This window comes from Misgurnus anguillicaudatus, chromosome 18 (genome assembly GCF_027580225.2).
Source record: "Misgurnus anguillicaudatus chromosome 18, ASM2758022v2, whole genome shotgun sequence".
Classification (NCBI taxonomy): domain Eukaryota; kingdom Metazoa; phylum Chordata; class Actinopteri; order Cypriniformes; family Cobitidae; genus Misgurnus; species Misgurnus anguillicaudatus.
In genome coordinates, this window is record NC_073354.2 from 37,107,721 (window position 1) to 37,251,899 (window position 144,179).

The window sequence follows — 144,179 nt, forward strand, 5'->3', positions numbered from 1 at the left end:
AGTGCACATTTAGATATATTATATAAATGAGTGGGTACTGGTAGTGTGGGTATCATCTATAAAAGTCGATAAAAAAAGCTTCTGTAAAGTAGCAGCAGAGCCGCATGTGTTCAACAGATGAAGCTGTTGTTCAGGTATTTTTGTCTTCTTTTCATTCATCTGACTGCTATTAAATCATGCAATCTCATGATATCGAATTTATGGATGTGACGATATATATACACTAATAATACATGTCTGATAACGATTCTGAATTGCACAGCCGATATTATTCACAGCTATATCATGTACCACGGCTTTTGATCATAAAGTTCTTATCAATCTGAAATCAAACTTTATTTTGAGTCATTATAGAGCATGCATTTGAAAAAACAACACTCGTCCAACATTATACATATTGTTAATTTTTATGAAAATACATGAAAAGGTTTGAAGAACAGCGATATAAATAGAGATGCGTATGTATGTAAAAAATAAAAAAATAATAAAAAAAGCGTATGTAAATGGTTCTTCTTCGTCTACAGCACATATTGAGTTTCTGCACGAGAGCGCCCTCTGGCTTTTGGATGTAGCGGCATTTCACCGTAATTCATCGAGAAGCATAGCGACCCATCCCTAATCGAATTTACAGAATCACAGTTAGATGTCAAAGTACCAAACATTTCTCATTAACGCGGAAATCGGTAAGTTTTGCTTTTTTATCGCCATCTCTGTCTGAAACATAAAATCGTAGGTAACTTGCGGATCTATTTTAACGTGGCAATTACTTTCTCTGCGCGGATGATTCTGATGTCTGTGATCACAGCATCAGAGCGGATGGATCTGTCATTTTACGTCACGTCCTCAGACAACGACATCTGAACAAAAATAAAATATCAACCGTCTTTGTTTTGACCAAGTGAAAAGTTAACTGTTTTTAAAAAATGAAACACGTTACCAAAGTCTTACCTTTTTTTAGAGAAGTAGAATAAAGACATTTCTGTCTTCTAGACTCTCAGAAGAAGCACTCCTGCTCTGCAGTTCTTTCAATCCAGGTGATTCTCAGATTTAATCAGGGTAAGGACTAATACGTGACATTACACATTAAAATCGGCCATCTAGATGACACGTTTAAAACGTTTTAAGTGACTTCAAACTACACACCCTTTACCAGCGCATACCCGCGACCATAATTACTGCTAAGCTAAAATAAAGACCCGACTACTACACAAATTGTGAATAAGTTAAGAAGACGGTTTTGAACACTGATTATTTTATGTACTTGCACAATACCTGCTTTTTTCTTAATATTAACAAATAAAGCCTACTTTAAAGTATACAAATAAAGTATACGTTATGCATAAAGTTATTAAAGACAAAGTTGTATAAAAGGCTTCTGGAGGAAAGAGACTTTTACTGTGGGACTTTTATTTTGATATTGATAAATGCAATTCCTGACCCTTCCTGCTGGAGGCGCTATTGTTCTTGTTCTTTGACTGCTATTTTATTGAAGTCATAGCAAGTATTGTACAGATGTACAATAAATGCAGCATTGATATAAAGTAATTACACTATTATGTACATAGTACAAAAGAAAAAAAACGTAGAAAATATAAGAAAGCCAGGGGAAGAATAAAACAGATCAATTAAATTGAGTATCAAATAAAGTGTTCACTGTATAAATAATTCAAGCTAGAGCCGTATCACTCCATAGTACGAAATGAATACTATGGAAGTGAATGGTGCTCATGAATGGTTTGATTACAAACATTCCTCAAAATATCTTCCTTTGTAGCAAAATATCTTCATCAGAACAAAGACAATCATACAGGTTTGTAACAACATGAGATCAACCACCTGCTCTGAACAAAAATCACAGAGATCACATATAAACTGTGTTTTTACTCTCTTTAATATTCATGCATTTATATAAATTATACTGCATTAATTGTAATGCACATTTCTATTAATGATTCTTCAGTGTGTGTTGTTGTGACAGAGAGAGTGGTGTGTTAATGGTCACTACATCACACTGGGATTGTGTTTTCAGTCTCACTGGTTTCAGTCTTGGAGATTGTTACTAGTACCTTCTTTAACAGCAAGTGTCATTCTTACCCTGTCTAAAGTATCCCAGCATGCATCTGGCATGTGCTGCTCAATGTGTCTGCCTGGCTGTGTGCCACCCCAAATTTTGTTTCTTTTGCTAAACAACACTGTCATCCCACGGGAAACCATAAAAAAAGAGTCAATCTTTTATTATTTAAATCAATTATCTCTTGTTTGTTTTTTGTAATCACTGAAGTACTGGTCTAGATACAGTTATCTCTATGGACACAGATGAACACAACTGACTGACTACTAGAAATTGTATTTTACTGTGAGTCTAAATTTTGATCTGATGAGTTTTGTTTAAAGATTTGTAAGTAGCTGACGTTAAATTCAGTTCAATTCCACATTAATTTGTTTTTTTTATTGATGCTACATCACAGAAACATTAATGCAGTACATTGTGATTAATGCATTGTTGCACATGCATTATTATTATTATTGAACATTATGAATTTAATATCATATAGTTTTTTGTTTCTGCACTTTGCTTATGTCGGGTCTAAAAAGACTCATAATAAAATTAAACTGATTTGAATGAATCAACGTTTGATGATTATAAAATGGTTAGAAAACACCTCAACAGTTTGTGATAACAGGCCACATTTCATGAGTTTATGAAGCCAGAGGGCGCTATAACTAAAAACACCAATTTTACCTGCAGTAACTGCGTGATATACTCTTGTCATGTTTGCAGACTGTGGTCATTTTTCTTTGTAATCGCCCTTAGACAAAGTATTTCAGATTTTCTTCCATTTGCTTATTTAGCAGTTGCTTTAATCCAAAATCATTAATAATCAACAATTATAATCATCAGACACAGGCATTATTGTTCTTGAAGAACTATTATAGATCTGATGTTTGTAAGTCTTCGTGTCCTGCACCTTTGAATGGCTGATGAATGTAATTTAATTGTCATGATGATGTCCGCAGGGTTGAGTGTGGATGAGACACAGGCGGTCTGATGTTATCAGGCTTTGGCAGAGATCAGATCTTTGGCATGATGTACCATGAGAACCTGCAGAGCGGCTACATGAAGAAACCAGGTGCAGCCTTTTCATTACCATTAGCACTGAGTCTTCAGCCAGTTTAAGAGACGTCACACATCCAGATATTGCCTTTGTTTCCTTCTGAACAGACCGGTTGATTATATACATGTTGTTTCTTTATATTCAAACGGTTTGCACATGTGCACAAATGGTATATTGTAAGTGGATACTGAAAAGATGTCAAGACGGTTCTCTCCGAGCTGTAGATGATTATTGCATTAGGATTGATTATTTACACAGTTTTGGTTTTTGGAATAACATGCAAAATTGATCCAGGAATGTTTATGTGTATTAAAAAAATCAGATTTGATCTGTATTCACCATGTGATGTCATTTTAATGTACCTACAGTCTTTGTTGACACATTTTTCATTTATTTTGTGAGGGTCGCACCTGTACAGAGAGATTCTTGTGCTTTCCTATTCATTACCGTATGTAAACAGTAGTATATAAATCCGTTCATTTGTAAGTAAATACTGATATACTATTTCTGCATACTGTATGTCAGTATTAATAAGCTGTTATCAATCCCTAGTATGCCCTAAAGTTTTTGTTTATTTATCCATATCTAAGTTAGTTTTGTCCGAGCACGCTGTAGATAAATTGGTTTGATTTTCCTGCAGGTGCACAGCAGGTTTACAGAGTTTGTAGTAAAAGTGTGCTGTCTTTAACTACCCTGATTTTAACTACCCGTGCGCGTGGCAGATGCTGATAGAGGACAAACACAGCAGAACCAGATAAGGATTTATTTTCTTCTTCGTCGCAGTGTGAGGAGTGAATTGATGTGCATTGTTGTTTTATGCATTGAATTTAAAGGAGACATATCATGAAAATCAGACTTTTTTCATGTTTAAGTGCTATAATTGTGTCCCCAGTGCTTCTATCAACCTAGAAAATGTGAAAAAGATCAAACCAGTAACTTAGTTTTGGTAAACCATTCTCTGCAAGCATGTGAAAAAATAGCTCATTGGAATTTGGCTCCCCTTGTGATGTCAGAAGGGGATAATACCGCACCTTAATCTAACTACGGCACTGCCATTTAGTGCAGAGAGAGAGACAAAATAATTGACACTTAATCACAATTGATTTCAATTTCAACAAACCACCATTATGGTGATCAGTGTTTGCATTTCATCAACTCATTTGCATTTAAAGGACACACCCAAAAACGGTTCATACCTACAAAGTGTCAATTTTAACATCCTATAATAAATTATCTCATGAGGTAAAACTTCACATACATACTCTGGGGAGACCAAAGATTTATTTTACATTTTAAAATTATAGTAATGTGATATTCATTATTTAAGTGCATAATATACATGTATTTGTAATGAATTTCTGCTAAAGAACATCTAAAGTCCTGCTTCATTTGTGAATGATGGCGGGCCACTAAAGTCCTCTATGGAGAGATGCTCATTAGGCCCAGGGGAGAAGGAGGCTACCCAGAAACATTTTGTTACCCTGGGCCCTGTAAATTTTAGTGACGACTCTGTCTATAGTGCTCATTGTGTGTTATAGATGACATTTATAACAGCCCTGAATGAAACGCTTGTGTTTTTAATCTAGAGATTATTTTGAGGTAGGTCACTCTCTAAAGCCTGGATTAAATATAATCCTCCCTTAGGACACAAAACATCCAGGAGGTTGATTCTAATTGGCTTGGTTTTAGCATAACCCTCGAATTAGTGCCTGATGCCTTAAAAACATTTTTAATTACTTTCATCTCTACTTATACACAGTACAATATACAATGTTGAGAAATATACTAATATTCACATCACACTGAAAACTTCCCTTTTAATGTATTCATCATGTCAATGAAAAGACATTAGTGCATCAATATGTCTGTCAATGAATTATTTATCATAGACTGGCTCCAGGCCGCCGTTTATATTGTATGCTATTTATTCACATTGTCCAAGAGTGTAACAGCACACAAAAGATGTTCAGTGCCTTTAGAAAAGCAAAAAAAACTACAAAGGAAAGTGTTAAAAGAGAGACTAATGTTTAATGAGTACTAAAGGTTGAGTTTATATTGACAAACCCCAGAAGACCTTAATGTACAAACACACCCCTGCTTTAATGCATTACTGGTTCTCTCTCTCTCTCTGTGATAATAGTATGAGCGTGTGTCGGTGGCATCAGGTTGTTTCTGCAGGTACAGTACAGACACGTCCAGACATTAAACAGATGTAACATACGTGAGGAAAAAACACAGAAGATTGATTTTGGTGACACACACACCCCTTTGATCAGAGATGTGAGGTTCCATTAACTGAACTGAGATCTGTTTCAGTTAGATGTCTGTCTGTCCGTCAGTCAGTCTGTCTGTTCTCATCACTGCTGGCACGCCGCTGCAGGTTTTGCTTTAATCTCGACTGAATTCAGCTTGAAAACGCACTATCGTGTCCTCTCTGATCTCTGCGAGCCATCACACGGGCAGATGGTCACCTGGACCTTCACTGACCTCAACACCTGTAGTGTGAGATCTCATCATCAGCTCACCTGTGTTATTTGTTTGCACAATTATTTTCCTTACCAGGACTGAGAACAGCCGTCACAACCTGTTTTATAAACCACATTTACATGGTCCCAGAAAATTTCCGTAAAATAGTTAGACAGTCTTCCATAAATGTTCTTGGATCTCTCCTGTAAAGCATTCTCCCGAGCCCCTAAGGTGACATTGGAGTAAAAAAAATCTAAATTTAGTTTCATGTGCTCACGCGAAACCTTCATGTGGAGATTTTTTTTTAAAGTTTAGTTTTGCATGCTCACTTGACACTTTTTTGTGCGCACGTGAATCTATCGAGTGCGCACGTGAATCTATCAATTCTATCGAAAAAATATGTCACATGTCTTTATGGGATCTTTACTGTATATGTGTGAATGCACAGATTCCAGAAAATCATTGGCAATGTGACTGATCCAAAAATCAAACGATCTTGGACAAATCCCGAAAGCATTTTACATGTATTTTCCATAATCTCTGTGTGAATAGGGCTATGTTGTGATGAAAATATTTGAAAAAGAGCAACATGCTGTAAATTTTTCCCCTGACATATCATGCTTCTCGGAGATGCACAGCACTGAAATGGACTCACTCAGATGATCAAAGAATTCTGGACTTTTAATGGAGTTTTAAAACTGAAGCGATGTTCCAGAGGAGAGATACAGAAAACTCGTCATCCTATAAATTCACTTCTCACGTAGGACTGGTCATCCAGATATCAGTTACACTTTATAATAAGGGTCCATGAATCAGCTTGAACTAAGACATACATTTATTTTTAACTTCAGCAAGCACTAATGCTGCATCTACTAATTATAAACTAATGAAGAGTCAAGTAGCTCATGCATTTTAGACTAGAATAAGCCCTGTCTGGTCAATTCTGTTATGATAAAAAACTATTTATGATGAATATGTGATTACTGTGAAGATTTATTTGATTGTCTACAGGTTCTGGTGCTCATTATCAGCAGCAGTCCATGTCTGTGGTCTAGAGGGGTTCAGAGACGACCTGAGCTGAGACGCCCATCCATATTCCCACAGTGATGGTACAGTCTGTTCACATTATCAGGTTACAGAATCCATGGCAACACATTCTGGGATTAGGCAAGATCAGCTTTTCCATCTTTAGTACTTTCTCTATCTAGTTGGTTTTAATTGTTCATAGATAGAAATCAAAAACCTCGGACATTCGCTGATAGCATATTGCTCAGGTGTTTCTGGCTATTTCAAGATGTCCTCGTCTAGGGCTATGAAATGATTAATCGCATACAAAATAAAAGTTTGTGTTTGCATAATATATATGTGTGTGTGTGTGTGTATTGTGTGTGTAACTACTATATATAAATACACGCATGCATGTATACATTTAAGAAAAAAAGTTATTTATGTCTATACTGTATATATTTTATGTAAAATGTGTATTTATATTTACAAAATGATTACACACAGTTCACACACATATATTATGCAAAAACAAACGTTTATTTTGTTTGCAATTAATCGCGATTAATCTTTTGACAGGCTTTCGTCACATGTGAACATATTCAGAAGATTTTTAAAGATATCGCTGGTTTCAAATGAATTATATCATTTCTAGGAGACTACATAGCTGTGCACTAAAAATCTTCAGAAATGTAAGATTGAGTTTTTCTTCATTCTTTGCATTTGTGTTTTGTCTTTTTATTGGTCGATGCGGATTGCTCATTAGGATTGTGTTTAATTAAAAAGCAATTGCGTGCGTGTGTCTTAAACTAATTGGGTTGGGCAATTACCCCAAACTGTGACTGCGTCCTCCACCCCGCCGCAGGAACAATAGGCTGTCTGTCAGCGAGCGTGTTGCCCAAGCAGAACAGATGCGTGTGGACACGACAGACAATGGCGTGGCAGGATAAGTGGGTTCCTGATCTCCGAGGTGATGGTGGGGGGGGAGACAGCAGCTTGTGTCCGAGACGCCCTCGTGGGGCGAGGGACGACTCCACAGGACCAGCGCGGGTCGGTAAGAAGCGCTCACACATAGACTCAGAGCTGTGACAGCCCCTACAGAGACAGACCCTGCTGATCGACTGCTAATGGACATCTGCCATAAGTGCCTCGTACCCGTCACACTGATGAGAGAGAGATTAACGTGTGCCGTAACACAAACCCAACTGACACAAATGATGCGAAATCCACTTGGCCGAGTGGAAAATTCCCTGTATGAAGTAACACGCGGCCCATGAGGGCGGAGAGTTCAGCAGGGATACGTGTCTGTCTGTCTGTCTGTCTCTCTGAACGCTTGCCAAATTGCCGTGATTTTTCTGGAAGGCGATCTTGCCACTCCCGCAGGGACTTTAACAGTTTAAACTACTCATTATTTAACATATTAAACTACACTTTGAGTGATTTTGAATGAGATTAATGTTTTGACTCATGTCTTGGGTGTAACTTACTAAGTTATTACTTACTGTAATTTAATTACTTTTCCTTGAAAAAGTAAAGTAAGGGATTACTCAGTAATTTAATTTCAGTTACTTTTGATGTAATTAAGATAAATACTGTGTATGGACTGTAGATCAATGATATATAATACAATAGTGGATTTAACATCAACATTAAAAGGGGGCATTTTTTTAAGATAAATAAAAAAAATCTTTGGTGTCCCCAGAGTACATTTGTGAAGTTTTAGCTCAAAATACCATACAGATCATTTATTTTAAGATGTTCAAATTGCCACGTTTTAGGTGTGAGCAAAAATGCAAATGAGCTGATCTCTGCACTAAATGGGAGATTAAGAGGCGGTATTATTATAAGATCCCCTTCTGACATCACAAGGGGAGCCAAATTCCAATAATCTATTTGTTCACATGCTTGGAGAGAATGATTTACCAAAACTAAGTTACTGGGATGTTCTTTTTTAAATTTATAGGTTGATAGAAGCAGTGGGACCCAATTATAGCACTTAAACATGAAGTCAGATTTTTTCATGATATGTCCCCTTTAAAGTCTAACATTAAAATGCATGTTTTTTATGTATCTTCTCACTTTAAATACTTTAATGAGTTAATAAGAATAATGGTAACACACTAGTGTAGGTTACAATTCTCACTATAGATACTTCAACTTATAAAACGATTAGTTCCAATCAGTGGCGGAACTAGAATTTTTTTAATGGGGTGGCCAGGGGGTGGCCAAAGCTACTTTAGGGGGTCCATAGTCCACAAAAGAAAATGACATGTTACCATGTATCAAGAAAGCATAAATTAATCTTTTGATCGCATTAGATGTAAACATAATAAGGGTGAATTTTAAATCTTTCTTCTGTATTTCTTACATCTGATTTACTGTCTGTTAAAGGGATTCACCCAAAAATGAAAATTCTGTCATCATTTACTCTTATGTTGTTCTAAACCTGTATTTTATTTTAATAAACATGCACAAAAGAAGATATTTTGATAAATGATGGTAAGCACACAATTAATGGTATATCCATTGAATTCCATTATGTTGTTTTTATTCCTACTATGGAAGTCAATGGTTAACAGCTGTGTGCAGACCATCATTTATCAAAATATCTTCTTTTGTGTTCATCAGAAAAAATTAATTCGTACAGGTTTAAAACGACATAAGGATGTAAAAATGATGACAGAATTTTTATTTTGTGAACTATCCCTTTAATGAAGCAAAAGATCAGGAAATCTAAACTCCATGATAAACCTTAAACTTACTTCAAATAGCAGAGCTCAACACAAAGGATGTTTCGATTAATCTTTATTAACGAAGATACAGAAGATGCAAAAGTTTTCTTTTTTCTTTTGATATTTAATTAACTTTAATGACAGAGAGACTTCAACAGGTTAGGCTAAGACCGAATGCAATAAAATGTTTATTTGTTTAAGACGTACAGTAACCAAATTTTTAGTATGAAAATCACCAAGACAGCTATTTTAACATATGAGCATTTGTCCGTTTAAGCCAAAAAGACGCGAATATGAAGTCGTTTAAGCTCTGCCTGTGCACGCGCACTATCGGATATGCGCAACGCGCTTTCAAGTTCAATGTGGCACTGACAATCCAGTCGAATTAACAATCATACAGTAGCCTATAAAGATCACGTCAAGAATGAAAACACGGTGCTGGGTTTTGTTGTAAAAAGAATTGGCAATCTTAGACTTTCAGTCCACAAGAAAATTACCACACTTCCAGCATATACGGTGAAAATAAATCATGTAGTATTAGCAAAATGTACGACTTCACTTACATCATTTTAAAGATTCCAATCATTATGTAGACATGACATTTATCTTCTGATGGTATGAAAAGTATTCATTAAGTTATAGTAATTTTTCTGACGCGATTTTGAAAAAACGTCACTGATGGAGAGATAACAGAACGCGCATTATGTATATTTTCTTAATTTTGTGAAAAGCACAACATTCAGTTTTATAGACACACAAAAAATGACACTTGAACGTTTTAAATGATGTATAAATCATATCTGTATGTCCAAAATCAGCAAAGTAATTCAAGTCTCTTTGCGCAGTGATTGAAAAATAAAGAGTTTGCGCCGCGACCGCAGGGAGGGTTAATATTCATAATGTTTGTTTTTAACAATGTGCTGCGCTGCCGCACGTCGAAAATAAACATAGCGATTAAATGAAAGTAGCGCATTAAAGTAGCTCCGCCACTGGTTCCAATCCTTGATTCTGATTGGTCAATAGGTGTGCTTTATTCACAATAAAACACTGCTATGACCGCTTCACCCAACGGTTCTATTTAATATCACTGCGCCCTTAGCAACACCCTTAGCAACACATAAACATATAATGAGACAAAGTCTGAGAGCAGTTTATTGTTTTTATTTGAGCTTTCATGTTGTTGTTCACAGTCAGGGACTATTTTTTCTAGCGGAAGGAATGCTTTTATTGATTTAACTTCATGAAAGTTGCACTAATATTTTTTTTTACTTTAATATTGTGTGGTAACCGTTTTATAAAAACAATAAGGTACTCGAGGCAAGTGCTGTATCGTGAATAAGTAACGGCTGAAGGGCGTTGTTAGGCACAACGCGAAGCAGCACAGCCTCTCGTACCTTATTGCTTACTTAACAACTACTTTACTAAGTATTAATAAGCAGTAATTAGGAGTATATTGATGGAAAAAATTTTTAATATAGTGAGACCTTAAAAAGTGTGACCAAAATAATTGATGTACTTTTATATGATTTATTTGAGCCGTATCTTTGTATTATTTACTAAACAGGATTTAGAAAGTTATTAGTAGTAAGTTATTAAATTATTTTTGGGGACAGTAATTTGTATTAATCTAATTACATGATTGAAAATATAACTAGTAACTAGGATTTCATTAGTTGTTTGAGTAACTTATCCAACACTAGGTTTTAACTACATCTCCCTTTATCTTATATCTCTCAGTAACCCCAGAAAATTTCCATAAAATAGTAAGAGAGGCTTCTGTGTGAACAAAAACACGTCCCGTAAATGTTCTGGGATCGCTCCCGTAAAGAGGACCTCCAGTAGTAACATTCCCATAACATTCCCCGAAAGCATTGGGTGTGAACAAAAGTCAAAAACTATCCCGTAAGGTGCGTGCCATATTGAGGATGCACATGCCATCATAACCAGAAGTTATGGTTCAGATCTTTGACACAGGGATTAAAACACAGATCAACATTCACAACTAAAGAAATGTCGTCAGCTGAATCTGAGATCATCAGCATGACAGAACTGATCATCGAGTGCTCCTTATCATGTTATCATAAACTATAATGAACGCACGTGGTTTCTCGGGAGAGAAATCACAGATAATTATTAAACTTCAGATGTTGTGGAAAAAAACAACCAAGTGCAGGCCTTTAAATACATCACGTGTCTTGTGTGTGAATGCATGCATGGATTCTGGAAAAACATTGGCAGTGTGAATGAAGCAAAAGTCAATGAGATTACTTCAGTTTACTGTTATGACCTGACTGTGAATGTTAGGGAAAATCCTGTAATAAAATGTGTCAGAAACACATTTATGTGTGTGTGTGTGTGTGTGTGTGTGTGAATGATATTGGAATGACATGTGTGGACTTGTCTGTACAGAAGCCAGCTGCCTCCATCAGGTGCTGGTCTGACTCGCTGGCACCTTCAGCCGCAGGAATCCCCTGATGTTCACATCTCATTATTCACTTGTGTCTGTCAGAGCCGTCAATGCCAGCAGAGCTCAGGGATTCTCTCACTCAAATGAAAATCACTGCCTTGTGAAATGAAATCGTTGTTGTCAAATCCTGCTTCACTGAAGGGGAAGATTTTACTCCGGTAATTTTTCATCGGCACGAAAGCCCAGGAGAGCTGAATTCAGAATAATCTGCTTCACAAACTTTACCTTTCTTTTCTTGAGCTTTAGTTTTACTTTACAGACACCGACATCTCCATACACATAAACTGTATGAATCGAATTTCAACATAAACATTTGTTGTACATTTTGGGATTGGAAATCAAAGTGTCAATGCATGGCTTTACATCTTAGTTGTTTGTATGTTTTATTTGTGTTGAAGGAGTGGGATCTTCTGCTATCAATCATTTCCTCTATCTATCCTTTCCTTCCTTTCACTGCCTCTATCTGTCTTTTGTTGTGTTGATGATCTCTTTCTGAGTTCTTATGTGACCATCACAGATAATGTGAGTGTCTTTCCTCCATCGAGACCTTCAGCACAGCTGATCCCAGAACAGATCTGTGTCTGGATGAAGGTTAGATAAGATCATTTGAGGTCGTGCTGAAGGTTTTCTCTGTCTGATTTTTTCAAGCCTTTTGTTTGTTAAACATTTTATCATCATCATAATTCCTTCATCTCTCCATCTTCAGTTCCAGTGTCTAGAATGAGACAGTCAGTGTGGTCACTGTTAATGTTTACTTTTAGTTTTGTTTTAAGCATTTCTTGTGTTTCACAGTGACATCAACAGATGATGACCACTCAATCTTTAGTTGAGGATGAGACATGAAATCATTTTAAAGAAACACAAAATAACACTCAGCATTGGGTCAAGAAGGGTAATTATTGTAAAGGTAATTTAACCCATGCTGGGCTGTTTCAACCCAAAAATGCAGGTTTGTTTTAATCCATTGTTAGACCAAATATAAACTTGTTTGGGTTATTTTCATCCCAGCTGCTGAGCTCGTCAATTTTTGACCCAACACTGGATTGAAAATAACCCAGCATTTTTTAGAGTGACCCTTAACTCAAACCCTAACCGTGTTTTACCCATCAAATTAGTGTGAAATAATAAAGATTTATTATAAGCCCCTAAATCTGTCAATTTCTCCAGAAAACAGCATGAGGCGCACTTGAGAGTTTACATTTATTTCAAACAGAAATGTTTTGGATGCGTTTATTTTGAAATTAAGACAAATAATGGACAGTATCACTTTCTGGCAGCGCAGCAGAAGAATTTTAAATCCATGTAATATTGTATTAATAAAAAAAACAGAGGAACCCCCTAATTTATATTTTTGTGCTATATAGGGGGTCCCTCAATGCATGTAGGAGGTCCGGGACCCCCAAGCCCCTCTCAATTTGAACACTCCCACTACAGTAATACAATAAAGAACATAAAGGAACTTTTTTTACTAATGATTCATTATTAATAGTTTGTGCATTAAGCCTTTGTGTGTGCGCGCGCGTGTGTGGCATGTTTACACTGAGTGGAATCTGTCTGTCTGTCTGTCTGTCTCTCCACCCATGACTGCGTAAAGAGGATTAAAGTGATGCAGAGCTTCATCTCTCTGTTCTTCTGCTCACAGGGTTCAGTCCCAAAGCTTTGATGTGTTAAATGGCCCATCTCATGTGTGTGTGTGTGTGTGTGTGTGTGTGTGTGTGTGTGTGTGTGTGTGTATCATGAGTGTAATGGATCAAACTGTCTGTGTAAATCATTAACATCTCTGTGCTCAACATCCTCAGCCTGACACACAGAAGGATGCAGTCGCGGTTTGTTTGTTTGCTTTATGAATCTTTCTGTCTGTCTCTTCACACAGTCATCAGATCTGTTTCATAATGCATCAGGCTCTCTGCTTTTGCTCTGTCTCGAGCTGTTTAGGTCGATTGTGTGATTTGTGTTCATTGACCACAACACTGGCATAAATCTATGTGTATTGTTATTCTAATGAGGGCTGTTCAGTCATCTCTCTCTCTCAAACGGTTTTCCTGTAATGACCGCCTGCCATTGTAATAACAAAAGAGTTATCATGAGTCATGATAAATAATGGCATGTTATTTTAGATGTGTAGTTTCTTAAGTACATTGCGTTGTATTATATGTAAAATAGTGTAACAATAATTGCTTTTCTTCTAAAAATAAAGACTTGATTGTGATAATGTGCTACTACTGGCACAGATAGAAATCTTAGAGGTCTCTTAAACATTCAGCACATCCCTGTTAACAATCAATTGAAATGATATTGTTTCTGAATCTGTAAGTAAAGGCTGTGTGTTATGGGGCGGTAGGGGGATCAGAGGAGTGCACACACTTTATTAACCCTACAGTGGCCAGTTAATGTGATTGAAGAGATGCCACCTGTGTGTGTGTGTGCGCGCGTGTGTGTGCGCGCGTGTGTGTAGGTGCATGTGTGTGTGTGTGTGTACAGTCAGCTGCTGTAGATTGTGAAGGACCAGGTGCTGAGATTTGCCTCTCCTCCTAATTGTTGCCATGTAACCATGCGCTTGACTGCACCGTGCGGCTTGGGGCGAGAGGATTAGGGCAAAGAAAGACGCTGCTGCTGACACACAAGTCCATTTTCTTTCTTTCCAAATCCTCCCCCCATCCTGCACAATCCCAAGAAAGAAGGAGGGATGAAGGCGGAGAGAAGACTGCCGTATTGTTTAATACACTGGAGGTGGAGATTTGAAGTGGATTTTAAGAAAGCGAGATAGGGGCTCCATCTGTTTATGACTCTTAAACTCTTTCACCTCATTAAAGTACACTTCTACTGTAAAATATTCAATGTTTAAAGAGTAATGTTAAAGGAACTTGTTTAATGTTTGAGTTTTGCTCAAATCTCCTCATATTTCACCTAAAAATAGAAATCTTTAGATGATATCCCAACAAAGTGTGCTCAGAGTCAATAAGTTCAAGAGTATTTTCTCCGAGTCATGTTTCTGTACTCGCTCAACAATTCTGCACAAGTCTCATTTATTACTTTTTTTATGTGGGTACATTTTATTGTATGATTTGATAGAGTTCTCAGTTGATTCATATAAATGTCAACATTAAGATGTTTCTCCTAAAATAGATTAGGAGTAAAGAAATAAATACAAATGAGCCAATTGTTGAAATACACTGTAAAAAAATGCAGCATTTTTGTTAAATCAACATTAATCTTTCATGTCCCCAGAGTACGTTTGTAAAGTTTCAGCTCAACAGATAATTTATTATAATTTTGTTAAAAGTGTGAGCAAAAATGTGCAATGAAATGCAAACACTGATCACCATAATGGTGGTTTGTTAAAACTGAAACTTTATTGTGCTGTCAATTATTTTTTCTCTCTGTCTCTGCACTAAATGGCAGTGTCGTGGTTGGATTAAGGGGTGGTATTATTATAATAAGATCCCCTTCTGACATCACAAGGGGAGACACATTTTAATGAGCTATTTTTTTTCACATGCTTGCAGAGAATGGTTTACTAAAACTAAGTTACTGGGTTGATCTTTTTCACATTTTCTAGGTTGATAGAAGCACTGGGGACACAATTATAGCACTTAAACATGGAAAAGTCAGATTTTCATAATATGTCTCCATTAAACAATTTCAACTAGTTTTTATAACTTATCACAAGTCAAAACTTAAAATAGTAGGTTGAATTGACTTGCAAAACCAAATTGTTTAACTTCATGCTGCATTTTTTATCTTGTATAGAACTAATCTAACTAAATTGCTGACTCTGATAAACCTGAGCTCAATTTAAGCCAGTATTATAAAACATTTCAATGTAAATGAGATATTTCTCATATTCTAAACCAGTTTATTTTAGCTAAAAAAGACATTAATTTTACAGCGCTGCTGTTAATACACTGTAAAAAAGTTTAAACAACTTGGTTTTGTAAGTCGATTTAACCTACTATTTTAAGTTTTGACCTTTGAATAGTTGACATAACTTATAAAAACACGTTGAAATTGTTAAAGTAACATAAGAATATATGTTGAATTAACAAAAATGCTTCAGTCTACACTGTAAAAAAAATCTTTGCTGCCTTAAATGTTTTTTTTTAATCAACTCAGATTTACAAGTCATTTTAACTTGTAATGTTATTTATTATTATTTTAAAATTTGTCAATTTTATTTTATAAGTTGTAACAACTAATTTCTTGTCAAGATAAATAATAGTAAGTTGAAATGAAAAAGTATTAGTTTTAGTGTTGTATTTTTGTGTTATACTGTAAATACATTAGATGAGGATCAATTTGTTAAAGTGTTGTGAATACTATCAGTGATGTTCCTCTGTGTTAACCAGCAGTTTTCAATTTGTGTTTAACCTGACCTGATCTCAAAGCATGTAATTGTTCACCATTGTGTTGAACCCATCTGAGCCTTTGACAGCAGTCAACAAACGTAAACGCAGTTCAAGTCTAGCGACTGTCATTCATTTAAATATTCATGGAATGGGGGCTTTCAGAACGAGGACATATTGAGAGATGCCATCTGTGTCCATGTCGCTCGGTGCGGCCGAAGCCAGGAGCTCCCATATGTCAGACTGGAACCCGCTGGGTAAAAAACAAACTCTTGTTGCTGTTTGTTGATGTTATTTATTTACAAAGGCCCTGGAAATGAGAAAATGCAGATAGGTTTGCGGTGCCAGGGCCGAACGGTGGAAATCTGGCACGGTTGTGACCGTTTGATCACTGAGATGTGTGTGTGCGTCTTTACCATCTGCAGGACGTTATGTGCTCATCTGCTGAAGCATCGGGCCGTCGTGAGAGCATGTGGTACGGTGACAGAGATGTTCCCAAGAGCTTTCGGCTATACAGGCCTTGACTGTTGACATCACAGCCACACCTCTACATAAACTCACATCATGACTCGACCTTCAGCTAGATATAAAGGTGACATGTTAGCCTCAAGGCACTTTTACACCAATAATATTACATAATAGTGTCATATAATTGGTGATGGTCTGCACTGAAATTGCCTTCGTGAGCAGCTTGTACTTTTTGCAATGCATCCAATTTTTAAATTTTGTTATTAAAAGCATAACCATGAAACGAGCAGAACATCATCTCATGTGTTGTTCCACTAGTAAACAGATCCTACTAGGACTCACAGTGTTGATGATGCAGTTGTGATTCAGAATGAAATAAAACTGTGTGAAGTGAATCCGGTAAGGACGAGGGGATTCACACTTAGACTAAGCAATCAAACCAGGCCAGAAATAGGACCAAAGCACGATACTCTCCAATCGGTTACAGGCCGCATTCATATGTGAAAATAAATTGGATACATGCATTTGTAAGCGACATATCGGATATTCCCATCTCAAGACGTGTCGTGCATCATTGAAAATGCGACGCTGGCAATATAAGTCAACTCAGATGGACACCACCCGTGATCACATGACTCTTTTTAGCAGCGCAATGGAGGACGACGACTCCACTTAGTGGAGTAATGTTAAAGTTTTATGTCTTTTTACAGCTCTATAATCTTGTACAATCATTTTGTTCATTGCATATCGTGACATTTGACTTCCTCTGTGGTTTAAGCTGTTCAGGGTCAGTAAAGTCTACCTTGAATTTTTTGGCAAGTGTTTGGTGTAAATGCTGATATCGGATACGAGTCGCTTTTAAAAGATGACGTAAACAGGTCGTCAACAAATCGAAAGATTTTCAGAATAACCACTTCCTTTCTTTTGAACGCCTCCTGATGCAACCCCACATTGCAGATTCATTGTTCTGAGAAATGGCATCAGGTCGTATTGTAAGCAAATGCCCCATAGGTTCAATTAACCTGCCAGCACAGCGCTTACACCTCTCTGTGTTAATTATCAGACCCAGCACAGCGCCGAGAGTCGACATGAGACGCTCCTCGCCCGCTGATGTCATCACTAATAATTCCAGAATTCCGGATGCACCCCATTGGAAGACATCATGATGCCTGCTAATGAGCAAAGACGAAGGCTAACCGGCATGCATGCTCACACCCCACTGGAATGCTGGGTAAGTTCTGTGATTTCTCGGTCAAAGTGTTTTTCCAATGCATAACACTGCAGTTCACTGATTGGTCAGAGAGAATCGTCACTACCAGTCTCATGGCTAAATGCAAGGTTAGCTTAGCCTCGTGCACGGTTGAGCAAACCAAGTGATGTCGTCTGTGCTTTGTTGTACAAGTTTCCAAACTCCCTTTATAAAGCTGTAAAACATCCACATGTCGAGAATCAAAAATATTTAATCATTACGTTTCATTGCTCTTGTGTTGTGCATTTGTTTGTGTTGCATTTAAGATGATGTCACGGCAGTAGATGCGGCGCAACCGTAGTGGGGTTTCTATCCAAACGTGAAGTGAATCTTTTCAAAAGTTGCAAATAAAGAAAAACAAAAAATGTGAATTAGGTGTGTTTCCATCAAGTTGAAAATAGAGACAGGACTGCATTTAGTTACAATTGAACAAGTTATTAATTTATTATCAGTGCAGCTTTAATTGCCAAACTGAATGCTGTGCACAGAAGAAGGAATGCAGAGTTCTTAATGCAGGCACTAACAGCAAGGGCATTACGATGACATCGAGCTCCATATATGTTAAAGACTACATCAGCGTATACAGCTAGACGATCAGTCACGTGGGTTTAATGTTTACTACATCAGAATTAATTTGGCAAATGCATATTTATCACCCCTTTATTCACATTAACTCTTTTTTGCATAAGTCAAAAACCACCTCAAGTGAGCGTAAAAACTTTTTTTTGCGAATTAAGGGATTTTTATTTAAAATTTGGTTTTTCCTTCACTTGTTTCTTATGCGATACTTCCGAATGCGAACAAAATCAGTGTTATGGAAGCAAAGCTTATAAAAAGTCCATTAGCCTAGTCGTACCACACGATGAAAAAGGATTTAAGAGGCAAACTATCAAATAAATGTTCATGTTTTTGTGATAGTTCACCAAAGATCTTTCCCTGAGTAATGCGGTGTCAGATATGTTTAGCTCAAATGTGATTACTCACGAGTGTAATGACTTTACCTGAGTTCATTTTCATCCATACAGTCGGCATCATTTACTTCTTTCACAGAGAAAAAAATCATCGGCCGTCTAATCGGTGTGAGTGGTAAACTGATCTCCACTGGCCTTGAAATGCATATGAGAATGTAATGAATGATTTGGAGTAATGCAGATGAGATTAGATTAACCGTCTCTCTTCGTGACAGCGGACACGTTCACTTTTAACATCACGTCATCGGGCACGAGCTGATGAGGTTAATTGAAGTCTTTCAGCTCGGCTTTAATGACTCTGAAGGGAAAATCTCACGTCCGCGACTCTCTTAAGCTTGGATTTTGTGATTGGCTGAATGTCAACGAGACAGTTATCCTCAGGGATTGAGGTTGACCCGGTTGAGGAGCACCAGGGAATAAGGTCAACTGGATCCGTATAGGTTAATAAGCTGACCTCACGTGAGGTTGGATGAAGCTCAGCGCATTGTTGCGCTTGAGAGTTTGTGTGCACAACAGTTTTCTTTCTGTGACCTCCTTTATTCTTCACGTTGGAAATTGTGTATCAGTCAATAGCTGCGTCCTATATGGTGGATTTACAATAGGTTTGTAAAGCACAACCTTGTTCGGTTTTCCCTCTTCAGATTTATGCTCGTGTCTTGTGTCTGGTCAACACTCCCACTTTAGAGCAGATTGAATGTCGGTGTAGACCGTTACTGACCTCTCGTGACCCCACCGACGTTATGTCATCCATCTTAAAAAGGACAAACAATATGAAGTGAACAATGAATTGGGATCAGGGCTTTTCTTTACTGGAATATGTTGAATGGTAACTCTAAATGGATGCATTGATTTGTGCCGTCCGTGGTGTCGTTGAACGAAGGAACCGATGCTTGAACAGATGTTCAGATGGGATTTGTGCGTTACAGACGTTATGCTAATCTCTCTCATGTTCGGGTTTATAATGCCGTAGTCATGCTGTAATACTCACAAAATATAAATAAAACATGTTTTCGGATGAAACGTCCAAGCAGGTTAGAGCTCTGAACCTTGAAGTTCCCTGAAGTTTAAAAAATACTTTAATGAATTATCATCCAGGACACAAACACATTTAAACAGGACCACAGGATGATTTTTTACAGCTGATCTCTAATAATGTGAGATACACGTATAAAATTAATGTGCTTGAAAGGATCACAGTGATGCCCTAGAAGAACCATCTGGGTTCCTCAAAGAAACATTCAAAGGATCTTAAAATAATTATTTCTTTCATACGTTTTTATAATCTGAAGAACCTTTTTTCACCATTTTTGTTGTTAAAGGTTATTTATGGATGTATGGATGGATGGATCACTGATCAAAAGCAAACCTTGTGAGCAATATAAAGTCATGCTAAATAATGTAAAAGATGTGATTAAAAACAGGGTTATTAAACCAAATATTCATTTTTGAACTGTTCCTAAAATACATGTAAAAACTTTAGTATTGTTGTTGAAAAATGAATTTGAACTTGTTTTCTTTGCAGTATTCAAGAACTAAAAACACTATATTGTTTTTCCTCGTTTCGAATTTTTTAGTAAATAAATGCAAATAAAATTATTTTTATGGCAGAAATTTTGTCGGTATTTGGCAGAATAAAACAAAAATGAGGCTTAAACGCACCTATAAATAGTAAAAACTGAAAATGATCCTGAAGTGGTCTCTTAATTTTTTACGCGGCTGTAGTGTTTCCCAATTTTTTTATTTTGCGACCCACTCATTTAGGTATAATCTATCCCTTGACCCACAAACATATTTTTAAATAGAAATTGGAGACTAATTCATATTTGACCTCTTTTCTTGTCATTTTATAAGTTTAATGTAAGTTTAATTGAAATATCAAAATAATTTGGTATATCATATAATTGTCATGGCTTGTCATTAATTGGACTAAAACAGGTTTTGTGTGTCATTCACCACAACAGTAAAGCGATTTCTTCATTGAAAAAGGAAAATCTTGGAAAATCATGATACTAACCATCATGTTGTTTTAAACCTATTAGTAAATAAATGTCTTTGATCTGCTGAACACAAATGAAGAATGTTTGTAACCAAGCAGATCTGGGTTTATTAACATATTTCAAAATATCTTCCTGTATTCAGCAGAAGAAAAATACATTTATACAGGTTAGAAACAACTCAAGGGTGAGTAAATAATGACAGAAATATTTCTTAAAAACATTGAATCAGATGTTGCAAATGTAACTCTATGCAAAACACTTTATTAAGAATAAACTTTCTTTATGAATACATCTGCAATAATGAAAACAAAAACACGATCAACAAATGAACACGGCTGTATTGTGAGAGAATGAGAGCCCTTTAGTTGTGTTCACAATCTCTTCTGTACTGAATGATGCTGTACTCAGGAAAATGACCTCTAGTCCTTGTTGCTATGGCAGCGTGGATGGTGATACACATCCTCGGTCCCAACAGAACACCACATAGATTTAATGAAATTATTTTAGGAGGACCGGTCCATACTGAACCTCCAAACCTTTACACACTAATAAAGAAGAAAGCTTACTTTTATTTCTGTTCTACATTTACAAATATAATCTCAGTTATTCTTCATATATATTGATGATTAAATGAAGACTTTTGAAGCTCTATACTCTCACGGGATGAAATTCATATTTTTAAGTCTTTAACTGTACCAGATTGTTTGATTCTGAAAACATTTAATTTATTTGTCGTGTGAATTATCACGCGTTGTATACGCTGCAGGAATCTTGATCTGTGTATCTGTGTGACAGCGCTCTCAGGTGTGTATTGTTGTGCTCATGAATCCAGGTCTTTCAGTGATTCTTCACGGTTCTGCCGCTGCCAGTTCTTCTCCCTGTGTGCCAGACGGCCTGTGCCCGGGCATCAGCTCCCAACCCTGGCAACACAACCATCACCCTGACCCAAAATAGATGCAGAAAACCCCAGAGAAGACCCTTTGTGTACTGAAGAGATGAGATGAGATTCAGATACATTCAGAAACTTTCTGATAGTGAAACGCTCGACTGATGTATTGTGTGAATGATGTTTTATTTTATGTCCGTTTATTCATTACATGGATGGATTAAAATCTAAATTCAGACACACAGACTTCTGTTGTTTGATAAAAACCTAATAGTAGTGGCTTTAGACAAACACACCCAAAGCTTATTGATTCTATTAAACTGAGCTAAAATGATCAACACTTTAAAAATGACTATCGAGTATTTACCTTAAAGGAGCTTTACTCATATTCAAGTAATATCTGATCACATTTGTGAGCAGTTTGATTACAGAATTGCTGTTTTCATTTGTGTTTATTTCAGCTTGCATGTAACTAATGCAGAACACATAGGGCCCCATACACCCGGTGCAATACAGCACAATGCGGTGCAAGGTGCGACACAAACGTTTTTTGCTAGTTTTAGCGTAACACAGTTATCACTTTCACATCCAGTGCCACATTTTTAAATAGCAGATGCATTTGCACCCATGTGTGCCACCATGGACGTTCTTGTCTAAAATGAGGTGTGTTTAGGTGCATTGTTGGCACGTTGCTATTATTAAAATAGACAATGCCATTGACCAACTAAAACCTTTAAAATTAAAAATGAAAGGATTAAAATGTAAAAGATTATTACTGAGTCTCTTTGACATAAATTACAGGACTTTGGAAGGCATGAAGAATTGCTTCGCCTGTAGCCTGCTAAGCTGATTTTTTTGATTTTAAGAAGTGCAAATATTGCATTTATTTTGAAATGTTTTTAAATGGTACCCCTGTGGATTTATTGCATATGATGACTTTGTGCTTCTCTGGATGCGGTGAGATGGGAACCATTTTTAGGTATTTTGTATGAGATTGCACGTTACGCCCAAAACACACGCATTACTCATTACGAGAATAGAGAAAACTCTTTTAGACTGTGTGCCAGGCGCACAAACCATTTTTCCCGTTGTCATACTAGCAAAAGTGGATTCGGACACAACCTAAGTGCACTTGCGCTGTGTGCTTTAGACCGTGCGCTTAGATGATTAAAATAGGGCCCATAGAGGTGATGTCATCTGTGTGTGTGCAGATGTGCTAACAGACTGGGTGCAGGTTGCACAGTCGTCTGGTCAAATCAGCAGTCTGACAGTGACAGGGAGAGCCAGTCTCATTTGCATAATTTTAGTTGTGCTCCCTAAACCACAGCCCCACCCACCATTGACCTTTTATCAACCCAAATACCGAGCTACTTGGGGACACAGCGGGTGTGTGTGTCTGTGTGCATGCAACTATTTACCATGGTAACCACTGAAATACCACGGTTAGTACAGTGAATCTTAGTATTAACCATCACTGTCAACAACTGTTAATATTTCTGATGTTTAGAGATTTGTGTGAGTTGTGCTACAGAAAACATCAGACTTCTGTAGGTCCAGAATATCATAGAGACTTAAGGATTTATTGTGTTGACAATGACTTTTGGTCATTGAGGAGCCAGAACACCCTAGCAACCACATAGCAACGGCTCAGCGATCATCCATGACATCACACGAGCAGACAGCAAAATGGCTTTAACTGTAAATGTGGTATTTTAATGTAAACTGCAGGGTTGTACAAAAACTACATCCAGATCCTAATAAGAGAACGAGATAAAAGTTTGTGTGAATGAGCTTAAATGTCTTTACTCACTTTAAATGTCCTGTTATAAGCAGTATGATTTCTCTCTCTCTGTCTTTCTTTATTCGGGGTGGCGTGCTGCCGTGCATCTGATCAGTGAATAGATTTACAAGCATTAGGGTCGGTGTATTGTGTTGTGCTTGTGAACAGGAGGTCTTGGTCTTTTGTGTGGATCAGCTGTGTCTCCCCCCATTCAGAAAGCCGTCTGCAAACCTCCTGCTGAACTGCACAGAGGGTCCAGGGTCTCAAAACACAATAGACATGTGCCACATTTAACTGACACTACAAACCAGACAACACTTAACACACACACATACACACGCATGCATGAATGTTTAAGAATTTCAACTTTCTTATAAGAGAAACAAATCTTTAATATCTCAGTTTTTTCTCCTTGTCAGCAGTGAGATGAAATCTTATTTCTAACGCCAAAGTATAAAAATGTCAAAGGAAAGCAATAAGATGAGAAGTGCAGTACAGTTTACAAAGTTTAAGCTATCATTAGAGACACAACATGTATAGAGAGAGACAAAAGATTAGTAGTTTTATTATTTTTTACTAGTGTCAGGGTTCTGTCTTTTATTTGGATGTTGTTCATTGAAATGATCATCTATGCCGTGCAACGCATTTATGTTATTAGTTAAAGTTGTCTGCATTTAGATCTGTCTTCTCCCGTTCTCTTTGGACTCTCCATCATTACAACAAGTCAGGGCTTTCAACATGTTCCTGTCAAGTGTTCACAGATGAAAACATTTCTCAACAGATTAAATGATCAGAGAACACATGAATGTTATAGCTTTACACTTTTACAGTCTTTCTATGTGTAAGGAAATCTTGACAAACTTTAATATGCGATGCAACATACCTGCCATGCATGCTAACTCAGTGATCCTGTATGTATGTGTGCTTCATACAGTATGTTTTGTCTGGTTGTGTGTGTGTGTTCACACTCATGACTATAACACCTGCTGTACTGGAAAATGCCTTGAGGTTTGTGTGCTCTGTTGCAGGTCTCAGTGTAAGTGTTTACTTTTACTCTCATTGTCTGAGCGTGGGGCCGATAAGAGCCGCCACGCGCCGCTCCTCCTCCTCTGTCCGCTCCAGCGGTGTTGACTTGTGTGCAAAGACAGCAGGCGGATCACAAACAAACCAATGTGACCTGCGACAGGCAGGTGTCCTGTAAATTCACAAAGATGCATGTTTACTTGCATGATGCTGGTCAGTTTGAAGAGAGTCAGTTTTGTTTTGGGGATAAGATCACATTCATCAAACATAAAGACATTTTATTGCTCAGATTTGATTCGCTTTTATAGCTGAGGAGGACATTTAGAAGTTTCAGTAAAATGTTAACATCTCAGATTTTTCTCCTAAAATGCTTTATTCAGTTGTTAACTTACAGAAAGAGTAAAGATATGGACAGTATAGCTCAGATCAGTTTAATGAAAAGTGTTCAGAGATTTCTGACTGCAGGTGCCTTTGCATTACAGTTTGTGTAGAGATGTTTTCTGAAACAAGTTGCATTTGTCACGGTACATTTAAATACTCATCGTTAATGAATGAAGTGTTTTTCTCTGCCTGTCCCAGCATGCACCTGCTCTATAGATCAGACCACAGATGATGAATACCAGATGAAAAATGTACAGTTAAATCACACACAAACACAACCACACTGACCGGTGATCAAGAGAGACGTGCGTGTGTGTGTGTGTGTGTGTGTGTGTGTGTGTGTGTGCGTGTGTGTAAAGGCTTTATCTGCTGTTATCATCACAGCCCGCTCTACAGCTGCTCTCCACCTGTCACTCACGCAGGGAGAGCTGCACACATTGTATGCGCGTGTCTGCGCATGTGTGCGCATGCATGCATGTGTATGTGTGTGTGTGTGTGTGTATTAGTTAGTATTATTTGTGTGGGGTGGGGAGATTGAGAGAGTTGCATTCTGTAATAAAATACACTGTTGGAATGTCCACAACATAAAATAAACATCAAACTTTATTTAACCCTGTTATATATTCTTTTTAATTACGCTGTATTACTGATCTCAGATACATTGAGAGACTTTGACTTTAGAGAAATTAAAATCCATTAGTCACACTTGAGATATTTAAGCTGATTAAAGTAATGAAAGATTGTGGCCAGTTACAGCACATCAAATCTGCATGTTTATGATACGTCTTATTGTGTACATTAAAGTCTTGATGTTAAAAAAAAACGACATACATTTGTAAGTTGTTAGTAACTCTTTTATGAAAAGTGTTGTGTGGACATTTCTGATGTTGTTTAAAGCTCATATTGTCTGTATTTTACAGTACCTGACTGTTTCAGAATATATGAAATAATTTATATTTGAGATATTTCACATGCAGGATGATGTCATAAAGGCCCATCTACAAATCCTTGTTTTCTCCAGCAGTGTTCATGCAGATCCTTGTATATGTTTGTACATTTTCAAAAATTAACTGTGATAACTAACCCTAGTCCTTACTATTTTCATTTATTCCTTTTTGAATTGTATTAAGGTGTCTCTGTCTTCCTCTCTGTTGTAGATGAGTGTGTTTGTGTGTTATATTTGTGTGCTGTTGCCTTTGGGAGACCGCCTGCATAACAGCAGTGTATCTGAGGTGATGCATTATGGGATTTGGTGTCCATGGTGAGTTCTCTCTTTACTATGCTGTTGTTTTATCCCCTCTGCATACCGACACCAGACATTTTTTTGTTTTGTTTGTTTTTACTCATTCACAGACTTTCAATCACCCAGACTTCAGTTTTATTCTCACAGACTCATGATTGAACCCTGCTGAACCCACAAATGTAAATATATAAAATAAATGTGTGTTATTAACTAAAACTAAACTTCATAACTAAAACTTCAGTATTTAATCTTATTTATTTAGATTGAATTATTTAAATGCAATGCAATAATTCAGAGTTAAAAGGCAAATATTCCATGAGTTATTTTGGCATCATTTTATTTAAAAAAAACAAAATAAATCCATGCCTAGTTATTGTAATTTAATTTCTTAATTTAAGAATTCAAAGAATTAAATCACACATAAACAGGTGTGCTTATTCACTCGTTTAAATTACAATAGCAATTGTTTAAGGGCTTACAGAATGTTAATTTTAAATCGTTTGTTTGCCCTTTTGTGTTTCTATAAATGTTGTTGTTGTGGTATGGCCTCAGTGTCAGTGTCTTTATCTCAAAAGCAGTGTTACAGTTAATGACAAATGTTGGAGAAAGTCAGACTCTTGTAAATGAATGTCTTTTATTAAGTGCAGATGTATTAAAGTACAGAATCCGGTTGGAAACACTCAATCGTCTATGATGATGTTTTTTTGTGACATCACAGAGTTTGGTTTCCACGTGACAGAGCACACACACACATATTTCTGAACTGCTGGAATTTCACATCACAAGTGGATCCCGTTTAAAGTTTTTGGACTGGTTATTATTATTATTGTTCAAAGTCTTTTTTTGGACAAATAGCAGAACTGCAAAAACACCCAAGCGCCGCCCGCACACAATAATAAAACATCAAAATAAATTAATAAACGATTGTACATAAAGCAAAGTGAATTCCGATGCTCTTCGTTTCAATATTGACTTTAAAGACTTTAAATCAATAATGAAAGATTTGGCTGTCGAGACAAATTGAAAATCAATCACAAATCAATTAGGCAGACAAATAATTTAAATAAAATATTTGAAATAAATAAGATAAATAATCACAAACATATACACACACAATAATAATAATAATATAAAAACGACAATCAATCACTCCAGTATGTAGATGTTTAAGGCAGTTTTACAGCAGGTCTAGTTGAAGGCATTTCTGGCTACACTAAAGGGAAAGAACCCCTTGTTTTCAAAGCTACAGTCACAGATTCACAAGCTCCTCTATTAAAGCTAGAAAGTGATGAAAATATATTTACAGCCTGTGAATTCAAGGCATCATCTAGGACTCTTAGGTCTAAAAGCTAAAAGCACTTGTGCGGAGATCCTAGAGAAATCATGGAACCGAACCTCCGGAGAAACTACCTGACATCCTCTGCCAAACGTGCGCGCGCGCGCCCTGCTCGTCCGTCTGTGATTTATTAAGGCACAGTTTTCAGCAGGCTGGACGCACGGGCATCTGGAGCAGAATCACCTGTCTGTTCTCTGATGGATGGCATTTGTTGATGTGTCTCGTGAGTCCAGGTGAGCTGTAGAACAACGCTGGACAGTATTTGCAGGGATAGACCTGCGCGGAGTGATGCAGGCGGATGTGTCGCTCCTGGTTTACTCTGTTGGGGAAGTTTTCACCGCACACCGGGCACATGTGGCACTCCGACGCGCTCAGGTTTAAAGCTCCTTGGGTTTGGCTTTTGTCGCGGTCGTGATGGCTCGTCACGTGTTTCTTCAAGTACGCCTGTCGTTTAAACCTCTTCCCGCAGTGTTGGCAATCGTAGAGCCCGTCTTCAGAGCCGGATTCAGATAGTCCGGGGCTCGGAGTGTCTCTGTCGCTGGACGCGTCCTTCTGCTCCTCGGATGAGGAAGACGCGGAGATCTTATTGCTCTCCGGGTTGCTGCCGTTCGGGTTTTGCGGTTTGGGTTTGTGCCAGCGCCGATGTGACGCCAGGTTGGCCGGGCAGCTGAAGAGCTTGTCGCATTCGGGACACCTGTACTCGATTCGGACGATCCGGGAGCATTTGTGCTGTGCCAGAGAGAACGGGTCTGCGTACGCCTCTCTGCACAGCTGACAGATAAACTCACCCAGCGGTTTGTCGCCGGCCGCCGACGGACATCTGGGTTTCTGCTCCACCGGACCTTCTTTGATCTTCAAGCCCAGAACCGGAGAGGTGGTCATCTCGTCTTCAAACTGCAGTTTCCTCATGACTTTGACTTTCTTTGACGCCGGTTTGCCTTTGCGCTCGCCATCCGACGACGCTCTTTTGGTGCCTACTGTGACTGGGTGGCTGGTACCGGTTCGGTTGCTGTTGCTGGTGCCGATTTTAAGATCCACGGGAGCGAAGGGCACGTGATCCGAGCCGTTGGGCGCAGCTGGGAAGGATTCCGCCGATATGGGTGAGCCCAGATTGAATCGCCTCTCCAAACACGCCCTTTCGTGCTCTCTGCTCACCGGACGCGTCGGGCTGTACATGGGTCGGTACACCGTCTCCGGGTTCCCGAACTGCACCGGTTTCGCTTCCTGCGTGGAAGTCAGAGCCCCTGAATCAGTGCGCGGCGATGCCGGACTGTGCGTGCGCGGCGCGTTTGCCTCATGCGCGCCTGGAAACGCGCTCTGTTCATCCTCATCCGAACGGACCCGGTACGAAACAGGTATCGCTTTTTTATTTCTCTTGACTAAAAATCCTCTAGGCATGTTCGCCGTTGGAAAGGCACTTCAGATGAGCTAAAATGAGAGGCACGCTAGGTGCTGGGTCAGGACGCGCGTGGTGATCTTTCAATCAAAAGCACATAGCAGCACTCTTTTAAACCCAAATGATGACATTGTTCTCGCCCCTTGCTGCCTCATCCAATCAAATGGAGTTGGGATCCCTGTGGATTTGGAGATGGGAGGGTCTGCTGCGGATCAGCAGATGTACCTGAGCTGTATTATATCAGGACGCGCCGGGCACACGCGGGTTCCTCCTCTTTTCACGCTCTGATGCGTTTTGTCAATGCACACGTGCCCTGCCTTTGTCAGCATCCTTTAGGCGCTTCTTCACTCTCAGAGCATCAGAATTTCAAATTGACATGGGTAAATGACAACAAAGACGTCGTGAAATGTCTTGTCATTTGCTTCGTTTTAAGAAATAAAATGCTGGGCTGTTGGGTAAAATACAGACAACCCCCACCGTTGGGTTTAAATTGACATATGCGCAATTCTGGGTTGTTTCAACCCGTGGTTTGGTCAAATATAGACATTTTTCAGCTGTTGGATTTGTCCATATTTTACCCAACCATGGCTTGAAACAACCCAGCATTTTAGAGTGTGCGCAATTTGAACGTAACGCGTACGCGAAACTGCTCTAAAGCTGACAAAAGTTGCATGCGTAATTTGTCTCCAAACTAATTGATTGTATAAATCAGACGCCTGCAGTTGAATGGCTCATTGCGCGCATACATAATTCATAAAGACGCTCATCTCGTTTGCATTATAATAGACGCGCGAGCAGACAGACGCGTGCGCTGAGCATCCTTCTGTTCAAACGGAGCTGATTCTGCATCATTAATGACATCAGTTTGTGTCTGTGCTCATGCGTGATGATGTCATTCCAATGCAACGGTCTCGTCATAGCGGAATTTCTTCTCAAATCAAAGCTGCTGTGTGTCAATAATCCGCACATCTAATGCGCTGATTTAGACAAACACGGACGCGTCTGCCAATTTTGACATTAGAGTAGTTTAAGATCGTGTCATGATTTCATTGGAACATATACAAAATAAACAAAACAAAACGAGAAAAAGCAGTTTAAATAAATCAATAAAATCCCTTCAGGTGGTTATTCACTCAACAAACAAAAACACATTTGTTGCGCGTGATCATTTATTGTGCATATTATAGAGCAGTTATTGTATACATATCCAAAGAATGCTCAGACATAATAAGAGCACCAAATTTTAAATATTAGTCAATTCTAATAAAATGGAAAATAACAATATAATATAAAATAAACAATAATGTTGTCCAACGTTTGCTGTTTGGGGCGCACGTTGATTTATTTAATTAATGTAAATGTATTTTAATGGTATACCAAAAAAAACTTGCACATAAAAAAGGTTTAATAAGACACTAATAATCATAATAATTAGTATTTTATTATTATTAACTGCTGGTTGCATTCCTGTCTTTAAAAGACATTGTCAGGCACACGTGTTATATGATGATGTGTGTCTGTGATTTTCTGCACCTTCATTATCATACAGCTGCTTCTCTCTCAGATTTCCTTCATTCTGTTCTTATCTGCCCCACAGCACCAATGACCCTCCCTCCGATCCTCACATATATACTACACTAAACACAGACATGAAGCTTTCCAAAGACAGGACAGATATATTTAATGAATGTTACTCAGTACACATCAAAGAGGTGCGTGTGACAAAAGCTTTAAGCTTAATTTATTTGAGCTGACCCCCCACCACCACCTCATTATGCTTCCCCCAAACATATGGTGCAGTTAACGTATAACTTAAGGAAATGAAAGATAAAGAAGTGGTTTATTACTCCTCAATATGATGTTATAGATTACAGCAGCCCCGGTCGGGCGTACATAGTGAGATGATATCTGTTATACTTCAGATAATCCAGAAGGGTTTTCTTCAGAGTAAAACAGCACTGACTCTTCTGAAACATCTCACTGAGATTCATCATACCGCCCGTCTCTGCTTTATCCTCCATCATCTGATGAAAAATCTCCTCCATTGACACCAAACCATGATCACTCTGAGGGAAAAGAAACAAGTGTGCATTTCTTTCAAATGAGACATTAAACTGATGATTGCAATGCTGAAGAGCTGACCTCTGTTTTGGCCGAATTCATGATCTGCCGAACTTCCTGCTCAAAGTCAGTGAAGCGGTCGTGATAAAGAGCCAAGCACCAATTCTCTTGGAAATAGCTGAGAAAGAAATGTAAATCTGCTATTAAAGGAATACCTGAAATTCTTTAATTGATGTTTACATCCCTGTACTTTCTTTATAATCAGATTTGTTTTATTTGTTCTTGCATATCATGTTTAGTTATCATTTTGTGTTTTATATCTCGTCCGTCTAATGTTCTCCGTACAGCAGATCGGTGGATCAATGATCTTTATAGGTCTTGATGTTCGATCATTCTTTATAATGACACTGAGTGCTGGCCACATTCAGAGTCACGACAAAAGAGCAGCGAAAAATCCTGTTTTAATAAGAGCTGCCGGGTGGCTTAACTATTGTGTCCCGGTGCTACGGCAAAGCGGATTGCACACCTGCATAAACAGATTAGTAAAACAGAATAATGATGATGATGGTGAAGGGTCATTGGTGTTAAAAGACTGGAGCAGAGGTCACACTGGCAGAAACACATCTTCATGGGTCACCGTGATCAGATCTGATCTGGTTTGGACTGTCATAAATAATTCCAAACATAGGCCTGTTGACGTTTGGGTGCACAAAGCAAGTTCATGTTTGAATCTAAATAAAATCTATCAGGAAGCTGTCATAAACCTTTCATATCTCACACCAAAATATAAAGAAGACATTTTATCATTGAGGATTATTCCACTTTCATTTAAAAATTAATTCTGATAATTTCCTCACCACCATGTCATCCAAGATGTTTATGTCTTTCTTTGTTCAGTCGAGAAGAAATGAAGTTTTTTAAGGAAAACATTCCAGGATTTTTCTCCATATAGTGGACTTTAGCTTCAAAGGATCTAAACAATTTCAACCGAAGGGTCTTATCTAGCGAAATGATTCTCATTTTCACCCAAAAAGTGTCAAATAAGTTAAACCACAACTTCTCGTCTTGCACTAGCCGTGTGATGCATGAGGTATGTGAAACTACCATTAAGGGTGAAGAGAGAGGAATGTTATCCTTAAAAACATAATTTCTTCTCCACTGAACGGGGGGGGACGTGGGCGTCTTGGATGGCATGGGGGTGAGGAAGGTATCTGGATTTTTTTATGAAAGTGGAGTAATCCTTTAATAATAATGCAAAACAAAATATCTTGTTTTGTTGCATTTGACGATATAAAACTGAATTTTAAACTGAATGCCCATTAGCCTGAAGTATACATCTGAAAATATGTCATATTTCAGTTCAGTGTGTGAATGAATTTTTTTGAGGAAAATGATTTTTCAACCTGTACATGTCACGGATCAAACCCTGTTGGTATCGTGAGCGGAGATGATTGAGCAGTCGTTGGTGTTTGCCGTACAGACACTGAAGGTTGGAGACGGGCAGTGGATTTTTCGAGAGACAGGTGATGCTCTCCACCGCATCATATCGGTTAAGATGCAGGTGAAAGTAGTTCCCTGTTTCTGTGTCGCCTGTCACGATATCATCACCACCCTGCACAGGACCAAACAACTGGCATTAACTCTTTACGCTCTGAAAGTAGTTTTCATGGGTTTGGTTGAGAAGTGTGCTATAATGTGATATTTATTGAATAGTAAATGTGACATACATGTCTATCTGATTGAGCTGTGAGGTTGCTGGCAGTCGGTTTTGTGATATGGAGGTAATGGTAGCCTTTTGGTAACCGTCCACCTGTGGATATAAGTGAATATATCTATATGCAAACTCTCTCTCTGTGTAACAGATGGTCTGTTCTGTTATAATCACTTATTCACCCATCATTAGATTATGTAAATTTTCTGTCAATAGTTTGGTGTCAGTCAAAATTAGACGAAAGGAGAAACTGGGTGATGTAAGACACATGTTAGTATAATCTCTAGATCTCTTCTTCACTGGAATTTTTCCATTCAATTATTTTCCAACAGCTGATAACCAGAAGTCTTCATTTACTCAAAGACTTATTAAGAGAGAGAGAGAGATTTAGAGACCTTGTGTCTTTGCTTGACTGTAGATTGGTATCAGGTGGTCCTGATCGGGCGGTGGGCTCTCGGGACGCTCCACAGTCGGGTCAAATAAAGGAAGAACAACAGATGCTAAACTCTGGCCCACTTCCTTGGAATTGAAGCTGCTGGCGTTCCACCGGTCGGCATGGTAACGGCGGGAGTATTTGGTTAAGGGTCCAGCAGCATATATGGAGGGGTCATTGGTATGAAAGGTGCTATCAATGACCAGATGACCATCAAACACTAAACAGGCATCATTGATGGCTCTGAAGGCATCACGGTCGACGGTTTTACTAGAGAAGTTAAAGACCACCTGTTAAAAGACAAGTTTAAGTTATTCAGCATCTCATTAAAACAATGAGATTTGATCTGAAGAAAAGTTTTAATAAGTTTGTTGTCACTCACTGCACACTCCAGTCTCAGGGGCGGACCATCAGTGATGAAGGACACAGATGTTATTGGATCTTGGGGTTGTCCATCATTAATTTGGGCCATCAGGCAGTTGTAATGGACGTTGACTTTCTCTTTCTCTAAAGCACGTTTAACTGCGAGCTCCACTACGCTGTCATGAAAGCAGGGAGATTGTGTGTTTTCAGGGGGGTGGACTACATGTATACGCTCGCCACTGACCCCCAAATAAATCAGCATCTCCACACATGTGTAGACATCTATAGTGCTTCCATAAACCACAGCATCACCTGGAAACACAAAGCCCAGAGGTCAACACATGAGGGTTTATCTCACATTAGCTGCGTTTTCATTGCAGATTTGCACAAAATTTTAGTGCATTTTCTAAATGTTGAGAAAAGACTATTACGAAAGGACATGATATGCGACTGAAATGTAGTTTGTCCTCTGGCCATAAGTCATTCCAAACATCACGTCAATTTACTAATATCACATCCACCGCACTAAGCATTATTTTTAACTGAAGGAGATGTAGGAGTTTTATCCAAACATTGGCAAAGAAAGCCTCTTATACTTGGGAGCAAACATGTGTTGAGGTGTTTCTGGGAGGTTTTAGTTCAAACCGCGTCATCTTCAAATAATAATTATATGACTGACTTACATCAGGTGACCTGAAAATGCAAATAAACTGTTTCCATTGCAGTTTTGTGAAATACACCTCTTCTGAATTGCCTGAAATATATTGCAATATATGGGAGCTTTTGCGAAATTGATGTGTTTCGATTGGCCGTACTTTCAATTCGCAATGTCGATTTGAAGGGTAATGGAAATGTAACATCTTTCATCTTTAAAACTCTTTTAAAGTTTCATCATGCTTGACATTAGCAGCATATCACAAAGCCACTAAACATATGAAGGACTAACTAGTTGTACTCAAGTTACATCTCACCTAACCTGCTTTACTTAATAGTCAAATAAATGCAAGTCCATTACAGTCCACAGTGGCAATTTATTAAAGCCTTTTGCAAAGATAACATCATGAAACTGAGAAGGATCACTTAGCAACCTAAAGAAAGTCCCATTAGACCTGGACATTGAAGCGCTCACAACCCCCCGACACTGCTGGAGTGATCTAATTGAGATCTTTTGTGAAGGAAGATCTTTGATCGTAACATCTGGGTTCTCAAGGATGAAAACTAATTAGACAGAGCTCACGTAACAAATACTGAAATACACGCACGTACCATCTACAGACAGAAGAGCTTAAAATAACACACATACAAAATGGGAAATGACAGATGAGCTGATGGGATCTTATGGCAATTTGTGTGTCTTTTATGAGGTGGCTAATTCATACTTTTTGGAATTATTTACTTTGTACTAATGATGTAAGCAATAAGGTACGAGAGGCTGTGCTGTATCGGGAATAAGTAACGGTTGAAGAGCGCTGTTAGACACGACGCGAAGCGGAGTCAATCCAACCCCTTCAGCCGTTACTTATTCACGATACAGCACTTGCCTCGAGTACCTTATTGCTTTTATAAAACAATTACCACACAATATTAAAGTAAAAAAAAATATTAGTGCAACTTTCATGAAGTTAAATCAATAAAAGCATTCCTTTCGCTAGAAAAATTAGTCCCTGACCGTGAACAACAACATTCCAATGTGTAATATGCATGAAAGCTCCAATAAAAACAATAAACTGATACGTTTAGTGTTTTATCGTGAATAAAGCACAGCTATTGACCAATCACAATCAAGGATTGGAACTAATCGTTTTATAATATCTTTTTATAAAACATGCAGTTTTGGTCCTTCATTCTGATTGGTTGAAACACGTTTTAAGCTGTGATAAAATACCACGGTTCAGACCGCATAACATAGCTTAAGTATCACTGCGCCAATGTTGTTATGTACTGACTTATGAACTAAACACCACAGTCTTTAATCATATTTTACATTTTCAACAATTGAACATTTAATGGCGATATTCAGATAAATGTTATTAAACATCCAGATTTTTAACTCTTTCCCTGCCATTGACGAGTTATCTTATTAATTAAGAGGAAACACTTCCCTGCCAATGACAAGTTTTTACAGCAATCTATTTTTCTGCAATTATCCACTAGATGGCTCTTACTTAACTTATAAAACACCAGTCCTTCCAGAAAAACACAGTTTTTTTGTGATTGTTGCGGGCAAAAGTCTTTGATCTTGCGGCATGTTTTCTTTAAAAATGGAATGGAATATGCAGGATATTTATGCAATTTTATGCAATGAAATTGCGGGAACTGTTTGCAGCTTTTGTAACTTTTCAATGATGTTAACATCACATAATCATGTCACTTCATATCGTTCCCATGGCAACAGGGGGCATGGCTGCGCTTGTATGAAGTAAATGCAACATTTTACAACTTTCTGCTAAGATATATGTGAGTTTTGCTACGAAAATGCGGTGATTATGAAATCATGCAAGCCCAGCATATTTTGCACACGGAAATCTGCAATTTATGCAGCAAAAGTGCGGCGTATTTGAAAAAATGTAGCCCCCGCATAATCGCGTGTTTCTGGAGGGACTGAAACACTGAAGCATCCACTGATCCAAAAACAATAAAAACTGTGTGTGTGTGTTTTGATCATCACTCTGAATCTGATCTCTAAAACAAAATTCATAAAAAGGTGCTAAAAAGAGAACAAATGAAGATAGGATGAAACTTCGTTGTTTTTTGTTTGTGTTGTTTTGTTTAATAGCGTATGGTCTGCTCTATCGTTTGATATATTTGTATGACTCTGAGGAAGTTCACAAATCTGGAGTGAGCCATTTGGTACAGGGCCTCTGTGTGTACTGTGCATTTTTTCTCTGCTGCATTGTTGGTTTACTCCCACAGTTCAAAAACATGCAGGTTAGCTGATAAACTGAATAAACTTAATTGCCCTAACTTAATAACTAACATTATGGATAGATGCTGGAATGGTGCTTATACAGTCGTAATCCTTTGAATTGAGAGAACTTAAGTCAATGGTTGATTAGCTTTTTGCCTTGTTGGTTTGAGTTGATAGGCGTGTGACGTCACTCAGTAAATTAAGTTAGTTGAACTACATCATCAAGTGAAGTTAACTTTAGATTATTTACAGTGTGTGTGAGATCAGACTGTGAGTAACTGAGAGTTTCTGTCCATGGTGCTGAAGTTCACACGACTCTCATCATCAGTCATTCAGTCATAGCCGAGTGGTCAGAGAGCCGCGCTATTAACCCGAGAGTTGCCGGTTTGAGTCTCATGTGTGTTGATGGGTTAAATGCAGAGGTCACACCCCGAGTATTGGTAAATACATCACTTTCACACAGCTATCATCTGAAGCTGATCTGCTCTCTCTGATTCATAAACTATCATAGCACTCAATAGATCTCTTTCATGTGCAGACAGTACAATTAGCATTCAGTGATTTTGCTCCACTGGCCGGATTATTAAAGAGGCTGTAATTAGTAAATATAATGGGCTTAATCAGACAGATAGCAGCGGCTCATCTTTCTCTCTCCAGATTAGTTCTTAACTCAGCCTGCTAATATTAATTTTCCTAAATGGATGGAGAGAGAGAGAGAGAGAGAGAGAGAGAGAGAGAGAGAGAGAGAGAGAGAGAGAGAGAGGGTTTTGCTTGTGTTAATTAGCTACTTGTTATGCTGTGACAGTAAAACGCTGCTTTATAATAACAGAGGTTTTGTAAATGAGTCTTCCTGTAGCTCTGTTGTGTTTACAATGCAAAGGTCATGAGTTTGATGCCCACATATGATAAAAAAACCTGTATTGAGTCTATTAATATAAATATGAGGTTTTCATTAAGAATCAGCTCTACTTAGGGCTCTATCTTACACCCGGCGCAATGCGGCGCAATGCAGCGCAATGCGCGACGCAAGTGTCTTTCGCTAGTTTCCACCCTAATTTTCACGTTTAGCGCCGCGTTGTTTAAATAGCAAATGCATTTGCGCCCCCTTTTGCGCCCATGGGCGTTCTGGTCTGAAAACGAGGTGTGTTCAGGCGCACTGTTGGCGCGTTGCTATTTTGAGGCAACTAATATAGACTACGCCATTGACCAACAAAAACCTGCTCTAAAGTCTAAAGTCAATGGCGCAATGTGTTTTATGTTATTTAAAGAGCGCATTAGTAAAATGCGCCCTTAAACGGGAGGACAACGCGGGTTTGCTTATCACAAAGTACATAAATGCGCAGCAGCACAAAAATGCTTTTAAATATGAAAGATTAAAGGATTGAATGTAAAAGATAATTATCGAGTCTCTTGGACATAAATGAGGACTAATTGTGAGACGTTAGAAGGCGTAAAGAGCTGCTTCACCTGTAGCCTGGTAAGTAAATAAATGCTTTGCTTTAAACAAATGCATCTGTTTTAAAATGTTTTTTTGATGCTACCTCACGGATTTGTTGTATTGACTCTGTACCTGTGGGTATGCTGGGATGAGAAACATTTTAGGTGGTGCTTAAAAAAAACTCTTTGCTAAAAAAACGCTGTCCAAAGTGCTGAAACGTGAGGAGAGCCGTTTGTAAATTCTTTATCTCCTGTTTGTTACAAATAAAGTATTTTTAGAGTGCAAACCTTATCTTACATACTTAAATTAATTAATACGTAAACTTACATACGTAAATTATTTTTTGATGATACTGGATAGCCATACATTTAAAGCAATTTAAAGCCTGCTTTTTTACTTCCTTGACTAAAAGAAAACGGGTTTTAAAGGTTTTAATAAAAAAATAACAATTTCAATACAAGTGAAAAACAACACAATTATTTAACATTAATCTTAAACTGGGGATCTTCTACCTCCGCTTAGTTTTTCAGTTTATAAAGTCCGTTATCTAAATAGGGATTAGACATAGCGCAAGCGCAACTTGCTTTTAAAGGGGATGAGAGCTGTGACTCTCATTGGTTTACTGCACGTTACGCCCAAAATACTCCCATTACAATAGGACCAACCCTTTTCGACCATGCGCTCGGCGCACAAACCATTTTTCCCGTCGTTAAATTAGCAAAAGTGGATTCGGACACGCCCATTTAGACGTTTCGTTGTGCGCTTTAGACAATGCGCTTAGATCGTTAAAATAGGGCCCATAGTCTGCAATATTTGAAGTAAAGTAAACACACCTGTTTGGTTTATAAAGTTGTCCATGAGCCAGCGATAGATGTTCGCACAGTCGTGGTGGTCGTTAAGGGTGAAAAGGTTGGACGGGATGGGCCGTGTGTATTGGTTCTGAGCGCTGGTGGTCTGGTTACTGGTGTCCATACTGGTAAGACTGGGCATCTGTGATGTTTATCATATACACAAATACTATTATTATTGATAACCGTGCGCACATGAAAGCTTTACTTTTAAAAAGGTCCTGCACATAAACATGATCCACATCTGATAAATCACATATCCATACACCTTCACAGTAATGTACCAGGATAAAATCTACAGTTGTGTTTTAGTTATTACATTCAGTGTAAATATGAATTAGCATTGCATTAATGAACAAAGACTGAGAGTTTTGACCTGATACTGAAGGCCAGTGGTGAGGATCAGATAGTCGTAATTTACTCTATGATCACTCATCAGTTCAACGTGTTTGGCCTTCCGGTCGATGGCCTTCATTTTCCCCATCACCACACTGATCCAGGAACGAAAAGACAGCTGGATGTGATCCCGATCGTTGTAGCAGTGACTATAAATGAACAGATCCTAGATCAGTCTTAAAACCATCATTCACTTAATATGTGTGTTATACTTCATTCACACAACAATTTGTATTCCATAAAATAGTCAGAGAGTCTTCTGTGTGAACGCAAACACATCCCATAAATGTTCTGGGATCGCTCCCGTAAAGAGGACCTACAGTAGTAACATTGCTGTAACATTCACAGAGAGCATTCTGTGTGAACAAGAGGCAGAAATAATGCCGTAAGGAGTGTGCCATAGTGAGGACAAGTGTGTCATCGCAACAAGAAGTTATAGTTCAGATCTTTGACAGAGGGATTTTAATGCAGATCAACATTCACGTTGAGAAATGTCTGCAAACTGGACTGAAGCAGAGATCATCACATGCTCCTTTATAGTCTTATCATAAACTTAAATGCATGCGTGTGATTTCTCAAGAGAGAAATAATGGATAGTTGGCAGATTCAGACGCTGTGGAAAGTTTAAATACGTCACATGTCTTTACGGGATGTGTGTGAATGCATGCACAGATTCCTGGAAAATCATTGTCAGTGTGAATGAACCAAAAATCAAACGATCCCAGACGCATTTTCCATGTATTATCTGTGTGAAAAGGGCTTTACTGTATATGACTGTAAGGCAATAGTGACATTTTCTATCCCTGTCATTTTATCCCAGATTTATTCACATCCATGAAAACTAAAAATGTCTTAATGTTTTTTTGATGGTGACACTTTAATATTTTTCAGAAGTTGAGCTACGGTTGAAATCTGTCATGGTGAAGAAATGCTCTTAGTACAATCAACATTCTCTCTCTCTCTCTATCTGAATGCCTCTCATCTGTAATGTGTTTTTTACCTTGTAGTCAGGAATCTCATGTAGTCAGGAGCCGTGCCGAGCTCTGGAAGGCCGTGAGTTGAAATGAGAGTAAGATTGTTGAATCTGAGATGAGGACTGAGAGGATAAAAGAAGGAAAGAGAATGAATGTAATATTTGGGGTCACTAAGATCATTTGAAAGATCTACTTTACTACCACACCTAAAAAACACATGTGCCATGATTCATAGAAATCTAATCTACATTGCTTCATGATATTACCTCTTTAACAACATGAATGATTTATTAGTTAAACAACACAACATTTATAAATATTCATAATAAAAACATTATTTTATAAAAGCTTACTTTACTTTAACTCTTTCTGCGTCATTGAAGATTTATATCGTCAAATAAGAGAAAACCTTACCCTGCCAATTAGTATTTATGGCAATCTATATTTCTGATATTATCCACCAGGTGGCGATCTTACGCAACTTATAAAACACTGACGTATCTACTGATCCAAAAACAGTATAAAAAAAACAACAACGCTGTCTCACCAGAATTCGTAATTTTTTTGCGAGTTGGCTAATTCGTATAAATTCATACGACCACATTTGTAAGTATTTGTATAATTTGTCATGACCCCTGTCACTTTGTGGTTAGGTGCGGGGTCTCGTTGTTGTTTTTTTCATGAGAATCATACATTTTTGCACAATTAATTAATTGAATTAGCCAAATTGTAAAATATGTATGAATTCTCATGAGATCAGGCTGGTTAAAACTGTTTTGATCATTGCTGTAAATCTGATCTCTAACAAAAGTTAATTTGCAATTATTTCAGCTTTTTGCTCAAAATTTTGTATTTTTGAAGAAACCTACCTATATTTAAAAGGATGTGATAAAAAGAGAATAGGATGAAACTGTTTGAAAGCAGAGGGTCTCTACTTTTATTTGATATATTGTATGTTAAAATTTTTATAAAAAATCTTCTGAAAGTCATTAAACTTTTACGAGAATCATAAAAAATCCTGGCGTGGCTGGAAACTTAAAAAAAAACTGACAGGGAAAGAGTTAAACACTTTTTAAATAAATAGTAATCATTTTTTTTTTACTTTTAGTTCAATCTTTAAATGTGATGTTTCTTTCTTAATTCTTTTTAGATAAAGGCACAAACACTTTTAATATTATCTGAATAATATCTCAATATTCTCTCTATATATTTTGATGATATTGAGATTTGTATGTAAAGAGTCTTTATTTCAAATGTAGATAATATGTTAATCTTCGTACTGTATAGAAAAACACAACAGATCTCGTGCATTCTGGGTAATGAGGCAGCTTTTTGGAGATTTTTTGTTCGTTTTTGTCCGTGGAGAACTGAATGCCATTGAATGGTGGGTGAAGAGCAACAAAAGCACGCGGGTTGCGTGTGGGGTTATTTCACAAACACTCGACAGACAGATGCTGAAATCCCTTCATTTCCACCTCTACACCGGCCTGCATTAAACCGCTTTCTTCTCCGACCATCACAGTAAAAGCTTTTCCTTTTGTTTTGTCTTTTTTCTCCCTCTTGTTTTGTTTGGTGTGTGTAGTGGTCTCTCTCTCCCCCCGCGCTCCCCCGTCCCCTCACCAGTGTAAAAAGGTCTCTTGTCATGTAAATGGCCTGTTTTGTGTGTGCTAGAAAGACATGATCTCTATCTGTGGCGGGAGAGGAAATCAGGCTGAAAGAGAAGCCGAGGCCTGCGGACCGTCACCATTGATCAGACGGAGACACGCCGGACACGCAGACGCAGATCTGGATTCTAGCGCTGTAAATGATGCGGACAGATGAGGACGAGTGCTTCTTTTTCATTTAACACACACAAATAGGAATCAAAATATAGATTTAAAAAAAATCTTGCTTAACATATGATTGGTAATGAAAACACACACAATCCACAGTGTCAAACCTATAAAAATTCCAATTAATATCACAAATGAAATTAGATGTCAAATGTTTCTGTTGCAGTAATAAATGATAGATTCAAGTGGAATTATTTGTCTGTTTTTTTACGAGTTGAAATGTTAATCTTATGCGAGCGGGCAAATCTTGACCACCAGCTCAGCGTTGTGTCCTTATCAGCAGCTGACAGGCCGCTATTGTGTCCAGTGTCTGACTGTTAAGTTTAGGGGCCAAACTGGGGCCAAGCATCTTTATCGGCCCTCTATGGTCCTGCATTTCACCCCATCCTCGGGGGTGATAAAGGACAAGAGAGAGAAAAGAGATCCAGCGGGTTTGGCTTGACAGATAAGCGCTGTCGGACACGGGCTCCACCTTCTCCATTAGTCAAGCGTCCTCTACAGGGGCCGAGCGGCCATAAGTTTACTGGACACTAACTGCCTCATTAGTCAAGTCATTAGCGAGTGCAAACAGCAATAGTGTGCTGTAGAACAGTGTGGGTTTAATTAAAGGGCCAGCGCGTGACCCCTGCACACTGCCAGCATCAGACAGCTGCGTGCCCGCAGTTCCTGCCAAACGACGCGCGCACACACACACAACTGCAGAGCGACCTCTGGTTGCCAGGCTCTTATCAGCTCTCAGGAAACAAGCATGGCTTTAAATCGCAGCTTTGTTTGGTCAAACGCTCTGCGAGAGGATGAATCCAAAGCCGTGACATCTTCAGTTATTCTCTGGAGAGCTGACATACTGAAAACATTCAGGATTATCATGGAGACTTGAGTTACTGTCAATGTGAATGACAGCGTTTGTCTTATAGTCTCATCAGAAAGGCTCAACAGTTAACACTAAAACAAATACAAAATTATAAAGACTTAAAATGTCTATTAAATTATGTATTTGATGCAATCTAAAACCTTGCATTATATAGACAATCTTAACATATAGAATTGAAAACTTTCACACATTAAAACAAAAATCTGTTTTGTTCTGAATTATGTTTAACGATTATGATAGATGTAAATCACGGCTTAAAAATGGTTAATAAAGAAGCTTTTCATCTTAAATATCTGTAAACAATCTGTTGACTTTTAAAATAAAGAGATGTCACGAGTGAAGAATGCAGCAGGTATTAATTGAATGAAGTTTTTATTTAAGCCATAAAATCTGGCTCTCTCACACATAGTCCACAGAAAACAACCTGTTTCAGGAGCAAAACTACTGCTTCTTCTAAACAAAAACTATTAATACCTAAACAAAGTAACACACTTACCTGAAAGTCAATGCTTCAAGAAAAGCTAAACCTGTGTCAGATGCTCCAACAACAACAATCCTGGCATTGATGATGACCTTCGGCTCCATGCTGAGTTTTCTGTTAGTGTGATACAGAGCAAAATCATCCTGCCGGAATCAAAATGATATCAAACGTCATTCTCAGAAACCATTAACACCCTAACTTATACAGAATATCATTTACATTGTTAAAAATCTCTGTAGACATTACAGTATTACTGCCAGTAACTTACAGTACATTTACATTGAAACAGTTTGATCAAAGTTAAATTAAACATTAACAAGTCTTTATCTTTACAAAATAAATAAAGCCTCATGCAAAGCATGCGTTGCATGATGCTGTTATTTTAGTTTTATTCTGTAAAGACAAACACTTGTTAATGTTTAATGTTCAATTAACTGAAAGGGGATGTTTCACAAGACTTTAAATCTTTGGTGTCCCCACAGTGAAGTTTTAGCTCAAAATATAATCTAGATGATTTATTATAACATGTTAAAATTGACACTTTGTAGGTGTGAGCAAAAATGTGCCGTTGGGTGTGTCCTTTAAAATGCAAATGAGCTGATCTCTGCACTAAAAGTCAGTGCCGTGGTTGGATAGTGCAGATTAAGGGGTGGTATTATCCCCTTCTGACATCACAAGTTTAGTTTAGTTAGTTTAGTTTATTTATTTATAAAGCACACAAATTACAGCGTGGCGCTGTCCAAGGTGCTGTACAAAACACAATTTTAAGAATTTCATCATCAATAAATTTTAAGAAAAGAAAAACAATGACAAATATAAATAAAAATAAATAAATATATAATTTAAAATTATGAAATGTTAAACATAATGTGTAAAAGATAACAGTGCACTAAAAGAGGTTTCAAGAGGAGGCAAAGGCTTTAGATAATAAATAGGATTTTAACTCCTTTTTAAAAACAGACACTGACTTTACACCCCTAAGGGGAGACAAATTTCAATGAGCTATTTTTTCACATGCTTACAGAGAACGGTTTACCAAAACTAAGTTACTGGGTTGATCTTTTTCACATTTTCTGGGTTGATAGAAGCACTGGGGACCCAATAATAGCACTTAAACATGGAGTCAGATTTTCATATCCCCTTTAAACAAACATTTAAATCTACATACGTTACTGCCAAACAGCTGCATAGCTACAGCAACATTTTTTACAATGTATATTGAATTTGTCTACAAAAAACTCAACATAAATATTTATGTTTTCATTATAATATCTTTAAATTTGCTCATAATGTTCAATTCTGTTTTCCAAGTCCACCTATAAAACAGTGGCTCAGTTTTTCTGACTTTAAGATAAATGGTGGTTTTGTATAAAAATATGTTTTCAATGCTATAACATTTATAAATATGCTCTCTATTAATAATTTTGTGTGATTTATCATAAGGCACTGCACAATTGAGTGATGCTACAAATCCTTACATTATTACTATCTGATCCTTTGAAATTAAATGGGTAAATATGATTTATGGTTCAGAGGAAACCTCCTTAAACTAAATATAGACTGTATATATTTATTAAGAATAAATGCAGATTTACTGTCCTGTATTGTGTTTCTTCTTTAACCAGTGTAACAGTAAGAGCAGTTTTCTAAAAGCACTCCTGATTTCCAGACTCATCTGTTTGGACGGTTTTCCCATCATGACAATAGTTTAATTACAGCCAGAGCCACGGCCAGCACTTATCTATCTATAAAGATACCAGCATACCCAACAGGAAAAACACATTTGCATTAGCGAGCACTATAACTAATCTGAAAAATGGAAAAGTTCCTGATGTTTGAGTTTCACGGCAGATATGCACAGAAACTCGCAGAACATTTCAATTGGCTCTACATCTAATGTAATGCATTCAAAGTTTCAAATGTGCCCATTTTCATCCAGGAGAGAATATTCTTAAAGTAGAAGAGATGGGTTGAATCGATTGAAAGTGAACATCTGCTGCTCTCTCTCTCTCTCTCTCTCTCTCTCTCTCTCTCTCTTTCTCTCTTTCTCTCTCTCTCTCTCTAATTGGCTCTTGAGCATGAATAATTTGAGGGATTTGTTTCGCGCTACACCTTATCCCATTTAACATGAAGAAACAGAAGGGGATGCAATGCACTCTGGGAAGAGAGACACAAAACTGTCATTTGTCATTGTAATATAAGGAAACATGATGGGCTTTTCAGAGTCATTCATTCATTCATATAATCAATGAGACTGTGTGAGGAGGTTTCTAAAAAACATTATTATGTTTATAAAAAAAAAAAAATTTGATTCAGGTTTTCCAGTTATTTGAGTTTGCAGACACACAATTTGCATAATGAATAAGAAGCCTATTCATAACACCATAACCATTTCTTATATCTTTGTAACAATTTGTATTTTTGTTTTCAGTCATTTATTACACAATACACCTTTATTAACATCAGTCTCTTCATCTTTTCATTAGAATGAAACAGTAACATGACGTAAAACACAGTTGACCTCATTCTCCCTGCACAGGTACAGCAGGTGCATTCGGCTCAAACGCAGGACTTCTGTTAAACATAATGGCCTTCGTAACACAAAACTCTATTGACAAAGAGCAAACAGGTGCTTTAACTCTGATTAATTCATATGAACCGGACGCAGGATTAACGCAGTCATGGCGCTGTTATCTGGACACAGCCGTTGCTGAGCTACCAAACGCAGCGTTCTTATGTGAACCGAATGACAGCTTATGTGTTCCTGCTAATGCACTGCACACACGCACACACACACACACACACACACGCACACAAAACTGTAAAACATTACACAATTCAGACCCTGCATCCATTTCGATGGACATCACATCAGCCTTTTTTTTTACTTCTGGAGTATTTCACCTAGTTTAAAGCCTGCAGTCCACGAGATTGGATGTTTGAGAAGAAGCTTAAAGTATAGACCATCAATTTTATGTTTATTATTTTATTTAATGTTGGTAATTTTTTGTGAAGTACGCCCGTTTTGACCCCACATCCATTAAAATGGACAAAAATTACAATTAAAGAGTGTTGTATTTCTATTAAAATTTGTATTGGTCTCATTTATAGAGGCCTCATTTACTTTTAGATTTTCCAGAAAGTTAAAACATAATTCAGGTCTGAATGGGCTAAAACCCTACTGAAAAATCCAGCTAAGACCAGCATTAGCTGGTGGCTTGTTTTAGCTGGTTTAAGGTGGCAGTAGCTGGTTTAAGAAGTTCTTCCAAGCCTGACAAAGCTGCCAAGTCAAGCTAGACCAGCTTAAGAAGTGACCAAAACACAGCTAGACCAACTTGCTACACCAGCAAAACCAGCTAAAACCAAGCTGGAGACCAGCTAAAACCAGCTCACCAGCTTGTGCTGGTCTTAGCTGGATTTTCAGTAGGGAACCCCCTGCACTTCTTTGTTAGCTAGAACTTCAAATCTTAGCTTTAACTCACAGCAACCTCTTGAAAAAAATTATACAAACAGTACACTTTATAAAGATCCTCATATATATATATTATTTAGGTACAAATGTACATTTGGTAGCAATATGTATCTTCAATATGTATCTTCAATATGTATCTTTGTATATGTAATTTAATGACTGGCAAAATGGTTTGTGCGCCTAGCACACAGTCTAAAAGGGTTATTTCTATTCTTGTAATGAGTAATGGGAGTGTTTTGTGCGTAATGTGCAGTGAGATGCGCTTACGCAATGCTGATTCCCTATTTAGATGATAGAATGTGTAAACTGAAAAACGAAGCGGAAGAAGACGACAACCATTTTAAGATTGATGTTAACATTTGCTTTGTTTTTTATTGTATTAAAACGTTTGGTTCTATTTAAAAGTCATTTTCTTTCAGTCGTGTAAGTAACAATAGCAGGCTTTTTTGCTGTAAATGTACATGATCAGTGTAATCTCAAATAATAATTTACAAATATTTTTGTATTCTAAAAATATTGCATTTGTAACAAACAAGAGATAAAGAATTTACAAACTTGTGGAGAGTCGTGTTTTATAAAGCATTATTTAAAAAAGGTTTTCATCTCAGCATATCCACAGGTACAAAGTCATCATATAATAAATCTGTGGGGTAGCATTGTATAAAAAAATCAAAATAGATAGCAAAACATTCAATTACTTATCAGGCTACAGGTGAAGCTGCTCTTTACACCTTCTATTGTTCTGTAATCAGTCCTCATTTATGTCCAAGAGACTCAATAATAATCGTTTACATTTTAATACGTTTAATTGGTCATATTTAAAAACGTAAATCCTTATAAGCAAACGTGTGTTGTTGTCCCGTTTATAGGCTCATATTACTTACACGCTCTTTATATAACAAAAACAATATTGTGCCATTGACTTAGACTTTAGACCAGGATCTAGTTGGTCTATTTTAGCCTCAAAATAGCAACACGCCAACAATGCGCCTGAACAAACTTCGTTTTCAGACAGAATGCCCATGGGGGCAAATACATTTGCTATTTAAACAACGTGAAAATGATAACTGCGCCAGGTTGAAACTAGCTAATAACACTTGTGTTGCGCACACTGCATCGTGCCGTGTGTTTGATAGAGCCCTAATGTACAAAAAGGTATCACCTAAACTTTTTCTGAGAGTGCCGTATAAAAACTTTCTATTAATGACACCCTGAAGAAAACTGTTTGTAGAAAAACACATTGTAAAAATGAAAAAACTTTGTGTAGATTGAAATTCACCCCTTTGGCAAATGTGTGTGTGTTGTGAATGATGTCAGACAGGAGTAAACACAGCGATCTGTAGCAGATGTTAGTAGATCTGATAATAGTTGGATAAGATCACTCCTGCTTTACCTGTTAGAAACCAGCGTAAACATTTGCACCATCTGCTTCATTCATCCATCTGCTTCATTAAGAGCAGACGCTCAATAACCTCAGGCAAAGCAGGCCTGTGATCTGTTTAACCTACAGTTAACCATTCTGACGAACTAAACACATAACCAGTGAACTCATGTGTACACACACAGCATTAATTATTGATAAATGTAAGTGAGAGAAACAAAGATGCCCTGCTGTCTCTTCACACTTTATGAATAATGAGTTTGAACAAACAGTGACATGACAGATTGAATTACTGCACAGCGCCCTCTTGTGATTCATCAGTAATGCTTTGCATCCAACTACGTCTCATTCCTTAGATACTTTCAGTATTTTAGTCATACAAAGTGACATTTCAAATCATAAAAGTAGAATAACGCTGATGTGTTTGTCTGACCTGTTTTCCAGTGATGATGTGTCTGGACGGCGCATTGATGCCCAGCTCTTCCAGCGGATAGATGATCTGACGTCTCGGGCTGACGGGTACCATGACATTCAGGACAGCTGTCAGACTGTGAGAAGTGATCTTCTGAAAGCACAGGAGAAAAAAAATAAGAAATGTGCTCAGTATTACTACAGTCAATGCAATCAGTAACTTCAAATAAAAAAGGCCATTTTTTTAATATCATCATTTATTTGGCACAAAAAGCTGCTGTGAAGTCATGTGACAGGATGTGTACCTGTCTGAGTTGTGTTCACCTTATGTCTGTTTTGTGCTGGATAGATGGAGTAATACAGGCAGGACTTGTGTGATAAGCGCAGCACCTCTTTAAAGAAATGTCTGGCATGAGGTTGATATATGGGGTTGAGGATGAAGTGGCACAGACGCCCGTGATCCTCGCGCTGATGATGGTTAAAGTACATAAACCTCTCGATGTCAAAGTGGGCTCGGATGAACTCGATATCCTGAAACATCAAAATACGATAAGATGTGTCAAAGGATTTGTGCTGAAGAAACATGCACGTGTATTACGTTGTGAGTTTTTACCTCTTCATCTCTGATGATTATCAAACCAACAACCTGACTCTCAACCTGACACACAAACGCCTGAAGAGCCGTCCCATCCTGGGAATAAGAGAAACAGGGTTCAATTCACCGTGTCTAGTAGTTAAAATTGTAAGAGATGCTTTATTGTGTAGCTGACAGACCGGGTCTTTATGGGCTTCCAGAAACAGATCCAGATCATCACTGATGGATTTCTGCTGGCTAAAACTTTCAATCAATCTCTGGACTGCTGGGATATCAGACGACACAGCGACACGCACCTCTAATGTCCTGATGGACAGAAAATATATGAGCATCATAACTATTGGCTGTTTATGTATGTGTGTGTGTGTGTGTGTGTGTGTGTGCGTGTGTGCGTGTGTGCGTGTGTGTGTGTGTGTGTGTGTACCTGAACAGATGTGAGTGATGACACAGATCGAGGTCATGTGGAAATGTGCTGCTCTCATGAGGGATGATTCTTATGAAAGACTGTAACAGAGGGAATTCTGGGACCAGTTTAGGCACAGAGATCACACAGTATTCCCGATCCTGTGCAGGCAATCAAACACAACACATTAAATCTCATCTATTCGAATTTTGCATTTTAAAATAAATACTATGGCTGTCAAAAGATTAATCGCATACAAAATAAAAGTTTGTTTTTGCATAATATATATGGGTGATTCTCGTAAATGAGGTGTCATGAAACATTTTGATAAAAAAGTAAATGCTATCAACATAAGAAGCATACAGTTACAAACATCTCTTCATGTACTATTTTGCACATGATTTCAAATGACATCATACAAACCAATCTTGTTTTTTCCACATTTAAGGGAAATATTTTCATTACCGCAACGTGTCCATGACTGGATTTTGGTTCTTTGACATAGAAATATTTATAATTAAAAATATCTAAAAGATAAAGAGCTTCAGTGCATGTTATACTATAAACATTTACAGTAAAGAAACATGTGGTATTTGGTGATCATTGGTAAATATAGAGACAATAATAAGGAATATAAATGTGCCCAACACCAATTTTCTCATCCTCCGCAACAATTTTCAATCATTTTTTAAGCCCTCAATGAACTAACATTTTCAAAAAAAGATTGTTGGAAGGAACACAGATCATTGACTGTGACACTCAAGATGGCTACCAGGTAAGCAGTTCTTATTTTTCTCTCCAGATAAAAGTTAAAATTTTGTTTGTCATAGACAACTTTTAGTTCTCATTACCGAAACATGAGTTTGTAAATGCGTATATTTAATGTAATATCATGTTGCAGGAATGATAATTTTTGATAATGATAATCTAAAAAATTTAAATAATTCTATAGGAAATATTTTTTAAATCCTCTAAAAATAATGCTTATAGTAAGTTCAGACCTTAATAAAAAAAAATTGTCTTCAAGGGCTTTTTAAAATTTTTGATGCTGGACACCTTTTAAATCTGGATTTCATTATATATATATATATATATATATATATATATATATATATATATATATATATATATATATATATATATATATATATAATGAAATCCAGATTTTATATATATATATTTAAAAAAGCATAAATAAATACAATTTATACTTCTTACATTTATATATGTACTGTATGTGTGCATTTATGTATACATAATAATTACACACACAAATATATTATGCAAATACAAACTTTAATTTTGTATGCGATTAATGGCGATTAATCTTTTGACAGCTCCAGTAAATACCATACTTACTGGGAAGAGTTTAAACAGGTATGGCAGGAGGTCTGCTGATCTTTGAAAGAAAAAAAGAGAAAGCGAGAGAGATGCTCAGAAACGTCATCTGTCCTGCAGGACTGAGCTGAACGGCTGCCATGTTGGCCACTAGATGGTGAATGTGTGGTGTGTGGCTGTCAGTTTAAGTGTTCTGCTCATTAATAACATGCTCATGCTCTGTTGGAGGCGTCACGCCTCCATATTCCACAACAGCTGGACAATAAAGAGACACACGGACCACCACAGCGGGAGCCAAATAACATTCAGACTGATTTCTACAACAGCTTCTGACTGAAGCCCAATGGAGCTCCGCCAGACCATCACAGAAGCTTTCAGTCTTTAAATATTAACCAGAACAAATTCTGAGTGAACGTTCACACGTTTATATAGTCTATCTGTAAAGTCAGACAACTAATAATAGGAAACTCAGTGTGTGATTTGTGAAAAAATCAGAGGGGATGTTTTTTAAATATTTTTATAGTACCTAAACTGTACATGCCAGAATGCTTTTCTTCTTTATGCTTTGCACCAAACATGCAAAAACACTTGTTTATAATCATAATTTTTAATACGAAAAAATGCAGTGCACAACATGCTCTCTATAACAATAAATTGGCAATATATGCCTACTTAGACAAGATGTCAGACTAAGAAAAGAGTCTGGTTGATGGTAGTTTCTGCATTCTCATTCTCCATGGTAATATTCTTGGATTTGTTTTTTGATAGTCATGTAAAATATGATGATATGCTGCTTGGATTCCTTTTCATTTATTATTTAACTGTTTTCACACTGAAATAGACTATTGGTGCTTGGCGACATTCTGAAAATCCGAGTATGGATTAAAAAAGGATTATGGCATAACCTACAGTAGACGCGCTGTCACCTATTGCCACAAGAGTGGAAGCGATGACCGTAATACTTCATTCCTGATTTTACTGCTGTTTGCACTATTGCATGCATGGCAGCACTTTTACTTTACTTTTAACATTTTTACTTTTTATTAAATTATCTTTATTTTAGGCCATTTGTATGGCCGTTTGATAATCTTGTGGAGAATACATTTTGTCCCCACTGGGAATAAAAAATAAGTCATATAAGGCAGGGAAATTAAGACCACAGGGGAGATAATCCCCCCAGCAAATTGCACTATACTTGTCTTAGCAAAAAAACCTAATAAAAGTCAGCAACAGACTGTTTTTTCCTGTGATCTTACCTCATTTCAAACCTTTTTTCCATAGTAAAGAGTTGAATACAGAACGCATTAGGAGATCCGTCTGAATCCAAATCCTCACAGGAGATCAGCGAGTCTTTGACACATAACTCATGATGCTCTGACTGGTTAGAAAAAATAAACAAGCATGTTACAATAATCACTGAATTAAAGAAGGATAATTGATAAATATAAAATAGGATCTGACCTGAGATCTGTCAGGAGTTTTGCTGTGTTCACTTTGCATTTCTTCTTCTGTGTTTAATTCACCCTGTGATTTCATTTTCTTTAGTAAAAAAAACACATGCTGTAAAATAATAATTATTTAAGAAAATGTAAGTGTAATTTCCTGAGCTAATGTTAGGTTTTTGCTGACTCAGCGGTGATGTTTGCTCATTTAAAACTCACTGGTTCAGAGTCTTTGACCTCCACAGGTGTCTCTGCCGTGAGATTTTCCTCCTCTGATGCTTTTGGTTCCTCTGTTTGCTCCACTGGATTTCTCTTTTTTAGTTCTTCAAATGCTCCAAGCTCAAAGCATTGATTGAGAAGTTTTAAGTCAACGTGACCACTCACACTGCAAAAGCCCACCACAGATCCTTCATTCTGCACACACACATCACAGACACACCACTTAAATAGGGCACATGTCATTACCATGTTAGAAAATACAGAAAATCATTTACATTGTTACAAAACCCTCATTCTGGGTTTTGTTTGACTGCTAAACTTGTCTCGTTGACCCAGTTTTCTACATAGCTGACTCTTGGATAACTTTGCATTATTTTAATATAATAAAAAATACTTTTTAATTCATTCATTTAAATTAAAGAGTCTGTTTTCATTTACTCACAATAATGCCATTTCAAACATGTATGACTTTTGTTCTCATGTAGAAAATTGAAAACAGTGTTCTTAATACTGTACAATAATAGTGCATGGAGAAATATGATGGCAATCATAACCTAAAATCATACATGTTTAAAACGACATAAGTCATGCAGTATTTACTGGAATTATAACATAACTGGAAACTGCCTTTGATAAGAGAGAAACATCTGAGCGATAACATTTTCCTTCTGGAATCTTCAGGTTCATTTCGACACATCAGGCTTGTGCACAATTCAGAATTTCAGAATTGGCCTCCATTCAATTCATGAATTGGAATTTGAATTGAATTGACTCCGCCCTACAGGAAGTTGAATTTGAATTGGAATTGGAATGACAGGAAGTGGAATTAAATTCAAGGCAATTCAAAGAAATTCCACAGTCACACAACAGAAAGAATCTCACATTCAGTGTTTGGCAACCATTTAAAATACTTAGTTAAAGTAAAGCATTCTGGGAAATGAAGTCATGTTCCATCGTGTTCCACAAAATTACAATTACAAAAAATTAAACTTAATTATTTTTTATGTGACTAGAGTTTTTAACATTAATTGCTGAGGGAAAACATTTCTTGTTAATGTAATCTGTACAAGTAGTTCAAATTAATAATAATAGAATATGTAATACAATTCTGACATATACTGAAAGCTTCATTTTTAACACTTTACTTACTGTATAATATGTATATGAATTTATTTGAATTTCTATTGAATTGCAATTCTGCTTCCTTTAATTCAAATTCGAATTGTAATTCTAGATCCTGTTTTTTGACATCAATTCAAATTCAATTCAAATTCAAGAATTGAATTGGAATTTAGGAGTCATTCTCAATTCAATTCTGAATTGTGCACACAAGCCTGCGACACATCATGGAAATGTTTGAAGGAATGTTAATGGATACGTTTAACCTCACAGACGACAGCATGATGCTCCTGATCCTGAGACTCTATGAGTTCAGATATAAAGTACGGCCCGTGGGTTTCCACCAGTGGTCTGATGTCCTCTGTAAAGATCTGCATGATGTCATCATGATCTTCCACTCTGAAGAACAATGAATATTAATACATTAATGTAAGAAAAAGTCCTGTTTGAACAATATATTAATATAATGTAGAGTACAAAATATTTATGACAGTTGTGAAGTATAGCAAAATATAATTATTTTATTTTAATTTGTGTTCATTTATGATCCTGAATCCAGAAAAGAAAGAGTGTAAACCTGGCTCTGCGGACATGTAGTCGTGGACAGTGATTGTTTCGATGACAAACATATGCTTTTGAACTTTCCTCCAGGACACACGTCATAGGATCAAAGATCTTCTCAAGCGCTGAATCTGAACGCAATCAAATATGAAAAAACTATGTAAATGTCAATATTGAAACATGAATGTGTTGAAAGCTAAAGTAATGTAAATGTATTTTTTTTACCAAGTGTGCCTTTGTAGGAAGTCATGAGGCAGATGTGCTCCAAATCCACAATGGCATTAAAGACGGTTCTGAATGTGAAGGAAACAAAACTGATCATGATGAGATTTGGAAATTCAATATAAGATGATTGAATGGATGCAGAAAGGCATTGCTTTACAGTCAATACAATCTGTGCAGACCCAAACAAGATTCAGACTCACTCTAACCAGATCACATGAACAATCTGCCTTGTTTAAGCAAATTATGATAGAAATCGAAAAACAAACTGTGTGTACTTAAAATAGATTACGGATGAATCTCACTGCCAGGAACAGATTTAGGTTATATTCCACACAAAAATCAAGAAAATATGAAATTATATCTTGCTTAAAGCAAAATAAATACAATTGCAGGACCATTTATATCATGTGTTTTGGGACATTATTTATTTTTGTACAATTCTGGGATATTCTTGACATATTCTGTGATGCAAAAACTCGTTGTAATTGAAACCTTTAGCTAAAAAAAAATCAATTACATGGAAAAATGCAGAATGATTTCACTATTTCACAAAAAAACTACACAGAAAATTTCTAAAAATAAACTCATCATCATCATTACCTGATTATCTCTTTAGCGCCCCCTATGGAGAAATCGGGCTGAGACACAAACAGATGCAGATAGAGTGTGTTCAAGGGCTGGAGAAACACAGAAAACACTATAAGTTAGATACAAGTCACGCTAAAAATGAATGGATATCATGTCTAATGTGTTAAGCCTACAGTGAATGTTTTGTGAAGTGACTTCTCCAAGCATGATTGATCCACGAGCTCTTCTGTGGGCTGATCAGAGAAACACGCGTGAGCGAGCACTGCATTCTCACTTGTGCTCAATGTCACAGACAGATTTGATCTCTCACTGCACACACACAGAAAACATATCAGATTTATCAGATCATTACTAAAGAAGCCTTAAAGAGTTCACCCAAAAAAATGAAAATTCTGTCATCATTTTCTCATTCTCATGTTGTTCTAAATCTGTATTATTATTTTTTCCTGATGAACACAAAAGAAGATATTTTAATAATGATGGTAAGCACACAGATGATATATGGTAGTAAAAACAAAAACAATGGAATTCAATGGGTACACCTGTGCTTACCATCATTTATCGAAATATCGTCTTGATCATTTATCACAATACTTCCATAATATATGTTTTCCTATGGAAGTCAATGGTTACGGCAGCTGTATGCTTACCATCATTTATTAAAACATCTTCTTTTGTGTTCATTAAAATAAAACAATTTATACAAAACAACATGAGGATGAGTAAATGATGACTAAATCTCTTTAAGTTACAGTAAAGTTGCTGATACATTTTCATTTAAAAGGGACATATAATGAAAATCTGACTTTTTCCATGTTTAAGTGTTATAATTGGGTCCCCAGTGCTTCTATCAACCTGGAAAATGTGAAAAAAAATCAACCCAGTAATTTAGTTTTGTAAACCATTCTCTGCAAGCATGTGAAAAAATAGCTCATTGAAATTTGGCTCCCCTTGTGATGTCAGAAAGGGATCTTATTATAATAACCCTGCCCCTTAATCTGCACTATCCAACCACAGCACTGCCACATGATCTCACAAAGTTCCGTCGGATAGTCACAGAATTTTTTGCTAATTTTTCCGTGGCATTCTCACTGATCTCCGCATTTTTCCATGGCCCTGCTACAGACTTTCTTTTCTGTGGCATTCTCACGGATTGGTTACTCAACTGTTTTGTCCTATTTTCTTACCATTGTCGCTTCGTTTAGGGTTAGATTTACATAAAATGACATCCTTATCCAAACCCAACTCTAAACCCAATGCCAGGGACAATTGTTCAAATTTGAGAAAATATAAAAGAATACATCAGAAAAAAATCGTATAAACCAATACTTAAAGTGACATACTAACGCAAACACCAAATCTAACCCAAAATCGAAGCGACAATGGTTTAAAAATAGGAAAAAGCAGTTGAGTAACCAATCCGTGAGAATGCCACAGAAAAATGAGCAAAAAATTCTGATATCACACAGAACTTTGTGAGATCATGTTCCGAGATCAGCTCATTTGCATTTAAAAGGACAAACCAAACAAACTGCACAGTTTATGCTCACACCTACAATGGTAGGTCCAGTGGCAATTTTAACATATTATAATAAATTATCTGTGGGGTATTTTGAGCTAAAACTTCACATATACTCTAGCGACACCAAATGTAATTTACATCCTAAAAAAGTCTTGTGAAATGTCCCCTTTAAAAAAATCTCTATTTTCTTGGCTTAAATTTCAGAAAAATTACAAATACCATTTATAAACATTTTGGGGCAGTTTCCCGGACAGGGTTTAGATTAATCCAGGACTAGGCTTTTGTTATATTAGAACATTTAATACGTTTTTACAAACATATCTTACAAAAACAACATTACTGGTGTGCATTCTGAGACTTAAAAATGGCACTGATGTTAAGATATGTCAGTGCAACATGTTTTTAAATTAAAGCACCGCATTTTAGTCCAGCACTAGGATAAGCCCTGTCTAGGAAACCATCCATTTATGTTATGTTTTGTTTCAGTCCCATTCATCATTATTGCATGGAAAAACAACCAATGCATACTTCAATACTTGTGTTTGGTTTGGAGCAATATAACTATTACAGGTAAATAAATGCTGAGAGAATTTTTACTTGAACACTTACAGAAGGTGAATGACATTGACTCTGCCAAACACATCGATAGTGGACGGACTGATCAGATTATTGATCTCCTCAGCATCTGATGACTCTGCTCTTCTCACCGTCACACTTAACACTTTACCGCCTGATGATCTGATGGTGCTCATTTTAATCCTGACAAACAGATCGACATGACAAATGTTGTTTGTCGACTACTACACAAATAAAATAAAAGTTGACACTGAAAATAATAAACGGCTAATGGTGCTATATTTTGTTCATGATTTAACTTAGTTATATATTGTTACCGACTAGCTACTGGCCTATGAGTGTTATGTAAACCATCGTAAGATTTCTACACAAAACATATTTTAATAAAAAAATATATAAAAGTTATTACATTAAGCAAAACATGCAATATATAAACCATTAAAACGTATTAAACCGACCTTTTCAGTGAGAATAATGAAAACTGCTACTTTCAATTCAAGCAAATGGCGATAGAAAGGCTGTTAGCAAGCGTCCAGTAACCATGGTGACGGGCGCGCGACAATGACGTAGTGAGGTGGAAGAGACGTCACTCAGAAGCGCACCGCGACAAACGGCAGTGGCACGCAGCTAACACTTTAGCTTTGTATTAAAGACCACAAACTTGTTAAAATAAACAACAAAAGTCGCGTTACAATAAAGTGAAATCAAGTTTTTAATCATGGCGTCCACAGCGGCGGGAAAACAGAGAATCCCTAAAGTGGCGAAGGTAATAACATGAGTTTGTGAGCGAGTTAGCATTAGCATGTAAACAAATGTTGAGCTGCTGATGTCCTCTGTAAGCATCTACCACACGTGTAGGTCTGTTATGAAGGCGGTTTTAATGAGTAAAGTGTGTGTTTGTTTATTCAGGTGAAGAATAAAGCTCCTGCAGAGGTTCAGATCACCGCAGAGCAGCTGCTCAGAGAAGCTAAAGAGAGAGAACTTGAGTTACTGCCTCCTCCACCTAAACAGAAGATCACTGATCAGGAGGAACTCAACGACTATAAACTGAAAAAGAGAAAGGTATGACGGCTATATGATCTTATCAACTTATATTTCAGTCATTATTTGCAATAAGGTATTTCATAGAATACCACAGTATTACTATACTAGTGTTTGCTGGTCTGATGCAGATCTAGGTTTTTGTAATTAACTTGCATTGTACTGCACGTGACTGTCTGTGTATTTTGCTGTTGTGTTGTGTCAATACATTGTGTATTTTCAAATTTTACTGTATATTGGGTTACAAAACTACAGGAATTTTCAAGGCTGGAAACTTTCCATTGGAATTAATGTAACTATATGGGAATTAACAGGAGTTATTTTGAATAAAATAAAAATTGCAGAGTTGCCTGTAACAGTTAAAAAAACTTTTAATTTTTAAGTTTAAATGCAATTTCAGTTTAATGTCTACCCTGCACATGAAGGGCCATTGAGGCCACACCCCCTACATGTACCTGCATTCATTCATAGCACGCACATGTCATTTCTTCAATCGTGCACACAAAATAATGCCAAAATGTCCATCTTTGCATGTTTTCACGTTAATTACATAAATTAGTTTAGTTTAAAACGTCCTTGTCCTGTGTGTAAGCCAATGTGCAACAACATGATACCATTGTAGACAAATACACTGACTGAGAAAACATTTAGGTGAGATCATTAAAAAAAGTAGCCAAAAATATACCCAAAAGTTTGGACACATTACTATTGTCTCTTATGCTCATCAAGCCTGCATTAATTTGATCAAAAATCCTTCAGAAATCATTCATATTAGAACATATTAGAATGTTTGATCAAATAAATGCAGGTTTGATGAGCATAAGTATTAGGATTCTTCAAAATGTGTATTACCTTGCATGTCTTCTTATGAACAAACAAAGTATTTATTTATGTTTATATATGATATTGTTTATATACATTTTCCCTAAATTTACAAATAATTCCCATAAATCTCCTAAAGTTTCCAATTTAAAATATTTTCAAAATTTCCCAGATTTTCCCTGGAAAGATTCTGGAAATGTACCGGAAACCTTCTGCCGCCCCCTCTGCAACCCTAACTGTGTATTGCATTTTTGTTTGTCTTCTTTCTGAATTTAGGGATTTGAGGACAACATCAGGAAAAACAGAACGGTCATCAGTAACTGGATCAAGTACGCACAATGGGAGGAGAGTCTGAAAGAGATCCTGAGGTGAGTTTGTGTTGGGGCAGCATCATTAATAAAACCTCATGAAGAATTGACAGGTGATGGAGGTTTTTTAATGCATCTTCTCCTCTCGACAGGGCCCGCTCTATTTACGAGCGAGCGCTGGATGTAGATCACAGGAACATCACGCTGTGGCTGAAGTACGCCGAGATGGAGATGAAAAGCCGGCAGGTGAATCACGCTCGCAACATCTGGGACCGAGCCATCACCATCCTGCCACGTGTCAATCAGTTCTGGTATGATCCTCCTCCTGGTGTTTGTATAGAAACAAAACGTCTAGAAAAAAATCTTCAGTGTTTATGCTAATTTATCCATCAGGTACAAGTACACGTATATGGAGGAGATGCTGGGGAACATCGCGGGTTGCAGGCAGGTGTTTGAGCGCTGGATGGAGTGGGAGCCTGAAGAACAGGCCTGGCATTCCTACATCAACTTTGAGCTACGATATAAGGAAGTGGACAAGGCGCGCAGCATCTATGAGAACTATATCCTTCCATCGAGTAGCATCTTTATTACATGAGTTATTAATGTGTTCATTTGTTTTTTTAGATGTGCAGAATATAGACAGCAGTTTCTCCACTTTGTTCTGTGAAATCTTATCAAAATTTGTAGTATTTGCTAAGTCAAGCATCACTATGATCATTATTGTGCAGACCACAGATCAGTTATGTTCCTTAACATCTGAGCACTCGTGATGGTCCATCCTGAAGTGAAGAACTGGATCAAGTACGCTCACTTTGAGGAGAAACACGGCTACATCGCTCGCGGGAGGAAGGTGTTCGAGAGAGCGGTGGAGTTTTTCGGTGAAGATCAGATAAGCGAGAGTCTCTGTGTGGCTTTTGCTAGATTTGAAGAGAAGCAGAAAGAGGTTTGACCTTTGTGTTTCTGTCTAACTGAAACAGAAGATGATTTCTTTTCCTCCTCACATGTTCACTTTGTACGTTTCAGTTTGAGAGAGTTCGGGTCATCTATAAATACGCTTTGGACCGAATCCCCAAACAACAGGCCCAGGAACTGTTTAAGAATTACACTGTGTTTGAGAAGAGGTTTGGAGACAGGAGAGGAATCGAGGATGTGATCGTCAGCAAAAGAAGATTTCAGTATGAAGAGGAGGTCAAGGTGAGTAAAACATACTGAAGATTTCTGACCCGTGCTGGCAAAATGAGTTGCAATGCGGGTTAAGCTACAGCAAAAAGAAAGTATAAATGTCAGTTGAGGTTTTCATAAAAATAAGTACATTAAGCCCTCGTCTAGTGATCACAATCCTCTGAATAGTCATCAAACGTCTAAAATAATCTTTATTTGTACTTTTTCTGAGAGGTGTACCATTCTAAATGCTTCATCTAATAAAAAGATGTGTCTCCATCCACTTGAGATTTTGGTTTGGTTTTTAAAACATGCAGAAATAAGAAAATAAAGTGCAGGAATGGCTTGATGTTTAAAGAGTTATTAATAACAATAAGACATGAAAATGATCTTCCTCGCGCTGGCTGACAGATCTGAAGCATGCACACAGATGTGTGAGCGCACAACCCCGATATATACATACATACACAGAAATACAGTTTTAAAAATATCTAGTTTTGACAATAATTCATGCAGATATAATCGGATATGTCTTAAGTGAATGTTTGGTTAACTGTTGGGGATCTGATGTGTAAGATTATATTAGATCCCTACATTACAGTAGATCTTAAAGCTGTCTGTCTCAATGTCAATCAAACAATAAAAGAAAAAAAGTTGAACATGTATTAATATTGTTTTTGACTTTGAGTTCTAAATCTATTAGTTTTACTGTGTTTAAGGTATGGATGCTGTGATTTTGCTTTTACTGGATTTTTCTCAAAGTTGACTTTGCTGACCCTGTCAACTTCAAACAGGTGTAGCTTGTCAGATTCCAACAAATCATCCATCCTTTTGAAGTTTTTTTTTTAAATCAAAATATAAATAACTCATTTTTGAAAATGTGCTCATTCTGACTCATTTTGCCAGCATGGGTTACATTTATTTGTTTGTAGTGTTTGATGATGCGACCAAGCATTACTGTTATTATTATATTGCAACCATGCAAATGAAATGCATGCTCCCTCATTCTGCATTGTTTGTACAACAGATATGGAGTTAAATACGTATCCTTGTGTACAGGCAAACCCACATAACTATGACGCCTGGTTCGATTATCTGCGTCTGGTGGAGAGTGACGCTGATGCGGATACTGTAAGAGAAGTGTATGAGAGAGCCATAGCCAACACCCCACCCATCCAAGAGAAGAGACACTGGAGACGCTACATCTACCTGTGGATTAACTACGCTCTCTATGAGGAGCTGGAGGTCAAGGTACAAACAAAGGATGACCTGCAAGGTCAGTCGAGCTTTAGGTTTAGATGTGTAATGTTTCTTTGATGTTTTTAGGACCCTGAAAGAACACGGCAGGTGTATCAGGCCTGTTTGGAGCTAATACCACACAAAAAGGTAAAGTTCACGTTGAATAATCATAATGAAGGTTATTGCTATCATTTTCAAGAAGTGCTTGTGGAATTATTGCTTATTTTGTATTCAGTTCACATTCGCCAAGATCTGGCTCCTATACGGACAGTTTGAAATCCGACAGAAGAACTTGCAGAACGCAAGACGAGGCCTGGTAAGCTATCCGTAAGCAAATCTACTTTAAACATAATAGTGATGCATTTCTTGAACCTCTGGCCTCTCTCGTGTCAGGGCACAGCCATCGGGAAATGTCCTAAAAACAAGCTGTTCAAGGGTTACATCGAGCTGGAGCTTCAGTTGAGAGAGTTTGATCGCTGTAGGAAGCTCTATGAGAAGTACCTGGAGTTCAGTCCAGAAAACTGCACCACCTGGATCAAGTTTGCAGAACTGGAGAGCATCCTGGGAGACACGGACCGAGCCAGAGCCATATTTGAGCTGGCCATAGGACAACCACGATTAGACATGCCCGAGGTCAGCTTCGCACGTTACTTTCTGTCTTTACTTCCAAGTCATTCATTTCTAAAGATTAAGGATGTTTTCAAGTGATGAATATTTCTGTTTAGTCTAAACTATGAACGCATGGTTGAAGAGGGCTTTAAACATCAAATTTCTGACATGTATTGTTTTCTTCAGGTGCTGTGGAAGTCGTACATTGACTTTGAGATTGAACAAGAAGAATATGACAACACACGTAGCCTTTATAAAAGACTGTTACAGCGCACACAGCATGTCAAGGTATGATGAACACACAATTTCATCTACTCTAAACCATCTTGAATGAATGTCTGCAGAACAAGAACGGTTGATTTATTCGGATTGTGTCTGCAGGTTTGGATCAGTTATGCTCAGTTTGAGCTGTCCATCGACAGTGAAGAGCGTCTGCAGAGATGTAGACAGATCTATGAAGAGGCTAACAAAGGTCTGCAGGGCTGCGAGGAGAAGGAGGAACGTTTGATGCTCATGGAGTCCTGGAGAGATTTCGAGGAGGAGTTTGGAACGGTCGCCAACAAGGAAAGAGTCCAGAAACTTCTGCCTGAGAAAGTGAAGAAGAGGAGAAAGATCACGGCAGAGGATGGGGTGAGTCTTCACACGTCCTGATGGACGACACAAGAATATCTGCATTGTAGAAGTGCTGTAAAGGGACAAATTAAGGCAAAGAGATGTGACCCAATCTGTAAAAACCCAGTTAAAGTATTGAATATTAACTTAAGTAAAAGATTGAAATCAATGTGAAACTTTGCTGCTATCCACCTGTTTCTTAACGTAATTGTGGGCGCCGCCATATTTGAGCTGTCTGGTTTATGACTTCCGGTGAGCCACTACAGCTAATGATAGTCTATTATGAAGGACACAAGTGTGCCGTTTTGACTGGCTCTTTAATGTTTATTATGAAATCCAGGAAGACCGACATAACTTGTGCAGTTAGGGGTTGCCATAATAGCTAATACAAACGCAGTAAATCTCAGCAAAACATTTGTTTAACCATAATACATGCACAAGAGCTGAATGTCTATGTGGTGCACACATGCACCTTCAGTATCTGTATTTACAAATCCATCCAGTAAAATCTTTCATAGAAACTGCTGGTAAACAATAAATACAATAATTGTTTAAAAACAACTAAATTATGCTGATAAAAATATGCTGATTTATTTATTCTGCTACTATGTATTATTACAAAAATGCGATTACAGTACAGAATATATATGACATAATCTGCTTAGTTAATGTTTATAATAGAAATTTATAATAACATTTCAGTTTAAAAAAACTCACAGTTGTGACATTTTAAACCAGCCCCTGAAAAGTTAAAAACATGAAGTCTTGGTCTATTCCATGTACAAACACTCGACTGACTTTCCCTTTGTAAAGATACTGGTATGTCTCTGTGGTTTTATATTTGCGCATTGAAGACCCGTCACCTCCGATCAACAACACGTAATGATTGAATATATCTTCATATATCAAGCCACTTCTTCATTTCATCCTCACACTGGTTCATACATGGCAGGTTTAGTAAATATTAACTGTTTAAATCATGTTTTATGCGTGCTCCTACTACACTGTTTTCTACCGGCTGGCTATTACCCGAAGTCTCGCACCGGAAAGGAAATACGTCACATCACTTACTTCTGCGGTTGAGAAAAAGGTGGATAGACTGGATTTCACAGACAGGGTCACACATTATTAAACTATTATATCAGTGTAAACCTCTGTGATGTGTTTCTTAGTTTTTTCCTTTAAAGCATTGCTGAGACTTTTACTTTACTTAGATCAAATTGATAATATTGTTCTAGATAATGAGTCTGATAATTTGTTAAATGTCTGTCAGTGTTAGGAAGTCTGGTGTGTTTTAATAATGCTGGTATATGCAGATGGACGGCATGTCTTTAAATCCTTTATGTTTGAGACTACCAATTAATGTCAACCCACTGAATGAATGTAATGACTGTGTGTTGTGTTCAGTCGGATGCTGGCTGGGAGGAATACTATGACTACATCTTTCCTGAAGATTCTGCTAACCAGCCCAACCTCAAACTGCTGGCCATGGCCAAGATGTGGAAGAAACAACAGCAGCAGCAGCAGGAAGAAACAGAAGAGCAGGAGGTTTCAGATGCAGACGAACCAGAAAAGAGTCCAGAAGCGGAGGATGAGGAACCTGTGGCACCCAAACAGAACGAGTTTGATGACCGTGATGATGAGGACGAGAGCAGCAGCTCCAGCAGTGACAGTGATGAAGAAGAGCACAAGGAGGAGACGGAAAAAACCAAGACGGATGCAGACAAAGACTGAAGCGTTGCGGTGGTGCCTGACGTGTTATTTCTCTCTTTCTTACTGTCTTTTCTTTTCTAACAAAATAAAGGTGAGAACCAAATGTGCTTTTGTTGCATTCAAGTTGATGTCTCGCAAGCTGATTTCAAGCGTAAGGTTTATGTACACACGTAGTTATTGGTCAATCCAGGGATGTATCTCACCTTCTAGTTTACCTGAAGGTAATTATGGACTTCTCACAGGCAAACTTTCACTCGGTTTGTTTCTGATTGAAGCAAATGATGACTGTCAGTGGTGATTTAAGTTTCTGTTATTCAGCTTCTCAATAGAAGAGATTTCATCAAAAAAAAAATTGTGTGACATCAACAACTCTTAAAAGTTGCCATGAACAGAAGTAGCGATCATCTTATTTTCCCCATGGTGACGTATATCCAAGTTGAATTTGTCTATCGAGATCTGATTGGATTGTTTGAAGTTGAGTCATGTTGCTACTCGCTGTGATCTTTTCCGGACCCCTCCCACCTGCCATACCATATACTTTATGATGAGAGATCGTTTTGAGGAGGGGATGAGATTTGCATTTTTTAAATTAAAGATATGAGAGAATGTGAATAAAAAAAAAAAAAAGGAAGCTCACAGTTAAGTCATTAGTAAGAAATACCAAAATATTCCAATAATTTTTCATATAGTTTTTCATTTTAATTTCAGTGCAACTTTAAGAGATGTTTTAAGTATGTGCTAGCTTGTCTTACATAGGGTTGAAAAGGGGCGGAAAGCTTACATGGGAACTTAATCTGGGAAATTTTGGAAATATTCCAAATAGGAAACTTAATGAGAATAAACAGGAATTATTTGGAAATTTACATAAACTATATCACATACAAACAAAAATAAACATTTTGCTTGGTCATAAGCAGACATGCTTGCAAGGTAATACAGATTTTGAAAAATCCTGATACTTAACGCTTGATACACTCATCAAGCCTGGATTTATTTGATCAAAAGTCCTAATTTGAATGATTTCTGAAGGATTTTTGATCAAATGAATGCAGGCTTGATGAGCATAAAAAAAAAACACAAATAATAGTAATGTGTCCAAATGTTCAGGTGGTACAGTAATTTGTATGATATCAGAAAACGGACTAAACCGAAATCGCATTAAATCTTCTTTTTAATTATGCTGCAATTGCTGTAGATTTTTTCGAATTACATTTAAGTTCCCTGTTATAGGCAACTCTGAAATGTCTCAAATTCCCAGTTTATTCCCATGGAAAGTTTCCAGCCTTGAAAATTGAAATTTTGCATAACATATACAATATTTCTCTGAATAAGCCGCGCCAGCCAGGTTTGGATTTTGAGCTTTTTATTTAATGTAACTACAATTCCAATGTCCCTCAGTTTCATCTCTATCACCCAACCAAAAAACAACAATAAAATCATTCATTCATTCAGAGCAGTGACTCTCTGTTTCAGCTAAAGTCTTGAGATGTTGTGACAAAAGCAAGTTTCTTTGTTCAGGTGGATGCTGATGAATTCAGAGAGTCACGTGCTAGTGTTATTCAATGTCCTCCGGTCGGACAGGATGAGGAAGAGGGATTATAGATTTCTTCTCTGTGTCTCTGGATAAAGCTTTCCTCATGTCTGTGAAGTGAATCAGAGTTAAAGTTATGTAGATCCTCATCATAACAGGGACAATATTTGTAGTAGACAATGTCCAAATCATATACGTGAAATGTAAACTTCTATATTAAATGTTAGCATGCTTAAACTCAACCTGAATATGATGAAAAAAACTTTACCGTAAGCATCTTCATCTGGCTCTCCGTTACTAGCAGAGTAATACTCTATCACAGTTCTGTAGACGCTGTAACCCAGCTGTTTGTACATATTTACAGCCACTTGATTGGAGACTCGTACAAAGAGATCGACAAAGAATCCACCCTTCCTAAAGAAAAAGAAAAATCACATCCTTTAAACAGGGATGCCCTGAATCTCACTGACGTGTGTTCATTTAACAGACGCTTTTATTTACAGGACATAAGCAATGAATGAGAGATGCACAGGTAAGTTTGACCTCTCTGAAATCTCTTCCAGCATCTCCATGAGTTTAGCAGCCAGACCCAGTCGTCTGAACTCGGGTGCCACAGACAGAGCGGTCACATGACCGTGCCATTCTTCTCTGGCGACGGATCCTTCTGCTTTTCCCATTACTACAGATGAGACGGGTTAACACAGGTTAGAATACTTCGATCTAACTGTTTAAGTCAACTAGTTCTTACAGTTCTTCCATGGAACACAAAGGACGCATGTTTTCCCAAACAACCCAGGATGGCATCGTGCCAGGCATGTAACTTTAAATGTACAGTGTATGGTTTGTCTTTTGGTGTTTTCAGCTTTGATATTTTGTAACACTTCTCTTTTGTTCCACATAGAAAAGAATTGAGTTTGGGACGTTATGAAGGGTGAGTAAATAATGACAAACAATAACACAGTTATATATTTGACTCACTGTAACCCATCAGTTCACCACCCGGAGCTTCTGCTACTATGAAATACTCGGGCCAATGAGCCAGATACTGCAGATAAAAGGGAATCCCATACTGTACAAGAAACACAAGTCAAGGATAAACACACAATCACGTGTATGATAGAGAAACATCAGCGGCCATCGCACTGCTTTATGTCTCATACAGACTACTGGACGTTTACGCAGCTGATATACTTTTATTTCTGACGTTACACAAGTGCAATTTTTAGAAGACAATAAAATGAGAGTAAATATTGTGCAAGTGTGTACATAATAAAATATATTCGTGTTGACATTAGAAAGCTCATTTTAGAAAGTTTCTCCTGATGTTTAAGGATACAGTCTCAGTCAAAGGATCCAGATTACTGAAGGAGAAAAACACAACACAACATTACATGCACATACATGATGAACTTAAAAACACCACAAAACTCAATCATTTTATGTAATAAACCGCAGCTCTGCGATAAAACACTTACGATAGTAGAAGTACAATGTATTTAAGTATCTGTGCGTTACTATTACCACAGTATTTTTTAAAGACTCATTTGATAGCATGATCTTATACTTTACTGAATTAGAGTGCTGGTAATTCATTTATGCAAATAAGCATTTAGAAGAGCTTGTTAGTGTAAACGCAACATAAGCTCATAACATGAACATGGCACATATAATAGTAATAATAATGCAGTATTAAAAGAACGAAGGTTTATCTGGTACCACGGTATTTTGAGACGTGCATCGGCGCGACAGTAAATATCGCGGTAAAGCCGCGACTTTACCATGGTAACCGTTCAACGCATGTTTGTGTGTGTTGTTATATTGATGTAACATGAATGAGACTCACATGTTATTGAATTTAAACAGATCATCGCACGTGAAAGCTCGTAATGTTGTCATGTTCTCGCTGCGCGTGCACGACGACGCTCTGACCTTTCACCCTCTGCGTCACACGCGTGACGTATGACGTCTTGATAAAAGGCGCCGTCTGCCGGTCATTTTAGTGAAGTATGAATATTTACTTTTGTTTAATTTTTTATTGTTGAAAGATCATGTATTATAATTATTTTATTTAACATAATAAATATAATATTTTATATGTTTATATAATATAATATAATATATATATATAATATAATAATTTGTCTCTTGTATTTTTGTATTTTGATCCGAGTGTCCTTGATTTAAATTGTTCTTGTTTTTTGTCGAAAATATATTTCGACCTTTTCCCAGTTTTTTATTATGTCATATAAAATTGTAATTAAATTGATGTATGATTACAGTACTATATATCTTTAGATTATTAACACTAATTGATTATAAAATGATTTGTTTACAAAAGGTTTGACCAATTTGTCACTTTAAAAGATTTTATTTCTTTTACATGAAGCATAATGTTTAACTAAACTAAAAATGTTTTATAATTGTATTTCCTCATTGTTTATATGTCAGGTAAATGTTTTAGACTCAATTGTTTGTTCTGCATTGTGTTACATAATTTCCAGTATATGTGTGTGTTGTGAATGGACTTTTATTCCCTCAGGTGTGTAGGGTGGAGTGATGGAGGATCAGGTGTTTAAAGTCTCTATAAAAGCATCTGTTAGTATGAGAAGATCACTGCTTTTACAGTCTTACACCTGCAAATGGAGCCACTTCAAGTCTTTACAGTCCTGGCATTTATTCTAGTTTGCGATGGACAGTCAACTACACCAACTACAACAAGGTATTTGGAGACGACTAATTTATTCATAAAATAAGATTTTATTTCTGCGAGAGAGAAACATAATTAAAATTGCATTTTGTTTATTTAAATTTATTTCAAAAGCTTTCACATATCTGTTGTTTAAATGTAAACCAAATAATGACTACATTTACATAAATTAATTGGTTCACAGGAACATTGTCTGGGCTCTTAATGAAGTGTGTTCTCTTCTTGAGCATTTATGAGTATTTAGAAACATTTCATGAATGGATTTTAATGCATGATGGAAAAAATCGTTAGGTTGTTTAGTTTTGTAAAATAGGAATAGTAAATGTTTAGTACTTTTGTGACATCCTACAGAATGAGTTTGAATATCACCTGTTTGCTTCCAATATAAGCAGATTTAGACAAGTAACATAAAAAAAGTTTGAGCAATATACTGATATATTTTTCTATATATTTTGCATTTACTTTATAATAAGATGAAGTTGAAGGGTGTTTGATTGTTTTTCAGCCCAGAACACAGGTCCACGTATCTGATATCCGTCTCTAAAGTCCTGCGCTGTGGAGTGCCGACCAAACTATCAGTCACTATTCTTACATACCATCATATAAATGTCACTTCTGAACTCATTCATGGAAACATCAGCGTGGCCAAAACGCAAAGCATCATCCCAGGAGGTCAATCACTCTTTACTTTAATATTAGTATTTACTCGATTATTTTACTGCTTTTTATTATTGTCTGCATCCTCCTACAAAACCAAAATCATTTGTGTCACTCATATAGAAAACTTTGTGCTTATTGCAACGTTAGTACATTTTTGATGAAAACTAAACTACTATTTTGTCTTCATTCCATCTACACTGAAAAAAATGATTCATTAAATTTACTCAATTGTTTTTAAGGTAAGTGATTGCAATCAATTTATTTAAGCTACATTTAAACAAAAGTTTTATATTTTATTTTACTTTACTAATCTTTATTGTTTAAATGTAGCTTAAATAAATTGATTGCAACCACTTACCTTAAAAAAATTGAGTAAATTCAATGAATCATCTTTTTCAGTGTATATATAAATCTTATTTAACAGTGCATTGAAAGATTTCAAGGTGTCAATGTGTATTTGTTAGAATATCTTTTCTAAGCAGCATGTAGTACACAAATTCAACTGTCCGATGTGTCAGTAAAGGCATTATTGTATCAATTCTTGCATAAATGTATACGTTAAAATCAACTTATCAAACTTCATACCTCATTAATTTATGACACATACAATATACAACTCCACCCTATTGAAATGCGCTCATGTCATTATTGTGTTTTGTGTTGTTTTTAAGGCTCTACTGGAACCCTCGTTCTTCCTCCTGTGAGTAATGAGAACTGTAGACTGTAGTTATGAATCAGGTGGAGGTGTGTGTGTGTGTGTGCACGTGCTTCCAGATATCTGTTAACTGTCGTCCTCTCTGCAGGTACATTACAGTGACATAAGTTACTTGTATCCATATGAGCTGCATGTCAAAGGCTTTGCTGGAAACACTCAAGTCTTCTCCAACACCACCATGATGATGTTTAGTCCAAAGTGCACATCAATTTTTATTCAGACTGACAAGAACAACTACCAGCCAGGACAGACTGTGAGGTTTCGGGTCGTATCTCTAAAACCTGACGGAAAGCCATACGGAGGCAAGATAGACATTTTTATTCGGGTATGTTGGTCAAATATTTAGTTATTTTTTAGTACTACTGGCAACATTATAAAAGATAAATCAGCTAACAAGACTGAAAACTCATCATTGCCCCCTAAAATAAAATGTTCACCAACAGGTTATTAAAATACATGCAGAATCATTACAAACCTAAGATGCATGTCTAATAAAAATAAATGACCATATCTTTATACACGTGTGCATTGCAAAGATCTAGTCATTGTGATGTAATTAATATAGTTGTGTTGTTTTACAGTAATTGTTAATATGCAGGTCAGAGCCTGTTTAAGATGATATGGCATGAAAATGAATCTTAATTACTGTGAGAATAAAACATTTCCTTATGCTTACATTAAATACACGTCCAGACTCAGCCCAGATAAACAACGTTAAGTGATTCAGAGCTGAAAGTTCCTCACCCAAAAAGTTAACCGTCAAGTAACTAGTTCAGGTTTAACAGCAGCATCACACAACAAACTTTTATTCATCTATGGGTAGAGAGACCTGTTACTAAACTGTCGACATTTGAAACATTTTCTTTGCTGTCTTAGCTGCTTGATGATGACACCTGTTCTTAAAATCAATCACAAAATAAATTTAGTGGAGGCACAGCTGACGTTATATCCAAACACTACATCACAATCCTGTTTTTGTGTTTAGGATCCGAGAGGAAATCTGATTCGGCAGTGGCTGTCTGTTGACGGCGTTCTTGGTGCTGTTTCAGAAGAATTCATCCTCTCTCAGAATCCATCACAAGGCCAATGGACAATTACAGCTAAAATCAATGTGCGTATGAAAACAACACATGCATCATCACATTTTAAGAGTATTTATTCCGATTATTCATAAAGGACAAGAGTTTTTTTCTCAAATCTTAAAGTTTTGACTTGAGGAACCATCAAGAACTTTCATACCAATGCCTTCACAAAAAGCTTTCCAGCAAGCAAAAACTGATATATAGTCCGGTTATGAGTAACCCACTTCCACCCTTAATAACCTTGAATTTGGTTACATGCCGTTTTTGCCAAAATAACTTGAACCATTTCATTATGTAAGCAAAGTCAGCAGGTGTTCAAGGTGTTTGCTTTCATTTCTTTTGTATGTTTTAAGTGCATACGCATCCTCTATTCTTGGGCTTTTGTTAGACGTCTATTAGACTTTTACTGACTGCCAAAGTTTCTTGCTGGTTTTGTACCTTTTACATTTTCATTTTTTTATTGTTCGATTTTAAAATACAGTTTTACTGTTTCTCACATGCAGGACGTTGTAAAAGAGAGACATTTCAATATTGAATACTATGGTAAGTTTTAACCTACATAATAATTCATATTTTGTCAAAAAATCAATAATGAATATATTTCAATTCATAAGTCACGCGGGTATACAGTATTTGTAGGCAGCAATAGCCAAGAATGCATTGTACTGTATGGGTCAAAATTATAGATTTTTTATGCCAGAAATCATTATGTTAACAAATTAAGATCATGTATTTATCATTAGTAATATGAGTTGCTAAGGACGTCATTTGGACAACTTTAAAGGCTTAACTTTTAATTTTTTCTCACTCTCAGATTTTCAAATAGTTGTGTGTCTCGGCCAAATATTGTCAGATCCTAACAAACATACATGCATGCATCAATCAATGGAAAACTTATTTATTTAGTTTATATAAATGTTATATAAATCTTAATTGCAAAAAATGATGGTTTTGTGGATAATGGTCACATGTGTTTTCAGTGCTTCCTAAATTTGATGTGAAGGTGAACGTTCCTTCTGTCCAATATTATGAAGATACTCTTGTTGGTACAGTCACTGCCAGGTAACTATTTGTCTTAAACAGATTCACGAGTGATACAGATATTAAATATTAAAGGTTTGTACTGTCTCTATACTTTAGCTATTTTTATGGGAAACCTGTCAGTGGTGAAATGAACGTTTCGTATGCCCACGTTTTCCAAGGTCTGGTTAAGCGTTACCAAGAGGAAGGAACAGTAAGTTACAGATTCAGGAAATACAACCATGTTATTCAAGGTTAGATTAAATAACCATTAACCATGCATTTCATCTTTGGTCTAGATTGATGGCTCTGCCAGTATTACATTTGATTCATTTCGCTTGGACAACCAATCTGTTGAGTTTTTATATTCACAATATGAAGGATACACGGCTGGTGAATATATTGAGATCAATGTGACTGTGACCGAGCGTGCTACAGGTGTGTCCCACCGGCCATTATTAAACACATGAGCTAACCTGCATGCTCCAAACTATAAACCTGAAAAGACATCTCTATTTGTCCATGTTAATGTAGTGAATAATCTCTGTTTTTGTAGGACTGACGTACAACAGTAGTGAAAGAGTTTCCATTGTGCAGAATAAATATAATCTAGAGTTCCTGCAGTATCCAGAGATCATACGACCGTCCATGACCTTTATGGCTCAGGTAAACACAAAATGATTCATTTATCTGTTTTCATATTAATGATTTTATTCTGCATGCATATAATTCATTACTGGTGTGCACCTCATTAGTTTCTTTTGCTCATACTCGGGGTTAATGATTTAAAGAACCTCTGATCTGAAGTGATTCCCAGTGTATTATAGAGAAAAAATATATTTAAATTAAATCTAGTCTTGTTGAGGTGAGAATTGTCTGAGCTTAAATATTTTACCTGAGGAAAACCAAATGCTTGAATAAATTCACTTGAAAAGTCTACCTCTCTGTTGACATGAACCATAACACAGAGTTGCAATGATGGGTTTTGCACAGACAAGCTGCATTCAGAATTTCTACTGTAAGCGCACATTTTAATTTCTGTTTTCTCTCTTTATTAAGTTGAAATTATCCAGTTATGATGGCCGGGCCTTGACCGATGAAGAGCGGAGTGAAAGTGTGCGGCTGACTGTCACCCAGCAGAAGTTTATTCCCTGGATGTGGGCGCTGGAGAAAACTGAATGGTTGGAGATTGGTGTCTCGGATGAACGATCTTCCTTCAGCTTTCCTCCATTTGATAATCTTTCAGTCCGAGAGATGAATCTTTCTCTTCCTCCTGATGGAGTGATGTCATTCCAGATTCAACTCAATGATGATGTAGCTACGCTTGATTTAAAGGTGTGATGGCTTTCTCATGTCTGTATGATTGACTACTACATTACAATTTATACCCCTTGAAAAAAGTATTGTCATGGGCATTTGTTTTTGATTCAAAGCCCAGTCTTAAAACCAGCTGCCAAGGCTGTCGTCATTCTCCTTTGTATGTATCGTCTCCTAGCATAACCCTTTACCACAGTGCCTTTGAAAAAGTACATGTAATGTACCTAACCCTAAGACTTCTTTAAATTGGCACTAAACCTGTTCTTCATGTTCTTATAGCCCAAAGGATCAAAGTTTATGAGATTCAGGCCTTCTGTGATGTTGTATTATTTGTCATATCTGAGTGCTGCCACCTGCTGTTTGTTTTAGGCTGAGTTTAATGACACGGTCAGTAGATTACATCTGTACAGAAGTTATTCTTCACCAAGTGGATCTTACATGCAGCTGCACAGAAACAATCATCCTCAGGTACTCGTGGGCTTTCTGAAAGTTGTGTTCTGTCACAGGTAAAGCTTTTCTTTCATTGAGTGTCTGTGTGACTTTCACAGGTCGGACAGCCTCTGTCTTTGACCGTGGAGAGCAATGCTAACCAAACCAAATTCCATTATCTGGTAAGTATCTGCCGTCAGTGGAGATCAAGTCATTTCTTTTGAAGTTTGTATAAAAAAACAATTTGTTCGCGGAACAAGCATTACTTATTAAAGTAATTAGATTAAACACGAAAAAACGTAGTATTTATAACTTTTCAACCTCTACTTAACATATTTAGTATGTGTAACACAAAAAGTTAAGTTACCAGGTGAACTTAAATGTATGCAAAAATTAAAATAAAAAAACACAAGTAATGCCAACTACTATAACAATTGCTACAAAATTAAGTAAATCTAGCATAACATTTTCAGTAACTATAGAGCCATGTGATATGCAAATTTCCCATGATGCCTTTCCAGCCAATGAAATCTGTCTTAGCCATTTTGTGAAGCACATGCACTGTAAAAAATCCAACTTCAAAATGATCTTTTAACAAAGAACAACGTTTTCTTGTTGAAGGGCGTCAATTCATTATTTTGTGTTCAAAGAATGAAATAAGCATAATTACCCTGCTAACAAATATTATTTTGTTTACTAGAATACTATTTACCAATTCGTTTACACAACTTGCCAAAAAAAAAAGTATAGTGAAAGTATAAAAAAAAACAATGGTCTGAATGGTTCCCAGCATGCATTGTGACATGTTTACTTCTTTGGTTAATATTTACTAAAAAAGATGACTGTTTTAATGTTTTCTGGCTTTATTTGTGTTGTTAATGTTAGTTATATGTTGTATTTAGAGTAATTGTTGAAAGAATGATGTTTGTTCATTGTTACCATGATTGAGAAGTGTGTGTTCAGTGTAGAGGACGGCACAGTGAGTTAGTGTGCATCATTATTACCTCACAGCAAAAAGGTCTCTGCTTCAAGCAAGGGCTAAGTCAGACAAAAACATTTTTTTTAGGAGACCTTTCTGTGTACACACCCAGTCCAAAATATGCAGGTTAGCTGAATTGGATATACTAAATTAACCCCCATTAACTTCACTCTAAAAAATGATGTGTTGGATTTACTTAAAATATATATGCACCATTTTTGCATTACACTTGTTAAGTAATCTCAACATGGAATAATTTTACTTAAAATTAACAAGAAAATATGTGTTATATGAACTTTTCTTGTTAATTTTAAGTAAAATTATCCAAGTTGGGATTACTTAAAAACTGTGATGCAAAAATGGTGCATATATATTTTAAGTAAATCCAAGACATCATTTTTTAGAGCGTATGCTGTCATACTTATAAGTGAAGTTAGATTCTGGTATCTGAATCGAAAGCTATTATTACTTCATGCTTGTGCTATAGACATTGTGAGATGTTGTGTGATGGTGCGTAATGAAATATGTCTTCAGGTGATGTCTCGAGGTCGGGTGGTGACTACAGGAACTTCAGAATCCTCATCTTTCAATCTGATCACTGATCAGTCCTGGACTCCGCTGGCCTGTGTTCTTGTGTACAACACGCTCCCTGATGGAGAGATTATCAATGACGCTTTACACGTTACTTTCACACAAGTCCTGGCAAACAATGTAAGAGCACAGGACCTAGAGATGAATCGACCAATCATCACAAATAGCTTTTCTAGATCTTATTATACTCAAATTAGGAGTTTCATTAGATTGTTGTTATACTGTAATGAAATGATATTTTCAGCTGTATTTGACCTGTTTTCTGAAAGAAAATGCATCCAATTCAAGTCTCTGAATATAGTTTTAGCTTTGTCTTGACATTTTAGATCTGCTACGCCACTACTGCTGTCATGAGTGAAGGCTTTTAGCAGATCTAGGCAGGTGGTGCTGGGGAGGAGGTGGGTTAGGATAAATCCTGTGGGTGGCACTGAAATGAACCAGGACAGAACAGAATTTAACAGATCACATGAAGATCTAGCAGCTTTATGACAACCAAACAGCTACAATAATGAGTTTCATGACTGAACTCTGTATTTATGTTCATATTGAAGAGTTATTTTACAAGAATTATGTATAAGATGTCTACTATGTGAACCGCAGGTGTCTCTGAGGTGGAGTCAGGACCGTGCAGGACCGGGCGACTCTGTTTCTCTGTCCGTCTCTGTTTCTGAGCCTGGATCTCTGGTGGGAATACTGGTGGTGGATAAAGGGACACTGGACTCTAAAACAGACAATGGCATCACAGACAAAACGGTACAATGGTTTCATGCAAACTCTTCTCTGTCTTCTATGAATCTGCATCCTCACTGAACAATCTGAGAATCCCCAGAGACTTTGAGGCTGTTTGTTTTCTGGATTTCTCACATGAAGTCTTCTCTCATTCATTGTATTGAGTTTTGAGTTTGGGAAATCATCTTACAGGTTTCTATTGTTTGTGCTTGATCACACAATAACTGATGCTGGTCTGCCTATGTTACTCAACACCCGACACTACGCCCCAGTTTCAGTTCAGGACAAAAGGAAGAAACTGAGGTTAACGTGTTAGTGAGAACTAGGGGGGCAGGTTTTAATAGTTCTGAATTGAGTGTTTATTACAACAATAGGTTTGTAATGACCCTGCAACAGTTCATATTTTGTCAGTAATTATAAAAGAATTCCTAACATGTATCTAATATCAGTAAACGAGAGGTTTCTGTTGTGTTTTACAGGTGCTGGAGGAGTTTATGTCTTACAGCAGAGAGATGAGCTCTGTAAATCTCAGGGGCATGAAAATGGGCAATCCGTACTCCATATTCACGGTAGATCAGATTTATGAATCGTACCTCAGAGATCTATCATCTATCAGCAGTGAGTTTACTCTGTTTTATTCTGCAGTATTGTGGCGTCACAGTCCTGACAGACGCCAGACTCGACCTGGAGAACAATTTAATGTTTGCTGAGTTTCGTAAGTCTTCAGGCTGAAGCTGTGTAGTGTTTATTACAATGTCTGTAATTCAGACATATGTCTTTCCCTGTTACTTTTCATGCCACTCAAATGAATGTAAGTGTAGTTAATAATCATCTTCTCATGAAGATTCATGTGTTTCACAGCAGGGGAGATCTACGACACAATTCCTCAGTCTGATGGAGTCCTTCAAGAGACCAAAGAGAGAAAATTCTTTCCTGAAACCTGGATCTGGCTGGATGCTAATATGAGGTATGGACTGGAGGGAGACTTTTAATGAAATCTCCTTCAATATGGTGATTCCCAAAGAAATCTGCCATCAAAAGTTAATCCCTTTACTGACACTGTCACGTGAGCGGGACAACTGAGTTTACTTCAATGTTTTGCATGTAAATTTTAATCTTATGACGACAAACTATATATCTTATATATCTACATTATAATGCAGTGACGGTCATTTATTAATTTATTAATAAAACAAGACTATGCAGCAACCTGTTGACACCTAGTGGCCGTTGTTGGTAAAACCACTATGGGGCGGTTTCCCAGACAGGGTTTAGATCAGAGGTTTTCAATAGGTGAGGCGCGCCTCCCCAGGGGGGCGCCAAAGAGCCACAAGGGAGGCGCGACACGCGAAGAAAAAATAACGGCACACATCTGTACACATCTGTATGCAGCTCTATTGATATCTGTAATTGTGCGTGCGTGTATTATATTTAAAATGCATCATTTCCTTGTCCCAATTCAACAGAAGTCAGCATTAAGGGAGGAGACAGGACCCAGCAAAAAACGTAGGAAATATGATCCTGAATACTTAAAGTTAGGTTTTACCTGGTTGGGGTCTGAGGCTGCACCGCTGCCGCAGTGTGTGGTCTGCAAGGAGGTGCTAGCGAATGATAGCATGAGACCATGCAAACTTAGGCGTCACATTGAAACCAAGCACACAAATCTAGTGAACAAGCCAGTTGAGTTTTTTGAGAGGAAGCAGTTTGTTCCGTATTTTATGAAAATTAATTTAGTGCAAATACATGACAGACACATAGCTTCTAATATGTCAGCCACGAACGAAGACCGCGTCATTTGTATAAGAAAACCCTGACGGTGCGTTAATTTCTCTCTCTGTTTGTCTATGATCAGCGTAGCGGTTTTAACATCTTGCAGCGCCATCAGGAAATGCCCTTTTAATTGGTTGTTTCAGTCATTGTGATGTCACGTATCATAGCAACGATGACGACAAGTGACAACAGCGGGAAATGTAAAAATGACTGCATCCGAGCAGCCGGCGAAAAAGAAACGAGCACAAAAACATAGAATTGATTGGGAAAATGACTATCCGTGGCTGGAATGCGTGAGGGACAATGAATACAAGGCCAATTGTATCATATGCCGTCGCGTTTTTTTCTGTTTGTCACGCCGGAGTGTGTGATATTAAGCAGCACTCATGAGGAGATAATCACAAGAGGAGCGAGAGGCTGCGGGCACAGGATGGAGCAATGTCAAGGTTCATTGTCCATCAGTCGTCTCCAGAGGCTCATATGGTATGTAATTATGTGGATTTTTAAAACTCAAATATAGTTGATAAGAAAGTGATTATATTAAAAGAGATAGTACAGGTTTAGACTAACAATCCACCTCTCTCCAGTGCTCCCTCCGTCTCATAATGTGTTAATCATTTCTGATGGGTTTCTTATTAAATAATTATGGATTTAGATAGCTCAAGCGTTAAAAAGGGGTGGGGTCTTTGAAGAGGGCGTATTATAAACTTAACAAAACCATGGTTCATTGCTGGCAAAATGATCATGATAGCCTTTATATTTCACATCTATGTGGTTCAGTCTTGTATACTTATTAGGCATACTTTGCTATTCATTAAATATTTAGGCCTAAGAAGTTGTATGAAATATATTTATATTTTCACCAGAAGTCTTCATTTCAGGGTTTTTTTTTTCTTTCAAAATTCTCTTCTGTGGGATCATGTCACCGGACCAAGGCATTGAATGCATAAATTGGTTGGGCCATGGGGTTGATGCCGCTCGTAGCACACATTATGTGAATGGCATTTTGTTTGTTTTTTAAGGTGTTATGTGGCTGAAATCGTTAAAAAAATGTGATGAAAATATGTTAATCTGTTCGATCTGATATACCTGCAATGCAGTTAACTGTTAGATGTTATGTGTTCCGTGAACAAACAGCGTTGTTTTTTATTGATCAGAGAGCTGTCCATTGTGCTGATTTTGTTTGAGACGATCTCCTTCAAATATGCGCAGAAACACGCACCGACTGCAGCCGTGGAGTGTCGTTAGTTGTATTTTTGGCGCTTGTTGTATTGTTGTATTTTTAAGCATGCTTTGTTGACTTGTCAACTGATGCTCAGTGATTTTAAGCCTCAATTAGGCCTGCATGAAGTTGGAAATTATTTGCTGTTGCAAAGAATCATTTATGAATGCACTTTTGAAAAAGTTGTGGAAATAAAATGTTTTCAATCAGATATTTAAAGTCATCATAGCCTGGAACACACAAAAGATGGCATTACTGCAGAGGCGTGTGCACTCAAAAAAATAACTCATTGGATGAGTTATGTCAAAGAGTTACCCATTTATGTCAGTATTATGCATTGCAATTGTGTTTGAACAAAAAAACTAAAACAAACGTGTAGCATTAAACTAAACTGCTTAAACAAAACAAACAACATTTAAAAATCTTTTTTTTAATGTGTGGGTTAGGGCAGGCGGACGGGATTTTGGGGAGGGGGGGCTTGGCTGTCCTTACCTACTCTAAGGGGAGGCTCACATTCACCTAATTTGAAAACCCCTGGTTTAGATTAATCCAGAACTAGGCCTTAGTTATTTTAAGACAAAAAACAATACTGGTGTGCATCTTGAGACAAAACAATGGCACTGATATTTATTAAAATATGTCAGTACAAGGTATTTTGAAATTAAAGTAGCTCAAACATGGATCTTAGTCTGGGATAAGCCCTGTCTGGGAAACCGCCCCTAAAAGTGTTTTATTTTTTGTGATTATGTATAAAATATATACTTTATTGCATTCTTTTTATTTATTGCAACAAATGTAAAGTGCTATAACAATTTTTATTTAATATTTTCACCTCCAGACACTTCTATGAAAAACTTTAAAGACCAAGATTAAGCTTTCTTTATAGACTTATATTAATTTAAAGGTGTACATCACCTTTTCAACCCCTACTCAAAAAGGGTTGTGCCAGTTAAAGGGTTAAATAAATTCTAAGATGTCTAAGACAAAGTTAATACTTTAATGAAATATAACTGTAAGATTTTGTCAATTTTACAGTACATCCACTGTAAAGTCTTTCCCCTTCACCGTGCCAGACAGTATGACATCTTGGGTGGCGTTTGGCATTGTGATGTCCGAGGGTCTTGGTTTGGGCATCAGTGCTCCTGTTGAGGCAAAATATCATTTACATTATTAGTTGAATATTGATATATTATGAATGGCACAGTTCTGAGGATTACAAGAGTTTTCTTTGTACAGTTGACAGTTTTCCGGGATTTCTTCCTGTCTCTTAATCTCCCGGCGTTCATCATCCGTGGAGAACTGCTACTGTTGGAAGTCAATTTATTCAACTATATGAATGTAGATATGGAGGTGGGATTTGTGTTTAGTTTCTAAACTTTATTAAGTACACTGCAAAAACTGACTTTTTTGTCTTTTTTTCAGTACAAATATCAAAAAATACTTAAATCAAGATTCATTTTCTTGATGAGCAAGAAAATAAGTCTAGTTTTTAGACAAAAAATATCAAATTTAAGTGAATTTGTGTTTAAAACAATTACATTATTTAAAAACAAATACATAATGTTTTTTTTCTTGAATTAAGTATTTAAGAAAATAAAATTGCTTACCCCATTGGCAGATTTTTTTTTGCTTAAATCTTTTTATTAATTTTTTTCTAAAAACTTTCTTAGGTAATTTTGCTCATCAAGAATTACATCTTAATTTTTAGGTATTTTTAGATATTTGTACTGAAAACAACACCAAAATACTAAGTAAGAAAGTCATATTTTTGTGAGATTTTTTGCAAAAACCTATAAAATCAAATCCTGTCTTATAATTTTTTTTATTGAATATCTTGTTTTGCCGTCACTAATAACCTTCAACTGTTTTGTGTCTCCATTTCTTATCTCAGGTAATTGTAGTTGTGGCAGAAAGTGAGATGTTTGAGTTTGTGTCTCCAGACGGTAAAGGATCTCCTCTGGCCAGCGTGAGAAAGATCTACATCCAGAGTCAGAACATTACATCCGCTGTGTTCCCGATCCGAGCTCTGGCACTGGGAGAGATGCCCATCTCCGTCAAAGCCACGTCCACGTACAATTCAGACTTAGTCTACAAAACTGTTCTTGTCAAGGTGATTTTCTGACTGACAGATGAGTCTGTTATTGTAAATCTCATAAAAACATCATGTGCGTTTATAGTTCAAAACTGTTCAAATGGAAAGAAGAAATATTTTGCATTAAGTTGACATTGTTTTCATGATGAATAAGTGCTCAAAGACTCATTTTGGGCTGCTTTGTCACAATGCATTATTTTTCTTTATGCAACAATGAATTAGGCTGCGTCTGAAACCAAAGGCAGTTGACTTGTTGCCTCACTGCCTCATGAGGAAATGACTTTGGCGACATGAAGGCAGCTCTGCACAGCAAAAAATTATTTTCAAGAAAAAAAATTCTTAGTATTTTTGTCTTGTTTTCAGTAAAAATATCTAAAAATTCTTACATTAAGATGCTTTTTCTTGATGAGCAAAATGACCCCAAAAAAATTAAGTGATTTTGTGCATAAAACAGGCAAAAAAATCTGCCAATGGGGTAAGCAAAAAATCTTGAGAATTTTTTCAAATGTTCACTAAATTCAAGAAAATTGTAAGAAAAATGTGCTTACCCCATTGGCAGATTTGTTTGCTTGTTTTATGCACAAAATAATTTATATTTGATATTTTGGGTCTAAATACTATAGACTTATTTTCTTTGGTCATTTTGCTCATCAAGAAAAAGCATCTTATGATGAGATGATGAAGATGTCTCAGGAGTCAGGAAGTAAAGCAAACATTAGATATGAACGTGCCTTCCTGCCTTCAAATATTAGAGAATTGGGACTCAGCCTTTATGTATTTTTTTGGGGGGGTGCTTGATAGATTTGTTTTTAAAACATAATATAATTTTAAAGTAGAGTATATGGTTATGTGATGATATGTATCTCATTTAGTTAAACTCTTTCTCTTTAGGCGGAGGGAATGGAGCAGTCGTCTACTCAAACTGTGTTTCTAGAGTTTCCACTAAATCAGAGGACTCTGTCCCGATCATTGGAGTTCAGTTTTCCTGCAGATGTCGTTCCAGGCAGTCAGAGGGCCACAGTATCTGCTGTGGGTCTGTGTCACATATTACTCTATGAATTAATGATATTTCTCTGTGTTCTGTTACTTATACTGCAATAACAGAAACTATTAGCGGTCAACCACACATTAAGTCGCAGGTCCGAAGCACGCACACACACATAAAGCTACGGACATGCCGACGCATTTGAAGCCAACCATGAATATAAAACTCCAGGCTTTAATCTTCTATTACAGCACGCTTATTAACTGTGGTCCAGATTTATTTGAGATTTGGTTAAGATAATTATTTGCTACTAACTACTTAACAGTAGCTTACGTACATGTAATTTGTCTGTGTGACAGGTGACATTTTGGGTCCATCTATTGGCAATCTGGACTCTCTTATTCAGATGCCCTACGGCTGTGGTGAGCAAAACATGATCCATTTTGCTCCAAATATTTATGTTCTCCAGTACCTGAGAAGTTCAGGCCAGAACGAGGAACAGACGAGGATCCGGGCTATGAGCTACATGTTGACAGGTGTGTGTGTGTGTGTGTTTAGCATCTTATTCTCATAAGACACACAGCACATTTCATTCTCTTAACAAACAGTCGTTATGTTTTATTTCAGCTTATGAACGGGAGCTCTCGTATCAGAGGAGTGATGGGTCATTTAGTGCGTTTGGTGACAGTGATAACTCTGGCAGCACCTGGTACATACACACTTATCATATATACTTCACGTCTTATTATCATATGATAAATGAAGAGTTTAAACTGTAAATCCTGCTTGGACACGGCACAGATGAGTTTCTATGTTACCTTTGAGCAGTACATTGCTAAGCGTATTGTTAAACTAATGAAGTAAGTATTTTTATTCTTCTTATCAGCAGGCGAGTGTATAGAAGGTTATTTATGTGTTAGTTGTTGTGTAACAATCAGGTTATCAGCGTTCGTGCTGAGATGTTTCCTCCAAGCTCGAACTTTCTTTACGATTGATCCGGCGGTGATACAGAGGACGGCTGATTGGCTGGTGACGCAGCAGAACCCTGACGGTTCTTTCAGAGAGCCGGGTCGAGTCATCCACACAGAACTGCAGGGAGGTTTGGACGGGTCCGTTTCTCTCACTGCTTACGTCCTCATGGCGCTCCTGGAGGATGAACAATACAGGGTCAGTACACTTCCATCAATTATTGGCCGATTACTGTTGATCCTTTATGTTTGGAAGCTGAATTATCTCTGATAAATACACTGTATAAAGGATTTCAGTGTGCTGCTGTTTTCAACTTTCAACAATTTTTCTTGCAATTTCTGAATTAGTTTTACTGTCTCAAATTTTCATTCACTATTTTTCCTTCATCTAAAATAAAAAAAATAGGGTGGTGGTTTGATAAACCAAAAGGATTTTTTCCTTTGAATGATGTGATGCTGGAGTAAGATCCAGAGCTCTCATATCAGTTTATAATTCTGACAAATTTTAAGACAATTTGCACATAAAAAAGAAAGCATTGTGCCATTTAGACACACAAACATCAAGAGTCAGAGTATGAATCTCAACAATGATGACAAAGAAATGCAGAGCCGGTGCCAGACCATAACTAACATGGGGGCACTCGGCTTCCAATGGGGGGCACGCAATAGCAACAATATTTTGCAAAAACAAGACATTAAAACAACAAATACAGCAAGCACACACTCATACAACTAGTACAGACTGTCAGCTCATTTCCCGTATAAAGTGCAAAAGACCACAAACTATGCGCAAAACTATTGAACTTCGACCGCGGCGTGAGTGCAAGCTGAGCTCCGCTGCGCTCGCGCTTGGCTCGACGCAACAACAAACCGCACTCGCACGGCGCAAGCCATGGAAATGAATGGGTTTCATAGCCCAGCGCACACCACGTTCTAGCTTTAAAAAAGCCGCTTTACCATAATCACGTCTTAATGCTGTTAACGGTCTATAGCCACACTTCACATTTAAGCTTACGGAATTTAAAACAACGGAAACTTACCTTTACAATAGCTGAAGACGGCGTGTAAGAACATTAAACTTCCTTAAAACAGTGTCCTGACCTCGAATCTCTGAGTTTGAGCCAGTCTGTGTTTGCATGAAGATGAAGCAGGTGGTGCTGGTTCGTTCTAAATGTTCTAATATCCATATTTTACACGATCCATAAAATGCAGCGAAAAAAACACGTTACTATTATCAAGTCACAAATATGCTAAAGACGTAAGACGGGTGAGACGCAGCAATACATCCAATCAAAGAAACTGGTCTATTTTAATTAAAGAAAACATATATCAACTACATTTTCGTCATTTGATTACATTACAAGTCATGAAACATTCAATGTTTAATTTATTTTAATTATTCTTGATATATATTAAAGTAATAAAAAACTTTGTAGGGGGGCACACCAACCTGTTCGGGGAGGCACTGCCCGCGAATGCCCCCCCTTGACGCCGGCCCTGAAGAAATGTAAAGCTTCATGCTGCAATCCATGCTGGGAATCAACAAATTACAAATCACATCCAGGATTCCCAGCATGCACTGCGGTGTGAATAAATGAACTTTTTTACAATTTTCTTTGTCACCATTATTAAAATTGTGGACTGCTATGAGAGTTCTGGATCTACTTTAGTATAACATCACCAACAAAGAAAGATACTTTTGGTTGATCAAACACTGGATGCATAAATCGACTCACTAAATGATGATCTTAAGTATCAGATACTAATCAGCACTGTGGTTATTACATTATTGGCTTTATTTACCACAACAAATGTGTTTTAAACACAATGCGCAAATAACACAAACAGCCAGAGGAAACGCTAGCAAACTCAGTCAAGAGTCTGACTAAAACAAACACTGATCACCATAATGGCTTTAAATGAAACAAAACCAACATCTAAACATAATAAGTGAATCTTTTACAGAACATTCAAAAAATAATGTTTTATAACAGTTTAAAAATGATAAAAACTTTCCTCTAACATTCACACAACAAACAAACATTCATGACACATAAAAAACTGGACTAGAATTACAATTAATGGACTTTCTTCAACAAGAAAATGTTGCAAGGTTCTCATAGAGGTAGAAAAAGTTGTTTACGGCAAGTTGTTTATTTTTCATTGGCTCAAGTTATAGATGTGAATTATTACCCCAATTTTTTCATTTGGATGAAGGAAAAAATAGTAAATGAATTTTTTTTGTGTGTTGATGAGACAGTAAAACCTCAAGATTTTAAGATGAAATGAACAAATTCAGAAATTGCAAGTTGTGTCATCTTAAGTTGAAACAGCATCCCAACGAAATCCTTTTTCCAGTGTACTAATGGTCTGTTTGTGTCTCTGTCAGAATATCTATGAAGGACGTGTATCTTCTGCCAAAAGTTATCTGATATCTCAGCTGAATCAGGGTCTCTCCAGTAACTACAGTCTATGTTTGGTCACCTATGCGCTTTCATTGGCCAACAGCTCGACTGCTATATCTGCTCTTACACAGCTGATGAACAGAGCTTACATTAGAGGTAAATACTCAATAAAGTTCAAATATAACCGCACACAGTATTGTGTATACAGGGTTTGATGTGATTTCTCTCCTCCTGTGGTCTTTATATCCCTGCTGAATTATTTTAATCATGGTGAACACAATGGTTTTCTCCTTTACATAATCAATAGACCATACAAAACACCTAATGGACAGATATTTTTGAAATATAAAATAAAATATTGAAATGACAAACAAACGTTTGGGGCAAACAACAAAGATGTTATGCAGCACATCAACTGTCTAAGTTAAAGTATAGAGTAGATAATTCATGCCAAATATATTTAAAACATAAACAATGCTCATCATGTTTAATACATAAGCCTATGTTTTGTGTCTTTTAAGGTTTATTTAATGTCAGTTTGTTTCTGTAGAGTTAGCAAAGTTGATTCCCAACATTATAAACACCAGCAGACAAATTTACTGTGCGTATTTTCATATTCATCATCCTACAAATTCTTCACACACTAAAACCGAAATGAATATTGATGAATCTGTGCAAAACAATACAATATATTGATATGTCTTTATAACGTCAGCACTGTTCATTACATAAGGAATAATTGACGACGGGCCCTTGAATTATAACAAAATAATCTACACAAGGTCTGTATTATTTTCAAATACTTCAAAGGACCAGAGTCAGTTAATCCCTGTTATACCACAGTTACCACAAACATCGCTCTGGTGCCTATTTTTAAGACCTTTGACAGGTCAGGTGTGTGGTTTACTGAAAAATAATAATGAAAAATAATCAACACCCGTGGAACATTTCTCATCCAATCAGAATAAAGCATTCAAAAGGTCTGCGGTGTAAGAATGCATAAACAACATTAGCAACAAGCTATTGACCACAATACTGTATCATACATTTTTTATATTTTGAAATCAGTCCTTACTAGTGGTTGAACGATATGTTTTTTGTTTTTTTTGGGGCTGATATAAGGCTGATATAACATAAATGTCATTTCAGTAAATAAGAGAAAAACAGAACATTGGTGAAAGTAAATAAACATTTTGCTATGCATAATTTTTATAAATATATTCTTTTATTTAATGTGGATCTGACATCTTACGGTACTGTTTAAATAATAATTTACTGCACACCAGAATGTTGTTGTGTGTAACACGACTTTAAAAAATGAATAATTATCGGTCATTTTACTGTCTGACTTTGGCTTCACATCTGAGTGTCTTTTCATTACAAACAACAAATTTAAGTAAAAGAAAAAAGTACTGAAAAGATTTATCTGCCAATGCTGATAATAAAAAAGTAGAAATATCAGTTGATGTATTGGCCACCGCAATATATACCGGTCAATCACTAACACCTGCAATCCTGTTTCCAAGCTGTTTCACAGTCATCGGCCACCAGGGGGAAATGATTAGAGAGTTAACTTAACTTGAAGGTCACCAGTTAAAGTCTTACGGCCAGCAGTGTCCCTGTGCAAGGCATCTTATCTCCAATTTGTTTGTATGGTGGCTCAGAATTGTTAAAACACCTCACTAAATGCTTGCTTCGAATGCAAAAACACAGGAAATTGAACCTGATCTGAATTTTTTTATGACAGCGAAAGTCATAAGCCGTGGATAAACATGACTGACACAACGTAACGTTGTATTTATTTTTTTAACGTGCAAAATAAATGTAAAGAAATATTTCTATGTAAAGAAATATTTCTGTATATTTTAAGAGAATATCTGTGAACAGTGTATTACTGTAAAGGGCCATTTGAATTGTATAAACAGAATGGCACAGATGTATAGGACATTAAAAACAATTGAAATAACTAATCTGGTGAGCAGCTGGATGAACATTTATAAACTAACAATGCAATATTATATTCTTGGGTGGTGTTGCTCGTATTTGGACAGTACTGGGGGTGTTAAGTTATTTTTTGTGTCTTTTAGATGGAGTGCCAATGTGGAGTCCTCCAGTAAACGTTGAGTCGAGTTACTGGCAGCCCCGTTCATCAGATATCGAGATGTCTGCATACGTACTGCTCTCCATGGACAAACAGGCACAGATAGATGGAGGATTTGGACTCTTAAAGTGGCTCAGTCAGCAGAGGAATCATCTGGGTGGATACGGATCAACGCAGGTAAACTCTTTAAACTGAAGGCAGAATAGAAACTTTATTCAAACACATACTTATTCTGTTCATTAAAGATCAGAATTACAGAGCAATTTATTACACATTTGATGAAAGATTATAAAGTCAAACAGTCTTTGTTTTCAAAATAATACATGCTGTGCCATTGGATGAGAAATGTGCATTAAGAAAGTAAATAGCTTTAGATTTGGATTACAAGTTCAGTTTAAAAGCAATTGAAGCACGTATTAGTATTTAAACTCTTACACATCATCCAGGGCTCTACACTAACTTTTTGCACTGGTTGCACTGGTGCACATTTTTTCTTAGGTGCACCAACACTACAGTTAGGTGCACCCAAATTTTTGACCGCATCGCATTTACAGTTCACCCAAACGTTAAAATTCTGTCATAATTTACTCACTCTCATGTTGTTACAAACCTGTATAAATGTCTTTGTTCTGGTGAACATGAATGAAAATATTTTGAGGAATGTTTGTAACCAAAGAATCCAAAAGCTTTCATCCAATAGGAGCGGCGCAGGACATCAGGCTGCTGTGTTGCAAAATACACACAAGAGATTTCAGAGCCGCTGTCTGTATTCTGTCAGAGTTTTTAGAGACTTGTCTGTCTGCCCGCCCGCCCCGCACACATGTGTTGTGTTATTTACAGTCAGACACAGACAGATCTGCACCTGTTATTGACAAACAGATTATGTTTTATGTAGCCTATTAACACCAGATATCATTATGTTGGCACTGAGTTTATTTTAATATTTTGCATCTTAATTTTAATCTATCACAACAAACTATATATTGTTGGAAAGGTCTGAAGGGTTGTTCACATTATTATGAAAATGATAACTATAATATAAAACGTTTTTAAAACTATATATTTTATAGTTAAAGAGAATAGTGGAACACAATTAAAACGAGAAATATACAATGAACGATACCGTTGGGATCACTTTAAATACAACAAGAACAGCAAATGTATACATTTAATGACACATGAACAATTACAAGCATTTTTATTAAAGGAAATATGTAATAACAATTACAAGCATTTTTATTAAAGGAAATATGTAATACTAGTTAATACCATTGAAGGTAAATTATTTGCCTGAGTACTCCACCTCACGAATGAATTAGCATAAAGTAATCGTCCAGTGATGTGGACGCTAATATAGTTATTGTTTTAATTAACATTATAGTTAATGTTATAATGTGAATGGCCCTTAAAGGCAGGGTGCATGATCTCTGAAAGCCAATGTTGACATTTAAAATCACCTAAACAAACAAACCCCTACCCAAATAGAATCTGGACCTTCTTTTGATAGACCCGCCCCACACATACACAACCCAGGCAACGATGTTGGTTAGTAGACACGCCCCTTACTGCTGATTGGCTACAAGTGTGTTTTGGTAGTCGGCCCGACTCCAAAGTGTTTTTCAGAAATCATGCACCCCGCCTGTAAGAAAGTAGTTTTCATATTTCAAAACCTTTTAGCAGTAATAATAACGCAGTGACAGTCATTTATTAATTTGTGACAAGAGTACGCAACAAACTGTTGACACTAAAAGTCTAACACAAACCTAATTTTTTTGTGATAATTTTATGCATAAAATACATATTTTTATTTATTACAATAAATGTAAACTGCTATAACAGTTATTTTTTATATCTTCCATGAAAAACTTTAAAGTGTCTTTTTTAAAACAAGACAAAGATTATGCTTCTAGAACAAAATAATAATGCCAGAGTTGTATTCATTTGAAGGTGTATATCACCCCTCGCCCCCCACTCAAAAAGGGCTGCGCCAGTTAAGGGGTTAAATATATAAATGAAGTGATGTTTTGTGTTTTGTGTGATAGGACACAGTGATCGCTCTACAGGCTTTATCAGTCTACGCTTCATACGGCAGCTCTGCATCCATCGACCTCACCATCACAGTCACCGATCTCATGGACCGTGTCACCGTCTTCACCATAAACAGATCCAATTACCTGCTTCAACAGAGTCAAGACATAACTGTTAGTCCATATCAACACCTACATCACACTTACTGAGATTAAACACTTATACTTTCAACATAGATGCCAGATTACAATATAACGGGAATATTAGTGATGAAAGAGCAATACAAGATATATATACATCTATAACGAATTGACACGTCTTTAAAATGGTTTTTATTGTTTTTCTTCTGCAGTTGAATACAGACGAGCGAGTTTATGTTGAGGTGTTTGCAGAAGGTCAGGGATTTACTCTTTTTCAGGTATGTGCACTTATTACTAACATTTTGCTGTATTAACAAGCATGCGTAATTTATATTTTAACATAAGAAGAGAGTTTGATCTGGTGTTGCTTTAGATGATTAATCTCTCGTCTGTTTCTGTCTGTATTAGCTGAGTGTATTTTATAATGTGAACGGCCTGAGATCATCACGCAGACGTCGTGACGTTTACACGGATGACTTCTTTTATTTGTATGTGGACATCACGGACGATGACACGCATCATATGAACTTACACGTGTGTTTCAAGTGAGTGACCGTCAGGAACACAATCTAGACGTTTGATTGGGTGGATGTCTGTGTAAAAGCATTGTTTTCTCTTGAAGTCTGAGAGATGGTCAGGGTCTGAATCAAACGGGTATGGCCATTCTGGATGTGGGTTTACTCACCGGCTTCAGTTTGGCACAAGCAGGTGTTCAGACCGATGATGTGGTGAGAAGAGTTGAGACGTCTCCCGGACGAGTTATTCTTTATTTGAGCACCGTGAGTTTCTGTTTTTAACCACATACAAAAGTACCTGCAGACGACATGTATTGTTTGATATAAAAGAAAGTCGAGTCAGAACTGCAGTCTGATAAAGATACTGAAATAGAGCTGTCACCTTGAATTAGTTTGAACTGATGATCTTGATTTCAGTAAATCTTTATGACATCACTTCTCTCATGACAGGTGACAACATCTGAGTGGTGTCTTGATGTACCCACCAGCGTGGACTTTAAGGTTACAGGTGTTCAGGACGCAGTGGTTATGATCTACGACTACTATGAGCCCCGTAAGCCTCCTTATACATATCTGTCTCATCTTTAGGACTGTGTGTTTCTGGTGTTTCTCATTCTTAAATGTCCATTTGCAGAGCGTAAAACCGTCCGATCGTACACATCAGTGAGAAGACGTGACATGTCCGTGTGTTCTCTGTGTGGATCTGATTGCTCTCTGTGTCAGAATCAGGACCAAACGCTGACTGATGTCACATCTTCCTCCTTTAACAATCATCATCATCATCATCATCATCTGACCTTCATCACTCTTCTCTTCACTCTACTGTCAGTCCTTATTTAATCAGTGTTTTACATATACACAGATCTGAGATCAGTTTGAACAAATGACTGTATGTCTAAAATGATGAGATAGAGAGGATTTCTGTTTTAAATGTTTGTTTTTACATCATAATAATCTGACAAAGACTTTAGACAGAAGTTTTGTGTTTATGTAAAATGTGCTGCTTCATCAATCATAATGAAATCATCAATGTTTTAGTATTTTCTAATGTACGGCAATATGTGTAAATGAAACGTTTTTATATGCCGTCAAAACTGATGAGTTTATAAATGTAAGTGCTGCATGATTATTCCCCATCATTACAGTTATAATCTATTAGATTCTGCTGCGTTCACATCATGCTACTATTAATGTACTGTGGCCGGTTGCATAAACATAGCCGTGACATTAAGACTGCGTCTTAAGAATGATTCTGACTAACTACTACTAAAACAATTAGTTGGGGCTAATCAGTCTTATTATTTGGATTTAAATTAGACCAATCTACCTTTCTGTACTTAAAACAGTTATGATCAGTCTTGAAGAAAAAAATTCATGACTAACTTTAAAGACTAGTCTTAAAGTTTTATGCAACCGGCCACACATACAATCTGACTAATATAACAAAACATTCTTTAAGGTTATATAATGTTTAAATAAATCAAAATGCCTTCCTACATCATCTTTATCTCTTTCCCTGCAATTGCAGAGAAAACGCGTCCCTGTCAAGGACGAGTTTTTACGGCAATCTGTATTTCCGCTATTATCCACCAGGTGGCGCTCTTACACAACTTATAAAACACTGAAGCATCCACTGATCCAAAAACAGTAAAAACTTTGTGTATGTTTTGATCATCGCTCTAAATCTGGTCTCTATTGAAAGTCCTTTACAAAAATGCAATCTTGTTTGTGTGAAGGCAGAGGGTCTGTTCTTTCATTTTATATATTGTATGTTTATATTTTTAGTCAGTCAGACATGAAAACACACCCATATGTCAAAGAAATATAATTTTAAATATATGTCAAAATATACAAAAAATGTCCAAAAATATATGTGCTGAAATATATTTTAAAACATGTACTTTTCAACCAAAATGCCAATATTTTAATTTTGAAAAATATTTAAAATATAAATATATTTTAAAGCTTTTATATCCACTGCAAAATACATACTTATAATTTAATATTTTATACATACTTATACATTTCATACTTTATATTTTGGTCAGGAAAAATATTTTTGCCGTATAGGTTGTAAAATTAAAAATGTATTTGTTGCTCCTGAATGTTGAAATATTTAATTATTTAATGTAAAAATAATTGAATTAAGCTTTACTTTGTACAAAATGTATTAAGCATTTTGTACAAATATTTTTGGCCAGAGAAATAGTTTTTGCCTTATGGGCAGGCTTACTTCTAAGATCTTGAAGCGCTTTGCCTTTTTTTAAATATACAGTGGCAAGAAAAAGTATGTGAACCCCTAGAAATAAACTGGTTTTCTACAGTGATTTGCCATAAAATGTTATCTGATCCTCATCTAGGTCACTACAATAAACAAACATGATGTGCATAAGCTCACAAGACATAAATAATTCCAGTTTCTTGTGTCTTTTTTGGAAACACCATTAAACATTCACAATGCTAGAGGAAAATGTAAGTGAGCCCATGGACTAATTACTTTATTGAAAGCTTTTTTTGTCAGAAGCTGGCAAACTGGAGTCCAATTAATAAAATGAGTTTAAATGTTTGGTTTAGTGCAACTTTGATTGATATTAAGACACTCACTCATTGTAAGATTGCTGTCAGCTCTTCTGAACCTTGCTCTTATAAAGATATCTGATCAAGAGATGTTGCACTCCATAAGGCTGAAAAGGGATACAAAACAATCTCAAAGACAAAAAGTCAAGTCAAGATGACTCCTAAGACACCATGCAGAATACTCAATATAGTAAAGAAGAACCCACGAGTAACAGCTAAAGGCTTGAAGACATCATTGGAACGGGCACACAGCTCTGTTCCTGAGTCTACCATACGCAAGTCTTTGAACAGGCATGGTGACATTGCTGTGAGCCTGAAATTTGCAAAAGAGCACCTTGGCAAACCCCAGTGCTACTGGGAAAATATTTTATGGATTGATGAAACAAAAGTTGAATTTTTTGGGAAAAATGTTATGGCGCAAAATGGGCACAGCTTACCAACATCAAAAAATCATCCCAACAGTGAAGTGTGGTGGCGGGAACATCATGATTTGGGCTTGCTTTGCTGCCTCATGGCCTGGATGAGGATCAGATCAGATTTTATGGCAAATCACAGAAGAAAACCAGTTTATTCCTAGGGGTTCACATACTTTTTCCTGCCACTGTATCTATAAAGACATTAAACTGCTCTTCTGTGCATACAAAAAGCTTAGCTCGAGATTAAAATCAATCTTTAATTGATGTAAGAATGTGTAATTTGCATTATTTGAGTTCATAATTGTTAATAGGATGTGTTTAACTGAGGTTAAGTGTTTACTGGTGTTCACGTGATGGAGCACAAGGTCCTTTTTGAGCGTCACCTCATTAGCGTGTGGCACACATGGAGTGTTTGATCTAACAGGAAACGCATCACAACTCCAGGGTTTCCTTTTTTACTCCAAACCCTTCACTTTCATGTCTTGTCCGGTGTAAACACATGACGTGTAGACATGACTTCAGCTAGTTTATTTAACTTGAACCCCATCTGTCCCGCTCCAGATTTAGTTTTAAAGGATGTATAATAAAGCAATAAGCCGTGAGCGCTGCAGGAACTTCACATTTTGATTTGATAAAACATCAGAAACAGCAGGATACTTAAAAACTGAACGTACCTCATGTTGTTCATCTTAAGAGATGTTGATCTGCATCATGAATCAAGTTCTGAGTCATTCGGCTTGATCTGTTTAATATGTGAACGCTGTTATCTATTGACAAATAAGACCATTCGACAATATGTTTTTAATCTTTGTAATATTAAAGATCTCCCTACAGACCTCTGAGACAATCTTTTGTGCTTTAAAAACCAATTCAATCATATTTATTTGCCCCAAAACTCATATAATGATTGTTTCTTACCGTCTTTTCCAACCTCACCCTTGATTTGTTGCATTGTTTGTGTAAGAAGAACATCATTTACTGTACTGACCTTCAGATAAGTTTTGAGTTTTTGACTTTTTCTCCAAATACTTTTTGTAGTCACTGACAACAGATGAAGCATTTATTGTTTTTAGTTCATTTTTGCTGTACCGCCCGTTTGTCATGTAATATAGAGGTTTTAACGTCTTTATTTAGGTACCCAAACACTCATTTCTGTTTATAGTGAATGTCAATGCAGTTTTCTTCAGAGATTCAAAAATAAAACTTCTTGTTACTTAGTTACTTAAGACATGAATAAGGCAAATAGCAACAGATACACATGACGTCTTGTTCTGTAACAGCATGATTCTGTTGATCCTCAGGCATTTGTTTGATCTTTGAGAAAAGCACACGCATCAAAACATGTCACATTCACATAAACACGTTCATATCCACAGACCGGCAGAATGTAAACAAATACACCCTGTTCAAATGTGTTGCTCTGGACCAATCAAACATACTTGTCATTGGTCATGTGTGTGTCATGATACATTAGCATGTAGATAACAGGTAGACATAGAAATAAAATGAAGTTTATATACTTTCCCCTATGAAAATGTACTACATTTAAAACCAAATAACCATGGTTACTACACTTTTACCACAAAAAACATGGTTTATTTTTGTAAGGGTTGCCCCGGTTTAAATTAGTCTTCTGTTTTATATTCTGCTTAGACTGTGAGGTCATAATGGTTCTCAGATCAGGGAATGCAAATAATCATTTCCCTGTAGGTGAGGTCAAAGGTCATAGCCCTGAGCAGATCCAGAAACGCTTCGCCTAACAACAAACCATTGTGTGGTACGTATTGGAATCTGATGATTGTTCTCTAAAGTCATGAGGACATTTCTTCACTTTTCTTATGCAACACATGAATCAGTGAGTGAGACACAAGTTTGTTTTTGGACGTTCCAGAATGTTGGATCCTCTTTATCTGTTTTTGTTTTGTAAGTGATGACATCATGTTACTAGCACGGATACAGGCGGAGTCACAAACATTCAGTGGCTGTCCTCATGTGAAACCCTCAGAGATCATTCATACTACTGTTAGTCTGATAAAAACAGAAGATCTGATATGGCTGGAGTGAAGTTATTTCTTGTTGATATTGTATCTAGAGGTTTGTGTAAAGTATAAAGGCTTGACTTAATAACACTACACATGTGCAGCGACACAGAGGACATGACTCAATGTCTGTTCATTCACTTTAATTGTAATGTTGTGGTTTGTCTGTGATTGTTGGCTTCCAGTAGGTGGCAGACACAGCTAAGCAATCTTCAACATCATTACATTGATGGATCATAGACGCAGCAGAAAGAAAGAAAGAAAGACTCATTGTGATGTCTGCTGATAAGTGAGTGCTGAATGTTTTCATCTTCTGACTGTTCTCAGGTCATAAACGGAGACAGAACTTCTCACAGGTTACCTTCAGAGACTTAATTCTGATGTAGACACACACAGAACTATATAAGCTCTGTTTCTGGACCTGTCTGACACAAATACTGTAGAGTCAGATGGATTCATTTCAAATCATTTCACTTTTTTGACAAAATAATTGTGACGTTATTTGAAGTGTGACTGCATCATGTGACATTCATGTGTGGTTGCCAGGGTGTTGCTATGGTCTTCTGATTGTTTAGTGTGCAGTTGCCAGGGGGTTGCTATGGTCTTCTGATTGTTTTGTGGTGTGCGGTTGCCAGGGGGTTGCTATGGTCTTCTGATTGTTTTGTAATGTGTGGTTGCCAGGGGGTTGCTATGATCTTCTGATTGTTTTGTAGTGTGTGTTGTTGCCAGGGTGTTGCTATGGTCTTCTGATTGTTTTGTAGTGTGCAGTTGCCAGGGGGTTGCTATGGTCTTCTGATTGTTTTGTAATGTGCGGTTGCCAGGGGGTTGCTATGGTCTTCTGATTGTTTTGTAATGTGTGGTTGCCAGGGGGTTGCTATGATCTTCTGATTGTTTTGTAGTGTGTGTTGTTGCCAGGGTGTTGCTATGGTCTTCTGATTGTTTTGTAGTGTGCAGTTGCCAGGGGGTTGCTATGGTCTTCTGATTGTTTTGTAATGTGTGGTTGCCAGGGGGTTGCTATGATCTTCTGATTGTTTTGTAGTGTGTGTTGTTGCCAGGGTGTTGCTATGGTCTTCTGATTGTTTTGGTAGTGGGTGGTTGCCAGGGCATTGCTATGGTTACCTGATTGTTTTGCAGTGTGTGGTTGCTAGGCCGTTGCTATGATCTCCTGATTGTTTTGTAGTGTGTGGTTGCCAGGGTGTTGCTATGGTCTTCTGATTGTTTTGGTAGTGTGTGGTTGCCAGGACATTCCTATAGTTTCCTGATTGTTTTGCAGTGTGTGGTTGCCAGGGCGTTGCTATGATCTTCTGATTGTTTTGTAGTGTGTGTTGTTGCCAGGGTGTTGCTATGGTCTTCTGATTGTTTTGTAGTGTGCAGTTGCCAGGGGGTTGCTATGGTCTTCTGATTGTTTTGTAATGTGTGGTTGCCAGGGCGTTGCTATGATCTTCTGATTGTTTTGTAGTGTGTGTGGTTGCCAGGGTGTTGCTATGGTCTTCTGATTGTTTTGTAGTGTGTGGTTGCCAGGGCGTTGCTATGGTCTTCTGCTTGATTTGTAATGTGTGGTTGCCAGGGGGTTGCTATGATCTTCTGATTGTTTTGTAGTGTGTGTTGTTGCCAGGGTGTTGCTATGGTCTTCTGATTGTTTTGGTAGTGGGTGGTTGCCAGGGCATTGCTATGGTTACCTGATTGTTTTGCAGTGTGTGGTTGCTAGGCCGTTGCTATGATCTCCTGATTGTTTTGTAGTGTGTGGTTGCCAGGGCGTTGCTATGGTCTTCTGATTGTTTTGGTAGTGTGTGGTTGCCAGGACATTCCTATAGTTTCCTGATTGTTTTGCAGTGTGTGGTTGCCAGGGCGTTGCTATGATCTTCTGATTATTTTGTAGTGTGTGTTGTTGTCAGGCTGTTGCTATGGTCTTCTGATTGTTTTGGGAGTGTGTGGTTGCCAGGACATTCCTATAGTTTCCTGATTGTTTTGCAGTGTGTGGTTGCCAGGGCGTTGCTATGATCTTCTGATTATTTTGTAGTGTGTGTTGTTGTCAGGCTGTTGCTATGGTCTTCTGATTGTTTTGGGAGTGTGTGGTTGCCAGGGCCTTCCTATGGTTTCCTGATTGTTTTGTAGTGTGTGGTTGCCCAGGGCGTTGCTATGGTCTTCTGATTGTTTTGCTACAGTATGTGGTTGCGGAGGTGTTCTGGGTGGTTGCTAATAAGCCCAAGTCAAATGAGACAATCTCCAAATCTCTGTGATATTCTGTTCTTTAGATATATTTCAGTTTTTTATTGTCTGACAGGTTTAGATTGCGATTGCATACCACACATTAACAAGCTGTTTGATTTGAGAAAACATCAGTGATACATTACATTACATGTCTGTTCTAGACCTCAAAAATAAAATAGCACTATTGAGAAATAACAGCTCTTGAAGATAAATTAATAAATGTAACAGTGGAGAGTAATGTGTTTAATTCATTACTGTGCCAAAGATCTGTCACTAATCTGAACATTACGAATGATTGCTAGTGTTTTTCCAATCTGATGTAGGAATGGTGTTAAATGTCTGTCAGTGCTCAAGAGTGATATTGTTATCTGTAACTGCTTCTTTTTATCTTGAGTCTTGAGGGTTTTTGACTTAAGAAAGGAAAATCTGATGTGTAAACTATCATGGAAAACATCACTTCAGTTTAAGAACTAAAGCAAATATTCTTATTCTTCAGCTTGTAATGTCAATTCACTCCCGTGAGCACATGTTTATCTCTCTGAAAGCGTTGAAATCCAACCTATAGATTACGATAGCTTGTTTTAATTATGTATGAACACCATAAGCACTCGGTCCTGAATGTGTTTTCAGTGGATTCGTTTTTTTGTTGTTGTTTTATAACACAAATAAAATAAACTTGCCCCAATCTTTTCTTTTCTGTTTACCAGTCAGACCTGGGCTCCCATTATGAAGACCAAATTCAGACTGTTGAGGTTCATTGATTAGATTTATTTGAGAGTTTATTATAAAGATAGAATGCAAATCATTTGTAATAAAAGTATTTTGATTGGACAGTATGAGCCAGTCATGAAAGTAAATCCCAGAACACAAATATATGAATGAATACATTTGAGTTGAAAATTGTGTTGATAGTGTGACCTTACACCTGGAATGCATTTGTGTTTATATGTACAATGAATTTTGTGTGCTTCTGTCCTAAACAATAGATGTACAGACCAGGATTAGATTGGTAAAGGGGTTGCTAGGGTTTCTGAGGGCTTTCCAGTATTTATACTTCAATCAGAAGAGTGTATTTCTGGATGTGAAATAATGTGGAGCCCCGGAACAATCAGTATGAATGTGTATTATTAAGTGCTTTAATGGGGCGTAACTGTTGCTACTAATACTTCATGGTTTTCCCATTCAATAATTTGTTTGTAATGAAATCTTGCACAGAGTCGACGTAACTCCCTCCAAAAGCCCACAGAAGTTTCTGTATTATATTTCAACCCCAATATTAACACATTTAATCACATCAACACAAAATCTATCATATGAACATTTTCATAACTTACTCTAGTAAACGTGAAGAAATGACATTAGTCATCATGATTGGACGGTTCGAGATTTGGCATTAGTGCAGAGATGATGTCATTCACCGGAATAACCAGTAGGAAAGTTCTCATTTGTTTTAGACCAACAAGCAAACTCAACTTTACTATGACCCGCAGTGATGATGTCATCTCCTGGAAAAATGGCTGATTTAAAAATGATAGATCGCATAAACCTCCAACGTCTGGGGCTCGGGGAGAATCATGAATGACCCACATTCGCTTTCTCACTGGAAACTCTGAACAAAGCTTGGCCACACGTTCATCTTTGTTGTAAAGCAGCTGTGATGAAAATGTCGATTTTAATATGATAATAAAATACATTTAGATTTCATGCCGAAGCCGTGATCTTCCATAAATACGGCTGATGTCTAAATACCTCACTTTCTAAAAAGTCAGACATAGCAGCTGCATAGCAACATCCATGTTAGTTCAGCATATATGTGATATAGTTCAGCTGTATATTTTATATAGGTGCCGTTCAAGAGGAGGACAGATGTCTCTTTTAACTCTGGTTTAGTTTAGAATGATGTAACTATGACTGCCAGGCTTGATTTATATTTAAACCCAAAGCAATTGAGAAAAAACGAGAAAATCGAACTAGTTTGAAACTTGTCTGCGCTTGAAAGAAAATGCAAAGAGGGCAAGACGGGGCAAATACCCTGCTGTTCCCTGAAGAGAAAGACTGCTTTACATAGTGAACTACAACTGATCCTGAAGCAGTTTATGAGAGAGACGGTCTTTCTGTGGTGTGTTTGTCTGGAAATATGCTGTGTCAGATTTCAATGGTCCATCTCATGGGAATAGAGGAGTTCATGTGATGAATGAATGCTGAGCCATCAGTACACATCATCAACTTCTCCTGACCAAAGACTTCATTGCATTACAACAGACTGTCTGAGGTTTGGTTGGATTTAGATGAGCTTTTGTAACATCAATAGGAAAAAGAAAATTCGGGTCATTATTGTTCTTCATACAAAAGTGTTGTATAGCTTATGAATATAAGATGTGAGAGCAGACGACTTGCATGAATGAATTTGACAGATATTGTAACTTTAACTTTGAAGTCCACAGAAAAGAAATGACAATATATGAGTTTGCAACACCACGTGAGTGAGAAACTTTACCTTAAACTCCAGCAGACAGGTGTGATGGTTTTTTTCCTCCTAGGACTTTTTCCCCCGGCTAAAATAGTCTGAGGTTTTTCTCCTGGGGGGGGGAGTCAGCCGACATTGGCTTAACTTGGCACCCTCTTCTATACTTTACATTATTAATACGCCCGCTTGTAAAGTTTATTCATAGCCGCTGTATTTTATTACTTATATTGTCTGTTGATTTTTCTGTGTTTTCCCCTGCTTCTATTAATGTAAAGCTGCTTTGAAACAATTGCTAAAAAATAAATTGAATTGAATAGAATAGGATGTTTTGTTATTTAAACTTGCAGATGAGCTTCAATTAGATGTCAAAGCAAACAATGTTGTAACCTTTTTGCCATATTATCACAGTGAGGTTATTTCAGTGTGGTTTATTCTGTGTTTTCTTTATCTTTTCCATTGAGATGAGTTTAATGTTAAAACAGTTTTACTTCAGTATGAGAGATGACTGCTGTACAGCAAACAAGACAGACGTAGAGTAATCCAAAACACATGACAGTAATGTCAGTCAGACGCTTCAAAGTCTGTTGCTTAAAAAACTCTCAAGAACACACACTTCATAGTTTGGTTTATTTGTGCATTCAAGCTATGATTATTAGATGTGTGCTTTCTAAAAAAATGCTAGGTTATTTTGACCCAGACAAACTATTCATTGGATCAAAAAGAGATGAACCCAACCTGTTGGGTTGTAATATGCTGAGTTGGTTTAACACAAAATGTCTGGATCAAATATAAAAAAATTCTTCCGACGGCTGAGTTTGTCTCCTTTTTTGTTTGAAATTAACCCAGCATTTTTACTGTTTGTACTCTGGGATTCAAACCCATGACAGCAACCTTGAGCTTAGGAAAAGTGTTTTATAAATACATTATTATTATTCATATTATTATTATTATTTATTTTTAATATTATTATTATTATTATTTATTTTTAATATTATTATTATTATTTATTTTTAATATTATTATTATTATTACTATTATTATTATTGTTATTATGCAATGCTCTACCAGTTAGTTATAAACATGTATAGGATTAAAAAGGTCTAATTAAGCATTTAGATAAGGCTTAGTCTTATTAAAGAGGATTAAAATAAATTAAGTTGTTGCTATAGCAAGATTGTTTTTGACTATTGAGAGGACATGTCCACATGTCTTCATTAATCACTGTATAAATATTTAAATGGTTGTAATTGTTTATTTTTTATTATTGGGAGGGGGTTACCTCGCCTCCATCTGCCCTGGAAATGATGCCATTATGCTACAGCTATTTAAACAGATAGTCACAGATGAAATTATTGGATGAGTTTAGTTAAGATTTTTGTAAAAACAGCAGACCTCTGTTGATTCAGAATACAACAGCTGAGAATCAGTGCTATATGTTCTCAGTAGCTCAGCAGTTTCTTAAACAATGAAGCTTTTCTATGAAGCTACCCAAATGTTGGCAAATAATCATGTAGTTGGACAAAACTGAACTACTGCTACTTTATTATCACATTATTGTGCATGGCACAGGTCTCTCTCTCTCTCTCTCTCTCTCTCTCTCTCAGAATGATACATGATATCCAATTAGAGGATATTATAGAGAGACATGTTGGGTGGGACTTTATTGTGTCCGGAGGGGATTCATTGGCTCATGAGAATGGGTTGTTACATACCAGAATGAAGTCAGATGGTTTAGGGTTTGTGAAGTAATACGGTTGGGTGATGTCAACTGGAAAGCCGTTTCAGAGGCAGAGCAGTTTATTACATTATGATGAATGCTTATGAAAATGCATATAAAAAATTAAACAGACTTCATCTTCTTTAGTTTGTCATTTGAACAGTCCCCTGAGTCACGAACAAATGAATTAGTAGACTACTCCAACACTGACATTTGTTTGAGATGGTTTGTTATTCTTTGGTATCTTCTCTTTTACTCTGAAGATTGAAAGGTTTGGCAGATGGATGTGAATCTGGGTTTACAGGTCCTAAGTAAAGCAAATCTACTGCTTGGATGTTATTATTATTATAAGGGAATTTAACAATACATTTGTTTGTCTTTCCCCAAGAGAAGTGTGAACCTTTAAGTCATTGTGTTTAAATTCTTCATGTATTTAAATGATGTTTAATTAGCACTTGAAGAGATTTACTATAGAATTAAATAAGATCCATCATTTGATCTGTCCTGAAGTTTCCGACTGAAGAAGTAAAATAATGAAGTCTGTCCGTGAATGATGTGTGAATCTGACCTCTTGCTTCTTTGAACAAGGAGCTGTAACCCAATATATCAAAGACTGAGATCACGCGGGGACTCAACGGTTAAAGATCAGACAGGTTTGACTGATGACAGGACTCCTCTGGCTGATTGTAACTTAAAACTTTGAGTAAGACCTCTAAAAACCTAAAACAATGTTTATGTGATTTGTAATTAAAAATGCTTTTTTAACTTTAATTATTTGTCTAAACTGAGGTTTATGCTTAAAGAAAAACATCAACTTACTTCTGCATTTTTCTTATAAAATATCTCACTGTTGACATGTACAACATCTACAGTACTGTTTCAGACACATACTAGTTAAGGATCAGAGAAGTGATATTGAATTATATCACTTGTGGAGATAAAGTGGCACTGATGTAACTCTTCAAAGTGAGACTGATGCTGGTAAAGTTAGATGTATGTTTTATACTCTGATGTTTATGTCTTCATGGGACTTTATGATCCTCTGATGTAACTCTAGTCGTGATATTTATGTGTATGGGGCGGTTTCCCAGACCAGGATTAGCTTAATCCAGGACTAGGCCTTAGTTTAATTAGGAAATATAACTAGTTTTAACAAACATGCCTTACTAAAAACATTACCTGTGTGCATTTTGAGGTAAAACAAAGGTCCCTGATGTATTTTAAGATATGTAAGTGCAAGTTGTTTTCAGTTTGGAGAGCTCTTAAAAGTGTTTAAGTCTAGGACTAGTCTAATCCCTGTCCGGGAAACCGCCCCTATGTGAAGTAAAACAATTGATGTTTGAGACTATTCTGTAATGATTATTTTGACAGTTTTTGTTTGCATAAACATCTGATGTGGCACAAACATCTGAAGTATTATATTACTTAACAAAGCTTGAGGGTGTTTGTAAGATGTTTAAAGAGCACTAATTATTAAAATTAATATTATTAATAATTCACAATTTTACATTCCTTTGGTGGATAACAGTCATGCGCAGGTCAATGTATAAACAACCTGACCGACGTTTTCAACTCCCCACCCGCAACTCAGACTGCAAAATATATATGTTGAGTCCGAGTCAAGACAGAGTCTTTGAAAGGTCGAGACCGAGTCCGTTGGTTTTCAAATACAGTCGAGTACGAGTCGAGACCAAGACCATAAAAACATATCAGTTTTCATATTCATGCACTGTAAAAAAATCTTTGCTGCCTTAAATTTTTTGTTAAATCAACTCAGATTTACAAGTCATGTCAACAGAGATGAGTTGATACAACTTATAAAATATAGTTGAGAAAAGTCAACTTTATTTTATAAGTTATAACAACTCACCTGTAGTTATAACAACTGATCTCTAGTCAAGATAAATAATAGTAAGTTGAAATGACTTGTAAATCCAAGTTGATTCAACAAAAAATTTTAAGGCAGCAAACTATTTTTACAGTGTGATTTAATATCACCCTAGTTAATAATCAACTGTTAGGAATTGTTTAGAGGATCAGTCTTAATCTCTTAATATTGGCTATGCTTTTACTATCATTAACATGCATCATCTTCTGCCTATTTTTCTAGAGATAAATAAACGGCTCTGATGGCAGTATCTTTGGGATATAATTTTCAAATAATTGCTGTCAACATTGCATTTTATCATTATTGTTATGTGTTGTGTGGTTTTTATATGAACATTAAAAAAATGCGTTGGTCATGAGGAATCGGTCTGAAATTACGAGTCCGTCTCCTCCCACTGTGGTCCGAGACCGAGTCAAGACCGAGTCATTGAAGGAACAAGTCCGAGATGAGTCTGAGAAAGCAGAAATCGTTCTCGAGAACGGACTCGAGAAAATCACTACGACCAGGGGTTAAATTGGGATTTGTTATGTGGGGGGGCTCTGCGGGGAGGGTACTTTAAGGGGTAACATGTTTTATACTGGTGACAGCAAAGCCACTGGTGTGTTTTAATGACATTCTGGACCTCTGATAGGATTTGATAAGTTTCAACTTTAACTATGTGCCAGAGATTGACCACAAATATTTTATAAAGAGTGTCTGAATTTTAAATTATGCAAATCTATGAGTTTGACACCCTATATCCATTTGTTGCACATGTCGTTATGCACAATTGATCAAACTTTAAATGAAGTAAAAGGAATCAACCTCCTTGAATAATTCTATATGCATAAGATAGGCTACCCAAAAAGATTAAATTAACAAGAAAAGGTATAACACACAGTACTGTATCATCAACATGTCTAATAAATTAGCAATAGAGTTCCCTATGCTGGTCAGCAGCTAAAACAATCGTAAGGTTTGATCTGTGTAATCAAAATACATAAATGTATAAACTATACAGTGAGTTATATGCAGTGTTATCCAGTTAACATACTGTAATTAGATGAGTGACATACATACTTTAGTCCTTAACACGTTTCTAGTCTTCTATTAAATTTCCTCGACGTGGGCGCGTTCTTGAAGTTCCTGAGTTTTTTTTCGAGTTGCATAACTTAAGCGAAGACGTGTTTAAAAGGAAAAGCGCGTGTTTCCGCGGCAATTGCGTCGCCCAATTCGCGTCATTTGCATCGCCTCGTGCGAGGACGCGTCTGATTGCGTCTTTGCATTGACTTTGTATGTAATCTACTCGCGCAAATCGTTGAACTTGCGTTGGTGAGTATTCCCCATAATGAATGGAAACACATTATTCCCTTCGCGTTAGTGCACACGCACCAGCGCAGCGAGTACACACGCACAAGCGCAGCGGGTACACTGGCACGAGCAGAGCGAGACCTTCAGCCTATGTGCCGGAGCTTAGCCCCGGACGGCCCCGGCCCAATTTAAACCCTGACTACGACCTGCTTTCTGGCCCGCATTTTTTAAAAGTAGTAATTGTTTAAAATAGTTAATTGGCATCTTTATTACAAACGTCTCAACTGACCACGACATGTCATTAAAACTATAATTGGATGACCCTTAACCACGGGTAACCACTTATTCTGGATCAACCCGTGTGTAAGTGTGTATTATTTAATGTTAACAATATGCAAAAGGTACAAATCCCAAAGTAAACAATGATGTACACGACGGTCATTATCATAACTCCGCCCGCTTCTGACTCACAACCTGTAAGTAGTTGATGTTTTTATATTTAAAGACTTTACTTCAGACTAAACCATGATTCAAACACAAGTTTTGTGCAGTGTAGAGTAGCGTTTGTTGTTTGTCATTTCTACGATCACAAATGCAGACATGGTTTTATGTTTTAGTATCCTTACCTTACCAGTCTCTGCTCAAGCTGCGCTAGTAAAGTTGATCGATCAGCTTGGTCATCTGCATTTTGGATCAGATTCAGCTCATATTGATAAAGTAGTAAAGATGACATTAACTATCAGTATTGTATTACGAGCTGATCTTCCAAACACAGTAAGGAGCGTCACATTTCCGGCTGACGTCAGAGGTACTCGGGACAATCACAAAGTACAGATTAGCTGGCCAATCAGGAAAACTGAGCTTTTCAAATCCATGAGTTTTGCACAAAATCAACACACATTATATTATAGCAAATACACAAAAATATGTTGTTTTTAGCAATGTCCTAGGTGATCTTTTAGACTAAATTCTCTTGAATTAAAGCTCTCAGTCCATTTTAATGAGGTTGTTCAGGTAATGAAGTCATTACTGACTTTCAGTTTGTTATTTTTAGCAAAGTAGCTGATGAGTTTACATCTTTAAAAGAAAATTTACCAAACTGCACCTCTGGTGAGTAATAAAAGATGTTATTTTACTTCTTATAAGTCAACGCTGGTATTTTCAATGGGAAATGAATGTGTTGTGTATGAGAGAGAGAGATTTGGTTCAGGTCTACCGAGTTTCACCCTAGCAGAAAAAGAGTCTTCAAGTCATTGAAATTTTTTTTTTAAAGATTTAAGTCTGAATCTCATCTACAAAATTCCACATTTGCAGTTTGGCAGATTTTATGAACTGATTTTGGACGTTGTGGAATTTCCTTTTGAAGCTTCAAACATCTGAGCCACACATGAACCCAACAGTCCGGGCGGGTCGACCTGTCAAGTGCGTACACAAAATGAAAGGACTGTTCATCTTTAAACACAATAATTGCTATAGTTGGGTGAGTGCATGTCAGACTTCAGTTTAACCCGAGGCCCTGGTTTCTGTAGGCCTGTGATTGGTTGGTGATGATGATGTATCTCATGTAGTTTAACAGGGCTGCTGCTTCTGTAAACTTAATGAGTCCATGACCTGATGTTTAGGGCTTTTAACCGAGCTTAGTGAACTGCTTTCACCCTTAAATCAAAACTTCAGCCCATGTAAATCAGAGGTCAGTGTATAGTTCATGTCGAAGCCACAGAGAAGCTGTAAGCTGTTTATCTGATCTGAAGTCTGATGTTATGTGACGTGTGAGACTGGAATAGCATCTAATTGGTGTTTGCACACACTGCTGCTGGTGATGAATAATTATGGTTTGGTCAGTCTGGTTAAAGGCGAGGTGAAAAACACTATGGAAAAGGGAGTTGGGCCGAGTACCAAAACACACTTGTAGCCAATCAGCAGAAAGGGGCGTGTCTACTAACCAATATCATTGTCTGTGTGGGGTGGGTCTATCAAAAGAAGGTCCAGATTCTATTGGGGTAGGGGCGTGTTTGTTTAGGTGATTTCAAATTCTAGTTATTCGAGACATTCACCCAGAGACTCGCGTCATGGGAGGGGCTTCTGCCATCCGCGCCTTCCGTGCTGCAGGATGCCTAATCTCATCTTTGCATTGACTTAATATGTAAATCGCTCACGCTTGCCGCCCCTACCACGTCTGGTGTGAACCCTGCATTAGTCTGTAAGTTTGGATGAATGACAGCAGATCAAAGAAGCCAGGCTCATGCCAACATGGGAACAATTTCTTTTCTTTTAATGTAGAGTATAAAAAGCAGCCACAGATTTAGTTACTTAATGTAAAGCAGGATTTGCAAGACTAGTCATTTTTAGACGGGTTAAACATTCAAGTGTAGTAGTGTGCATGTTGCATTGCATAAAATACTGTGTGTTACTATAATTGATCTCACTGAAGTGATTTTCATCCGAGTAGCCTTTCTCTCTTAGCCAGACAGTAGGACTTGCAATGTTTTTTCTCTGGTGTGTGTGTGTTGGTGTGTGGGACACATAACTGATGATGATTAATGTGTTAGAGAAGGTGAGAAACAACCACATAACTGATGATGATTGGCTTAATTTCCATCGTAAAGAGTACATGCACAGTCCGAGCAGTGTTGCCAACTTGCCGAATTTGTTGCTTGATTTAGCAAGTTTCTAGACCCTTTTAGCAACTTTATTTTAAGAAACTAAGACAAATCTAGTGACTTTTATTGGCGTGGTTGGAGACTTTTGGACACTGACGTGAAAGTATGTTTCATTCTCTCTTCTCGATGAGCTGCTGTTGGCCCCATCCCTGTCCCAAAGCACTCACAGGAAGCCCAGTCCTCATGCAGCAGTTCCTCTGAGTCGCACACACCAATAATGACAGAACGAGCTCAAAGGTAGCATTCACAAACTGGAAGAATAATAAACACTTCTTTACCCTTATTGAGGTAAAAGGCAAGAATATTTAATATAAGGTACATATAGTGGCATGAAAAAGTATGTGAACCCCTAGGAATGAACTGGCTTTCTAGTTTGTGATCTGATCGTCATCTAGGTCACAACAATATACAAACACAATGTGCATAAGCTGATAACACACGGATAATTCTAGTTGTAGTGAACCCATAGACTAATTACTTTATTGAAAACTAATTTGTGTTAGAACCAGCAAACTGGAGTCCAAATAATAAAATGAGTTCAAAGGTGTGGTTTAGTGATACTTTAAATGATTAAAAGACACTCAAACATTTTAAGATTGCTGTCTTTAAGAAACATCAGCTCTTATGAACCATACCTCTCTAAACAAGATATCCGATCAAGAGTTGTTGCACTACATAAGGCCGAAAAGGGATACAAAACAATCACAAAAAGTTTAGACATCCATCAATTGACAGATACTAATACTGTAGCTACTCTTCCAAGAAGTGGGCGCACAGTCAAGATGACTCCTAAGGCACACTGCAGAATACTCAATAAAGTAAAGAAGAACCCACAAGTATCAGCTAAAGGCTTGAAGACATCATTGTAACTGTCACACATCTCTGTTCATGAGTCTACCATACGTAAGTCTTTGAACAGGCACAGTGTCTACGGCAGAACACCAAAGAGAAAACCGCTGCTCTCCTGAACAACATTGCTGTGAGCCTGAAGTTGGCAAAAGAGCAAACCCCAGCTACTGGGAAAATATTTTATAGACTGATAAAACAAAAGTTGAATTGTTCATGAAAAATACTATTTTTGCAAAAAGGACACAGCTTACCAGCATCAAAACATCACCCCATCACTTAACATATGTTTTTAAGGCATTACATGGACGGGCGGCTGGATATTTGGTGGAGCTCATTAAGCCATATAAACCAAATCTACATTTGAGATCCACAAACAAACTTTTATTGGTAATCCCAAAAGTACGTCTCATCATTTGCTGTTACCGGCTCAAGGCTATGGAACAAGCTTCCCTTTGAGGTTAGATCGTCCCCTACCCTAGGCATTTTTAAGATTCGTTTAAAACTACATCTGCATTCCCTGGCTTTTTAACTTTTTACATGCATATTTATTATTGATGTTTGCTAATATGTTTGTAGTGTTGTTTATTAATCGTATTCAATGGACAATAGATATGTGGTGTTGTTTCATTGTACTTTAATCGTTGATTTGTTGTACAGCACTTTGGAGCTACAGAGTAGCCTGTAAAGTGCTGTATAAATAAATAAATACAAATACCCCAACAGTAAAGTATAGTAGAAGTGAACACCATTTTTGGGCATGCTTTGCTGCCTCAGGGCATGGACCACTTGCCATCATCCAGGGGAAAATGAATTCCCAAGTTTAACAAAATCTCCTACAGGATAATGTCAGGGTGGCTGTCCGCACATTAAGCCTCAGTAGAAGTTGGTTGATACGGCAGGACAATGACCTTAAAGGTATAACGGAAGATTTTCTATTTCCAGGTGGATCATCAAGAATATTGGTCATCCCAGTTGTCAATCATTCTGATGATATGTTGACGTAAGGCCGTCATACATGCTCATCCCTAGGTTTGTTCTCTGCACATGCGCACTTTCAGGTGTATATGTGTGGTGGGATATGGTTTCAACCATTGAAGCTTGCGTTCTCACCGTGTTTTTTCAAAAATGTCTGAGGGTCGTAAGAGAAAAAGTGTCTATGAATTGGCATTTAATAGGCGTTCCCTCTATGGAGCAGGTGGAGTGTTGAGCATGTGCATATTTTTTAAAGTGGAGGGGCGGTTCTTTTCAAAAATTTGCGAAAATCTTCCGCTATACCTTTAAGCATTGGAGTAAATCCACTACAGATTGGGTTAAGAAAAACAAAATGTGCCATTTGGAGTGGCCCAATCAAAGCCCAGACCTTAACCTCATAGAAATGGCCTTAAGAGAGCCGTTTTACAACAAACATCCTACAAATGTGTCTGAGTTTAAGCTGTAAAAATTCCTTCTGAACGATGTGCAGGTCGAAAAGCGCTTGCTTGAAGTAATTGCTGTCAAATGAGTTTCAACAAGCTATTAAATTCAAGGATTCACGTACATTTTCCTCCAGCACTGAGAATGTTTCATAGGTGTTTTCTAGAATTATCTTCATGTTGTCATATGCACATTGTCTATTGTTGTGACCTAAAAGTGTCAGATCACAATTTATGGCAAATCACTGTACTCACTAAAAACAGTTGGGTTAAAAATAACCCAATAAATAACCCAATTGTGGGTTACTATAGCACCGACCCATTGTTGGGTTATTTTAACCCAATGCATTGGGTAGAAAGTTTTACCCAATTAGTTGGGTTATGAAATAACCAATTTGTTGGGTTATTTTTTGCAATGCTGTTTTAACCCCATTATTATTATTATTATTATTATTATTATTATTATTATTATTTAATATTTATTACTATTATTTGCTTTATAAATAAATAATACAAAACTTACAAATACATTTATAATGCTTTATTTCCATTTAGTCATTTGCACCTGCACTTAAATGTATAAATACATACATGTATAGAAGCATAAATAGATACATACACACATACATATATACATACATAAATATACAAAAACATATAAGAACAGAACAAATACTCCATCTTATCCAAGTAAAAACTGCTTAAAAGGATAGTTCACACATTTGTCATCATTTTCATCCTCTCACCTGTATAAAAGTCTTTATTTTGATGACCACAAAGGAACATATTTCAAAGAATGTTTGAAATCAAACTGATCATGAGCCCCATTCACTTTCATAGTATTCTTTTTTCCTACTATGACAGTCAATGGGGCTCATGATCTGCTTGGTTTCAAACATTCCTCAAAATATCTTCCTTTGTGGTCATCAGAACAAAGAAATGCATACAGGCCTGTAACAGGAGAAGAAGAAAATTATGACAGAATTTTTATTTTTGGGGGAACTGTCCCTTTAAGCAGGTGACAGTGTGTTAAGGAAACATCATCTTGTACAAAATGCATTGTGTGTTACAGAAACTACCTAACAGTAGTGAAAGGCTTGGGAACATTAAAGCATGTGTCAACTGCTGGTCTTGCTCCTGGGCCATGCCTCCCCACGATAACAAAGGCTTGTGATTAGTCAAATTCATCCCATAGCAGGACATGGGGTCTTCATCATACCTCCTCCTCCAAATACTGAATTATGTTTGTTTTCTGACCTTAAGACAGAATTTTCACAATGTAAATATGCACACATAAACAGGTTAAAAAAAAACAAGTGTCATAAATGATACTTACATGTTGAAAATTAATAAATGTTTGCTTTGCCTCTTGGTACTGTAGGAAGGCTGAATCATCTTGCTGGCCATTTTGTAGGGTTTTTAATGCAACATCTCCAAGAATGTCTACATTTAAAGAAAAGAATAATGTATTAAATCTCAAAGCAAACACATCTGGCACGCTGAATAAATACTCTACTTTGACAGTAGATGGCGCTGAATTGCAAATTCAACCGTTACCGGGGTAACCGTAAACAGTAGTATACGTGCAGGATTAAACAGCGCTTTATCAGGGGATTATACTGAGGTAAAACGACAATAAAATGCCATCGAGTCATTTTTTTAATACATTTCCATTCAGAAGCACATTTATATTACAGCTCTGTTTCTATAACAGACCGGCTAAAAAAATATTTGGAGCAAAAAACAGCCGGTTGATCCCTTACAAAAGTTAAAAAACGGTTTTTACTACACTTTAAACAAAAAAGCATTGTCTGTTACAGAAACCATGGTTAAAGCAATATGGCAATCAATACGCCATGAAACTAACGTTATACTACTAAAAAAGACATGATTCATTTTCGTAAGGGATCATGCTGTTGGTGCTGTTTAGTATTCAAATAACTTGCGATGTTTTTCTACGTTTATGATGGCTTAAAAACGCGTGTTGGCATCGGTAACAGTTAATGAATGGAACAGGTGTAACGGACAAAAACTAGACAACAGCGTTTTTGTACAAGTATTTGTAGAAAACGTGGCTGATAGTTTACTGTGTTAGAGCTTAAAGACACTTTGTAGCAAATAAAACATTACACAGAGATATATATTTTAAAACGTACCTCTGTCTGTCCGCACTCAGCAGTGGCACCTGTTGACCATTGAAATTCAAAATGCGTGACGTGAGCCCGATTTTAACCCATCGGTCTGGGTTGTTATAGAAATAACCCAATAAAAGCTACGAATAACCCAACACAACAACCCAATATGTTTAACCCACCTGTTGGGTAAAACAAATAACCCAACGGTTTTTAGAGTGTAGAAAACTACTTCATTCATAGGGGTTCACATACTTTTTCTTGCTACTGTATTTAATATTGGGGACTTCCAAGTTATTTGACATATTTAAACATATTTTTAAGTAACATAATAGTTACTTTCCCTGGTAAGTAGTTACTTTTATAATGATGTAACACAGTTACTAACCCAGTTACTATTTGTGAGATTTAATTAGTAACTATAACTAATAACTTTTTTTAAGTAACATGCCGAACACTGACCATGAGCTCATGTCTTTTATATTGAAAATAATTGCAGACATGTTATTATTTGACAGGCATGAACATTCAATCATTTGAGACACTGATTATTTTTTTGCATATGGTAATGTGGATAAATCTGGATCCATCAGTCTTGTCCAATTTTAGACCAGTCTCACATCTGCCCTTTCTTTCAAAAGTGTTAGAAAAAGTTGTTTTCATACAATTACATTCTTTTTTAGAAAATAATTGTATTTTTGAGAAATTTCAGTCTGGATTCAGATCACGACATAGCACTGAGTCTGCACTGTTAAAGGTGCACAACGACATTGCTCGTTTTGTTGACACCAAGAACCCTGTTATTTTAGTACTACTTGATCTCATGATACGGTGGACCATGAAGTCCTTCTGTCTCGCCTTTATCACTACGTTGGCATTCAGGGTACTGCAATTCAGTGGTTCTTGTCATATTTGACAAATAGAACATTTTCTTTAATGATTGGGGACTCTTCCTCCTCCACTACTTCTCTCTCTTGCGGGGTGCCTCAAGGCTCTATTCTTGGGCCCATTTTATTTTCACTGTACATGCTACCTCTGGGGTCCAACATAGCCAGACATAATATAGCCTTTCATTGCTATGCTGATGAACTGCAAATTTACTTGCCTATGAGTTCAAAAAACGCTGACGCAGTTGGATCAATAATTGATTGCATTTGTGACATTAAATTATGGTTTAATTTTCTTTATTTAAATGAAGAAAAGACTGAATATATTTTATTTGGAGAATCTGTATCTTTTGACTGGTGCGCTAAATTCAAAGTTTGGTGCAAATATCAGAAATCTCGGTGGGACTTTTGATTGTAGTTTGAAATTTGATAAACAAATTGACGGTGTGGTTAAAGCTAGTTTTTTCAGCTAAGTATTTTGGCCAAGGTCAAATCATTTGTGAATCGCTCTGACCTTGAGAAAGCCATTCATGCTTTTATTAGCTCCAGATTAGATTATTGTAATGCACTTCATGTTCATTTTCTCCCTCACAGACTATTACTCATGCAAATGCTGTTTACGTTTTTAATACCATCTTTACTGAATGTCGCATGAGACGCTTCCAACAGCTGCAAAATGTCCTGAGCCAGATATGTGAACATGGCCTGTGGTTCTGTTTTTAAGTCTGCATCTGAAAGAATTTGTTTTTTGTCTCCAAGTATTGAACAACAGGAAGAAATTTATTTAATACCTTAGAGATTGGCGACACTTGACAAGTCATTTCATTACACAATATTATATTAACACTATTTATTACATGGGATGATATTTATGCAATAGTACATGTTTAAAGTACAAATAATGAATCATCTAAAGTATTCTGGGAGAGGAAATCTGGAAATTGTGCCTGTTCTGTTAGGAATCTTTGTCTGGTGTAATGATGGTGTCCCAGTCGGCTCATACCACAGATGAGAGTAAATGTTTCCCTGAGAAATCTTTGTGTAACCCTTTCATTATGATTCACACGTTCCTGACCGCTCGACACATTTGTTTGAGTTTCCTGGCAAAGCAGCGCCACTTGAATTACAGTAAAACAGGTGGATGAACCGCCATCACGCTGAAAAAATCATGACATTAAAGAGGATGAGTTACATACCACACCGAAAATTACCACAATAATACTGCTGAAACATTTCAATAAAACATGTCAAGATTTTCTGTTGGAACAAATGAGATGATTTCTAAAAAAAGACAAGATGGTCAGATGAGATGAGATGATAAGAGGAGCATCTACATGAAACTTTCTGTATATTCTGTCAGTATATCACCAAGCATGATGCTCAACTTTTTAATAATATCTATTTCATATCAGACAAGATATTTTAGGGCATGTGAGATGTGTGTGTACTAGAGAGATTTTGGTCTGATGAAGCTGTCCAATCTCTGGTAAACCAGGACAAACCCATCAGTTCAGGTCTGAACTTGACAAATTCTTGCCCTGCAGTTAAAGAGTTTATGTAAGACAAGTTAAAAGGTTGGATTTAAACACAGATGTGATTTATTTGTTTCTTATAATACACATCAGTCAACTCCTCCAGTTAAGTTAAATTCTGTCTAGTCTTTAATATTGATTTAATACTAAAATGCCTTCAAACATGTTTGCATTGTGTACAGCACATCTACACTCTAAAAAAAACATTGGATTAAAAACTATTGTTTAAATATAGGACAGAACACACACTTGACACATCAAGTTGGGTTGTTAATTTTAGCCCAAAGAAGTTTCATTTTTATTTAAACATTGGGTTAACATTACTTCATAAATGGGTTAATATTATAATTATTATTATTTTATCTTAATTTTAGCCTCTCCACAGTGTGTGTACGCACAGATTTGATCAGGCCCGGCTGCAGAATGAAATGACTAAGGGGGCATGTGAAATTTTTGAGGGGGCTTAACCTTAATTGTCAATGATACACTGAAATCTCGCTTTAGAAAGACATACTTTTAAATGCAGCGGTCCATAAAACACTCCATACGCAACTGCACAGCACAGGTAACCAGAAACTCACTGAATACGAAAATGAAACAGAGGGGGCACAAATCAGATCTGAGGTGGCAATGCCCCCTTTTGCCCCCTCGTGGCGCCGGGCTTGGATTTGATAGTAAAGTGTGCGTACGCAAAAATCCACTGCCATATTTACAAAAACTGTCTTTGACGTGGAAAAGCGCCACGTCAGGGTCTGAGCAGCCGTATGCACTTTTGCTTGTCCGACTGCTGCAGGTTTTTGGAATTATAAGCCATTATTGCTGCTTGAAAAGGGTTTAAACATTGACAGACGCTCGATGACATTAATTAGGCATGTTAAAAGGTGGATATCTTAAACTGCTCAGCTGCACACAATTTCAAGATCATTTGCGATTTATAGATTTCCCATCTGAAAGAAAGGGGTACAGGTGTTTTCTGTGTATACGTTCAGTTTATGAATCACACGTAAGCATTTTTGATAAATGACCGTATGAAATGCAGGATTGTTTATACGCAGCATTTTATAAATGAGGCCCCTGAAGTCAATTCAAACAGCACCGAGCGCTGAGTTAATTTGACCACGCATTCGAGTTAATGCATTGCGAGAGGGATAGGGCTGCATTCATTCAACTAGTGTTAGTAGTTAGTGAAAACAACTCATATATTAATCAAAAAACTACTCAAGACCCAATTAAATGACCCAAAAGGCTCAACCCAGCGCTTTGGTAGAAAAAATAACCCAGCATTGTTTAAAGTGTATGTGTGGATCAAAACATCTACTGTGATATAAAGTCTTTGCAATTGACCTGTTGCAACAGAAACTTTGTTATTATACAAACACTTTCTAAAAGGCCACCAATGCAGAAGATGTCCACAGGAATGTTATTCAAGTACGCATGAGGACACTGATCCAGAAACAGCTGTTACACAAGCTGAAGGTCAGTACATGGACCGCATCCCAGAGGATTAATTCTTCTTGTATTAACGCTTCTGTCTATGATCAGTGTTACCGTCGAGAAATGACTCTCAATGTTGTGACCTCATGACTGAGTTATGAAGAAAAACTGTTTCAAACACCGCTAGATGTCAGACTGGCTGTTCAAGGCAGTATTTTTGTCCTGTTTTCAGTACAAATATCTAACAAAATTCATTTTCTTGATCAAAATGAGTTAAGAAAATAAATCTAGTTTTAAGACAAAAAATATTAAATTTAATTGACTTTGTGCTCAAAACAAGAAAAAAAAATCGATTTTTTTTAAATTGTCAGATTTTTTTGCTTGTTTTAAATTCACTTAAATTGTATGGTTTTTTTTGCCTAAAAACTAAACTGTTTTTGTTGAGTCATTTAAATCATGAAGAATATTTATCTTGATACAAGAATTTTTAGATATTTGTACTGAAAACAAGATGAAAATAAGTAAGAAAGTCATTTTTTGCTGTGTTTAAGTTGTGCTGAACACTTGACTATAGACGGTTACGCGTCTTGTCCGAACTTTACTCCCGGTTTCTGTTTATTTAATGGTCTGACTAGTTGCTAAACTGAACTCTTGAACAAGTACCTTGTCGAAAATAACAAATGTTTTGTTTCCTATGTAATCTACATGTGGTTTATTTTGCTAATTATAAAAATAAACTATGTTTGTTGTTGTTATTTATTCCTAGCGGAGTTTAACGGAAGTTACGTGTTGACCACGAAAGCCGCTTGTTTATGTTTTTACTGCTGAAAGCATCAAAAGGTGAAGAGATATTGTTTCCCTTCATATCTTCATTTCTCTGTCCGTCCATATCTTTCTAGATCCTCTGAACAGACTCATCTGGTGTGGGCTGTTGGTTTGTTTCCATCACTGTGTTTCCCCCTCATATCATCCACATCTGGAAACTCAATAACTTACGATGAGAGGTTGTAAGTCAGGACAAAAGAGTCATCGCTTTCCTACGGCTACTACTAAACACATTTACTCATTCAAATGTCTGTGTTTGCATTCAGACAATTTTACTTCAAATCCTCTATGTCAATAATTTAACAAAGCAAACATCTTCATTGTCCTGGGAGAGGCTTCCATTTCTCTGTGCGGTGGAAACTTTAACAATCGCCTATAGCTGTCATATATACAGTATATAATCTTTATAATACTACTTTTCCTTTCTGCATGACTTCATTCATTGAAATACAGTATATACAAAACATGATTTGAAATGAATCTAAAGTCTGTTTTCTACATTAAATACTTGAAGAATAAATCCACGCTCTTGTAATTTGTAGGTCATCTGGGCAGCTCCTGTGATTTCTTATGGAAAAGCGAGTTATTGGAAAAACGAACAGACAGTGGAGAAGTTTCAGGAATTATATCTCGGCTCATATAAAACATTTTGTTGCACATGGAAAAACTACTTTGGACGGATGCAAGTAGGTTCATCTGAATGCTTTGTGGGTTATGCAAATGCTTGGAGTTTCCCGTAATGGAGAGAGAGAGAGAAATTTCTTCCAGTTCTTTCAAAACTTCTGTTCTTTTCATTTCGTGTCAGGATGTAGGTTAGGTACACTGGCTTTCTTCACGGCAGAGATGATTTCCATTCATGTTTTGCTGGCTCTTCTAATCATGTTATTAAGTGTTTATGCAATTATAGATCAATGATTGCTTTCTACAGTTTTGCCAGAACTTTAAAAGGTGAAAGGCGTCAGTTTCTCATCTGGGATCAGGAATTCATTGTCAGTTTATAGTCATTGTTTTGACCTAATGTTCTGCTCCAGAACGGATTGATCTTCTTCCACAGACACAGGATATAAGTTAGACAGCATGAGATTGTTTTAGTGGATGAGTCGAGACACACGAGTCACCGGCCATCTGCAGTCTTTACTTATAATCTAATCATTATAATTATAGCATGTAGAGTAGTATGCAGTGTGCACTAGTAATAGACAACATGTTTTATGCTCTCTCATTTGAAAGTCATTTTAAATAAAAGCATCAAAGTAAATGTAAATATAGTAAGGAGTGTCATTTTTCTGTTCACTTTCACTAAATGTAAGAGCAAAAGTCAAAGGGTGTTCATGAGGGCTTCCAGAATTGGCAACATTTTCAGTTTTGTGTAAACTGTCCCTTTAAATATTTACCTGCAGTCATCCTGTTTTTAACAGTGTCGATAGCTGCGTTTCCATTCCTCTTTGCAAATTGCAAATTGAAAATATGTCAAATGGAAACATGTCAATTTTACAAAAACTCTCATATATTGCAAAACAGTTTTTATGCTCGCATGATGTGGTGTTTCAGCCTATTTAGAAAAGATGTATTCCATAAAACTGCAATTGAAACAGATTATTCGCATTTTCAGCTCACCTGTTGTAAGTCAATCATATTATCATTATCAAACGAATGAACTAAATATGACGCATATGAACTAAAACCTCCCAGAAACACATCAATATGTGTCTGCTCACAACTACTATATAAAAGGCTTTCCTTGTCAATAATGTTTGAATAACACTCCTACATCTCTTCTGATTTAAAACAATTACCTCCAAGAAACACCAATACTGTGCCACTCTCAAGTATAAGGGGTTTTCCTTGGCATTAATGTTAAATCAGTCGATGTGATGTTTGAAATGACTTATCACGAGAGGATTATCATTTTATAATGTATCCAGTGTGTATTTTGCTTATATTTCCTCATGGACATCAATTTACATGAACTTTTCCGTGCAGTACAGTACATTGAGCGATTTTTGCTGTTGTAGTTTGTGCTAAAAACATCAGCTGTTGACCAGAGAAGAAGATCCGGGGTCTTCTAGATGTAAGATAAACTGTTTGATTGTCTTGTCTTTAGTTAAAGGGGGGGTTTAATGGTATTTCAAGCATTCTGACTTATTAACACAGTTATAGAGTTGTTTTCTCATGCTAAACGTAGGCACAGTGTCAAAAATGCAGTTGGGCGTGTTTCAGAGTATTTCTGTGCCGAATGCACTTCGCCAGGGTTCGTACAAGTTTTGGCTAATTTTTTTCGATTACGGTTCTAACTGACGTTTCAGGGGTTTTCGATACGTATCACTTCTTTATATGGGCTTCCGTCGGAAAACTTCCCCCGGAAAACCCCGCCCAGCCGTCAGTCAGCGGGAGACGCTAGAGCTTGCTAACAGCTTATCACGCCACTCAGCTTTGTTTAATTTCAAAAGTCAACAATGGCACAAGAAGAAGTGTGTTTTTGGATGTAAGGAGAAGACATCCAGCCTTATGGAAACAATGGATATAGTTTATTATCCGGATTAGCAGCGGAGTTTTGCGTGTGCGTTTGATGCGGTGGATTTTCAGAACCGGGTCATGACGAGTTACACGTGGTAAGTAAGACTTCTGTCTTATGTTGGAAATAGGCGCGTGTATATTATATAAATGACACGAACATGTAGTGAATCATAAGTTAAAACAGTGTTGTACAGTGTTGTATGACTCCTACTCGCTCCTCCCGTGTTATAACTCCTCCTTCTTCATTTTTTCGTACGTCATCGGAAAGATTCGTTAAAGCTAATCTTTCTTTTATAAATCTGATTAAACTAAAGACTCTTCAGAGATATAAAGGATGTCATACTACTCCATAGGTACTCCAGATTAATATCAGAAATGCAGAAACAGCGTGTGTTACGTGAGCTTTAAAGTCACTTCATAGGAGTTCAGCATCTTTGGTCCTCAACGCTTCAGACAGAAACCTCTGCTCGGTCTGTTTCTAGTGTGGTTCTGGTTGATATGTATTCTTCAGTGTTGCGTGGACTCACCTTCTTGAGATTTCTCTCATATGTAAGCAATTTCTTGTTGCTCTTACTCCAAACTCTTTTTATCTGGAGTTGTGAATGAGCGTTTGAACTTTTATGATACATCTGTAAATGAAAAGATTTGGCATTTTGCTATGCTGTGTTTGCTAAGAAACATAACAACTGATGTTAGAAAACCTCTGACCTTTTGTGTATAAACACACAGTGTTTGTCCTGAGATGATTCATATTTCAAATCTTGTGTCGTGTTTTTAGATTTATTATATTTAAACTGCTATCACGTACAGCATAACACTGTGATTAACTGAAACATTGAGCTTTAAATCAAATTAAAAACATAAAACACTTCTTTAACCTCCTAAGACCTGGAGGTTTTTACACAATAATGCTTAATTCTGTGTAAATGGAAACTAAACGTGGGCAATTTCACTGCTTCATGTTCAAAGAAAAATATTTGGTTACTATATTTACTGGTTCTTCCTCACCCCAAAATAGCTGGAAGATATCTAAAATTAGGGGTGGGCGATTTGACCTAAAATCAAAACCTCGGTTAATCTAACATTTGACATCGGTTACGATTAATAAACGATTATTTTTTTGCCTCATAGTTCACTGACAAGGTTGGAAAGTTTAGGGCACACCTTAAATCAGCCTGCAATGCAATTATTCACATTTTTCCCAAAATAACTGCATTACTGAAAAATATTAAATAGACTTAACTCTATGCAGATGTTGCATGTAATTATGTACAATTGATGAAACTTTCAGAAAGGGAAGTTATGAACCAAAGAATCATACAACCCCCATGACTAACTATAGACATAAGATACATACATAATAAGTTGTATCCAGATAGCATATTGTAATGAGATGAGTAGGGCAAAATACATACTTGGACTGTATCCTTTACACGTTTCTTGTATTCAATCCATTTTTTCTTAACTGGGCACTGATGTCTAAGCCATTTATATTCATCTGTAATGCTTTTGGTGTTAATGTAAACTAGAAGTTCTCCCGTTCTCTCTCTCCGTCATCTCTGAAGTGTCTAATTAAACTCACGCGGGCGCGTCTTTTCGTGGTTTTGAGTGAGTGAGATATGATGACATTACCCGGGCTGCTTAGAGACCCATCGGTAGATTAAACTGAGCGCGTGTGCGGTAAAAACCCGATCGCGCATTCCGTATTTTTGTCACAGGTGCCTGCACATTCGCGAGTACTTCTTAAAAAAAGTACTGTGCTTCTTTTGGGCACTAGATGATCCTGCTGCTCAGTTAAACAGTGTTTGAGTTCTCATCCATGTTTCGCTGTGCCACTGACAGGACGGGGCGGAGTTACGCAACATCACATGCAGCAGTTTGTTTTTAAAGGGAAAGTATTAACAGGATTAAAAACCGAAATAACCGACATGATAAAATAATGTCGGTTAGAGGTTCTGAATTTCGGTTTCGGTTATTTTTCGATTAATCGCCCAGCCCTATCTAAAATGCAAGCCAAACTAAAGCTCGGGTCTTAGGAGGTTAAAGGTGGGGTTTAATTTGATTTCATGCATTCTGACTTATTAAAACAGTTTAAGGGTCATCTTCATGCTAAACAAATGCAAAGTGTCAAAAAAGCAGTTGAGCGTGTGACAGAGTACTTCTGGGCCAAACTCTTTCCTACAAGTTTCAGAAAGTTTTTTAAACATGGGTACCCGTTACATATCAGTGATCCCATATTCCTTTTATGGGCACTTCCCTAGAAAACCACGCCCACGTGTCAATCAGAATAAGAGTGAGGACGCTCATTAGCATTGTTCCTTTGAGTAAGAGTCACAGGCGTCACTGCACATGACAACTTTCTTTTATATCAAGAATCAATAATGGCACGAAAGAAGAAGTGTGTTGTTTTGGATGTAAAACAAAAGAAAAAGATTTTTAACCGAGATTTAAAAGTGAGTAAAGAGTCGTTGTTTCGGATATCCTGAGGAAGCTTATTCCATAAAAAACTAAACGCTTGCGAACCCAAAAAAGAAAGACACACATGTGGTAATGTTAAAGACAGAGAAGATACAGATCTTAAGCACGAGAGGGAGTATATGACGAGTTTGGTTCTAAAACGCAATAAATCCATTATGACTAATTTGGGTAAAAAAAGATGAAAACCACTTTTTTCTGTTAGAAACTTTCACATAGCATCTTTAGGTTATAAAAACATAAAAAATTTAAATCCATAATTTGATTTTCAAAGATTTATTATAAAAACTAATTATTATTTCCACAAAATGCAATAAATCCAAGGTTTTTTTTAGTTGAACAGTGGTATACACTGATGAAAATAAACATTAATGGCATTAATCAAAACACTTACTTTGTCATATTAAAAACACTGTCATTGCTGCGGTTATACTTGACATCGTTGCGTAGCATTTTTCACAGCAATCAGCTGTAAAATGTTTTGGTCCTGCTCGATTTTCATTGACTTTGAGTAAAATAATGTAAAGTTTTTTATAAGATTCCCTGGGGTCAATGTGTTAGCATTAGAGAAGCTAGATGCTGTCGGGGGAACAAGCAACAGGCCTTTTCCGTCTCCCGAGTGCCTCTCGCGTTTAGATCTTAATGGCTTATGTTTCTTTCCCGTCACAGAAAACCACCACAAGTTTAGTGATGCCATCAAAGTATTATTTTGTTTTTGTTTGTTTGTTGATCAGGAAGTACAAGTAGATGAGGAAAACTAGGATTCTGTGTACTCAACGCGCCGCCATTGTTGTTTACAGTGCGTGGAATGGTGCGCTGTAATTTGTGGAGAGGATTTATTGCATTCTGCAGGGAAGGAGGAGTGGCTTTTATCGCGTTTTTTTTTTGTTGGAAAAACTGAGAAAAGATGACAGAATAACACGGCGGATATTGGATTTTGCGTAAAATTAAGATTTTACTTTTAAATACTTACCTGATATAACACTGATTTTAGCAGTAACTCATTTTTTTAAAAATGGCATTAATCGCGTTTTGGAACCAAACTCCTCATATCTTACAAGAAGATCAGTAAGATCTTTGGGGCCAGATTATGAAGCGCCTTAAATGCCAGGAGTAAAATGTGATGATCTAAAATAGATTATCTGTCTTTTATAAATCTTCGGAAATATGAAGTATGTAATTACTCTATAAGTACTTAAGTCTTAATATTGTTTAGCCATTAACATAATTAAACATAAATCATAAACATAAGTCCGAGTTATTTTCTATAAGCACAACAGATCATCTAATAAAGCAATGATCAGCTAAATAAGCATGCAAATTTGATTCTTCATGTTGTATTTCACGATGCACATTCACAGACATGCTGAAAGAGATGTTTGCATAAACGACAAATCAATGTTTTTTACAGATAGCTTCTACAGTACTGTCATATAATTGTTCTGTACAGCATCATGTGAATGTGAGCTCATTTAATAGCACCAGCTGCATCCTAATGTAATGAATGTTTTTCCCTTATGATGCCCACATATTCAAGGTTTGTTTCACAAACACCTTTCAGCACTCAACAGATGTAAATGTCACAGACTCATGAGAAGATGTTGAGGATCTTAAGCTCTGTTAGAGAATCATCAAAACACATGAGAGGTGAAGGACACAATCATGTGAGATTGACAAAACTATCATGTGATTTCAGAAGATCTGAATCTTTGCTTTGAAGGCCACAAAGATCGCTGGCATTGTGTCACATACAAGATTGTGTACGATTGAGAATCTTTGTGAAAAAAATCATTCAGTAGCTGCGTTTCTAGTACAGATTTGCGTAAAACTTTAGCATGTTGTCAAAAGACTATTGCGAAATGATGGCGTTTCCATGATATATATAACCCATGATATATGTGACTGAAACATAGTTTATCCTCTCATTTAAAACATCATGTCAACAGATGTTGGTAGGTTTACTAATATCACATCTACTGCACTATATTTGTGTATTTTTAGGAACAGATGATTTTCATAAACTGCTTTGGGTAGGACTGTATTAGCAGCTTAAAATTTCTTTTAAATTCTATATTGTCACTATCGTTACTAACATTTTCCTACAGATTTCTGTCCATTATGTTGCATAATATAGAAATAATACATTACGTATTTTTTACAAATTTTGTATAAAAAGTGTTTGGGTTTAGGGTAAGGGTTGGGGAAGGGTTAGTGTGGTAACATTATCGATAAAATGGTTAAACAGAAGCAAATCTTAATGGTATAAAAGATTTGACATTTTTGTAGCTGTAAAACATAATAATGCTGGCATTAAATGTTGCAAATATGTCTACATTGTTTGCTTAGCATCTATTTTAATGTAAAAAAATATGTTTTGTGTTTCTGAAAGTTACGTATAAACAGACCAGGCTGGGAGCAGACACGTATAGAGATGTGACTTACTTGCATTAGGTGGATGTTTTAGGCATGGCGGGCCGCCACGGTAGAATGTATATAGCGGAAACACTGATAAGAGTTATGATGATGTATGTTATACGGTTGGGTTGGTTATACTGTAGTGCTCACATACTTTTTGGATGGATTAACTGGCTCTGAATTTTAAATGGCTTTAACTCACCAGGTGTAAATTCAGTCACTGCTTTTATTGTATGAAAACTTTTGGAGGGATGTGAAGTAATTCAGAGGGAGTAGAGAAAGATTTATTTTTACTTAACAGAGTTTCAACTCCCTAATTCATTATTTAAGCTCCACATCACTTTTAAACACTGAAAAATGTAATAAATTTGATACAAAAATCTTCGGCCTGACTTCTTTTCATTCAGACTGTTTTTCATTCACTTTTAGAAAACACAGTAATGCATTGAATCAATGTGCAGAAAATTTTTGTTCATGCCACAGTAATCCTTTATCTTAACACATACAACTTTTAGAAATGTATTCATTGTTGAAATGAACATGAACTAAGATTAATAATAAATGCTTTAAACGTATTGTTCACTGTTAGTTCAAGTTAACAAAGGTAGTTAACAAATACAACCTTATTTTAAACTGTTACTTAATGTCAGAGGCTATTTTTTTGGTCCATGTAGATTTGGATCTCTTTAATGGTTTCTGCTTATCATACAGACTCTTTAAGGTTATTGAGTTCATGAACTACAGAAATGCATTTAACGCTTACTGAACATTCATATTACAGTTCATTTAGTATATGAATGGAAAGTATGTGAGCACTACAGTATAACCAACCCAACCGTATAACATACATCATCATAACTCTTATCAGTGTTTCCGCTATATACATTCTACCGTGGCGGCCCGCCATGCCTAAAACATCCCCGCCACGCCTGCGGTTGTGGATAGAAGGGATACAGCAAACGAAATCTCGCTGGATGAGCACTGTTTTATCCTAATCCTTCAACCAAACCCAACTCTAAACACAAAATTTTACACGATTGTAGGATGTATTTGTATCTCATTTAGCCAGAGCCGCTGTTTTCATCCTAATAATCCTACCTCCAAATCTAATCCTTAACTTTTCGGCATTTGCTGTATCCCTTCTAGACAAAACCCACAGCGGCCACTCGCAAAAAGCTACAGAAATGTCCGCCCTGCCAGACTGGCTGTCTTAGAAATAAATTCCTTTCTGGATTCGCGTTGTTAACTCGTTTATAAATAAATCTCTTAAAGTATCATAATTTCTTCCATGGGTTTAGTTTAATGAACAAATAGATTTAAATCAACAGAGGATGATTAAGCTACGTCTCTGTTTTGAGAAATAATAATAAAATAAATAAGCCTATACGAAATATGTTACACTTAAATAATAATTAAATTGACAAAACGAATAAAAAAGTATTTGAGTTTCTGTTTTTTTTGTGACGCGCTGACCAAAGCAGCAGAAAGCACGTCATGTTTTTAATGACTTTAAATAAGCACAAAGTTTTCTCCTTATTGTGAGTTTACACAAATAAAAATACATAATTTGAAGTTTCGAATATTGTTTTACTTTTATCTTTATGACTATAAATTTAGGGTAATTTAAGGTGCAAGGTCATCACGCATTTGATGTTCACCTGCGCATATACACGGACGCAGCGCAGGGCTGCGAGAAAAGACATTATTAAACTTTCGATTTAACATATTACGAGTTTTTTGGACATTCATTTGGAATCACTGTACTCAGTCATATTATCAACTTATCTGGTCATTAGTTATTCAGAATATAGGCTATAAGCGCAGTAGCGCGCTGCTGACCGCTCAGCTGTCAATCAATCTTCTGTGCTTTAGATCGACACTCACAAAGTTTCACATTAAATGATATGATATTTGTCCAAAAACAAAAGGCTAAATACTGAAAACTACTTATATGCGACTGCAAGACATTAATAGTCGAATATCTGTTGTAAGGAAACTTACATTATTCCCGTGGAAGAGAAGAACGTTGGTAATAGAAACTTGAGGCAGACGGATAATATTTGATCTAACGGGTGTAATAATAGGCTATTCGCGTGTCATTTGCGTTGTAGATGCAGGTCGGGACTCAATAGACAAGAGTAAAATGCTGGTCTAACATCCAAGACCAAAATTCGACTCGTTTTTAAAATGGCCCCGTGCTTTGTGTTTAAGATCTGTCTGAAGACCGTTAAAGGTTTCTATTCAACTGCGCGATTTGCGGTGTGACCGGCTCGGGGTCAAATGGTCCGGGTGTGAAATAAAATTGCTGCTGATGGATGTTCGGTCAATCACAGCGGTTCGGATTATCAAACAGGACTGTGCGTGAGTTTGCAACAGCTCTGTAACGCTAAACACGAGCACAACTTGCAATGCACACTACATTAAAACTACAATGAAATATCCGAACTACGTACGTAGCTATGTAACGTTTTTTAAGAAAATACATTTTAGATCAAACATAGAAAAGCAATATGCTATAAATATAAGGAAAAGTAAATGACAGCATGAAAATGATAAAAAAATACATGTTAGTTTACTGTAGCCTATATTCTACTTTTTAAAAATAATGTACATTTATAATCATCATGGGCGCCCCCTGCCGCCACAGCTGAAAAAAATCCTAGAGGAAACACTGCTTATTTAGCACGAGAGATATCCCAGGAAACTTCCCATATTCTCAGCTGAACAAACTCTTTGCCAATAGCTTACAGGCGAAACTGTGCATTCTTCACAAATATCCCATAGCCATAAAATCAAACATGATAATAGCCATATTCAAGCCAAGAGCTCATTAAACGTTATGTAGCAGATGTATAGTTTTATGAGTTTGGAGCATTAAAATACTCTCTACTGTTGTTCTTAAGAAGTCTTACCAAGTGCTCAAACAATTACTCATTTATTTGCTTGCGTCAAACAAACAAACTCATTTTATGAGCAGGGAAATCTTAATGTTTTATCGGATGTGACAATTATGCAGATTTGTGTATAACTGTGAGTTACTATAATATTTGCTCAGATCTCTAAATTGCTGAAAGATTTACACATTAGAATGGAAAACCACATTAATACTACAGCAGTATACTGTAAATAAACATACATTTACTCCCCATAACCCAACGTGATCTCATGAGAATATGTGTATTTTTACAGTTGTAACGCATTACTTTATAAATGTACACATTCATATTTTAGTTACCTTTTTAAAAAAGTCATGCAAGTTAGTTTGTGATGAAATATGCAATTTCTGTATGCAGAACTTTTCGGTCATAAAAACACCTGCAAGGTCTGAACGAGATCAAGCCTCAGACGAGAAAAAGTAACACAAAGTAACTAAAAAGTAACGTAAGCATTACTTTCCATGAAAAGTAGCGCAATTAGTTACTTTTTTGGGAGTAACTTAATATTGTAATGCATTACTTTTAAAAGTAACTTTCCCCAACACTGGTTTTGAACGTATTCCTATTCATATTAAAATAGCGGGCATTGGCGTTTCTAAACCATATTAATGACATGTTTACTTTTTTATGTAAGACAGTTTACAAGACTACACTTTCAAACCTTAAAATGAATAACATTTTTGTAATCATTTAACAATTTTATCATATTTAGTTTGTTTGCTATGACACACAAAAGGTGTTTTCTCCTATGCAACAAAAATTACACCAAAACACAACATAAATTCACCAAAGATGTTCATTTGATTCCTTCACTGTAATTCACAACTTTAAAATTCATACGATTGCGAGGAACAGATCCAAATTCAGCTCTTTATCTTGATCCCAGTTCTCATCAGCGACCCTAAACATGAAATCTTGCGTTCTTTATGAATTTAAACTCAAATATTGTGCTTTATGACACATTGCTTTACGACAGTGATATCAAACACTCATTGCCTCTTTTGTGCTACATCACAGATTTGCGACATTGCCATCTTTCAGTCGATGTACTTTTGAAATTCGAAATGCTCGCCTTGACAGAGAGAAGCTGGATTAACATTCTCATGGATCAAAAACGTTAACCTTTAGGGGTAGGATTGGATTGTATTAGTATTAGTGTCGTAAAATATATTTTTGTCCATTACGTTAAAATACATTAAGCAATTTTTTTATTTTGTATAAAAATGGTTTGGGTTTAGGGTGAAGTTTGGGGATTAGGGTAGTGTGGTAACATTACTGGTAAAAAGGTTAAAGGCAAATTATACAACAATCTTTATGGCATGAAATATTTGTAAATGTTTAACATTTTGTAGCTGTAAAAACATCATAATGTTATGATTAAATGTTGCAAATATGTCTACATTGTACGTTTCAGCATCTATTTAAACATACAAATAAAGTATGTTTTGTGTTTTTGAAATGTGTTTGAAGTGTGTTGAGAATTAAACAAACCCTAAACTCTTAGTATGACAAAAAGTAATATTCACCTAACTCTATATACAACAAATAAAATAAACAAATGAAAGAGTTTCAAATGAAAGATTCAGATGCTTTTCATTATGGTACAAAAGTGTTATTATATTCAGGTCATATGGGACATATTATTGTTTCATTTTCATGTGCAGTAAACAGATCAACACTTAGATGAAATTAACACTAAGAAGTGTTGGATTTCAAATATTGTCCAAATAATAATCACAATGTTGTGTTTGTCTTGTCAGATGTTTCTTTAAAAGTAATTTAATGTACGATCTCGTGTGCTGTAGCCACACTGACATATTGAGCAACTGCATATCAGCATTAACCCTTGAAAAAAAAACGTACTTGTATTTTGTGATCTATACTGCTCACACAAAGGTTCTCACTTACTGTAAAGATTTCTTGTGGTCACAATTTAAAGCTGTTTTAAAATATTGCCTGGGATCTTCTGCAGGTATCCTGACTCAGATGTAAATTTATTAGGCGTAACTTTTGGCAAAGCCTGTTTGAGAAAATAAATCTGAGTTTTGACTTAAGAATAATTTGTATTGATGTCTTGATCCTGGTGAGATCTGTAGCTACACGCTGAATATTACTGTATATCACACTTTATATCAAGAACTTGTTACTCGTGCAAAGTCTTGTTTGATTTTAGAAAAAATGTAAAATACACTGTAAGAAAACTTAAACTAGTTGACATAACTTATGAAAACAAGTTGAAATTGTTTAACTCATATTTTTAATTTCAAGTAACATAAAATGATATGTTGATTTGACAAAAGTGCTGTATTTTTAGTTAATCTTCTACAATATATTTATAAACACATGAAATCTCTCTCTCTCTCTCTCTCTCTCTCTCTCTCTCTCTCTCTCTCTCTCTCTCTCTCTCTCTCTCTCTCTGATAATGAAGTGTGAAGGTTTTGTTGTTTTTGCAATTAAATGCTTTCTTTGTTGTGTGAAAGAAGTTTCTCTCATTTTCCTTTCATCAGATGTGATCATTTGGGCAGGGTTGGACACAGCAAGTCGAAACAGCTTGTAGCTGAAAGCAGTTGAGTACAATCATTTATTCATACCATCTATATAGATGAATAGCAATAGATTTTACTGTAAACCCATGAATTTCACATGTGTAACAGTCTTTGAAGTCTCAGTTGGTATAATGACAACAATCATTCATTGTAAACATTCAGAATGGCTTCTGTTTTTCGTCTCTATGATCAAATCTGCATATTACACTTACAGTATATTGTTAGTTTGCATAACAACAATCCTTCTGCATGTTAGTTTGAAATATACATAAAAACCTATTCTGATTTTGTATAAAGTATGCCAGATTAACATTTAATCCTGTATTTATATGATAAATAAAAACTCCTAATCTTAAAATGGTTCAAGTAATAAATGTAATTTCAGTCAGTTCACCTCACCTCAACAAGCAACATGATATGAGGTATCATTCACGTCTGGGATGAGTTATAAAATCATGTCATAAAAATGTTTGGTCTATGAATCTAGTGCATTAGTTTATCATCATAATGCATTAAGAGATTGGCCTGATGATGGTCAGGAGTGTGTCTAGAGCCAGTATTAAAAATGAACTTTATTGCAGTCTGTCATGTAGCTATCAATGTAAGTGCAAAGTTGTTAACTCAAAAAGTGCACAATAAAAAAGTTATTGGCTTCTAAATTAGGAAGTCGACTCTGAACCGCGTTAACAAGTCAAATTATTTTCAAATCTCTGGCCTGTTTTCTGCTCACGTATGAAGGCAATACTCTGCATAATGCCTGCAGTCTTGCCCACGAGAAACAAAAGCCCTGATTTGCCCACAGACACTTCTGCTAGTTGGTGTGTTAACATCATGTCAAGAAGACACTGTGTTTTCAGCAAGTCGGTGTGAAGATGTGAAGAATCAGTGGTTAAAATTACTTTTTCAAGGATTTGCTAAACATTTTGCCATGAAAGATGGTTCAATACCCACTTTATTTGGACCAAAATGTGTCTCCTAACCACAACCTGTAAGTATGATTATTTACCCCAAGTGATCTGAATGTCTAGTTTACTGTAATGTCTTATCAGTAAGTCACACTAGCACTCGGCTAACACATGTTGCAGTTATTGTTTACTGTTTAGCTGTGGCCTGGTTAGCTTATATACTTGCATCAGGGAACTAACATTTTTCATTGGTGGCACTTGCGCTACTAACGTTTTCAGTTACTGGCGAGAAACAGGATTTGGTCGCATAAATTAGTTATATTATATTATGGATAATAATGAACAATAATGATACAGATGTGCTTTTAATTTTACTTGCCATCGTTTAAACCACATGCCACCTTGTTTTTTTTTAACGTTGCAGTGTTTACCACAGATCTGAAATTTACTTGTGCTGGTAGCCGTGAAAAGGGCAATTACCCACCGACAAAAAAAAAGGTCTATTATATGTGACAAAGAACTAACAATGTGTGACACAACACAATACTTTCATTTATTGAACATTAATATTAATTTCACATTATAGTTTGTTAATCTAACCACCCCAAACTTTCTTTGCCATTAACAAAGCTGACACTGTTTGTCAAAGCACCACAAAAACACTTACTGTTTTTGCACTGATATATCATGCAATTAGATGACCTCTTTATAATTAAACTCAATACAATACTAGGTATACCTATATTAATAGACAGTGCAGGTCTATAGATTATAAATGTGACTGATGTTATAATGGTTATAATTTCTATTAGATAGAGCAGAAGCAGTAAAAGTGGTCAAGTTTCTATTTCTCTCTTGCTGATTAAAAAAACTTAATCCACTTATTATTATTTCAGATTTAAAAGTCTACTTGCTGTCACAGTGACGAGTGACTTTACATTACAGCTTTGCGTTTTTATATTCTGAGTCAGCTGGAGCTTGGCTCGTTCCGTGCAATGCTTGACATATCTACCATATCTGTGCAAACTTTTTAGAAAATATATGGTTTATTAATAAGATTATAAAAATGGGAGAAAAAAATGCAGCGCGTGGTCGTAACAGAGCCAGTTGTGATCGCCATAGAACCCGGGGGCACGCTGAAACTTCACTCGAGCTTTAGCGCGGTGAAGACCTCTAATGGTAAAACTCTGCTCAAGTTCAGAAACATGTAAGGATGAATGAATGATGAATGATGTGTACTGATGTCAGATTTTAAACGCTAATGTCTTGTCAGTAAGTCGCGCTAGCACTCGGTCAATGCATGTTGCAGTTACTGTATTGTTTACTGTTTAGCTGTGCAACGGTTAGCTTACATACTTACTTATATGAGGGTAAAAATGTATTGTCTTTTTTATTTCTTGGATTACAGTTTTTTACAGACGCTAGGACACATTTCTCATTACTTAGGTCACTTCTGCAAAACTCTTGACACAGTGAACACAACAGAAGTCTATGTGGGCTAAACTGAGGATGAATTATCATTGCTTTGGCACAAAATGCATTCAATAAATACATCTCTCAAATTTCATGAATTCTTTTCTCACTCAGACACCACGCAATGCAAAAAAAGTAAAAATAAATACACAACTTAAAATATGGAAGAATTCTGCATCATGTCTGATTCATTCCAGTAACATATATTGCAGTGAATTATAAATAGAGATTTGTCTTTGTTTTACACAAGAAAACATTGTATAATGCTCCATGTCGTTAGTGTTAGGTCATTGTTTTGTGGGAGAAAAAGTGTGTTTGTCGACTGTCAACCTTTGCTAGTGTTTTGGAAGAATGAGTTGATTTGAGACCTGAATAAAGTGTTTTGGTAGTTGTAGTGCATTTTGAATGTGAAATGAACTGCTTTGCCAAGCTGAAAGTTTGTTAGGAGAACTGTTTGAAGAGTTTAGCAAAAGTGACCTAAGCATTGAGAAATGTGTCCTAGCATCTGTAAAAAACTGTAATGATGAATAATGTGTACTGATGTCAGTTTTCAAACTCTTAATGTCTTGTAAGTCATGTAAGCACTAGGTCAATGCATGCACTATTGTTGGTCTGTGCGGAGACAGTGTCAGCTGACCAATCAGAACAGAGTAGTCTACAAAAGGTGGGATATAAGCAGACTGAATCTTTGAACGGCTTTGCATGAATCGTTTGGGGATCTCTGAGAAATGGAATAAAACAAAATCCGTGTTTTTTGACCTTGCATGCCTTTAAACCTGTTGTTGGGGACCCCTTAACAAAATTAGGACGCTTGGACCTGACTGGCACTTTAAAATGCTATGTAATGAGTTCAGTAATCAATCTGTTGTCATGTTGGACCCTTCAGTATGACATCTGGTCAGGGTGTTGATCCCCTGCAGCGTGGGTAACACAGTTTATATCAGATGGAATATCAGCTCACACGTGCCAGTCACGCAAACATCATTTATCTGGGAAACATTAAACTTTATGTGTTTGTTTATAACACTCAGAATTGAAAACAAACAAAAGAATTTCAAGCATGTAATACTCGACTTGTTAATCTTAGATGTTATTTTTTGTTCTTTCTTTCCTTTTTAAATGTTTATGTTTTGTATAGGGGAGAGTGGGGTAAGTTGTCACACTGTTCATAACTTAAACACTATAGGCTTGATCTCAAAAATCAATTTGTGTGACGACAACTAATGTCCTGACTTCATGTTCCCATGTGGTCAAGATTGCTCTAATCTGACGTTAGCAAAATGTTCTTATTTTTGGCTTAAAAAGTAAAACATTTGCACTGTATATTTTATGCACAACCTGATCTCACGAATTTCCATGGCATAGTCAAGGAATTTTTGCTAATTTTTCCGTGGCATTCTCATGGATTGGTTACTCAACTGTTTTGTCCTATTTTCTTACTATTGTTGCTTCGGTTTAGGGTTAGATTGACATAAAATGACATCCTTACCCAAACCCAACTCTAACCCCAACGACAGGCGACAATTGATTAAAGTTTAGAAAATATTAAATAATACATCAGAAAAAATAATATAAACCAATAGTTAAAGTGACATTCTAACGCAAACACCAAATCTAACCCTAAACCGAAGCGACAATGGTTTGAAAATAGGAAAAAGTTGAGTAACCAATCCGTGAGAATGCCACGGAAAAGAAAGTCTGTGGCAGGGCCACGGAAATATGCGGAGATCCGTGAGAATGTCACGGAAAAATGAGCAAAAAATTCTGACTATTCCACGGAACTTTGTGAGATCATTTTGCTTATGCAACACAACTTTATGTATGAATGTTAATAATTATTATTTTGCACAAAGTAGAGGAGACAATAACGTGTCGTTTGATACTTTAGCTGATGTGCTATGTTGAGCTAACCCTGAGATTTAGTTAACATTGGCACACATGTCAGTTTGGGGCAAGTTGTCTTAATAACTTTGGGCAAGTCGTCAAATGCTTTTCACACTGGAAATAGTTAACCAAGGGTTATTTTTAACCCCAGGTTAACAGAGTCTTGGGTTATTTGTTTCATGTTTCACACTGTTAACCCTGGGTTATTCACAATCTGACGTTTCACGCTGTACATACCTAAACCCTAGGTCAGGTGTCTGAAAGCCTGTTCAAACACCTGTCTGTAATTATCAAGCAACCCTGAACACCTTGATGAGCCGCATCAGCTGTGTTTAATTGGGGTCATAACATTATAACCCTGCTTCATTTCACAATGTGTGCATTTGGCACACATTGCAGGGTTAACCTCACAAAAGTGGTGCTAACCCTGGGTTAATTTCAGGGATAACCTCACTTCTAAAGTGTAAAACGATCCTTAACCTAAGGTTAAAGGCAGGGTTTAGAACGATGATAACCCAGGTTTAAGCGCCGTATGAAAAATTATGTATCAATGTATGTATCAGCATATGTGCCCAAGACTTCCTTCTTTCATTTGCTAGTCTTGTCAAAATACAGGCTGATGGTCGACCTGCTGGGCATTGCTGCCTGACGCACCTCCACCGGTGCCTTTGTGCAGTTGTGCTCCACCTCTTAAAACGGGTCATCAGCTGGGGACCACCAGTCATGGATGTTTCGCTCCTTTAACCCAAGTACATCTCCTGGTGGGGGATCACTCCCTGCCACCCCCTGCTGATGCCCTAGGTGTTACTTGGCCTACTCCTATGCTTCCTCCTTAGCCACAGCCAAAAGCTGCCCCTCTCTGCCTCCTCTGCCAGTTCTTTAATGGCTTTCGACACCCTGCTCCTGTACATCCCATCTCGCGGAGCAGGCGAACCGTTGAAGACCCTACAAAGCCCCTGCACCCCACTTCAACAGGATACGTGGTGGCTTTCCACCCAGCCTCTCTACAGTCTTCTACCAGATCTGCATACTTGGCACAACTTCGCTCATTAGCAGCCTCCATTCCCTCCTCCCATGGGACGGTGAGCTCCACCAACAAGATGGTCTTAGTTGGCTTTGACCACAGGATGAGGTCTGGCCGGAGCAAACATCACAATGCTATGATTTATAACATTGTGATGTAGGGATGCACCGAATCCAGGATTCGGTTTCGGATTCGGCCAAATACTGGGCTTTTTGGCGGGGTTCGGGTTCGGCCGAATCCTAGATTTTTTTTTCCACCGAACCGAACCCTAGGCTTGCGCTACGCTGGTCGACGTCATGCAGCCGTTGATTACACACATCGGGTGCTGACGTGGAGATGAGCTTTTTCTTTCGGTCAGCTGGACACACCAAAACTTTTAAACACCGCTGAAAACGCCTTGAGGACCCCAAATGCCAGCTGTTTTTCAGCCGAGCGCTTGGTGGCTGTGATGCTTCGGCTGTGAGCCGGTTGGTTGCTGTGGTGGTGTCCTGCCCCTCCTCCACTGTGGTTGGACGGCCGTGTGGGGACTGACATTGACGAGCGGAGCTTCTCACTCAAAGTTAAATATAGTTTTTAGCGCGGAGCTGCTTGCTTATTGGAAAAACGAGCGTGTCGCAACGCATCGCTTTCATTATGCATAGGCTTATGGTAATTGTCAAAATAGTTTTTCCAACTTGTCATCCTGGCATAATGTACAGTTAAAATTAAATAAAATGAAAAATACACTGCTGTGGACGTTTTTTACTTCATTAATGTGTTTTACTGTGTTGGAATAAGGATGCGAGTAGGATTCGGTATTCGGTTTCGGATTCGGCCGAATCTTAAACGGTGGATTCGGAATTCGGCCGAACCTAAAAAATCTGGATTCGGTGCATCCCTATTGTGATGTTTGGTGCTCAGTAAATGTAAGACAGTGTGAAAAGTGTGACAACTTACCCCGCTCTCCCCTACTGATGCACAGTGGCATTAATGACAGAATTTTAAAGGCTTCTAGTAAACATCTACTGCTCGCTCCATGTTTGGGTTTAAGTTATTTGACAACAGTGGATAATCTCTATGCAAGTTGTTAACCTATTGAAGGATCTTTAAAACATTTCACTACATTTAAATAAATATTCATATTTCAAACATCATTTCACATTAAACTGCCATTACTAACCATAATATGATTGGACATGATACCATGATATTTTCATGGTATTCTGTAGTACCAATAAGTATTGTGATGACTCTATATAAAAGTGCATCTGTGTACCGCGGTACAGTCAAAGTACAGTATTATTAGTATTATTAGAGAGAGCTCACCTACACTCACTCGCAAGGGTTTGATTTTCATAATCAATAACAAAAACAATGTTTAGTGTTTAGGATCTAAAGCTTGATGATTGTCTGTGAAGCATTAATCTTTATCACCACCTGTTTCTAGTCAGTTTCATTGAATACAAAGAGAATTCATTTCCTTTTCTAACAGCTTGTAAACTGGAGGGGTTTTGTTTTGGCTCTCTGTCAGATTTCAAACAGATCATCGTAAACTCGATAGCCTAACCTCGGCTCACAGTCTTCCCGTCAATCAACAGCTTCAGGACCATGTTGGCAATGTTAAGGGAATGGGTTCGAGTCAAATGCATAATGTATAAATCCTCAAATTAAACTGGGGTCAGATAATAGAGAGTTCAAAACAACATAAAACAGTGTATTGATGAGCAGTATTAGATGTTATAACACTTCTAGTAACACCCATATTGTTTCTTTCTGTAAATGTAAAACTCTCCTCCACTTGGCTGAATAGTTTCATTTTATTCAATGTCTGCTTTTCCTCTTTGTGTCTAATATCATTCGCCTTAATCGTAATTAAATTGAAATGTTCTCCTCATCTCCAGAGGTTTGAGATCTCCGGCCATGAGGAAAATCTGAGATAAACGCACGACTTATAAAACCTGACTGATGTGAGGCCAGTTAAAGTTGTGTAGTGTTGTCGTTCTAAAGTGTGAAGCATGATAGATGACAGAGTACTGTACTTCAGTCAGGTCTTGCCATATCGAAGATCTGTTTAGTTATGTTTGACATGAACAAAGCATTTTAATAATGCATGAGATGATAGTTAAATACTTTGATGTATCTGTAGGTTTATTTCATTGTTTGTTTGAGCATTCACGAGTGAACAGACATAACTCACAAAAACTTCATATTTATACAAACAATAAAACGAGTAAAGCTATAACAGCTACATCCACATCGTTGTTTATTCTCCAGTGATTTTTTTATTTATTCATCACAAACCTAAGCTCAAGTTTGTTTACATTCACTGCATGCTGTATGTCATAAAGAAACTATTTTTCATCTTCAGAATCTCTATAGATTATTGTCACATCTGCAGTCTATTACATGACATCTGTCTGATTAAGTCATATCATCAATCAAAACACAACTGAGAGGGGAATTTTATCCATTGTTACATTTTTTGATTTCCAGCAATTATACATCATCACTTTATATCATCTCAAAATAAAAACAAATTGGACATGTGTCACATATTGACATTTGTAGCTTCATATCCGTCTTGCATGTTTCTTGTCTATCTGTCAGATCCGGCAGATGTTTGTTTGTTCAGTAATTTAGCTGTGATGGATCTCTCTTAAACGTCTATACTGGATTTGATCATTTTATCAATCTGTTGCTGCTGCTGCTGCTGCTGAACTGTGATGAACCTGGCAGGAATCAAACCTTCACTTAAGCCAGAGATTACAAAATCATAATGAAATACAAAATCATTGTGGAATTCCAAGTTTACTTTCTCTAAACTAATATTTATATAGCCCTCATACTCTTCAAATTACAAACTTCATGTTTCTTTCAACACTTTGACACGTTTATATTTACACAGACAGAAGAGATTCAGATGAGACGCTCATTTAATGAGATGCAGGTACATTTACATTAATTCATTTGGTTTTATCTAAAGCAGTGTTTCTCAAACTTTTTCAGCCCAAGGACCACTTTATCTTCCTATTTTGTTCTGAGGACCACCTAACAGAATCCCACTCTAACGCCCCCCCAAAAAAACAACAAAATAGAAAGGATAAGCTAAAATTAAGTTTAATATGCAACTATTTCAAGTCAAAAACTAATTTTTTAAACACAAATGCAATGCTATGTTCAGAAATTACTATATGAATTTTATTTCATTTGAACACGTAAATATGAAATAAGTTGTAGCTTAATATGAACAACAAACTGAACATATGGAAAAAAAACTGCAATTAAACATAGTATAACAGCCTAGGTCCCACTTAGTCATTCCAAAGAGCCCTTAGTTTAAAACTGAGGTGGTGGGTATATGAAGTCTATGGTTGTAACTATGGTAACAACAAAACGCTGGAAAAAACACCTGCCTAAAAGTTTCTAGTATGCCTAGTAAGACCTTAATTGGCTGTTCAGGTGTGTTTAATTATGGTGGGAGCTTAACTCTGCAGGACACCGGCCCTCCAGGACCAAAGTTGCCCATTCCTGAACTAGTTAGTGTAGTATATTTTAGTTTATTTTATCACAGAGAAGTTTTCACTGCAACTGTCCTACCAAACAACTAACCATATTGGATTGTACTAACTAACTAACTAGTTAGTGTAGTATGTTTTAGTTTATTTTATCACAGAGAAGTTTCCACTGCAACTGTCCTAACCAAACAACCAACCATATTGGATTGTACTAACTAACCAACTAACTAACTAGTTTGTGTAGTATATTTTAGTTTATTTTATCACAGAGAAGTTTCCAGTGCAACTGTTCTAACCAAACAACCAACCACATTGGATTGTATCATCTAACTAACTAACCAACTAACTAACTAGTTAGTGTAGTATATTTTAGTTTATTTTATCACAGAGAAGTTTCCACTGCAACTGTCCTAACCAAACAACCAACCATATTGGATTGTATCATCTATCTAACTAACCAACTAACTAACTAGTTAGTGTAGTATATTTTAGTTTATTTTATCACAGAGAAGTTTCCACTGCAACTGTTCTAACCAAACAACCAACCATATTGGATTGTATCATCTATCTAACTACCCAACTAACTAACTAGTTAGTGTAGTATATTTTAGTTTATTTTATCACAGAGAAGTTTCCACTGCAACTGTCCTAACCAAACAACCAACCATATTGGATTGTACTAACTAATTAACTAGTTAGTGTAGTATATTTTAGTTTATTTTATCACAGAGAAGTTTCCACTGCAACTGTCCTAACCAAACAACCAACCATATTGGATTGTACCAACTAACTAACTAGTTAGTGCAGTATATTTTAGTTTATTTTATCACAGAGAAGTTTCCACTGCAACTGATCTAACCAAACAACCAACCATACTGGATTGTACTAACTAAGTAAGACTGTTGTCATGACGAGGAAGGAACAGAACCCAAATGAAGGTAACTGGTAAACTCAAAAAGGTTTATTTAAACTGGGAAACACAAAAGCTCATGTGGGGGGAAACAACATAACAAACTGATGACAATAACAGACGAGACTATGACTTATAAACACACTATGATGAGTCTAGATGAGACGAGACTATGACAGATTAGGCCCTGTTTACATGTACATGGTTATTTTGAAAAACTATTTCCCTTTGGTTACACGGTTGCATGTAAACTGAGACAAACGTATCTTTAGCCAGCCAACGTCACAGTATGCGCCGGAGCTCGCACCTATGCCAAAAGTGCGACCTTGTTCAAAAGAGAAACAGGAAGTGATTTGTTGCTGTTTTCAGGGTTCTGATTGGCTTACGTGGGCTTGAGCTTCTCGTTACACCATTGATACACGGGTACGTGTCAATGAACCCTTTTCTGAAAACTGACATGTGTGCACCAAGTTATTTTTGAAACCGCAGAGGTTGAAATGTCTGTTTATAAAAATAGCCACTCACGTGTAAACGTAGTCTTAGTCAAACAAACCAAAATGATTCAGCACAGGACAGAACACACTGGGGCCTTAAATAGGAAAAACTAAACAAGATAATGAGGGAAGGTCATGTGAGGGGATGAATAATTAATGAGAAAACAAGGGGGGCGGGGCAGAGACAAGACACGAAAGCACACTCTCCAACAAAGGCCATGTGCTACCACACAAAACATGAGTACTGCCACCATCCTGCCACATGAACTATGAATTACTGTGACAGGCTGGCAGGATCATGACATCTGTATCAACTAACTAACTAACCAACCAACTAATTATACTGTATTAAATGAACTAACAAACTAACTATATTGGATTTTATCTACTAAATAACTATACTCCAGTTGATCAATTAACTAATCTAACTAACTGATTAACAGACGTTCTTAAAATTGTCAGATATATAGAGTAACATATAGACTGGGAGTGATAAGTTAGTAGCCAATCAGAACCACTAACCCTAACCATGACATAATGCTAGTGGTATGTTTTGTACAGGTGAATAACACGGATGATTTCTTCACTATATGATGATTTAGGATCAGATCAAAGCAACAATGTGATGTCATTGTTCCACAGAGAAGACATGGTGAGATGTTCTGTGTGCTTGTGAAGAAGAGTTTGAGACATAACTCCAGCTGCTCACCGTAGACCAGCATCTGGTCTCCATGCACGAGTCTGAAGACATCTGCTACCATTATTTTCCACCCGCTAAGAAAACGACTCGAAAGAAGGTTTGCTGTGTCACGGAGCTTCAGAGTGTTTTCTCCTGGCATGGCTTTTGTGACCAGATTTGTGATGCTGTTTCTGATGATATGTATAGAGGAGTTCTCGGTGACATTTCAGATGTAAAATTTGACAGCACATCTGTAAACACTTTCAGTGGTTTGGAAAACAGCTTTGTTTCACCGCTCTGGAATGTCTTCCATGAACAAAGCCCACAGCCACCTAAAGCACCTCTCTCTCTCTCTCTCTAAAGAGTCTCCATGTCTGTCTGTATTCATCTGTCTTTCTGTCTGCGAACAATTGAGATTCAGATGAACCTCCGGCTGTTATCAGATTCATGCTATCATAATAATGATCGATTCATCACTTAACCATTAAACTCTCATCTCTCTATGAGCGCTCAGAGTTTTCAGGTGTGTGATGATAGATGGACAGACAGACAGCGTGATGGATGTCTCTTTGGCTAAGGTCACGTCCGGGGGCAGAGGTCATTTGATTTAGGAGCAGCGTGCTGACACATGTTGATGTTTATAGACCAAACCTTCAGCTAGAAACTCTGATCAGTAGGGGGCACAATTTCCTTTTCTTACCTCTGTAGTACCAGACATGAGCTCAGACGGCTGTCAGCAGTTTTACATTTGGCTTCATTTTTCATCGTTTGTCAAAATTATCTGTTCTTTTTAAATATAAATAATTTTTCCTGTTTTGAGACAAAAGCTAGCTATCTGTCTGACTGTCTGTCTTCTTTTTAGATTTTACATCGGAGAAATAATGTAAACTAAGGTTCAATTGCTAAATTGTAGGTTATGCATAAAACATAAAATCATTGTGCATTAGTAGTTTGTCAAATATTTAAATGTTGTTACACAACTGTGAATCATTTGATGTTCTTGGAAGTCATTTTTCCGAGTAATCTCATATAAAGATGTGTTGGTAAACAGCTACACTAAAATGCTGACTTTCCTGAGTTATAAAAATGCAAGAATTGTGAAGTCATGTGTGGAAAGAGCCAGATATAGTTCTTCTTAATTCTTTAAGATCCCCATTAATGAATGATGTCACATCACCAGGAGCCATTATACCTTTTAATAATTCCTCGCGTGCTGGAATCGATTTTTTTCGAATGTGGAAACAACACGGAGTTGGCAAATTTACAAGGGTTTAAAGTAAGATTTCTTAACAGAGCCAGAAGCTGAAACTGAGTCCTTCATTAATGATCTGCTGGAACAGATTGAACCAAATAAAACAATGCGGCTGCTGTTTTACTGATAACAAACACTAAAGAATGTCAACAGCAGATTACACGAGTCTTCATCACACGAGTGCTGAGCTGATGAAGAACAGTCTTATGACCTTCTGCTTTCTCTTCCAGATGTGATATTCATTACAAAAGCACAAATAAAATCTAAAAAGAATATGAAGGGTTACCTTGTTTATTGTAAAGCAGGACTGCATTAACAGATCAGATGTTATCATACAGTAAATGTAACAATGTGCCCAATCAGAACAAACTGTTATATAATTATATTAATATGGTTATACACTAAACAACGTCATAATGAATTACTAATATATTTGTATTCCCTTAAATTCTGACATACCAAGCTGTTCAAAATCATTACATTTTGATGCGTACGCGAGGGTCTGTTTAGAGTACATGTGACATACATTTTGTCATCATAATAGTATATGCATACAGTACACCACCAGCATGCTTTGCATTTGATGAGTATTATGTGTAATATTATTACTTTGTTGATTTGCTTAATTTTCATTTGTGTGAAAATATTAGTGCAAAAACTTTAGTTCTTAAATTCTACTTTTTTTTAGTTTAGGCCAAGAGAGGAATTGCATGCGTTCGAGTCAAATGAACAGTGGCGGTCGGTGATTTCTCTTCAAAGGGGCACAAATTCAAAATGTGTTTTTGTAGCGTCATGTGAACCTATGTGCATCACGTGTCTTGTCAAAATATGTGCCTGCTGCAGATGCTTCAAAGGGGTTTATGATAAAAGAGACGTTCACGAAATACTCACAAGACACTAATTTAACATTAAACCCTGATTACACATGAGATCATCTGGCAAAAGCATCACTTTTATCATAAACCCCTTTGAAGCATCTGCAGCAGACAAGTATTTTGACATGATGCGTGATGCACATGAAGGGCTGAATACATGATGAGTATGTTGTGATGAGCAAAAGAAGTCACCGGCCGTCACTGCAAATGAATTATGTTTTGTGAGGCTGAAATATATTTCCAGTTTATGAAAGAGTTAAAGTAGTATGAATTGATCAGCCCAAATTTCGTTATATATATATATATAGTCATGTAATTTTTTTCATGATATTATTGCAATCGTATAACGAATTCCTGTTTTTGTGTGATTATCACGTATTGGTTACTCAACTGTTTTGTCCTATTTTCTTACCCTTGTCGCTTCGGTTTAGGGTTAGATTTACATAAAATGACATCCCAAACCATACCCAACTCTAACCGCAACGCCAGGTGACATAAAAAAATAAATCAGAAAAAATTGTATAAACTAATATATAAAGTGACATTCTAATGCAAGCACCAAATCTAACCCTAAACCGAAGCGACAATGGTTTAAAAATAGGAAAAAAAGCAGTTAAGTAATCAATACGTGATAATCACACGAAAACACGAATTTGTTATACGATCATGAAAAAACGTGGAAATTCATTATAATATAAAGAAAAAAGAATAAAAAAATATCTGACTTTATCACGAAACCTCATGAGACTGAGTAGCAGCTGATATTGTGATGATTATGTTCTTTTATACCACGGGTCTGTTGAATGCTGCATTCTGATTGGCTGAGAAGTGTTCTATGGGTGTTGATTATTTTTCTGTAAACCGCACACCTATCTTTTCAAATGTCTTAAAAATAGGCACCAGAGCAATGTTTGTGGTAACCGTGGTATAAGAGGAATAATTGACTCCGGTCCTTTGAATTATTAATTAATTCGTGCCGCATTACCACCTTGGTGTGCATTATTTTCTTATAATTCAATGGCCCGTCGTCAATTATTCCTTACTTATTTGTGTTTGTTGACTGATTATTTAAGCACATTTCTGTTGAAGTGATCAGAATCATTGTAAGGCACAACCTAAATGAAAAGATTTTCAGGAAAACTTTATTCTCGACTGAGCACAGTAGAGATCTGTATCAGTGTTTCAGAGATAAGAGATGGAGTTAATTATTGAGAAGATGGTTTTCATTAATTCAACGACAATGTATCTAAATTAGCATGGCAGCTGTCATCTAAGTGAACAGATGAAGTTGTGTGAGAGTCTAATGTGATATATAAAGAGCGGTGGCAACCACATCAAACAAACTGACTTGCTTTCTCTCTCTCTCTCTCTCTCTCTCTCTCTCTCTCTCTCTCAAATGACCTTGATTTATTGCTTTGTCACTAATTTGCAGTCTTCTGCATGCTC

At 36.8% G+C, this 144,179-nt stretch overlaps 5 protein-coding genes and 1 long non-coding RNA gene across 13 annotated transcripts; 3 read left to right on the plus strand and 3 right to left on the minus strand.

Annotated features, from left to right (window-relative positions):
• Positions 1–519: 519 nt before the first annotated feature.
• LOC129429122 (uncharacterized) lies at positions 520–26,427 on the plus strand. 6 transcript variants are annotated; one of them, XR_008639147.2, is made up of 6 exons: positions 520–683; positions 3,019–3,131; positions 16,555–16,721; positions 17,730–17,828; positions 26,042–26,145; positions 26,238–26,427. It is a non-coding gene; the product is annotated as an uncharacterized lncRNA (long non-coding RNA). The 6 variants fall into 6 exon arrangements; XR_012358760.1 differs by lacking the exon at positions 520–683 and adding an exon at positions 724–1,056 and having other exon boundaries at positions 17,661–17,828; XR_012358759.1 differs by lacking the exon at positions 520–683 and adding an exon at positions 732–1,056.
• Positions 26,428–26,744: 317 nt separating this feature from the next.
• insm1a (insulinoma-associated 1a) lies at positions 26,745–29,070 on the minus strand. Its single transcript, XM_055185611.2, has one exon. The coding sequence runs from the start codon at positions 28,859–28,861 to the stop codon at positions 27,608–27,610; it is 1,254 nt and encodes a 417-aa protein (XP_055041586.2). The 5' UTR covers positions 28,862–29,070; the 3' UTR covers positions 26,745–27,607.
• A 1,439-nt stretch (positions 29,071–30,509) lies between these two features.
• On the minus strand, positions 30,510–57,618 carry cfap61 (cilia and flagella associated protein 61). The gene is made up of 26 exons (XM_055185607.2): positions 57,486–57,618; positions 57,061–57,210; positions 55,103–55,238; positions 54,942–55,018; positions 54,342–54,409; positions 54,133–54,247; positions 53,822–53,954; positions 52,437–52,631; positions 52,237–52,314; positions 52,032–52,153; positions 50,797–50,836; positions 49,459–49,598; positions 49,214–49,340; positions 49,053–49,130; positions 48,764–48,970; positions 48,462–48,593; positions 43,191–43,318; positions 40,018–40,113; positions 38,998–39,166; positions 38,607–38,763; positions 33,447–33,739; positions 33,027–33,354; positions 32,648–32,730; positions 32,324–32,532; positions 31,002–31,098; positions 30,510–30,925 (listed from the first exon to the last, which is right to left on the minus strand). The coding sequence occupies exons 2-26, from the start codon at positions 57,201–57,203 to the stop codon at positions 30,728–30,730; spliced, it is 3,549 nt and encodes a 1,182-aa protein (XP_055041582.2). The 5' UTR covers positions 57,204–57,210; positions 57,486–57,618; the 3' UTR covers positions 30,510–30,727.
• On the plus strand, positions 57,602–64,635 carry crnkl1 (crooked neck pre-mRNA splicing factor 1). The gene is made up of 14 exons (XM_055185615.2): positions 57,602–57,793; positions 57,937–58,089; positions 59,167–59,258; positions 59,351–59,509; positions 59,592–59,758; positions 59,963–60,141; positions 60,222–60,392; positions 61,419–61,610; positions 61,686–61,745; positions 61,834–61,914; positions 61,992–62,231; positions 62,394–62,495; positions 62,589–62,837; positions 64,227–64,635. Exons 1-14 carry the CDS (start codon positions 57,746–57,748, stop codon positions 64,551–64,553), a joined length of 2,220 nt encoding a protein of 739 aa, XP_055041590.2. The 5' UTR covers positions 57,602–57,745; the 3' UTR covers positions 64,554–64,635.
• Positions 64,636–65,878: 1,243 nt separating this feature from the next.
• On the minus strand, positions 65,879–68,046 carry naa20 (N-alpha-acetyltransferase 20, NatB catalytic subunit). Of its 2 annotated transcripts, none has more exons than XM_055185614.2 (6): positions 67,907–68,046; positions 67,400–67,424; positions 67,042–67,132; positions 66,607–66,742; positions 66,332–66,477; positions 65,879–66,173 (listed from the first exon to the last, which is right to left on the minus strand). In XM_055185614.2, exons 1-6 carry the CDS (start codon positions 67,957–67,959, stop codon positions 66,088–66,090), a joined length of 537 nt encoding a protein of 178 aa, XP_055041589.1. In that variant the 5' UTR covers positions 67,960–68,046; the 3' UTR covers positions 65,879–66,087. The 2 variants fall into 2 exon arrangements, with proteins under 2 accessions (XP_055041589.1, XP_055041588.1); XM_055185613.2 differs by lacking the exon at positions 67,907–68,046 and adding an exon at positions 67,780–67,859.
• Positions 68,047–68,610: 564 nt separating this feature from the next.
• Positions 68,611–92,458, plus strand: cd109 (CD109 molecule). Of its 2 annotated transcripts, none has more exons than XM_055185606.2 (33): positions 68,611–68,782; positions 69,276–69,442; positions 70,102–70,130; positions 70,234–70,470; positions 71,131–71,256; positions 71,731–71,770; positions 72,208–72,289; positions 72,368–72,461; positions 72,547–72,685; positions 72,804–72,913; positions 73,307–73,582; positions 73,934–74,032; positions 74,113–74,175; positions 75,507–75,683; positions 76,164–76,316; positions 76,772–76,861; positions 76,938–77,007; positions 77,157–77,259; positions 80,320–80,434; positions 80,521–80,634; positions 81,176–81,394; positions 82,268–82,409; positions 82,721–82,897; positions 82,989–83,070; positions 83,300–83,528; positions 85,719–85,890; positions 87,822–88,012; positions 89,878–90,036; positions 90,216–90,281; positions 90,412–90,548; positions 90,626–90,782; positions 90,969–91,071; positions 91,153–92,458. In XM_055185606.2, the coding sequence occupies exons 1-33, from the start codon at positions 68,703–68,705 to the stop codon at positions 91,356–91,358; spliced, it is 4,404 nt and encodes a 1,467-aa protein (XP_055041581.2). In that variant the 5' UTR covers positions 68,611–68,702; the 3' UTR covers positions 91,359–92,458. The 2 variants fall into 2 exon arrangements, with proteins under 2 accessions (XP_055041581.2, XP_055041580.2); XM_055185605.2 differs by having other exon boundaries at positions 68,612–68,782; positions 77,154–77,259; positions 91,153–92,457.
• Positions 92,459–144,179: the final 51,721 nt, after the last annotated feature.

Bases quoted from the DNA above. Each gene is read 5' to 3' on its own strand.
- insm1a (XM_055185611.2), bottom strand. From the start codon at position 28,861: ATGCCTAGAGGATTTTTAGTCAAGAGAAATAAAAAAGCGATACCTGTT.
- cfap61 (XM_055185607.2), bottom strand. From the start codon at position 57,203: ATGAGCACCATCAGATCATCAGGCGGTAAAGTGTTAAGTGTGACGGTG. The intron at 50,837-52,031 runs GTAAGATCACAG...TTTCTTTCAAAG, and splicing joins GAAAAAAGGTTTGAAATGAG to ATCAGCAGACCTCCTGCCAT. The intron at 32,731-33,026 runs GTCTCTAAATCT...TTATATCCACAG, and splicing joins CAGTCAAGCAAAGACACAAG to GTGGACGGTTACCAAAAGGC.
- crnkl1 (XM_055185615.2), top strand. From the start codon at position 57,746: ATGGCGTCCACAGCGGCGGGAAAACAGAGAATCCCTAAAGTGGCGAAG. The intron at 61,611-61,685 runs GTACAAACAAAG...TGATGTTTTTAG, and splicing joins ATGAGGAGCTGGAGGTCAAG to GACCCTGAAAGAACACGGCA. The intron at 62,838-64,226 runs GTGAGTCTTCAC...TGTTGTGTTCAG, and splicing joins AGATCACGGCAGAGGATGGG to TCGGATGCTGGCTGGGAGGA.
- naa20 (XM_055185613.2), bottom strand. From the start codon at position 67,844: ATGGTAAAGTCGCGGCTTTACCGCGATATTTACTGTCGCGCCGATGCA. The intron at 67,425-67,779 runs GTACCAGATAAA...TTTCTCCTTCAG, and splicing joins GCACGTCTCAAAATACCGTG to TAATCTGGATCCTTTGACTG. The intron at 66,478-66,606 runs GTCAAACTTACC...CTTTTTCTTTAG, and splicing joins CTGGAAGAGATTTCAGAGAG to GAAGGGTGGATTCTTTGTCG.
- cd109 (XM_055185605.2), top strand. From the start codon at position 68,703: ATGGAGCCACTTCAAGTCTTTACAGTCCTGGCATTTATTCTAGTTTGC. The intron at 68,783-69,275 runs GTATTTGGAGAC...ATTGTTTTTCAG, and splicing joins ACTACACCAACTACAACAAG to CCCAGAACACAGGTCCACGT. The intron at 70,471-71,130 runs GTATGTTGGTCA...TTTTGTGTTTAG, and splicing joins AGATAGACATTTTTATTCGG to GATCCGAGAGGAAATCTGAT.